Raw genomic sequence first — 102,837 nt, 5'->3', positions numbered from 1 at the left:
AAATGGATGAAGCAATACTAGACAGAAAGTCATAATGTTATTTGACATCCCTACAGAAATGCTTAAGTTTACTAAACATTTGCTTTTTTATGCATTTTTAGGGGCAGCGCAGTGGCGCAGCGGTAGTTGCTGCCTTACAGCACCAAAGACCCAGGTTCGATTCTGACTAAAGGTAGTGTACATTCTCCGAGACCGCGTAGGTTTATTTCTGGGTGTTTAGTTTATTGTCATGTGCACTGAGGTACAGTGAAAAACTGGTTTCCTCACACATTGGAGACATGCAGGTTTGTAGGTTAAATTACTTCTGTAAATTGTCCCTAGTGTGTAGGATCGAATTAGGGTTCGGGTGATTGCTGGTCAGTGTGGACTCAATGGGCCAAACGGATGTTTTCACCCAGTAGCTCTAAACTAAATAAATCTAAAGGTCAATTTAATTATATTTTATCGCAGAGTAAACTATCGGTTTAGATTTTAAAATCATTGTCCTCAACTATGGTCTAAATAATCAACAAATTAAAAACATAGATTATAGTTTTAATCAATTTCTAATAAACGATTTTCTGATTTGTTTCTCACCCTTAACATGTATGTTCATAGCCATTAGTCTGTGGTAATTATCTTTTCCCCAGACATAATGACTTGTGTAGCATATTTTTGCCATGCACTAGTTGTTTTAATTTTCAAGAAAAAGTATTTGCAAAGTTAGGAGATATGGAAGTCTTTATTACAGAAATACTTTGAGAATTTTTGGAGACGTTTTTTGGATACATTAACATTCTTGTCAGTATCACAGAGGAAAGAATTAGTTCTGGATTAGATCTGGATTAGTTTTTTGGCAGCAGCCCCGGAGAACATGGATATGCGGTGTTTCAGATTGAGCACCTTCTTCAGAAGGAGATTCAGGGGAGAGAGACACACAGAGATAAGGAAGGATAAGGTGTGAAAACGATACATCAAAGTAGATGTGGTTCATGGAAAATGAAGCATGGATCATTGTTAGCTAGAAGGTGAAGAAGGGTCTCGACCCGAAACGTCACCCATTCCTTCTGTCCAGAGATGTTGCCTGCTCCGCTGAGTTACTCCAGCATTTTGTGTCTATCTTAGGTGGCAACGAAGCACACAGGGATAACATTAACTAAAGATACTAGAGAAGCTATCTTTGACATTAACTGTGCCACACGCGGGTGACGTTTCATTAGTATGAATCACGTGGTGGCCAGCCCGCGCTCGGGATCCAGAACTGGGTCACATCGGGACACGGCACTTCAGCGGAGGGGTGCAGGTGACCAGTGGTGGGTCAAGAGTAAACTAAAAAACGTTTCTTCACGGCCTGGCCCAGTGTTGATACAATTGTTTACTTGTAATCTGTAAGATTTCTAGTTTAATCGATGTGGTGTGTGGACCGTTTGACAGATTGTATTGGTTGTCTCTCTCTCTCTCCCCCCCCCCCCCCCCCCCCCCCCCCCATGTGTAGGCGGCAGTGGGGTGGTCTGAGGCGTCATTAGCGCAGACTCAGTCGGCTGGGGAGTGGAGTGAGGCGAGATCGGCAGCTATCGCAGCCATGTCTGGTAAGATCCGGCCTGGTTTCGCGGGTAGAATGCTGCCGGCACTACTACATGCGGGCATCTGGAGGCTCGGCTACCTCTCGTTACTGGCCTCACGTTGGCCGACCGGCGGCGTAATGTGAGGCCCAGGAATGGTTGCTGGAGGCTGGAGGGAGGAGGGTTTGAGTTGGCGAAGCCCTAGGGAGGCCGCTCTATGTCGAGTTGCCGGCTAGATGAGGGAGGCGTTGCTCTTCGAGCGACGGCCCGGCCTTGCGGTTCAGGCGGGAGACCTGAGCGACCGTGACGCAGTTCCAAATGTGCAGGCCGCCATTTTAGGGAGGACCTGGAGGCCAGTGAGCCGCCTTCTCCGGGTTAGCGAGGCATAGGTTTCCTGCGGCAGTTTGATCTGCCAGGGGTAGGGCAATTGCTTGTTATTCTATTACCTGCTTCCTGGATACTTCTCCTACCCAGAGGACGACCCAGGTACAGGCCATTAAGTTCACCCGAGCTCCCAGGGGAGCAATCCTAACCGATTAATTACTCTTCCTTATTTCCCTGTGTCCCTGCAACTTAATCTCTCTCATATGTTCCCAAGTTCTCTCTTTTACAATAAGTGATAACTTGCGTCTTTGGGATGTAAGAGTAGTCTGTGGAGGTGGTGGAAAGAGCATATTTAAACTGGTGTTAAATTATCAGGCCGGTTCCAACAAATACTTCCAAGTTTCAATTGTGGGACACCACTAAACACTAAGTGGGGATGGTGATAAATTGGCTCAAAACTTGAAATATTAATTGTTTTAATCAACATTTAGATAACGTGGGGATAAGAATAGGTACCTCAGTTATTAAGGTTGGGAGAGTTACTGGCTGAAGGAATGATGTAGAGATGTTCAAGATAAGTCTGAGGAACTGTAGATACTGGTTTAAACTGAAGATACAAAAAGCTGTAGTAACTCAGCGTGACAGGCAGCATCTCTGGAGAGAAGGAATGGGTGACGTTTCGGGTCAAGACCCTTCAGATTGGTTAGGGATATGGGAAACGAGACATATAGACAGTGGAGAGATAAAGAACAATGAATGAAAGATATGCAAAAAAGTAGATGATAAAGGAAACAGGCCATTGTTAACTGTTTGTAGGGTGAAAACGAGAAGCTAGTGCGACTTGGGTGGGGGAGGGATAGAGAGAGAAGGCCTACCTGAAGTGAGATAAAATCAATATTCATACCACTGGGCTGTATGCTACCCATGAGATGCTGTCCCTCCAATTTGCGTTTAGCCTCACTATGACAATGGAGGAGACCTAGGACAGATACGTCTGTAGGAAGTAGAATTAAAACTGGGGCATTAGGTAGGTTCAGGCGGGCTGAGCAAAGGTGTTCAGTGAAATGATCGCCCAGTCTGCGTTTGGTCTCGCTGATGTACGAGTCCACATCTTGAACAACGGATACAGTAGATGAGGTTGGAGGGGGTACAAGTGAACCCCTGCCTAACCTGAAAGGACTGTCGGGGTCCCTGGACAGTCGAGGGAGGAGGTATAGGGACAGGTGTTGCATCTTCTGCGGGTGCAGGGGAAGGTACCTGGGTTGGGGGTGGTTTGGGTGGGAATGCATGAATTAACCAGTGAGTTGCGGAGGGAATGACCTCTGCGGAAGGTGGAAAGGGGTGGAGATGGGAAAATGTGGCTAGTGTTGGGATCCCGTTGGAGGTGGTGGAAATTTCAGAGGATTATGTTGTATGCGACAGCTGATGGGATGGAAGGTAAGGAGTAGGGGGACTCGGTCTCTGTTGCGACGAGGGTAAGCAACGGGTACTGAGGAGACACGAGGGAGGGCCTCGTCTATGATAGGAGAGGGGAAACCCCATTCCCTAAAGAATGAGAACATCTCGGATGTCCTCGTATAGAACATCTCACCTTGGACGCAGACGCGGCGTAGACGGAGGAATTGGGAGTAGGGGATAGAGTCTTTGCAGGAAGTAAGTTGAAAAGAAGTGTAGTCGACACAGTGCCCTCCATAATGTTTGGGACAAAGACCCGTCATTTGTTTATTTTCCACTGTACTCAACAATTTGAGATTTGTAATTTAAAAAATCCCGTGTGGGTAAAGTGCACATTGTCAGATTTTAATAAAGACAATTTTTATACATTTTGGTTTCACCATGTAGAAATTACAGCAGTGTCTATACATAGCCCCTCCAATTTCAGGGCACCATAATGTTTGGGACACAGCAATGTCATGTAAACGAAAGTTGTCATGTTTAGTATTTTGTTACATATGCTTTGCTTGCTTGAAGTCTGCAATTCATGGACATCACCAGCTGCTGAGTGTCTTCTCTGATGATGCTCTGCCAAGCCTATATTGCAGCCATCCTTAGCTTATGCTTGTTTTGGGGGCTAATCCCCTTCAGTTTTCTCTTCAGCATATAAAAGGCATGCTCAATTGAGTTCAGATTGGTTGATAGACTTGGCCACTCAAGAATTGACCATTTTCTAGACACAGCTGTGATTTCTACATGGTGAAGCCAAAATGTATAAAAAATGGCCTTTACTAAAATCTGACAATGTGCACTTTAACCACATGTGATTTTTTTTCCTTCTTTTTTTTCTATTGCATAACTCAAATTGTGGAGTACAGAGGCAAATAAATAAATGATGGGTCTTTGGCCCAAACATTATGGAGGGCACTGTAATTGTGGGAGTCAGTTGGTTTGTAATAGAGTGTTCAAGAAGGAACTGCAGATGCTGGAAGTTTGAAGGTACACAAAAGGCTGGAGAAACTCAGCGGGTATAGCAGCATCTATGGAGCGAAGGAAATAGGCAACGTTTCGGGCCAAAACCCTTCTTCAGACTGATAGGGGGTGGGGGGGGGGGGGAAGAGGGAAGGAAATGGGGAGGAAATGGGGAGGAGGAGGAGCCCGAGGGCGGGGGGATGGGAGGAGACAGCTCGAGGGTTAAGGAAGGGGAGGAGACAGCAAGGGCTAGCAAAACTGGGAGAATTCAATGTTCCTGCCCCCAGGATGCAGACTCCCCAGGCGGAATATGAGGTGCTGTTCCTCCAATTTCCGGTGTTGATCACTCTGGCAATGGAGGAGACCCAGGACAGAGAGGTCGGATTGGGAATGGGAGGGGGAGTTGAAGTGCTGAGCCACCGGGAGTTCAGGTAGGTTATTGCAGACTGAGCGGAGGTGTTCGGCGAAACGATCGCCCAACCTCCGCTTGGTCTCCCCGATGTAAATCAGCTGACATCTAGAGCAGCGGATGCAGTAGATGAGGTTGGAGGAGATGCAGGTGAACCTTTGTCGCACCTGGAACGACTGCTTGGGTCCTTGAATGGAGTCGAGGGGGGAGGTGAAGGGACAGGTGTTGCATTTCTTGCGGTTGCAACGGAAAGTGCCCGGGGAGGGGGTGGTACGGGAGGGAAGGGAAGAATTGACAAGGGAGTTGCGGAGGGAGCGGTCTTTGCGGAAGACAGACATAGGGGGGGGATGGGAAGATGTGGCGAGTGGTGGGGTCACGTTGGAGGTGGCGGAAGTGGCGGAGGATTATGTGTTGTATTTGCCGGCTGGTGGGGTAAAAGGTGAGGACTAGGGGGACTCTGCCCTTGTTGCGAGTGCGGGGATGGGGAGAGAGAGCAGTGTTGCGGGGTATGGATGAGACCCTGGTGCGAGCTTCATCTATGGTGGCGGAGGGGAATCCCCGTTCCCTGAAGAACGAGGACATTTCCGATGCCCTGGTGTGGAACGTCTCATCCTGGGAGCAGATGCGGCGTAGGCAGAGGAATTGGGAGTAGGGGATGGAGTCTTTACAGGGGGCAGGGTGGGAAGACGTGTAGTCCAGATAGCCATGTGAGTCAGTTGGTTTGTAGTGTATGTCGGTCAGAAGTCTGTCCCCTGCGATGGAGATGGTGAGGTCAAGGAATGGTAGGGAAGTGTCGGAAATGGTCCAGGTGTATTGGAGTGCCGGATGGAAGTTGGTGGTGAAGTGGATGAAGTCAGTCAGTTGTGTGTGGGTGCAGGAGGTGGCCCCAAAGCAGTCGTCGATGTAGCGGAGGTAGAGGTCGGGGATGGGGCCCTGGTACGCCTCGAACAAGGATTGTTCAACGTACCCGACAAAGAGGCAGGCGTAGCTGGGGCCCATGCGTGTGCCCATAGCTACGCCTTGTGTTTGGAGGAAATGGAAGGAGTCAAACGTAAAGTTGTTGAGGGTGAGGACCTAGGCGGGTTTGTGGATTTTGGGGAGAAGGTAAAAACGGGCCGTGCGGGGCTGGGGAACGATGAGGTTGGAAGCTTGGTCGGGCAGGGCGTGGGAATTGATGAAGTCGGTGATGGTGCTAGATATGGTGGCCTGGTGCTCGTCAGTGGGGTCATGGTCCAAGGGTAAGTAGGAGGAGGTGTCCGAGAGTTGGCGCGTGGCCTCAGCTTTGTAGAGATCGACGCGCCAGACTACCACGGCACCTCCCTTGTCGGCTGGTTTGATAACCGAATCTTGATAGCCCAATCTATAGCATATTTCCCGTAATGGAGACTGAGATCAAGAAACGGGAGGGAGGTGTCCGAGATGATCCAAGTAAATTTGTAGATTGTTGTGCAGAGGTACTGATGGTTAAAGAAAAGAAGCAGGTCTTGAACCTAGAGTTTCCATCTTCCCGGTGGTAGAAGTGAGCATGGCCAGGGCGATGTGGGTCTTTGATATTAACTGCTGCCATGAAGTAATGCTTCCCGTAGGTCTGAAGAAGGATTCCGACCCGTAACTACATCTGTCCATTCCCTCCTGATGTGTTGAATTCTTCCAGCAATTTCTGTTCTGCTCAAGATTCCAACACGTGCAGTTTCTAGTCTGTGTGGTCTCCATCTTCCTGTAGATTCTTCAATGGTGAGAAGCTGAGTACCTGGGATGGATCGAGCAATGTCCACCACCTTGAAACGTTCTTTGTTTCTTGAGCCTTCAAACTGCAAACTGTCTGTGTGGTCTCCACCATCGACATGTAGAAATATTTAGTGAAATATTTGGCCTGCTCAACCTTTCCCCATATTACAGTCCCTCGAGACCTGGCAACATCGTCAAATCTTTTCAGCACTCTTTCAAGCTTAATGGCTTCTTTCATATAGAAGGATGACCAAAAGTCAACACAATATTCCAAATGTGGCCTTGCCACACTTGTACAGCAATAACAAAACTTTACAATTTCTATTATCAATGCCCTTGCTGATGAAGGCCAATGCACCAAAAGCCTCCTTCACCACCCTGTTTACATGTGGTGTTATTTTCAGAGAAGTTTGTACTTGAAATCCAAGCCCCTTCTGTTCTACAACATTCCTACAGGGGCCTTTCACTGCCCTGGTGGACTTCCCAGAATGCAACACCTCACATGTGAATGAAACCTCATTTGTCATTCATCAGCTGATCAAGATAGAATTGATAACCACTTTCACTGTCTAGGGGAAAAAAAGACAGTGCTAAAGTAACTCAGCGGGTCAGACGGCCTCTCTGAAAAACATTTTGGGTCAGGACCCTTCTTCACACTGTCTATGACACCATCTATCTTAGTGTCATTTGCAAACTTACTAGCCGTACCTGGTATACTCTCAACTAAATCATTGATATTAATGACAAACAACAATGGGACCAGCACCAACCCCTGATGCATAACACTAATAACGGGACACCTGTCCATAAAACAATCTTCCACCATCATGGTACACTTCCTACCATCAAACCAATTCTGTGTCGATTTAGCTATTTCACTGGATCGAAGCGACCTGAACTTGCAGAGCAGCCTACCATGCAAAAGCTTATCATGGTCTTGCTGAAGTCCGTCCACACAGACTGTCTCCTGTCCTGACCTGATCAACCTCCTTATTTACGTCTTCAAGATCCTGATTAAATTCGTGAGACATGATCTTCCATGCACAAATTGTTCTGATTATTCCGATTCAACACTTTTCTTTACAAATGCTTGTAACTTTGCCATGCAAAATTCCCTTCAGTAAGTTGATTAAAACAAAGATTAGATTTATCAGTCTATAGTTGTCAGTGTTTCTTTGAAGCTGTTTTGAATAAAGGCACATTAGCCATTCTACATTTTTCTAGCATCGTACCCATGACTAATGATGATGCTTGTATCACAGCTGGGGCTCCTGCAATTTCCTCTCATTCTTCCCACCATGTTCTAGGCTATCTCGGGTTTCAAAGAGATTTATCTACATTCTTACATTTTAAGACACCCAGCACCACCTCTACTGTAATTGTGGGCTATTCCCAAACTATCCAATTAACTTGTTCACATAGATCCCACCTCTTCGAGGCCACCACCCGTAGCACTGGCCTCAAGTTACGTACGCTCACGAACATGGCGTACCTATGGACCATTGGTTTGGCTCTGTCCTGAAGGCAGTGGCTCAAATACTTTCACTTGCTCGTCCCTGGCCTATTGACAGCCCCGATCCCGACAGTGAAGCCCAGACACAGTAGGTCTCGCGCAGGATGCGGTACAGCCAGAGTTCGGCACTGCTCGGCAGTTTTAAATGACAAATTATTCGCATTCTGAGACAAGTGCCCCTCGTGGAGTTAAGCGATCTAGCAATTTGGTGCAGTTCTGTGCAGGTCAAAAGTGAGAAGTGAGCTTGATATTTTCATGCTAACAATGGCACACAGTTTTCCACATGCTGCTTACTCGACAGCTCGTTTGGTGCTGCTCGGCAGATTCCGCCATTGCGGCCGCCAGCGCATGCGTCCTTGCCTCACTGCGCCCTCGGGCGCGGAGGTACCGGAGATGACGGAAGTCTGCAGGCCGGATAAATACTGGGGAAAAAATACGCCTGCGGGCTGGATGATTTTGGGTTACGGGGGCCAAATGTTGCCGACCCCAGCTTTACGTCATGACCAACTACAAAGCATTTCATTGTGACAGATGTGAGTGCCATCATTTGGAAGTTGAGGCACATAACCTTTCCCTTCTTGGGTACTGGTATTATAACAGGTGGTGATCTTGGGCTGTAGTGGTGAGAGGTTCAAGATTTCAGCTTCTGCCAGTTGGTCTATACAGTTTTGTAAATGCAGGCAGGCACATCATCAGGACTGAACGCTTTCTAAGAGTTCCGCCTGAAATCTCAAAAACCAAGGTCACTGGATCATCGGGGGCTGTGAGCGTCTGTGATGTTGATATAGTAAAGGGTGTAAAGATATTTTTCCGTTGTTTCAAACTAAAGGCAAACCGTTATATACACAAAATTCTGGAATAACTCAGTGGGACACGCAGCATCTCTGGATGGGAATGGGCGACATTTTGGGTCGAGGCGCTTCTTCAGACTGAGAATCAGGGGAGAGATACAGAAATATGGAAGGGTGAGATGTGAAAATGAGACATCAAAGGAGACGAAGCTCAAGGAAAATGTAGAATAGATCATTGTTAGCTAGGGGAAGATGACTGAACCATACAAAGATAAAATTTAATCAGGAGGACAAGTCAGACTGATTGGAGAACTAGGATGGGGGAGGGATGGAGAGATAGGGAAAGCAAGGGTTACTTTAAGTTAGTCAGTCTGAAGAAGGGTCTTGACCCGAAACGTCGCCTCTTCATATTCCTTCTCACCCGCTGAGTTTCTCCAGCATTTTTTGTCTACCTTAGAGAAGTCAATATTCATTCTGCTGAGTTGTAAGCTGCTCAAATGAAATATGAGATGCTGTGTCTCCGATTTGCATTGGGCCTCACTCTGACAGTGGGGGAGGTCCAGGACAGAAAGGTCAATATGGGAATGAGATGGGGAGTCAAAATGTTTTTATCAACTGGGAGATTATGTTGGTTTAGACGGAGTGAATGTTGAACCTGCAGTTCCTCGGGCTGGAGTTGAGTGATTGTAAACTATTTTGCTGTACCTTGTGGAAAAAAAACATGAGAGCAGCAAAAGAGCCACAGTGTGAATGTTGGATAGGAGAGATTATAGTTCGGCTTGAGCAGTTGGGTTGGTTATGAGATTTTTTTATAAATTGCTGTCTTGTCAATTTCATGCCAAAGAGGGGAAATAAAATAACCAGTTAGCACCTTAAAATTTTGGGCAATGTGTGCTTTTTACCTTCCAGTGATGCGTCATTGTTCTACTCTTTAAGTGAAATTTATAGAGCATTCACATGTTTCTTCTAAGAAAAAATATTTTGTTTAATTGTTAAAGTGGCAAGTTGGGGTGCAGTTTTCATTTCTTAAAGACGGGTCATGTTTCTTCAGTACTTTGTAACTTTTTAGTTTCTTTGGAGTGTTAAATTATTAAAGAAATCATTGGTGCAGTTGCAATTGGTCTGTATTGATGGCAGTAATCCACCCATTGAATTAGTACAATTGAAAGATCTGCATTGGTTAGTAGCCACTGTAATCTCCAGTCTTTTAAGATTTTCTTGGTGAATTTCTCTTCGGGGTTCCTGTAAATTACATTGGATGGATGTTACTTTCCCTGGGGGGAATTTGTAGATCACTGCTTTTTGTTAAATGTTGTAATTAAATTTGATAGTGGACAAACGTGAAAGATAATTGCAGAAGTAGTTGCTGATTTTCAACTTTTTTCATGAACAGATTATGGAAATTACAGCCAGCCTGGAGCTCCAGCACAAAGGTATGCACACATGTCTGTATGTGAAGGACAAAAATCTCTGAGCATTTGGGTGGATTGGAGGTGGAATGGTAGAAAGGCTCCGTAGTTTTGCAGTCTCTAAGTATCTCTAAGTCGGTAGTGGTTCCTTCACTAGAATTGTGCTATGAAGGTCCCAGATAAGTAATGATATTGATGTATGATGTGTATTTGCCACATGATTATATTTTAAAATAATTCAAACTAAATAGCAATCCGTAACTATTGTAATTCTAATGCTTTGTCTAACACAAGTACTGTTGACTATCACTTTTTAAATGTGATCAACAAATATTCGAAAGAGGTGGAAATTTTAGTGAATTCGGATTTTGGGTTATTGATTTAGAACATTAGAATCTGTAATCTTTAAGTAGTCTTAAGATGTAGGATTCATTGTCACTTTAAATAACTTTATGTTTATATCGAGCATGGATACATTGGGTCTTCAGTTAATAAACCAAAAGTGATTAACTCTGTACTGCGTCCTTTGTTTTTCCATTGCTGAAGTGGTTAACTAGAGGGCATAGATTTAAGGTGATTAGAAAACCCTTCCCAGGCCATGTCAGGAATATCTAATTACACTGCAGAGAATTTGAAATTGATTACTTTGAATAGTTGACATATTCAGTGGTTTAATATTTGCAAGGAGGCAATTGGGAAGAGTGAAATTGACCCATGAACTGGCAATGACTTGAAGTTCCCTACACTATTCTGATTCTATGGGTTGAAAATATGATGGATTTCTAGTTTGTGTGGTGAGCTGATTTGGGTTCATTTATTTGTTTCCTGTTTAAAGGAATATGGGCCAGGTGTGGGACTAACTTGGTTAGGTTAATTGGTTGGCATTGACGAGTTGGGCCATGGGGGACTGTTTCCATGCTGTATAGATGTATGCCTTTAAAAATGGCTTCTTCACATTGACTAGTTGCATGATATTAAATGGGATTTTTTTTCGAATGCCACTTCAGGAAAAAAATCAGCATTGCTAGTGTTTTGAAACCATGGACTCCTTTGCTTTGCACCATGTGTTAATATTTCCTGGAATATTTTCTGTCATGTCACAGGTTAATTCTGGAGAATGTGCATGTTGCTACCTGACCTGTTCATATTGATTGAATATCCCATTTTTTGCACGTGTTTCCTTTCTTACAGCTATGGATCATATGGTGGACAGCCAAGCCAAAGTTCACAAGCTTCACAGGTATGTTAAATTACGTGACTTTAGTTTGAGATTGTTGATACGGCCATGTTATAATTGGTAACAAAGGCCAATGAGCTTTTTAATTTTGTGTTTGTGCTTGTTTTCTGGGAAACAAAAATAGCTTTCACAAAATAATCTGTTTAATGAATGGTGGTTCACAATGTAGTCAAAATCATCTGTCAGTGAACCTGTCAGTGCTGGAGTATAACGTACATATTTCAAATGTTCATTCAGTGTTGTCGAAAATGTTGAGATTGAAGGCTGCTGGTCAATATCCTAATTGTCTTCAGTGGTAACTGTTCTGATTGATGCAAAGGCAAGGGTATTTTTGCAATGTGTTAATCTTTTCACTTTTATTGGGGTTTTTATGAAGGGTGGGTAGTCCCCTCTAAGCCATTGGTTTTTATTCAATTACGGGTAGAGATTGGAAACGGAACAAACATCACCTTGGGAATGTATTATAAACTTCTCAGCAGATAGAGAAACTGATATTTAAACAGATTTCAGATAGATGCAATATAATTAGGGATAACATTCTGGGTGATTTCAATTTCACAAATATTAATTGGGGCTGCCTTGGCGTTAAATGAATTTGAGTTTTACCCAGGAGAGCTTTTTGATGCAGTATGCAGATAGATTCGCAAGGAAAGGAGTGTTAACAGTAATGTCTTAAAGGGGTACGGACAATTTCATTAACATAAGAGTGCACCTGAAAAATATAGATAAGAAGCATTTGCTTTCAGGTAGGTCTACAGATCAGGAAGGTATGTGGGCAGCATCTGCAGTTCCCTTTTGAACACAGGTATGTGGGATACTGTCCTTTAGTTGGGATATTGAATACGGAAGTGGGGAGGTTATGCTCTCACTTCATACAACTGTGGTCAAACCTTAGTTGGAATGCTGTGTGCAGTTTTAATCACCGTGCCATCAGAAGGATGTGATAGTGCTGGTGAGGGTGCAGAGGAGATCGACCAGGATGTTGCCAAGGATGGAGCAGTTCAGTTTTGTGGAGAGACTAGAGAAACGGGTGTGTTTTCCTGGAGTGGAGGAGGTTAAGAGGGAACATAACAAATACCTGGCTAGATGGGCCTTTTAATCATGTTCAACAAATGTTGTGTATGGTCTTTAGAGTAATTTTTTTAAGACATCAGGCTAAATGTAAAACATTTAAAGTAAAAGTATTAAAATTCAGCAAGTAAAGCAAAGATCTGTATCTTATTTGAAACTTCCCTCTTCCTGGGAAATGTTTGCTGAGCTTGCACCATAGACCGAAGGGAGTGACTCCTCGTACCTTCTCTGTGCTTCAGTAAAATCATGGTGATCTCTTATCTCGGTGCCATTTTCTATAAACTGTCCCATACTGCTGCATGATGTAAATCTAAAACTTTTGTTCTTGGGTGTTGAATATAGTTCGGGACTGAGCCTACTCAATAGATTATGTCAAAGATTCACCACGATGTAGGTGAAGAAATTTCTTACCATCTGCTTTGGGACACTTTATTCTTTTTCTAGATAGCTCACCAGAAGAAACTTCATCCTTGCATCTACATCAAGCCCCATTTATATATTAAAAAATAAAAATAAAAAATAAATCTGTATATTTCAATGAGTTTGCTTTTGTTAGTATACACTATTTGTATAGACTCACTCCGTTTAATTTTTCCTCTATTGGTCAGGCTCACCATCTCTGGAATCAGTCTAGTGCATGCCCTCTGTCAAGTGTATATTCCAGTTGCAGACTCGACAGTGACCTACACAATTGGTGCAAGGCAACTCTTCTCATGTACTCAAATCCGCTTGCAATAACATGCTTGCTGTATCTGCACATCAAATTTTTGAACATTACCCAAGTTCCTCGAGCACAAGTTTTTGATTTCCTGCTAATTGTTGCACATTCTAATTTTGGTACCGAAGTGAATGTCCCTATTTTTCCAATTACATCTATTGCACTGTGCCTATATTGTTTGTAAGCATCATTGGATCCTTTCAACTCACACTGTCAACTAGTTTCATCATTAGCAAATTAATCCCTGCATTCAAATCATTAATGTAGACCGGAAAACCTGTGTCCCAGCAGCATTATTTTTTATCATTCACACTGCAGTTTCCTGCTCCCATCAGTGTTTGCTGCAAGAACCATGTATGTGTTGGACATTGTAAGGGTTGAGGCTTCTCTGATACTTTCTGAGTAGATGGGTCAGTGTTATACAGCATGGAAGCATGTTCTTCGGGCCAACGTCCATATCAAACAAGATGCCTTTGAACCTTTCCTCTGCATGTATCTGTCTAAATGGTTTTTTTAATGTATTAATTGTACCTGCCTCTACCACTTCCTCTGGCAGCTCATTCCTTGCACCCACGACCACCCTCTGTGGAAAAAATTACCTCTTGGTCTCTTTTAAATATTTTCCCTCTTGCCATTTAATTCTAAACATGCTACACGCGTGGTGGGGGGGGGTTTGGGTGGGGGGGTGCAGTGTGAATGATAAAAAATAATGCTGCTGGGACACAGGTTTTCCGATCTACATTAATGATATAACAGTATAACATATTTCCATCTAATCTATATCTTGCTGTATCTTTTGACAACCTTCACCACCTACATCTTCTTGTCATTTGCAAACTTATTAGTCGACCCATCTACATTTTCATGCAAAACATAGCACACAAACTAGAGATCCCAGCATCGATTACTCTAGAACATTACCGATCTTGTCATTGTTCATTATGATGGTGTCATCTGCAAACTTGTACTGGGGTTTGAGCAGAATTTGTCTCCACTGTATATAGGAAATACAATGAGGGCTGAGAGCACATCCTTACGGGGCACCAGTGTTGTGAATTATTGTGGTTGATAATGTTGTCGCCTATTCTTGTGGATTGTGGTCTTGGGGTCAGAAAGGCAAGGATCCAGCGGTAGAAGGAGGGTGACCTCTAGGTTCAGAAGTTTGGAAAGTAGTTTGACTGTCATTATGGTGTTGAAGACGGAGCTATAGTCAACAAATAGGAGGTTTAGGTAGATGTCCTTGCTATCTAGATGTTCTACTGATGAGTGTAGGGGACGGAGATAATGTAGGGCAAGGGTTCCCAACCTGGGGTAGATTTACCCCCAGGAGGTAAATTAGTTGATTCTGGATTTGTACATTTTTTCTCATTGACTGACTGTTTGGTTCTGGTATACCGGTATCTGTTCATCATTATTTGTTCATAAGTAAGTGAAATAACATTGTTATGTGCTATTAAAGTTGCCGGGTTAAACTGGACGAAAAAGGTTGGGAACCCCTGATGTAGGGACTGGGCCTATTGCAATTATAGACAAATGGATCAAGTGTTTCTGAGAGGCTGGAATTGATCCCTCAAGCTGAATTATTTTAAATGGCCTCTCTGATCCTGTTATGTTATATGATAATTAAGGATGGGTTTCTTTACTTCCTATTCTTGATGTTTAGAGTTGAGAAACCTGACATCTTAATCTTGATTTTAAAATTTCTTGTATAGAGATCAGATAAGAGATTTTCTTCTTTTTTTTTTTAATTCATTAAGATTTTTGGTCCCAACTTTTTTTTTTTTTCAACGTATTTTCTGATTATTGAACCAGCAATACAGCTGAGCAGAGTGAAACAATTAATTTGGTTGAATCTTCCATGTTTTCCAACTCTGGCATGAGAATTTTGCAAGTGAAATCTCTAAGTGCTTGTCTGATCATCCATCTGGATAGACACTTTTTTCATGTCAAATTCCTTGATGGGCTACAACGTTTTATTTTCAGCGTTTATGTATCTGTACCTGACAAGCCCCTTGGGTTGAAATGTTAAATTCATTACTATTGGTTAACATAGGATCAATTAACCATGAAAGTTTCATTATGGTAATATATGATGCATCTGCCTACTTCCTTCTATGAAAACCGTCCCTCAATACCCGCAGCTCTGCTCTTGCTCCCCCTCTCCCCATTTATAACAGGGACCCCCTGTCCTCACCTTCCACCCCATCAGCCGTCGCATACAGCACATAATCCTCCGATGTTTTCGCCACCTCCGACGCGATCCCATTACTAGCCACATCTTCCCATCTCCACCCCTTTCCTCTTTCCGCAAAGACTGTTCCCTCTGCAGCTCCTTGGTCAACTCGTCCCTTCCCACCCAAACCACCCCCCTCCCCAGGTACTTTCCCTGCAACCGCAGGAGATGCAACACCTGTTCTTATACCTCCCCCCTCAACTCCGTCCAAGGACCCTGACGGTCTTTTCAGTCGATGCAGAGGTTCACTTGCACCTCCTCCATCCTCATCTACTGTATCCGCTGTTCCAGATGTGAACTCCTATATATCGACAAGACCAACCGCAGGCTTGGCGACCGTTTCGCTGAACACCTCTACTCAGTCCGCCTAAACCTATCTGATCTCCCGGTTGCTCAACACTTGTTAACTCTCTCTCCCATTCCCACACTGACCTTTCTGTCTTGGGCCTCCTCCATTGTCAGAGTGAGGCCCAGCACAAATTGGAGGAACAGCACCTCTTATTTAGTTTGGGCAGCTTACACCCTAGCAGTATGAACATTGACTTCTCTAACTTTAAGTAGCCTTTGCTTTCCCTCTCTCTCTCTCTCTCCATCCCCTCCCCCTTCCCAGTTCTCTGACCAGTCTTACTGTCTCCAACTACATTTTATCTCTGGTTGCCTTGTTGATATTTCTCCCAACTAAAAATGATGTATTCTACATTTTCCTTGATCTCCATTCCATTTGTCCTGTTTTCACACCTTACACTTCCTTATCTATGTACCGCCCACTCCCCTGAATTCAATCTAAAGAAGGGTCTCGACCCGAACGTCGCCCATTCTTTCTCTCCTGAGACACTGCTTGTCCTGCTGAGTTACTGCAGCATTTTATGTCTATCTTCTAATACAGTGTTTGTTCTACCCAAGAGAAGCAATGTATAGAACCTACTGAATAGTGGATACTTTGTCATTCAATGGCATCTATGTGTTACCATGGGCTTCGAAAAATCCACCAAATAGAACTTTGTGTAACATATCCAGCTACTGGTTTAACCTGAGTTGAATGAGTTTAAGGGGACCTGAGAAGTAACCTTTTTGCACAGGGTGGTGTTATATATGTGAGCAGGTTGTCAGATGAAACTGTAGAGGCAAATACAATTGCTATGTTTAAACGACATTCAGAAAGGTGTGATTTTTAGAGAGAAATGGGCAAAATGGAACAAAACAGAACTATCTTATGTAGTCAACTTGGTCAGCAAGGATGATTTGTGCTGAAGGGCCTCTTTCTGTGCTGTATAACTCTCTCAGCTCAACTCTACTGCCTCTGAATAATAATGACAGCTTTCATGCTCCGTATTTTGCTTTGTACATGCGGAGGGACATATTGCACTTTAAATATTTGTTCTTTAAACAATATTATATCATGATTTTCCCCCTCTTGTGGTTCCCCCTCTTCCCCCCACCCCCCATGGATGTGAATCCAGCATCCATGCTTAAAGTAACCTTTAACTGCAACAAACATTAGCTTGGCTGACTTTTGGAGCCTGATTTCATTGAAAATTTGTGCAAGTGCATTTATAGTAGCTGCAGTTATACATTTATGAAGTAGGTCTATTTAGAAAGGAGGAATATAGACAAATCCACAAGGTATGGTAAAGTATATGTGGTGGTAAGTTATAATGTCAAATATGGAGATGTTTTAGCAGAATACCCATTTGGGAAGGAAGTGTAATTAGGTGGGTATGTGTAAGTAAACAGTTTTGTAACTACTGTGCATCTCTCTGCTAAGGGTTATGGTGGCTATGAGCAGTCTGGTGATGCTTCTGGATATGGACAAGGCCAAAGTGGGTATGGTTCAAGTTATGGACAAGCACAGTCAGGTATATCATGTTTTTGTCTACACTAGTTTTCTTTTAAAAGTACAGCTACATAAATGTAATTTTTTTCATTTTTATGTTGCAGGGGTGAGTTCTCAAACTTCACCATCAGGTTATGGACCAGGCTATGGAAATGAGAGTCGTGGACAGCAGCAGAGAAATTATGGACAATTTTCGGATTCCTCAAGCAGGTAATGTCTCAAGATTTATCAGTTGGTGCCAACAATATTTCAGTTGTTGGCAAAAAAAATATTCAACCCTTCAAACTACTTGGATCCCAGCGAGAAACAAATAAGATTACCATTGTACAGGCATTTACATCCCGTGTGCCAAGTAATGGGAGGTGCATTGATAAGTATAATGGAACATATTGTTTCCACATATATCCCACGTGTTTTATTTGTCATATTAAATCATGCCCTATCTCTAATTGGTATGTGCTTCCCATTCATGCTCTTGTCACTGGCTGTGGCAATCTATACTCTGCCTTTCCATTTACCTATGGCGAGAGCCACCAGTGACTTTAAAGCTGTTTGTCCTCTAACTCCTTTTGTGGATTCTCTAATCTGCCTTCTGAAAGTGGCTGCCTAATCCATTGTGGGGACAGGATTACTCGGAGGTGTCTCTTCCTCCCATGTGGAATTCCAAGCCCCTTGCTGCTTACAATTCCTGGACAGGCAGCCCTCCCATTGTATTTTCCCAACTGAGCCAAACATGGTTTTTTCAGGTGTAGCCTCCCTCTTTCTTAGGAACTCATGTACAGCACGTCCAGTGTTTGTGTCACCAAGCCACATAAACTCTTTATATATACATTACAAAATTGTTTATAGAGCTTGCCATACCAATTTCCTGTGCCATTTTTAATGCCACACTTAAGTAAATAACTAATTTATTTTAGCCTAGGCAAATTTATTCTACTTAGCCCCTGATTGACTTATTGTATCATGGGGTTGAATGAGTCCTGGCCCTCCCAATCCTGACTTCCAATTTGAGCAGCTGCAGAACAAGGACTCAAACTTAAAACAGTAAGTAATTCTTCATCCTGCAACTACAGCATGACGTAGTACACTTGATTTTCGGAAGACTTTGTGTTCCTATCCTATACAATCCCGAGTGATTGCGTGCATTAATTACACGGTGTTATTTACTCAGTGGTATTCCTAACTTTACAGTATTGAATTTCATGTTCTTTTAAAATTAGATGCGGTTTGTGTAATAAACTTCAATCCATTAAGCAACACTTCTGCTACTAAGTTTGGAGCAGACTGCTTTTATTACGCAAAAAAAAAGATAAAAGTGCTGAAGTAACTCAGCAGGTCAGACAGCATCCCTGGAGTGCAGGGATAGGTGATTTTTCAGGTTGTGACCCTTCCTCAGACTGAAGATGGTTCCTGACCTGAAATGTCACCTACCCATGCTCTCCAAGGATGCTGCTTGACCCACTGAGTTAAGGGCCTGTCTCACCTGGGCAACTTTTTAGGCGAGTGCAGGAGACTGTGCTCGCCACATGGTCGCTACATGTTCTCTGGTGAGTCTCCTTCATGGTCGTGAGAAGTTCCCGCATTCTGGGAACTAGTCGCGGCCTCAGTATGGTCGCCGCAAATTTTCCAACATGTTGAAAAATTTTCTGCGACCAAAAATTGGTCGCCTTGGAGAAAATCGATAATCCTGTAGTCGTAGGTGCAGTTGTAGTGGGATCGTCATGTAGTTATACTTAGTCGTAGGTAGTTTTAGTTAATGGCCTTTGCTGACCGGGCATTTTCATTGGTACATTGGGGGGGAAAACGTAAGCACGAGTTTTCAGAACCAACTGACCGGTAATGTTAAATATCCGCCATACTTCACAGCTGTGTATCTCTGGCTTATTAAAAGTTGTCTGGCTTCTTAAGTGTCTACACTCCTTCTCTTTCCCCCCCCCCCCTTCTTTTAAAGGACTTACCGTACACTGTGCTAGCCGTCTTAACCTTCCTGTTCATCGCGGTGTGTGTCTGTATCACCTTGGCTTTGCACCCTGTGAATTTCAGACAGCGCTCCCCTGGTTTCCCTGGCCCCCGCCTTTGCTGTGTGTGTGTGTGTTCCACTCTGACGGTCGCCGTTCCAGTTCCCGTTTTTTTAGGCGAGTGACGCGAACTTGGCAGTTGCCGGCAAGTCCGCTGAAAAATCGCCTAAGTGGGACAGGCCCTTTCCTCCAGCATTTAGTTTTCCTTGATCACTGCATTCTTGAGCCAATAACTGTGCACTTTTTTAAATAAGTGTCCATTTTAAAAGGCTTCAAATGCTTAGAATGTCTTTAAATTCTCAATTGTTTATTTTTCCTGCATGAATATGAGTATCCTGCTGAATTTTACTTTAATTTTTCTCTTTTTTTACCCATAAATCTCATTCTCTTAGCTGTCTACCTTGTTGGTATGATTGCCAGGTTTGTTTGTGTTTTTTCCCCTTGACCTTTGTGCAAGGGAGTAATTGTCTCAATTTAATGTGCAACCTGGTACAAATTAATGGAAATATTTGGGTCTGGCAATATGTACAAAGAAGGGAAAAACAATCTTTCTGGAAGTTGAAACATTAAGACTTTTATCTGTTATTGCTGCCTGACATACTGAAACTTCACAGCTTTTGTAAATAACAGGAAATGTGGAGAATTTGAATGGATGATGGCCTCAATCTGCTCTTGAATAATCCTCCATAAATCTGATCAATTTGATAACTTCTATATTTTTCTGTTAGGCATGCTTTGCTCAACTGGGGCAGTGATGCAGTACTTGTATCTACTTGATATTTAGAGCTCCATTGTGACACATTTCCATGTAATGATTACTTCTCTTACAGTTATGGCACTAAATCAGAAACAGAGTATAGTAACCAGTCAAGTCAACCAAGTTACAGCCACTCAACCCCTTACCCTCCACCTCATGAGAGCTATGGCCAGCAAAGATCAGGAGGTAAGTTCGTGAGGTACCTGAGAAAAGACTGCGCAAAATTAGATACGATGAGCAGTGGAAAATGAAATGCACTGTTTATACTGGGCTATGTAGGTAATGAAAGTATTCCATGTTGGATAGTAAAAAATGTTTGGAGGATGTGTTACTGTTCTCCAGTTTAAGGTCATAAAGAATAGATGTAGAATTAGGCCATTTGGCCCATCAAGTCTACTCTGCCATTCATTCATGGCTGATCTATCTCTCCCTCCTAACCCCATTCTCCTGCCTTCTCCTCATAACCTCTGACCTGTACTAATCACAAATTTATCTATCTCTGCCTTAAAAAATATCTGCCGACTTGGCTTCCACGGCCCTCTGTGGCAATATTCGTCAGATTCACCACCCTCTGACTAAAGAAATTTCTCCTCATCTCCTTCCTAAAAGAACGTCAATTAATTCTGAGGCTATGACCTCTAGTCCTAGACTTTCCCACTAGTGGAAACATCATCTCCACATCCATTCTATCCAAGCCTTTCACTATTCTGTATGTTTCAATGAGGTCCACCCTCATTCTTCTAAACCCCAGCAAGTACAGGCCCAGTGCTGTCAAATGCCCATCATAGGTCAACTTACTCATTCCTGAGATCATTCTTGTAAACCTCCTCTAGACTCTCCCCAGAGCCAGCACATCCTTCCTCGGATATGGTGCCCAAAATTGCTCACAATATTCCAAATGTGGCCTTATGAATGCCTTGTAACCAGCGTCTAGTTTCCACTGTTCTGCCGTGCTCCCTTTTTGTGCAGTGGGGCAATATTGTAATATTGTCAATTTTCCAATCATCACCACCGGGCCTCGCCAACAGTCTGTCTGCCCTTTTGTCTTTTTATTGTTATTTTTAGTGTGTTTTAAAAGTTTATGTTGATGTTCTCTGGTTTGTTTTATGTGGGGGGGGGTCGAGGGAAGCTTTTTTTTCAATCTCTTACCTTGCTGGAGATGCGATTGTTTTCCGTGTTGTATCTCCGGTCGCTCTGCGGCCTAACATTGTGGAGCTGGTGGCCTTGCCCGGGACTGACTTTGAGCCCCACCAACGGAGCCGATCCATTGCCTGGATTTTACCATCGAGGAGCTTGCAGTCTCGGGTAAAGACAGAGTCGGGAGCTCCAATGACGCAGAAGGTTCAACCAGTCCCGACCTGAGGTAGATCGCCCGGTGCGGGGAGCTGAGATTTCCACCCTGCTCCCCTGATGCAGGAGCTTGATTGCCCCGACGAGGAGGGCCCTCCACTGGCTACGGGAGTCAAGATCGTCCTGTCAATGGAAGGCTCGAGGCCCCCGACCACGGGAGAACAATGAAAGGAAGAGATTGAACTTTTTTTCGCCTTCCATCACAGTGAGGAATGTGGAGGAGTCATTGTGGATGTTTATGTTAAATTGTATTTTGAGTGTTATGTTGCTTTTTATCAGTATGACTGTTTGGCAAATGAAATTCCTTGTATGTTGCAAACATACTTGGCTAATAACGTATGATTATGACCATCTGGGACCACTCCTGACTATAGTGGTTCCTGAAATAACGCTATCAATGCCTCCACAATCTCTAAAGCCACCTCTTTCAGAGCCCTAGGGTGCAGTCCTTCCGGTCCAGGTGAATTATCTACCTTCAGCCCTTTCAGCTTCCCAAACACCTTCTCCCTAGTGATATCTTTAGTGTTTGGCAGAGTTTCTTGCTGTCCAGTCAACTGATTACCTTGTGGAGGGTAGGGAATCCATGTACAGGCATGCTGCAAGATGTTCTCCTGATTTGTGCTGGCATACATTTGATGTAGCTACTTGTCATTGTAAGAAATCTCACGCATGTTGCGTAAAAAAATGAAGTGCTTTTCAACATTATTATCCATGAGAGTACTTTTCCGCTGCATAATTGAAAGTTGTGGAAAATGTAACAGAGAATCTGAAAACCAGTTTTTATTTATGTTAATCGTACCGATTTTGTTCTAAATTAATTGTATTATTGCCTATCTCTCTCTACTTCCCCATCTTAAGATGACTATGAGCAGGATAGACCAAGCAGGAGTAAATTTGGAGATGACAGCCGAAACTTTGGCAGACAGCAGGGAAACGACGGCAGAGGTCGTGGTGGATATGGCCAAGGTGGATATGATGCCGACAATAGAGGGGGACGTGGTAGAATGGGGTAGGTGTTGCTTTAACGTTAAACAAAATTTGCCTATCTCTTGACCCCTTGACATTAGGCATTGTTTTATATACAGTTTGTTAGTTAATCTTTTTACCATAAGTTGTTAATCGAAGTGTTCTCTTCAAAGTTAAAGTCAATATTTTTCTTACAATTTAGTCTGGAAAGCTTCATTAACTCTGCATATTGCACAGATGAATGCAGGAAAGGGTTGTAGTATTATCCACTTTTATTGATAATTCATTTCATTTATTTAGACTGACTACTACTTAATTATTTTTCAATGCCTATTGTGACAGAGCAGTTATCAAAAGCTTTCAAGCTTATCTACTTTGCATTCTTTGATCAGTGTTGTGGTGAATTGTATGCTAGCAGGTTGCCAGTAATCTTTATTTCCTTTCTCTAATAACCTGAATGGATTAAAATACAATTCAAATTTGAGTAATAAAGAACACCCCATTTTTGTTTGGACCATAACATATCCTGTACCATCCCAGCCTGGTCCATTTAATTTACTGTAATAAAATTAAAATCACTATTTCCACAAACTTTCTTGTCCCTTGTGATTTATGCCTCAATTTGCCCATTCATTTTTTGGGTTAGAAGCAGAAGTCTTAATTTGAAATTTATGGAAAATCTAACAAATGTTTTGCCATTTGGGTGATATTTTCCCATCATGGTCTGCCACAGTTATTGGTAATTTAACATGTTGGATTTTTGTTTAGAAAGTTACATCTTCATTTTGTAAATGATGTCAATGCCCTTTAGTAACATTGATACTGTATGATTTGGCTGTCTATTTGAAGACTTAAGTTTATTGTCCTTTCCCTCCTGCAGTCCTGTTTCATGTATCGCTAATGATGGCAGCTGCAATAAAGTAGAATGATAGCCCTTAAAATAGGCATCTTCCTGTTTCTTGGCAGTGGAACCTTGAACCTTGCAGTGGAAACAAATGTTTTGTTGGTAAGAAGTCAAGTGATTATGACTTCAGGTTCCACTGGCAATTGTATATAACCTAGAGCGCTGTGCTTTTCGTGTTAATTTCAAGTGTTGGTGGTGGCTGGAACATTTGCCTTTTTGGGCAATTTTTGCTATTTAAAAAAAATCACTGGTCACCAATTTAAGATATTGGTTAAAAGTTCAGATGGATTCCATTTGTATCACTATGACTATCACTACTTTTGCGTATCACGCACTAGGATTTTAGGTGCTTAAAATTGTTCCTGCTCTGGCTAATGGAAAGTTATTGAGCTTTGACTGTGAGGGAGTGGGTTCACAATGCATCATCTGTCTCCCACCTAATTACAACTGACTGGTTGAACTGTACATTGTGAATGTTGGTTTCTACTGTGATTTTTTCCAAGACTGCAGTGCATTTTTATAATTCTGGCACTTGACAGGAACAAGGATAAGAGGTAAAAATGTTCTATAAGAAATGCTTTGCTTTTGAACATTTTAAAATGGTGACCCAAGAAAACTGGATATTATTTAAAAGGTCTTGTACATTGAGGTTTGAAGTCATCCAAAGGCAAGATTTTACTAAAAAATGTAAATTGCCTCAATATGTCTAAGGTCTAAGTTATTTTCTATACAGAAAAACACGGTATTCAGAATTCTCTTTTCCTCCCTGAAGTGGACTAGTTTCCATAAGACTGGAAACTGGAGCAAAAAAAAAAACTGGAGGTGGGAAATCTGAATCGAAGGCAAAATGCTGGGAGAATCCAGCAAGCAAAGCTGCATCCATTCAGGGAGAGAGAGGGCATGGGTTTGATGAAGGATCATTGGCCTGAAGCATTGACTGTCTCTCTATGCTGCTTGACCAGTTGAGTTCTTCAAGCATTTCCTGTTCTATTATTTAGGAAATCCATGATGCCAACATGTTTATGGTTGATCGAACACCACGGCTAAATGTTGAGATTGTCAACTGATTTATCTTTTGATGGTCCATTTAATAGTATGACCTTGGTTAATAAATTTTATGGGGCGAATTCCAGCATTATCTTGTTTTACTGACCAATAATCCGTTAAAGCAAATGGCTCCAATTGACATGATTTTTTTTAGCTGGTGGAGGTGCAAACCTGCAAAGCTTCATTTGGTCTACCTGGATTTGCAGGGAATGAATGCTGTAATATTTCTGGTCAAATTGTTGACTCTGTCGAGGATGACGACAACTATTTTCATGATGGGCTGACTTTGTATAAACAAGAGATATCATCTTGTCTGAGCCAGAGTAATGGGTTGTGGCGAGGGAAAGGGTGAAATATGATTTATGCTTTATGATTAAACACAATAACATTTATCAATACTGGCTCCTTAACCTCATTATTTATCTTTAACCTCATTTGAGATTTTGGAAATTATTGTATATTTGGATTTTTAAAATACTACATTTCATAGCATGTGGAAGAACATTTTAATACTTTAGTTGGTTATTATAGAACAATACAGCGCATCACATTAATAGGACCTTCAGCGCACAATGTCTGTGCAGGACATTGATGCCAAATTAAATTAATCTCTGCCTGCACGTGATCCAGATTTCTCCATTCCCTGCATATCCATGTGCCAATCTAAAAATTTCTTAAACTCTACTATTGTATCTGCTTCCATCACCACCCCTGGCAGCGCATTCCAGTCCTCCACCATTCTTTAAAACAAATTGCTCTGCACATTTTCCCCCTCTGATCTTAAATCTATGTCCTCTCATCTTTGACATTTCTAACCTGGGAAAAGGTTTCTTGACTGTCTATCCTATCTATGTCTTATAATCTCATATGCTTCTTTCAGATCTAAACCCCCAATGCTCCAGAGAAAACAATTGAAGTTTGTTCAGTCTCTCCTAGTTATTGATATAGTTATTGATCTGGTCTTGCCACAGATGTGACCTGACCAAAGTTGCCAAATTTCTTGCTTAAGTATGCTGTGCATGGATAAGCTCGCACAGTACCACTTATTCAATGCAAGAAAAGCTGTTAACTTTGGTCATAAGAGGCATTTAATTTTGAAAAAGAAACTTAACTGAAGTTAAGACTTGGATTTTGCTACGATGGGTTTCCCTTTCAATTTATTGTACTAAGTATTACCATACACGCATCTACATTTTAAATACATGTGGTTATCTACATATTTGTAGTACGATTATTAAAATTTGTTCTGTGTTAACTTGCTCTGCATTTTGTGCGCCACAGGTTTCAGAGCGAATGAACTAATTCTCGACCTCTTAAATGAAGCTCATGCATTGTGCACACCTTTTGGTTTCTGAAGCTGCAAAAACTTAAATTACAGTAAAGCAGTTTTAGTAGCTTTGGACTGTTACAAAAAATTGGCTAATAGACAAGCTTGCCTTAATTCAAGGAAACCTTTTTACTAAAAGTTAAATGGCAGGGACACCTCAATGGCACTTCAAATTATTAAAGAGTTGTACTTTTCCTGAGAACTAAGACCCTAAATCTGCATCAAATCTTGAAGTGAAGATTTTTGTGAACAGTTAATGATGGAAGATTTTTAAATAACTGAGTTGTGCCAGCAATGATGAACCAGTGTTTGTCAGTATTGGTCAATACATTAGACCTTGAATCATCAAGATAAAGCCTTTTTGTTTCGACTTGTAACTGGCATGAGGAAAGCATCATTTCTTCAATTTTTTCCTCTGCAGCGGTGGTGACCGTGGTGGCTTCAATAATTTTGGTGGTAAGTTGAGAGTATTGGAACTATTTTAGTGAAATTCTGACATTTGTGCCATAAAGCCACCATTTCCACGTCTTGCAGTATTGGAGCATTCAGCATTAACTTCTGCGAGTGCATACAACCTGGAAACTTCGAGTGAGCAAGGGAATGTGAGTTGCACTTTCAAAAGGGTGGGGGGTAGAAATTAGCCTTTCACGATTTTGTATTTGTAAACTGTTACGACTGGTGTTCTAAAGGCTCTATTACTTAATCTATATTCAACTTGTTATGTAAATTGACCCAAAAGCACTTTTGCTATTTTGAGCCATTTTGAAAATTGCGGTTAATATGTGTAGGCAGAACTACTATAAAATCTATCTTCATTGCCTGGTTTATAGATCATAACTGAAACAATTTGGGTTTTTACTGCGAGGCGATGTTATTTGGTATCGTGCAGAGGTTACTTGGACAAATCAAGAAACTGATAACCAAGCTGGCTGTGTGACACTATCTAGCATTGTTTATCAATCTTCTTTAACTGGCTGGTAGACACAAAATGCTAGAGTAGCTCAGTGGAACAGGCAGCATCACTGGAGAGAAAGATTGGGTGATGTTTTGGGTCGAGACTGCCTGTCGTTGCCTGTCCCGCTGTGTTACTCCAGCATTTTGTATCTACCTTCGATTGAAACCAGGATCTGCAGTTCTTTCCTACACATATTCCTTAACTGGCTGTTCTATAAGAATTAAAGTGCAAGTCATCGCCTACACCCAGACCAGCGTCAAAGACAGGAATGGGAAATGTTCTCCATTATAAATAATTTTCTCTTCAGTTATCTTCTGGGAATCAATGTGCACCATGTGTACAGAAGGTAAAGAAGGTTGCCTGTCGTAAAGCCAAGAGTTAATAGTACCCTTGGATGATGCAGTGTTTGGCAAGATAAACCTACTGAAAATGCTGATTCCGTACAAATTGTTGCATTAAATGGGCAGATCATTTTTGCATGTAAACTCCAATGTAGTGATGATTGTATTAGGTTATAAATAGGTTGATGGTTTTGACACCCCTGAGAAATGTGCCAGTCTCTGGCCTATGTGGCCAAGAATGCAAATGGATTCTGGGCTTGAAGGTAGAAAAGAGGAGCAAATTTAGTGATGTGGATAATATTGCTCCCAAAGCAACGAAGGATTTTTTGTTGTATTCATGAATATTCCTACATGTGCTTCATTAACACTTTAGTGTTATTTAGAACTATTGTACTTTGTCACTTTGCAGGCTCAAGAGATCGTGAACAAGGCCCTAATCCTGGTAGGCAGACTTCAATATTCTACTAATGAGTGATATTTCAACTATATCCGACTATAAAAGATGCCACAAATAACCAATGATTTGCTCGATCTAATCTAGATAATTTGTGGGTGCCACTTGTCCACATGATATAACTTAAAACTGGTTTACAAAAGTTTGTTTTCATCAAATTAATAAAATGCTTTTAAATGCAACTACCCTGTAAGTTAGGAGCTTAACTTCTGTTTTCCTTCTTAGTTTGGGTTTAGGCCTATTGTTGTCATGTGTGTTGAGGTATAGTGAAAAGCTTTGTTTTTCATGCAATCCAATCAAATTGGGTTACACTTTACATAAATACAATCAAGCCAAGCCCAAATACAATAGGCAGTAAAGAGATTTAAGAGTAGAGTGAATGTACTAACTCCTACTTAATAAAGTATAAGTATCTGTGGCCATTAACTCCAAGCAAGTTTAAAATTTTAACTGCCAGGAGGCTGGTCCACAACAATAATTCTGCACAATCCTTCAGAGAATAAGGTGCAAGGAGATAAGTGAAGATATGGTAGATGGGCTTGTCCTGAGAGCTGAGCAATGGGCTGAATGGCTCCTGTGTTGCAAGGAAATGCATGGTGATTCTGTGCAATCCTGGCAGTCTTGGTATTATTCAGTTGCCATTAGATTTCAGTCATAGGATGGCTGTGGGCTCCAATAGAAAAGTAGTTTTAACTGTTCAGTATTTCCTAATGATCTGACAATGTAATTTCTACTTTGTAAATATCTGCAAGGGCTTGCAAAGCTATAAACATGTCTTTTTGTTCACAGCTTCTGATGATAACTCTGATAACAACACCATTTTTGTCCAGGGCCTGGGAGAGGATGTAACAACTGAACAAGTTGCTGAGTTCTTTAAGCAAATTGGTGTGATTAAGGTTTGTACATTATGCTTGTCTTTTGCCTGCATTTTCATGGGAAGAACGTGGATGGGTGATGACTTACCGGTCTATGTTTTGCAGATTAATAAGAAAACTGGAAGCATCATGATCAACCTCTATACTGATAAAGCGACAGGTAAACTGAAAGGTGAAGCAACAGTGTCTTTTGATGACCCTCCTTCAGCAAAAGCAGCAATTGATTGGTTTGATGGTAAGATATTTTTAATATAATGGGAGCAGATTCTAAATGATAGGATAATCTCTCACTGACAGTTAAACTCCCAGTCAGTTGGCCCTGGAGCTCACTTGTTTTTGTAAAAAGCCCCTGTATTCCATTATTGAGGTTCCTACTGAGACATAGGACCTCTGAATGCAAGTGACTTTACCTGCCCCAAAGTTGTTGGTCATCAAAGACCTCTTAGGTTTTCACAAACACTTTTCACTAATAAATACAGTACGCACAGAATTGGAAGTTCCACTGTGTTTGCATTTGCTCATTATATTCCTACTGTTGAAATCAATGGGGCAGCTGGGCTTATAATTTGACTGATTCAGCAGCCAGATTTTAAGTCTAACTTTGATTTGAAACGGTACAGGGGTTTAAAGAACAGCATATAACTGGCATGATGACCTGTGCTCGAGATGTTAAATTGGTCAGGGCCAGTTCAATAGACAATTGGGTACCTCTGATTGCTAGCGCTAAAAGTGCAATCCATATCTAAATGTTATAGTGGCAAGGCATGAATTGTAACAGATTTTGGCTATGAAAGCAATTGGTCTTATTTGCCCCACAAAATAGTAAATATGGCACTTTTTTCAATGGATGGTGTTGAGAGAATAGAACCTGGGCCATGAATAACCATTCCAACTAGGCATCAGGACAGCTATTTTAACCTCCCAAGTGCACTTAGTTTGGTGTACAATATGCCCGTCCTGGTTGGTAGTTTGAATCCACAATGTTTTTAATAATCCACGTGATCTTTTTTAATAATCCACGTGATCTTTGGATGGCTGGTATACAGTTAATTAAGTCATTACACAATGGAAAATTACCGTTAACAGCTTTTGGCTATTCACAATAAATAAATAGGGTTTCAGATTTGATTTGCCTGATTGAGTTATAGACAATAGACAATAGGTGCAGGAGTAGGCCATTTGGCCCTTCGAATCAACACCGCCATTCAATGTGATCATGGCTGATCACCCCGTTCCTGCCTTCTCCCCATATCCCCCGACTCCGCTATTTTTAAGAGCCCTATCTAGCTCTCTCTTGAAAGCATCCAGAGAACCTGCCGCCACCGCCCTCTGAGGCAGATAATTCTACAGACTCGCCACTCTCTGTGAGAAAAAGTGTTTTCTCGTCTCCGTTCTAAATAGCTTAATCCTTATTCTTAAACTGTGGCCCCTGGTTCTGGACTCCCCCAACATCGGGAACATGTTTCCTGCCTCTAGTGTGTCCAAGCCCTTAACAATCTTATATGTTTCAATAAGATATCCTCTCATCCTTCTAAACTCCAGAGTGTACAAGCCCAGCTGCTCCATTATCTCAGCATATGACAGTCCCGCCATCCCGGGAAATAACCTTGTAAACCTATGCTGCACTCCCTCAATAGCAAGAATGTCCTTCCTCAAATTAGGGGACCAAAACTGCACACAATACTCCAGGTGTGGTCTCACAACTGCAGAAGGACCTCTTTGCTCCTACATTCGATTCCTCTTGTTATAAAGGCCAACATGCCATTCGCTTTCTTCACTGCCTGCTATACCTGCATGCTTACTTTCATAGTCTGATGTACAAGGACCCCCAGATCCCGTTGTACTTCCCCTTTTCCCAACTTGACGCCATTTAGATCTGCCTTCCTGTTTTTGCTCCCAAAGTGGATAACCTCACATTTATCCGCATTAAACTTCATCTGCCATGCATCACTCCCCCAACCTGTCCAAGTCACCCTGCATTCTCATAGCATCCTCCTCACAGTTCACACTGCCACCCAGTTTTGTGTCATCTGCAAATTTGCTAATGTTACTTTGAATCCCTTCATCCAAATCATTGATGTATATTGTAAATAGCTGCGGTCCCAGCACCGAGCCTTGCGGTACCCCACTAGTCACTGCCTGCCATTCTGAAAGGGACCCGTTAATCCCTACTCTTTGTTTCCTGTCTGCCAACCACTTCTCTATCCATGTCAGTGCTTTACCCCCAATACCATGTGCCCTAATTTTGCCCACTAATCTCCTATGTGGAACTTTATCAAATGCTTTCTGAAAGTCCAGGTACGGCTACATCCACTGCAACTCCATTTTCCTAGTTACATCTTCAAAAAATTCCAGAAGATTAGTCCAGAAGATCTGGACACATCGGGAGTGTTGTGCACAGTTTTGGTCTCCTAATTTGAGGAAGGACATCCTTGTGATTGAGGCAGTGCAGCGTAGGTTCACGAGATTGATCCCTGGGATGGCAGGACTGTCATATGAGGAAAGATTGAAAAGACTAGGCTTGTATTCACTGGAGTTTAGAAGGATGAGGGGGATCTTATAGAAACATATAAAATTATAAAAGGACTGGACAAGCTAGATGCAGGAAAAATGTTCCCAATGTTGAGCGAGTCCAGAACCAGAGGCCACAGTCTTAGAATAAAGGGGAGGTCATTTAAGACTGAGGTGAGAAAAAACATTTTCACCAGAGAGTTGTGGATTTATGGAATTCCCTGTCACAGAGGGCAGTGGAGGCCAAGTCACTGGATGGATTTAAGAGAGTTAGATAGAGCTCGTGGAGTCGAGGGATATGGGGAGAAGGCAGGCACGGGTTATTGATGGGGGACGATCAGCCATGATCACAATGAATGGCGGTGCTGGCTCAAAGGGCCGAATGGCCTCCTCCTGCACCTATTTTCTATGTTTCTGATATGAAGCAACGATGGGTCAAGGGACCATAACAGGAGTCTGTGGCTATGTTAAGAATTTGCTCCAAAAGTATATATATTTTTAACGCTTTTTTTGCTCTTCCTTAGCTTGCCATTTATGAATTGTATAAATGAAATAGTGATGCTATTAGTGATCAGCTTTATTATGTCTCTCTAAGGTGCAAAAGTTTGCAACTGGAGTCAATACTAATTTGCAAAGAGTTGCAGCTGAAGAAAATACCAATTTTAATGTACGTTAAGCTTATCGACATTTTTGATAGCTCTGCTGAAGTGATTGTCAATGCAACTATTTCAGGAAAGGATTTCCATGGAAACATACTAAAAGTTTCCTTCGCAACGAGGCGATCAGAGTTCGCACAGGGTGGCCGAGGTGGACGAGGAGGTATTTCTGTTTTTTTTGGGGAGGGGGAGATGGGGACTGATTTTACAAATGGCAATAAGCTAAATTTTAGATGAAGATTAATGATGGCAAACTTTATTTGTAGGTGGCCAGATCGCTAGAGGATTCAGTCGTGGCTTTCAGGGTGGCGGTGGTCCAAGAGGTGACGATTGGACTTGCCCAAATCAGTAAGTTGTGTTGGAAGTTTTAACATTTGCCTTGGCTTCATATTGATGACCTGGCTTGCGTTGTGAATAATTGAATTGATACTCTTGTCGTCTCAGCTATCCAGACGTTTAAAAATGTTCTTTTCTAGAACGTGTGGTAATGTCAACTTTGCGTGGAGAAATGAATGTAACCAGTGCAAAACGCCCAGAGTAGATGGCGGTGGAGGTGGTGGTATGTATTACAGGATGAAGTTGGGAAATGGGGTATTTGTGTACAAGAAAAATATTAGTCTTAAGTTGAACACTTGGGTTGTTTGATTGGCAGGTTGTAATTTGTGTCATGTCATTTGGCTTTATTTGAATAGTGGGTGTTTTGAAACATCCATGATTTAAAATATATATATATTTTCTCTAGAACATCAAGGCAGAGGTGGATTCAGAGGCCGTGGGGGTTACCGTGGAGGTAGAGGCGGCGATCGTGGTTTTGGTGCTTCTGGAAAAATGGGTGGTGGAAGGTATACAAATACATATGATTTCAAAGTAATTTTTCCTCTTCTCTTCCATCCCCAAAATCCCGTGCCAAGTTTCTAAATGAAATACGCACGTCTTTACTATTCAGTTATTCTGTAACATCCTGTAATTTTTTTTTGTGCATGCTTTTGGTCTAATGCTGCATGTTAATACAGGTTTGCCGTTTCATTTCTAAAGCTTAAGTATTTGTGGGTTTTAATGAAAAGCAAAGCCAGATTTTTGGGGCAGCAAATACGGGGCATGGAAACATCATACTTTCAGGTTCCCTCAAGCATAATCCTTGATTTAAATATTGTTAGGTTAAATTCTGGAACTCTGTTTATTTATATTATGAGGGGGGTTGGTGGTTTAAGGTGGCTTGCTATCACCTTCAATCGGGGGAATGGACAATACATTTTGGCTTTAACAAAATAAATCTTCTGCAAATAAAAATCTCAAATGATGGGGCTCAGTAACACAGTTCAGGTAGTATGTGTGGAGAGGCAGTTAATGATTCATTGATAAGTTTGAAATTATTGTTGTAAGCCTAACTAGTCAAGTTCTAGAACTTTGTTGACAAGTTATTTTTTTTGAAGTGGAAGAAAATTAAACTTTTTTTTAAATTTCAGAAGCGATTACAGATCTGAGCGACGTGACAGGCCTTACTGAAAGCATCCTGGGAACAAGTTTTTTCTTTAGTGGTGCTTTAACATTGATACAATGTAATGTACTTTTTCACAATATGTATTTGAAGATGAAGATTAAACTGAATTTTTAATAAATTGCCTGTGTGTTGACTTGTTCTTGACTATGATTGGATCATAACAACTGTGGTTCATGATGTTGGCTGGGGTAGTATCTCCCACGTTTCTGTATAGAGGGATTCATAAACTGAAAATGTGACCACAGTACATTCGGTTGAAATTTGGTCTTGAGTTTTAATAATGGACTGGTGTAGGGGTCGGCAACCTACAGCCTCCGGAGGCCGAATGCGGGCCCTAACCTGAAATCATCCGGCCTGCAGGTGCTTTTTTTCCTTTTTTTTTTTTTTTCTTCTTTCCCCTGTAGTCATCCGGCCCACTGACTTCCTTTATCTCCAGTACCTCCCGGGCCTGAGGTGTCCAGGCATGGTGATGCAAGGACACAAGAAGGCCTGCTCTGGCGGCTGCAATTGCGGAACTGCCGAGCGCCCGAGCAGGGCCGAGTGCCGAGCTTGGCTGTATCGCATCCTGCGCAAAGCCACCGGCACAGCCACGCACCTTCCGTGCCTGGGCTTCACTGTCGGGATCGATTGAGTGTGAGTTTTTGAGTCACCGCCTTCAGGACAGACCAAAGGCAATGGACTGTACCAGGGCTCTCACTTAACTTTTTTTTCCCTGTTGCCAACCGGGCAACCTAGGCAGCTTTTTATGTTGCTAAATGACAGTTTAGGTGGTCATTTAAGACGGCTTGCATGACCAAATTTGTAATGTATATGACCGACTAGAAGTAAATCCAGCCTGCAGCTGTCTGTTTTTTCACCTCTTTTTTAAATTTTTAGTGAGTTAGTGTTTTGTTTCTGGAGCTTTGGTCTTTTTTAGGTGGGGGGGGAAGGGGGAAACTGCTTTTCAGGGTCCCTACCTGGTCAGAGAGGCGGCTTTTCTCCGGTCAGCACCTTTGACCCGTCCTCGCGGCATACCAGCAGGCCTGGAGTGGCGTTTCCTGAGGGGACCGGCCAGAACATCTGCTTCGGCAGTGGCACAGCGCTGGCGCGCTATCATGGAGCGGGCGATGCCTTGCCCGGGTCGCCGCGCTGGAGCTCCGGAATGCTGAGTCCGCCGATAAAAAACATAGCGGAGCTGCAGGTCTGTGGAGTGGCCAGCCACGGGCGGCGGCGCTGAACTTTACATCGGGAGCCTGGGATTTCTCGCCGAGATCGCCAGTGGTGGAGCTCCATCCAGCGCGGCTTGTCGGCTTCGGAAGCCGTGGTCCCCGGTAAGGAGAAGGGACCCAGATATCTATTTTTTTTCTAACTTGAAATCTGCAATAAAAATTTGTGTATCCAATTATTTGGTTTCAAATATTCTATAGCAATAAGTGTCCATTGACTATATTTTGCAAATTTTACTTTTTGTGGTGCATGTGAAGACTGATTAAAAAATGAATTGATCCTTGATTGATAGATCCCCAGACTTGAAAAAATTGTCATTTTAATTATCCTGTTTCTTCATTTGTTACCATATGCTAATTTTTTAAGCAGTTCTTTCACTTGTATACTTCACTTAACTCTATCGTCAATTTTCTTGGCCCTGGTCTGTGAGTAGAAGTGGGGGCGGATCTGGACCACAACAGCTGTAAACTAAGGCTGAATTCGACGATTGTTTGCCTCCTTCTGCTGCTGTTGGAGGTGAGACGTTGCGTTGCGCCAGCGTCTTGGGCCTGTCCCACTATGGCCGTCAGTTACGTCACAGGCCATTGGTGTGCGAAGATTTTGTTCGCTACAAAAATTTCGGAGCCCCGCGCGATATCGCATACAACTCCATACCCCTCCGCGCTTCTCAGTGGGACTGACCCCACACGGCCATACGATGCCCGTGCGCCTCAACGCGTCCATGAGGTCACGTAATTTGCGTGCCAAGGACACGTAAGTGGGACATGCCCTTTCGGGTTGGTAACTGCATTCCATGATTGGAAAATACTAATGTTTTTGGAGAATTGAAGTTCTTTGCTCCATCCTTTTTGATGCCATGGTCGTCTTCTGGTTCTATTAGAAAAGATTTATTAAACTGGCCCGTTCTGGCTATAAATTTTTTTTTTTTTAATTAAACAATTGGTTGATGTTTTGGTGCTGTATTGCATGGCTTGTGGTTTCATTTGATGGCATTAATTTATTGAAAAAGACTGACATTTAAGGATTGCTTTGAAAAGGGTTAGGGGGCCTGTGAAGGGAGGAAATTAGTTAGCTCACTCTGCAGATTGTATGCCCATTGAGTTAATGTATTATGCGCACATTGTAACTCATTTTGTTCTGTTCACAGCATTACATATTGTTTAAGTGGGACAAAAAATAACAAGCTGTAATTGATGTATTGTTTTTTTTCAAATGAGACACACTGAGTGGTGCAGCATTACAGAACCTGAGGGTTTGGTCAGTATTGATACATCGTTTAATAAGGTTTGGTTTTATAAACTGTTTTATCGGAAAGTATAATTTTTTTCCAGTGGTCTAGAATACATTTTATTAGTGTTGACAATTTGTGCCAGACCCAGAAACTGAGTGGATTTACTTTTGTATCTCAAAGGAATGGTAAAGTTGAGCAATTAGTGCTTGTGTCTTGAAAGAATACTTGGGCTGTTTTTTGTGAGTAGATGAATAACCTGATCTCAAATGTACAACCGTGGTGTGGGTCATTTATACCGTGTGGTAAGAGTCGCCTATTATGATTGAAGCTCTTGAATAGAGTAATGTAGTTTAATGCAGTGTCCTAAAGATTGAATTGACATTCAAGAATACTTGGTGGAGGACGCAGTTCGTTAAACCTCCTGTAGGTGGAGGGTGACTGTGTACTGTGGCGTAATGAACAGTGATACATATCCTTAATTTATGCATAATCCAATAGGGAGTTGGATATTTTAGCCTTTACTATGTCCTGCTGTTCGAGGTAATTCAAAATAATTTAACCTTGTGGACGTCTTTATTCTTAATCTGTCTGCAATATATTCTACCATAGGTTTTATTCAGTCACTGGATGGGATTAAATCAGTACGAGGGAGTACGTGAGGTTGGCAAACTGCTAAATATATTTAGACAAATTGACTATCCCCTGTTTTATTATTACAATCTGGTAGCAGTAGTAGTGAAAGCACATTCTCCAATGGAAAGCCATTGAAGTACTATGAGTTTCATCTGCACATGGACAATTTGGGTTGAAAACCCTGGTTTCTGCACTTTACATTTCTAAGATGCTAACAAATGCAGTGCAGGTCAGTTTGGCCTTCTGCCAAGTGTTATCTACAGTTGTATTTATTAAAGGAGGAAAATAATGAAATAAACATCTGTAATAAAGATTCCTGCTGTGACCCATGTAAATTAGTAGGGCGGGGATTTTGTATGAGTGTACCGGTTTACCTGAAGGGATTTCAGCAAGACTTACCAGCAAGACTATTAACAATTAAAGGCAATCAAAGATAAGATGAATGACTGCTCGAGTGAGAGAGGGGATGAGTTTGTCTCAACTGTCCACCACATGTAATAGCTGCGTTCTGAGAGGACGGAAGACCATATATTTGTGTTTTCTGTGGGTACACGATCTGGTGGTTTATCTTCCAAAGAGGATGTATTCTGCCCATCACATCCTTGAGCCTGCCAGAGGAACAAACCTAATATTCCCATTAACTCTGGTTTTCCTTCCCCCTGCACTCCCATATGCACACGTTATTTTCTCTCAACTGCCCCTCCTAACTCAGGAATAGAATAAAGCCATTCAGCCCATCATGTCTACACAGTCACTCAATCATGGCTGATTGATCTAACCTTTCACACCCTTCCTAATCAATAACCTATCTCCACTAAAAAATACCAAAAGACGGACTCCACAGCTGTCTGTGGCAATGGATTCCACAGATTCACACCTCCTTTCTCAAGGTATGTTATTTCCCTCTGAGGCTTTGTCATCTAGTCCTAGACTCTCGCATTAGTGGAAACATTCTCACCCGCATTCATTCTATCAAGGCCTTTCATTATTTGTTAAGTTTCAATGAAATTCGTCCTTCCCCTTAAGCAAGTACAGGCCTTGAGCCGTCAACTTTTCACCATACGTTAACCCAGTCATCCCTGGGATTACTCATAAACCTGCCAATGCCAGCACATTCCTCCTCGATATGGGGCCCAAAACTGCCAACAATGCTGCAAAGGCGGTCTGATCGGTGCCCTATAAAGCCTCAGTATTATTTCACTGCTTTTATGTTCTCGTCATGTACATCACATTCCTTACCAATTCAACCTGCAAATGAACCATTTGGGAATCCAGCACTACCAAGTTCCTTTGCATCTTCGACTTCTGAATCCTCTTCCCATTTAGAAAATAGTTTACGCATTTATCCCCGCTACCAAAGTGAATGACCGCACACTTTGCTAAGCTGCAATCCATCTGCCACTTCTCTGCCCACTCTCACTTCCTGCTTAAACTTGCAGATTTCCCCTACATAGAAAATAGGTGCAGGAGTAGGCCATTCGGCCCTTCGAGCCTGCACCGCCATTCAATATGATCATGGCTGATCATCCAACTCAGTATCCTGTACCTGCCTTCTCTCCATACCCCCTGATCCCTTTAGCCACAAGGGCCACATCTAACTCCCTCTTCAATATAGCCAACAAACTGGCCTCAACTACCTTCTGTGGCAGAGAATTCCAGAGATTCACCACTCTCTGTGTGAAAAAATGTTTTCCTCATCTCGGTCCTAAAAGATTTCACCCTTATCCTTAAACTGTGACCCCCTTGTTCTGGACTTCCCCAACATCGGAAACAATCTTCCTGCATCTAGCCTGTCCAACCCCTTAAGAATTTTGTAAGTTTCTATAAGATCCCCCCTCAATCTTCTAAATTCTAGCGAGTACAAACCGAGTCTATCCAGTCTTTCTTCATATGAAAGTCCTGACATCCCAGGAATCAGTCTGGTGAACCTTCTCTGTACTCCCTCTATGGCAAGAATGTCTTTCCTCAGATTAGGAGACCAAAACTGTACGCAATACTCCAGGTGTGGTCTCACCAAGACCCTGTACAACTGCAGTAGAACCTCCCTGCTCCTATACTCAAATCCTTTTGCTATGAATGCTGACATACCATTCGCCTTCTTCACTGCCTGCTGCACCTGCATGCCTACTTTTAATGACTGATATACCATGACACCCAGGTCTCGGTGCATCTCCCCCTTTCCTAATCGGCCACCATTCAGATGATAGTCTACTTTCCTGTTTTTGCCACCAAGGTGGATAACCTCACATTTATCCACATTATACTGCATCTGCCATGCATTTGCCCACTCACCCAGCCTATCCAAGTCACCTTGTAGCCTCCTAGCATCCTCCTCACAACTAACACTGCCCCCCAGCTTCGTGTCATCCGCAAACTTGGAGATGTTGCATTCAATTCCCTCGTCCAAATCATTAATATATATCGTAAATAGCTGGGGTCCCAGCACTGAGCCTTGCGTTACCCCACTAGTCACCGCCTGCCATTGTGAAAAGGACCCGTTTAGTCCTACTCTTTGCTTCCTGTCTGCCAGCCAGTTCTCTATCCACATCAATACTGAACCCCCAATACCGTGTGCTTTAAGTTTGTATACTAATCTCTTATGTGGGACCTTGTCGAAAGCCTTCTGAAAGTCCAGATATAACACATCCACTGGTTCTCCCTTATCAATTCTACTAGTTACATCCTCGAACTACACTACCTTCCCCTCCACCAAACTTTGTATCAGCCGCAAACTTGGCCACAAAGCCATCAATTCCATCATCCGTATCTTTCTCCGTGTCAATCTTCAGTATAAATTAGTATCTGCAGTTGTTCTCGTGGAGCATGGCGCAAATGTGAAACTGCTGTTCAAATGCCAATTTAAATCCGAACCCGTGATTTTTGTCAACAAAAGATATTAAATAATATGAGGAAAAGGTAGAAATATGTTGCGTAATCAATTCACTTTAATCTCATTTGAAGGACACTGCGGAGGCTCGGTGCGCGTTCATAAGTGATAGGATCAGAATTAGGCCATTCGGTCCATCAAGTCTATGCCATTCAATCTGGTGACTGGTCTATCTTCCCTCTTAACCCCATTCTCCCGTCTTCTCCCCATAACCCCTGACACCCTATACTAATGAAGAATGTGTCTATCTCTGCTTTTAAAATATACATTGAATTGGCCTCCACAGCCTTCTGTGGCAATTAATTCCAAGACACCAGACAATTCCAAGACGTCAAGACACGATAGCAAGAGGAATGAAGCTGGAACTGGGAACTGGAGACAGTGGTAATAGTGGTAACATCCCCCAAGTGCTCACGCCCATTTCATAGTTTCGTGCCTGTGTGTGTACCCGTCCAATGATTTGGAGCTAAAATCACAAACGGAGATGAAAGGATTTGGCCAGCAGTAATACTGCAATCACACATCCAGGAGTAAAAAAACAAAATGCTGGAGGAACTCAGCGGGTCAGGTAGCATCTGTGGAGTGAATGGACAGACATTGTTTTGGATCGGGACACCGCTTGAGACCGATGGGTGGGGACAAGTTTAAGATGCATCAACCTCGTGAGTTACAGCAGCGATCCAGACGAGTTGCATCCTGTTATCGCGAAACACGGAACCATTGCCCTTTTAAATGCAAACTGGGCGGATTCTCACGATCTCCGTTAGCCGCCGGGCTAATGGGCGGCGCTAATAACTGCAGTTAGTTCATACTTTATTTTCCTTATTACAGTCTCCCCGCAGCCAGACGCGCAGTCTTGACATTCCCAGGGCTCACCCAGGGGCCAGGTGATATTAAAGAGAGCGGATGACGAGAAGGTGCTTTCGATGCCCATGGAAATGTCTGCACAGATATCTCCTGAGCTGAATCACCTGGAAATAAACTGACTGCTTTGAATCGATGCTTTGTTTGGAGCGCAGGATGAGTCTGAAACCTTCGCTCCGAAGTTTCCTAATTCTGGAGACGATCGGTGTGGTTTACCTCTTGCTTACCTCTGCACGCTGTGTGCCCACGGTCCACAAACCCCACACAGCACTAAAGAGCAACGACCAACTTAAAGAAACCGTGGTACGTACTCTCGCCAAGATTTATTCTAATTGTTTCTTTAAATCTGTTTCAAGCCATCATCTGGGGAAAAAAAGCGTAATTGCTGTTAAAGATAAAGTGAAAACACTCATTGTAAATATGGCTCTTTGAAAAACAATGCGAGCGGTTCTCTTGATTCGTCAGTGCGGAAACAATCCTCTGTAGAACTTTATGCAATAACAAGGAACGGCAGATGCTGGTTTATACCAAAGATAGACACAAAATGTTGCATCAACTCAGCGGGTTAGGCGGAATCTGGAGAAAATGGATAGGTGACATGAAGGAACCAAAAAGGATCCCGACTCGATGTTCTCCATAGATGCTGCCTGACCCGCTGAGTTACTCCAGCATTTTGTACCTTCTATCGGCAGACCTTTTTAGTGTTTTGTCCCAGTGTAAACGCTACATGCCCACTGTTCAGGTCAGCAACACTCCACTAGGCTGCAGAACTGATTGTACGCTCGGCTTGTGCCAGTTCAGGCTGGCGTTGCTACGCGATTTAGGTTATTTGGACTATTTAGATTATCTAAGTTATTTGGCGACATACGCACTCGCGCTTCCTTAATGTGGGAGACAGCGATTCATTGAGGATCCGTTTTATCCAGGGACGGTATCAATGCCATTGGCCAATAATTCCTTACTTGGTAATACCAGCTCCATTGAATCCTGGAGCGGTGAATTATTTATCTTTCATGACGCTCTAACCCAGCACATTTCAAATATCTCACCATTTTTGTACGTGGGTCTGTAGGAATGATCAGTTCAGTGAGGTTTTCACATTTACTTTGCGCACGGAAGGCGGGGTGTGGAGCATCTGCACATCGTGCTGGGTAAAGGGCAGAATGAAACGGCAGAAACAACGCACGAAGAGGGCGGCCATTCAGCCCATCACACTCCTGGCCGCTCTTTGAAGAAGCAAGCTCACTTTCGTCCGCAGATGTATGTCATTCACGGCGTCTATCCTGTAGTGACATTTAGGCCAGAGTCGTTCGTCCGTCTGCACAGAGGAAGTGTACGGTGAGGGTGTGTGTCGCCACGCCTAGTCTGGACGTTGGAGGAGCCCATCCCTACCTTCATATGAAGAAAGACTGGATAAACTCGGCTTGTACTCGCTAGAATTTAGAAGATTGAGGGGGGATCTTATAGAAACTTACAAAATTCTTAAGGGGTTGGACAGGCTAGATGCAGGAAGATTGTTCCCGATGTTGGGGAAGTCCAGAACAAGGGGCCACAGATTAAGGAAAACGGGGAAGCCTTTTACGACCGAGATGAGAAAAACATTTTTTACGCAGTGAATCTCTGGAATTCTCTGCCACAGAAGGTAGTTGAGGCCAGTTCATTGGCTATATTTAAGAGGGAGTTAGATGTGGCCCTTGTGGCTAAAGGGATCAGGGGGTATGGCGAGAAGGCAGGTAGAGGATACTGAGTTGGATGATCAGCCATGATCATATTGAATGGAAGGGCCGAATGGCCTACTCCTGCACCTATTTTCTATGTTTCTTCAGCCCACGACGTGGGCACCCGGTCCATTCTCACAGCGCTCGGCTCCAAGTGACAGCGAGTCGCTGTGAGTCACCCAGGTGCCCGGGTATAACCCACGGGCGAGGCTGCTCTTTAAATCTGAAATGATCGTTCATATTCCCACCCAGATTCCCATCCCTACTCTCCCCTCCATAACAGTGATTCAGGCAGCGAGCCGAAAGATTCCAGTGCAGAGCTGTCCGAATCCACACACTGGTCTGTATTATAATAACCTTCCGTGGGACAAGTCACTTCTCCCTGAGATTTAAGGAATGTCTGATAGTCCAAAAGACTCAGTCATGAAATCAGGTATAGTTATCTAATCATAATCAACGTGAAGACGCTTGTAACTAACTATCTGTGCATCCCTGTTTGGCGGAGTCAGCGCGCTTGGTATATGTAGCGGTATTTTTACGAAAGGTGAATTTTATATTTGGTATAGAAGGCCCAGGGGGAAACTCGGTCGGGAAATAATGGGTAACCGGGCCAAGTGAGTGGGCAGCTAAAAGAAAAGTGGCCGAGGGGGACCTGAAACGTTCACCCCGTTTCTCCCCGACTGACCTGTGACTGTTTTCCAACGTGTTCTGTTTTTATTTCACATTTCCAGCATCTGCAGTTTCTTGATTTTCATTTACTGTATAATTTATACTCTACTAAACCAAATGGTGAACAATGAAAATGTTTTTTCATTGTTCGTGTTCTGACGGGCAAAAAAAATGGCTTATTGCACGCTCATTTAGCACGACAATTCTTCCCCACCAGTGCTCTATGTTGGATTTCGACCGACACATCGACAATTGTACCTACCCTCCCCCCTCTAAAACCCTGACAGATGCTGCTTGACTTGTTGAGATCCTCCAGCAGATTTCTTGTTGCTCCAGGTCTCTCTTCCCGATCTGTCTGAGATTCATTATCCCTAGGGTAAGGGTCTTCGAACTGAAGCGTGAGCTCGGTTTCCCTCCCATACACGCGACTTGAATTTTGAGTATTTCCAGTTATGTGTTTTAATTTTGAACGGGACCTCGCTGGGGTTAAGGCACCCAAGAGAGACCGCACTGTGGCTGAGGGAACGCATGCAAGAGGCAGTGAGAAAACCATATAGGGAAAGTAGTCGTTCGTTCAAAAAAAATTTCCTGCAATAAATCCATGTGATACTATCCCCAACATCGCAGCAATCTTCTGAAGGGGGGAACGCGCCAGGAATGCCCGTGGTTTCCATAAAATGGCTAGACGGGTTGTGTTGCCTATAGGTGTGGCTACCTGCAATCACAGCTGACTAAATCATCCACACCTTGCACACCCTCAGCTCTCGCCCACTTCTTGCTACCAGCTGAGTAATTGTGGTTTATGGGTTTGGCCCGGCAATAAGTTTATACTCATGGGCCATGTCCCAACCCTCACACCGCGGCGTTTCCATTCATGCCTCGTTTTTTTTCTTGGGGAATGGTCTACACTGGAGACAGAGGGGGTGCTGTGGATCGAGGAGCCACATCTATTCACCGTGACAACAGGGCTCATGTCAACAAATCTCGCAACCCACCTTGGAAATCGAGTTTCACTGTATCTTAGTTGGTACACGTTCTTATTAAATTTGAAACCTTTTTGAGATGCCGCGAACCAAGCTGAAGGGCTGCTCGCCTTTCAAATGACACACCTGCCCCAGTATTGCCACAAACCTTTGGTCAGATTACTGTCCCTCAGCCATGCAGGGGAAGCAGGAACTGATTTTAGCAGCAGGAGGAACTGAGCAGCAGGAATTGGCCCATTCACCCGTCGCTCGATACTTGGGGCGGGTTTATGTGTAACGACGACGATGTCAGCAACACGTGGGAAGATTTTCCACCTTAATGGCATCTTTCATGTGACAGGGAAAACTAATCCACTATTCCCATTTTATTCTCTCCACATTCTCATTAACTCCCCCAGATTCTGCCACTCACCTATGGACTAGGGGCTATTTACTGGGCCAATTAGCCCAACAAACCACGTATCTTTCGGATGTGGGAAGAGACTTTACTTACTTACTGCCTATTATGCCTCCTGGCATGTAAGGCAGCAACAAAGGTCCTCCACTCCTGTGTGTTCTGGGCTAGCGCCTGGACACTATCCCAGGTCAGGTCCATTGTTTTCATTTCCTCCTCTACAGTTCCACGCCAGTTGGATTTGTGTCTCCATAATTTCCTTTTTTTCCTCCCTCTTGGGAAGAGACACATGGGGGTTTTAAGGAGAACACGCACACTCCACATGGTGAACACGGGAGGTCAGGTTTGAATCCGGATCACTTGAGTTATGAGGAAGCAGCTCCACTAGCTGAGCTATGTGCCAACCTTTGTATTTGTCCATCACAGATTATCAGTTGGTTGCATTACCGTGGGAGTGGAACCCAATTAGTGAACACAAAGCTTCCCAAAGTGGCTGCAGGACCCCTTGCCTGCGGAGATGTGAGGGCTGGTTCCTGGCTCACCCTGTGGTCACGTCACCGCACGAGTTGTAACTCAGCTTCCCCAGGCCCAGTGTCTGTGGAAGGCAAGGTGTCAGGCCCAAGAGCTTGCCTGACACCTTGGCTGCCCCTGAGCTGTGGCCTGCCCTGGCCCTGCCTGGGTTCAGGTTGGCCATGGAGCACACTCTGGTGGATGATCTCAAGGTGTCCCAGACAGTGGAGATTGTCAGCATCTAGCATGGCCTTCGAGGACTGCAGGTCAGTGCTCATGGATCTTGTTGTGGAAACAAAACTGCTTTACAAAAAAAAATTGCAAAGTGCTGGAGTAACTCAATAGGTCAGGCAGCCTCCTTGGAGAACATGGATAGGTGAAAAATTCGGACCCAAAACGTGACCTAATCATGTTCTCCTACGGATCTTGTTGTTGGCCACCCCTTGGCCCAGAGTAAATTTTTTCACAGGCACTGAAGATGAAGCTGCTCAGTATCTGCACCTGTTTGCAGAACATCACCTCTTCTTCTTCTTGCGTATGGCGTGCACAGCCTAAAGTTGTAGGACAACTTGTTCTCATTTGATTGTGCACGCCAGGTTGATTGCATTCGTCGAAACAGGGCGGACCACGTGAAGGTTTCAATCTTCCACCCCAAGAACATCACCCAGTTCTCAGTATTGAGTTGAAAACCAGATAAAGCAAAATAAGATAGCTGATATCCCTGGCACTGCTTTCACTGGCCTTCAGGAACAGTAGGGATAGTGTTTGGCCATTGAGGGCTTTGGGGAAAAGAACTGGTTCTGTTTGGCATGTTCTGAAATGTTTCCTGGCGGATTGCTATTAACAGTCAATTTGTACTGAAAAGCCATCAGCTGACAGTGCACAGCCCATTGCTTCTGAAGGGAAGTACTCCCACTACCGAGGGAAGCTGAACAAGGCTTGTGGTTTTGGTGGCTAGGAGGGCCAGCCCTGGGCAGAGTGCATTTTAAGTGCCTTTTTCCTGCACTCTTAGGAATCTCAGCTGCATCTTGAGGTGGAGCTGCAAATATATTTGCGACTACAGACCTGCCCCTCTAACTCAGCATCTCACTCTGTGCACACTGCTCGTTTTTAGCCTTTGCACTACATACCAGGATCTGTTGGCCATCCCAAAATGTGCTTTAAGAAGCAGGGATGTTACCGTTGAACTGTTGCAGTGTGATCCTTTGTCGGGTTTAAGTGGCAGCTAGATAGACCTTGTCAATGGCCTATTATAAATGACGCATCAGACTGTGATCCAGGATCAATTGAAGGTGCCCAAATGGCAAATGTCAACGCAAAAGAGTATTGACAATAATCCAGATTCATGTCACTTTTTTTTTAGTAACACCTGTTTATCTAAACTGAATTTAAATTCCCTCATGTAATAGGAAGGAACTGCAGATACTGGTTTATACCAAGATAGACACAAAGTGCTGGAGTAACTCAATGAGTCAGGCAACATCTCTGGAGAAAAACGATAGGTGTCATTTCAGGTCAGGACCCTTCCTCAGACTTCAAAACCCAATTCCCTCATAGTGGGTTTAGACCACATTGGTGTGTTAATCTGGGTGTATGCTCATGCACTAAATAAGACGTGGAGCCACAGATGCTTTTTGGGCAGTTCCTATTAAATATCAAGGCGATATAAGCAGGTTGTAAGATATTTACCACCTGCCACAGCTTTGTTAGAGACTAACATGCAGAGGGACCATGGATTATGATGGAAGAAAGAACAGAGTACTGAATTTGGATGATGTACCATCGAATAATATGGCAATCCTAAAGGGCTGAATGGCCTCCTGCTCCTATTTTCTATGTGCATGAGCGGCAGTGTGAATCAATGCTACTCTCAAAGCAAAAGGGTACAAACTGCTGGGGTAACTCAGTGAGTCAGGCAGCATCTCTGGAGGACATGGATAGGTGATGTTTTGGGTCTCGACCTGAAATGTTACCTATCCATGTTTCCAGCGATGCTAACTGACCCACTGAGTTACTTCAGCATTTTATGTCCTTTTGTGTAAACCAGGATTTGAAGTTCCTTGTTTCTCCTCTCCTTGAGATACTCTCAAAGCAGTTGAACTTCCAATGGCTCTCTCTCTCTCTCTCGCTGCTGCCAGTCATTGCTAACCTCACCACCAGGGGGTAGTGCTGAGGTCACTACACTGTCACTTGCTGCACAGCAGGCAGATGACACTTAACTCTTTAAACACTGATTTTTCGACCCGTAATGATTCCAAGATGCAAACTGGTGATGTGAATTTTTGAAATTATATTTTCATTTCAAACAAACAGGTGAACAAATTCCACTTTGGTAATGCCGGCAGAAATTGAATATTTGCAGTTAATGCGAGTTAATGGCTGTGCTTTGATTTAGCAACGTTTACTGCAATGTGACGCTCTCTGAGGCTCCAAAATCTTTGCAGAACTGCAAAGGACAATGATTACCAAACATTCACATTGATTCAGCTGTGGAATACTGTCAAAGGATACAGCGGGATATAGGTCACTTACAGATATGTGTGGAGACACGGCATTTGGAATTTGATCTCAGCAAGTTTGAGGTGTTGCACTTTGGTAGGTTGAATGCAAGGGGAAAGTATACAATTAATGGTAAGACCCTTGACAGGGATCTTGGGGTCCAAGTCCATAGCCGAGAGGGCAACACAAGTAGAGAGGGTGGTAAAGAAGGTGTATGGTATGCTTGCCTTCTTTAGTTGGGGTATTGAGTATAAATTCAGGAAGACATGTTCCAGGTTTATAAAACATTAATTTCCACATTTGGAGTATTATGTGCAGTTCTAGTTACCCCATTACAGGAAGGATGTGCAGGCTTTGGTGAGGGTACAGAAGAGGTTTACCAGAATGCTGCCTGAATTAGAGGGTATTAACTATAAAGAGAGATTGGACAAACTTGGATCGTTGTTCTCTGAAGAGTTGGAGGTTGAGGAGAGACCTGATAGAAATATATAAAATTATGAGAGGCATCGATAGACAGCCGGAACTTTTTTACCAGGGAAGAAATATCAAAGATTAGAGAGCGTACCTTTACAGTGAAAGTGAAAAATGTTAAAGGAGATATAAGGGGGAAGTTTTTTATACAAAGAGTGGCAGATTCCTGGAATGCGTAGCTAGGGGAGGTGGTGGAAGCAGATACGATTGTGGTATCTAAAAGGCTTTTGAATAGGCACATGGATATGCAGGGGATGGAGGGATATGGATCATGTGATGTCTGTGATGTCTTTGCAATCAATGTATCAGAAACTCGTGCATGAGCCTCGTGACTGAGGTCAAGTGACCTTCAAGATAAAAGGCAATGATTGCAGAATAAACGTGCTCTTGCTCTGGAACACAAACCCGGTGTGGACCTGTCCTTTGTGCTAGTCACAACTGAGCCTTACCTCGGACGAGAATACATTACAGATCACATGCAGGCAGAAATTAGTTTAACATGGCATCATGTTCAGCAGACATTGTGGGCTGAAGGGCCTATCCTGAGCTGTACCCATGTGGTATAAAACATGGGTACAGAATCACCGCAGAAAGAAGCTGTGTTTTGATTTGCCCAATGCTGAAATTAAAGAGTTACATTAGGAGTTGCAATAGCTTCAAGTATCAATAATGCTTATTTGTCATATGCACTGGATAGGAACTGGAGAAACTGTAAATATCCTGCATGCTGCAGCTTTACGGGCACCAGAACAACACAACAACAAATAAATACACAATAAATTGTCAGTTAATCTATGTCAACCAGACCATGAAAGTACAAAAACTAAAACTATGTAGAGTAACCAAAGTAATGCAAAGTCCACGGTGGTTCAGTGCTGATGTAGGGTTGTGCAGGATAGTTCAAGAACTTGATGGAATAAACTGTTCTTGAACTTGGAGGTAATGATTCAAAGAGTCTTGTACCTTCTTCCTGATGGTTGTGGTGCGATGAGAGGGTGGCCAGAGGGATATAGGTCTTTGATGATATTAGGTGCCTTCTTGAGAAAGCGTTTGCAGTTGATCCCTTTGATGGTGCGGAGGTTATAACCCACAATGGATTGGGCAATGTCCACCACTCTCTGGCGCCACCTTCATTTGCAAACTTTCAAATGACTAAAACAGCCTGTGATGCATCAAGTCAGTGTGCTCTCCACCATATATCAAACTGTAGAAGATTTTAGTTTTTTAGTGTTAAAGATACAGCGCAGAAACAGTCCCTTCGAGTACGCGCCGACCAGCGATCCCCGCACATTAACACTGTCCTACGCACACTAGGGTCAATTTACAATTACACCAAGTCTTTAGAGTGTGGGAGGAAACCGAAGATCTCGGAGAAAACCCAGGTGGTCACGGGGAGAACGTACAAACTCTGTACAGACAGCACCCGTAGTCGGGATCGAACCTGGGTCTCTGGCGCTGTAAGGCAGCAACTCTACCGTTGCGCCATCGTGCCACCCTTCGATCGAGTTTTCTGAGGATGTATTGTGAGGAAGTTGGTGAGCGTTTGTTTGCTGATTGCATCAACATACTGGATCCTGGACAGATCATCGGAGATACGTACGCCCAGGAATTTGAAGCTGTTGACTCTCTCCCCTGCCATCCCACCAATGTTTGTATGTGGACCATTTGTATGACTTTGGAGAAATATATTTTTAAACAGCATTCTACCATGACATAATAAGAAGGAACTGCAGAAGTTGTTTTATAACAAAAATAGACACAAAATGTGAGAGTAAATCAGCGGGTTATTGGTGCTGCCTGACCCGCTGAGTTACCCCATCATTCTGTGTCTATCCTAACATGATGCTTCAGTAGCTTTTGGAACCTCAGCTGTGGTTAGTTTTTCACCCGAACAAACTTGGCAAAGTCTTTGCACTAATTGGGATTGGAACTTGTGTTTTAAAGAAAAATTCCAACCATGAAGGATGAGTGGAAAAAACTATGAGGCAGTGATTTAAGTGATAAGTCGGCTGTTGTCTAAAACTGAAACATAAGTCTGAAAATAAGAGGTCATAATCTAGTTCAGAGACTTTCAATACTATTGGAAAGGTTAAGCAAATGTTAAGATTTCATACATGATGTTTTTTGAACTTTTGTTTACTGAGAACCCATTAATCTTCGAGATTATCTCCTTATACGATCTTTGTAAATGCTGGTCCAATCTCCGTGAAACCACCTATTAAGAATAAGCTTCATTTGTAACCTATCCATATCTCCTCTCCAAGAGGAATATGTAATTCAGCGGGACAGGCAGCATCTCTGGAAAGAAGGAATGAGGAACGTTTCGGGTCGAGACCCTACCAGACTGATGTCAGGGAAGTAGGCGGGACAAAGATAGAATGTAGTTGGAGACAGTAAGCCTGGTGGGAGAACTGGGAAGTGGGAGGGGATGGAGAGAGCAAGAGCTACTTGAAGTTAGAGAGGTCAATGTTCATACCGCTGGGGTCTAAGCTACCCAATTGAAATATGAGGTGCTGTTCCTCCAATTTGCGCTGGGCCTCACTCTGACAGTGGAGGAGGCCCAGGACAAAAAGGTCAGATTGAGAATGGGAGCATGTTAAAGTGCTGAGCAACTGGGAGAGGGGTGGTGATATTACGGTCTGGTGCTCGTCTGTGGGATCATGGTCCAAAGATAAGTAGGAGGAGGTGTCTGAGAGTTGTCACCTGGCCTCAGGCCGGTAGAGATCAGCGCGCCAGACTAACACGGCACCTCCGTTGTCAGCGGATTTGATTAATAATAATAATAATAATAACTTTATTTATACTTTAAAAACAACCACTGTTGCAACAAAGTGCTGTACATGACTAATCATGGACAAAAAATTATTACACGACAACAAAAACATTAAAAGAGAGAGAAAAAACAATTAAAAAACCCCATTAAAAACACTAAAACAGGAGCAAAGTCTCATGCAGGGTCAAAAGCCAAGGAATAGAAATGGGTTTTAAGACTGGTTTTGAAGATGGACAGTGAGGGGGCCTGTCTGATGTGCAACGGCAGAATGTTCCATAATGTCGGAGCAGCAACAGAGAAGGCAGTGAGTAAGGGGAGTGGAAAAGTTGAGGCGGTTGATGTGCCACCGGCAGTTGGAAATATAAAGGTCTAAAGAGGGTAGAGGGCCATCCGGGGGAGTCCAAGAAGAGGGGGTCCGGTGGAGATGGGAGAAGAGGTCATCACTGTGTGGTGAGGACTCCTTCCCAGAGAAAAAGGCACGGAGGCGGAGGCGACGGAAAAAGGGAGAGACAGATGGGAAGGAGAGAGAGCAAGAGACAGGAGCAAGATGGGGAGAGTGGAAGAAATGGAAAGAGGAGGGGGGGAAGAAAGGGATGGAGGAAGAGGTTGAGAGAAAGAGAGTATGAATCTTATGCAAGTTTAGTATAGTTTGGAGAAAACATGGAAACAGGCCCTTCGGCCCACTGAGTCCGCACCATCTAGCGATCACCCCTTACAATAGTTCTATCCTGCACTCGAGGGACAATTTACAATTTTTACCGAAGCCAATTAACCTACAAACCTTTACGTCTTTGGAATGTGGGAGGAAACCGGAACACCCGGAGAAAACCCACGCGGTCACAGGAAGAACGTAATTCTCCGTGCAGACAGCATCCGTAGTCAGGATCGAACCCGGATCTCTGGAGCTGTGAGGCAGCAACTTAACCACTGCGCCACCGTGCTGAAACAGATGCGCTGCCGAAGCACACAGCGGATTCTATCCACAGGCAGAGCACGGCGCTGCCATTCTCTCCCTGCCACAATGATGCATCAGCAATGAGATACCAGCAGGAGAAGCCCACTGAATAGGTAAAGAGTAAAGATAGATGATTAGAAATGGGAGGTGCAAGAACATCTGCATCGATCAGTTGAGCCAACTGACCCTGGTTCTGTGCTATAAATATAAGAGCTGGGGTCTTTGAGGCACTCCCTGACTGTCTCAAAGAGACATTCCCTGTCGGTCCCTTTCAGGCTGTCCTACAGTGAGCGCCCTTTCCTTGAAGCCAACATGCATGATTACTGCAGATACTCTGCCTACATTTGGCCAGCAAAATGGAACAAGAGGCAGTAAAAATCACCCAAATGACTGCATATATATATTTTTAAATTGGAAGTGGTAATTCATCCATGCAGCGGTGTTTTAACAACCAAGTCTTATTAGGGAGTGGGTAATGGGTCTGTCAACTGCTTAATCGCCTTTATAAAGGCCACACTTGCAGACCAACAGATGTCCATTTCAACAACAGCAACTAAGCAAGTGATCGGAAAAGCATAGAAATTACTCTGCACCTTGTCTTTCATACTGAGTGATACATCAGTACAAACATGGAGAGAGATCCCCATGTTTATCACAGGTCTAACCAACCTTTAGAGTCTGAAGAAGGGTCTTGAACCGAAACATCACCCATTCCTTCTCTCCAGAGATGTTGCCTGTCCCGCTGAGTTACTCCAGCATTTTGTGTCTATCTTCGGTTTAAACCAGCATCTGCAGTTCCTTCCTACGCTTTAAGGTTAATGTATGGTTAACCTTTTTATTATGTCTAACCTTTAGGTACCAGTGTAGTGCTCTCACTTGTCCGCTCTTGGATTAAGTAATCAGGTGTTCAAAGAGACAGGTATATGCACAAACCTCAAGAATAGGGTGCCACCTGCTTAGACCCTCCCAGAACCATTACAATGAATCATTGTGAATGCAATTCTTTACAAGAAATCTGAATTTAAATGTTTGTGGTATTAAGACATTTTTGGCAGACGATGCAGATATTTATTTATTGAGCGAAACAAAGCATCGATTCAGCCAATAGACCACAAATAGGTGGAATAACATTCAGCCACATAATAGGTCTCTAATACAATATGCATTATTATAGTTTCGTAGTGACGTGCTTTCAAAGATTTGTACATACGCAGCCAACTGTGCATAAATAAATAATTTAACGTGATTTATTGTCACAAATACACATTCCTGGCTGCCATATGCTGAGACACAGAGCCAACATTTCTTAATCAGCACAAAACCGGTCAATTGTTCTCTCCCTTCCTAGCCTCACTCTCCAGCCGGTGCCACTATTACTGATTCTACCACGGTTTTTCCTTACCCAGCGTTTCTCTTTTTAGCCTCAAAAGCTCCATATCTTTTGTTGCTCTCACTCTTTCTCCTCTCTTTAGCTTCACATTAGCAAGTTACATTGCTAAACAACCTTTTAGACACTGTTTCCTGATGGGCACTGGGGAGTTTGAAAGACTTGGTGCAGCATTGTCTAGTTGGCAGGTGGAAGGTGAACACGTCATTTCTGCTTGAGGTAGAGGTGTGTCTTTGTGGTCAGAGACCATTATAATTCTCCTCACCAGAGTAAAACCTCCTAACATTACAATCGAGGCTCCCTGTTCTGTTTCCACTGCCTTTACTGCCTTGTGCTGGTGAATTGATATTGTCACCAATAACACGGCTGTGAGAATACATGAACTAGAATATCACTGCCTGTGCTGACTCTTCTGGACACTTAATGCCCACCAGTTACATACATTAAACAATACTGCCTTTTCTGTCCCTCTGCACTGCCACCACATTGTTGATTGCAGACAAATTTTTATTTATTTTTTATTTACTCCATGCTATTCTGAATTAAAAAAATTAAATTGTAATGTTTTATTTTTAACTGTCTGCTGTATATCGTGTTTTTATTCTTTTGCGAGCAAAGCACCAAGGCAAATTCCTTGTATGTATACATTCTTGGCTAATACATTTTTATTCATTCATTCATTCATTCATTCATTCATTCATTCATTCATTCATTCATTCAAGTGTTCAGGTACTTACTTAAAATTCCAAGGGTGAATGGTAGAACAGTGGGCTCCGCATAGCAGGAAGGCCAAACATAAACTGCTATGTCTGTGCATAGATGACAGCTGGATCTAATGTACCTCCAACAATCAAGGGTTTTATCGGCCAAGATTTGTTGTCTCATGCTGGGGACTCTCATGGATCCGGGAGGATAAGATTAGGCGTAGCTGTGATGTCCACAAAACAGCCACCCATCCCTGCCATTTGCAACATAAACTCGCAGCCAGCACGGGGATTGGTGGAGAAGAGGAAAATCAGCCTTCTCGGTGTGGGGGGGGAAAAATGTACAACATAGGCTGTCACTGTTTATTCAACCCATATTTGGTGGTATTTTGTTTCTGAATGTAGGCAGCAAGCCAGAATGAATTTGGGTTTGTGAGTTTTTAATCCCGAGTCCAAAATTGCTCTTAAATCCTGTGATTAGGAAAGGAAGTCCATTGCTGGAGAAGTTACCCAGTGCCAAAGCTCAGCATCTGATCTGAGTGGAACCGGGACGAGGGGTAAGAATGATAGCACCCACACCTAGGGTCATGGACTAGGACAGTGCCCTCCTGAGCTATGATAAATGGCGCAGCAACTTTGACAAGGCTCAAGTTTTCCTGATGTGAGGCCAAACAGAACTGATGAGTGGTGGGGGGAAAGGAGTGGGAGGGACTGTTGTTTAGATTAATTTGGCACTGGAACGACAAAACATGAGAAATTGATCAAAATAACATAGGTAATTCAGTTCAGTTTAGTTCATTGTCATCTGTACCAAGGTATAGTGAAACACCTTTGTTGCGTGCTAACCAGTCAGCTTTTCTCCAGAGATGCTGTCTGACCTGCCGAGTTAAGCCAGCTTTTTGTGTCTATCAGTGGAAAGACAATACATGATTACAATCGAGCCATTTTACAGTGTATAGATACATGATAAGGGAACAAAGTTTAGTGCAAGGTAAAGCCACTAAAGTCTGATCAAAGATCCGATGGTCACCAATGAGGTAGATAGTAGTTCGGGACTGCTCATAAAGCGCTAAATACAATGAAATCAACAATATCCCGATGAAAGAAAATAGCAAAAGTGATGAACTAATTACAGGTATTAATCTGTATGTACGCCAATGTCTGTGGTGTAACCAGTAGGCTGCTGAGCTGCACATATTGTCATCTGAAATTGAGAAGTGTTTGCAACCATAAGATAACATTCCTGATGGATATAGCAGAAGAGGAGGGGAGGGCTTGCATTGATTAAGGATGTTGACCATTTCTAAACAGAAACGAGACACATGATGGATTAGAAACGTTGTCAGTGAAGTCATAACAAAAATAGAGCAGTTATAGTTCATAAGGTTCATATGCAAATAATATGATATATATGAGCACTCCAAATGTATTGCACAACCAGCAAAGTATTTTTGAAATCACTAATGTGAGCATAATTTAATGCATACCAAGGCTCCACAAATTAGAATAAGCTATTGACTAGATAATGACAATCAAGAGACTACAGGTGCTGGAAACAATCAGCAGGTCTGGCATGACTTGAATGTTGCCAGATGTACTGAATAATCGGATGATGTTTAGTGATGTTGGTTGAGGAATATGTTTTCCCTATCCTGCTCTGATATACTGCAATCTATATCTTGCAATCTGCACAAAAAGGCAGACAGGATCTTGGCCCAATCTGCAAGGGACTTCTCTGACAGTGCAACCTTTTCCCCCCACCTATTACCTATTGCTGTATTGTACTCTGTTTCTCTCAGATGCTCAGAAATAAGAAAGACAGAAACCATGCTCTGCAAATTTGGCCATAATTAACACTAACAACGTTGCAAATGTCAGGTTTCGTTGTGAGAAACAATGTGATGTCCTACAATATGCCCATCAATAAGAAGAGCAACGCCAGCAAATTGCTGAAGTGTTTCAGCTTCATGTTTACCATCCAGTGTTTTTACTGAAAGCTGTGAATTGGTGGGATATAAGGGGCTTTTGACCAACTGTTCCCTATCATTGATGCTCTTAGTCCACCAGGCCTAATTTTCTACTTGGGTACTGGTGGCAGAACAGTGCAACACAATTAAATGGTTCCCTGGGGTGGGAAGATTGCAACCTTCACGTGGTTCCGCCCTGTTTCGATGAATGCAATCAACCCGGCGTGCACAATCAAATATGATCAAATAGAACAAGTTGTCCTACAACTCTAGGCTGTGCATGCCATACGCAAGAATAAGAAGAAATCATTCCCCCCCCCCCACACTTTTATACATCAAGAAATTGAAGCACAAGAGGTTGTCAAGGGATATTAAGATTTCTAACATAGTTCTAACATAGTCTCACAAAGGCCACCAGTTTGTGCTTTTCCAGGAATAATAGATGGAAGTTGACAGCACTCTCGAACCCCTCACATATTCCAATATTTTGATATGATATAGAAAGTGTCCCATTGAATCTACATCATTCATTCCCTTGTAACCTATTCCCCGCATCTTCCCATTAATTCTCCCTAGATTACACTCGCACATATTTGGTACGAGAGAGGAACCTAGAGCACCAACATGAAACTCACGTAGACATCATCTAAGATTGAACCTGCATCACCTGAGCTATGAGGCAGCAGCTTTACTGGCTCTGCCACTTGTGTCTTCCCACTTCCACTAAGATCCTGAACAATAACAATAAAAAAACAAGCCTTTTGGCACGGGATCCGAGCGTGTATCCATTATTGATTTGAGTATAGGAGCAGGGAGGTTCAACTGCAGTTGTACAGAGTCTTGGTGAGACCACACCTGGAGTATTGCGTACAGTTTTGGTCTCCTAATCTGAGGAAGGACATTCTTGCAATAGAGGGAATACAGAGAAGGTTCACCAGACTGATTCCTGGGATGTCAGGACTTTCATATGAAGAAAGCCTGGATAGACTTGGCTTGTACTCGCTAGAATTTAGAAGATTGAGGGGGGAACTTATAGAAATGTACAAAATTCTTAAGGGGTTGGACAGGCTAGATGCAGGAAGATTGTTCCCGATGTTGGGGAAGTCCAGAACAAGGGGTCACAGTTTAAGGATAAGGGGGAAATCTTTTAGGACCGAGATGAGAAAAATATTTTTCACACAGAGAGTGGTGAATCTCTGGAATTCTCTGCCACAGAATTTATTTGAGGCCAGTTCATTGGCTATATTTAAGAGGGCCCTTGTGGCTAAAGGGATCAGGGGGTATGGAGAGAAGGCAGGTACAGGATACCGAGTTGGATGATCAGCCATGATCATATTGAATGGCGGTGCAGGCTTGAAGAGACGAATGGCCTACACCTGCACCTATTTTCTATGTTTCTATGTGCATGCAGCGAAACCAGGAGAGGAGACTGCTTGCAAAGATCCTGTTTAAACACTGTGCTTGGAGCAATGCATGCCTAAGTCATCCTCCACCACTGAAGATAAATAGGAGCAGATGCTTTCCCCAGAGGAAGGGAAGGAATATGATGGACATGTATTCTGAAGTTCCCTCTCCAGCTGCCTCTCACAAGTTCAGATCACAATGGGCCCTGTGATGTTCTATTAGATACAGGTTGCCAGTGAACATTATTATCAAGGACATAAAACAATCTGCTGTGAGAACTCAGGGTCGAGCAGCATTTATGGGTGGAGAGGATTGTTGATGTTTTGGGCTGAGTTCCTACATCAGGGCACCTACATTGGAGCATTAACAAGGGAGTTGTATGAACATTGTGGTTTAATGTCAAAATACTACCCCCTTTCTTCTGATTTTGATTTTAAAAGACACTTTACTCTTCTTCCTCAAGGCATTCTTGGAAAAGTATGGCTATCTTAAAGCTGGGCCCCTCGATGGACTGAACTCTGCACAAGTTAAGGAAGCAGTGAGGTAAGGCTTTCACACAGAGGCATGGGCACTGTGCACTGTAAAGGTAACATCCTGCAGCATCTGCAGAGCCAAGACAATGGACTTCATTTGGTGCTTGCTGTGAACACACAGTTAAAAATAGCCAGACCTTAACCAGGCAATCAGTATAATAACCTAGGTACACAAAATTGCTGGGGGAACTCAGCGGGTGCAGCAGCATCTATGGAGCGAAGGAAATAGGCGACGTTTCGGGCCGAAACCCTTCTTCAGACTGATAGGGGGTGGGGAAAGAAAGAAGGACAAAGGGAGGAGGAGGAGGAGCCCGAGGGCGGGCGGATGGGAGGAGACAGCTAGAGGGTGAAGGAAGGGGAGGGGAGGGGGGGAGAGGACAGCACGGGCTAGCCAAATTGGGAGAATTCAATGTTGATGCCAAGGGGACGCAAGGACCCCAGACGGAATATGAGGTGCTGGTCCTCCAATTTCCGCTGGTGCTCACTCTGGCAATGGAGGAGACCCAGGACAGAGAGGTCGGATTGGGAATGGGAGGGGGAGTTGAAGTGCTGAGCCACCGGGAGATCAGGTAGGTTATTGCGGACTGAGCGGAGGTGTTCGGCGAAACGGTCGCCCAACCTACGCTTGGTCTCACCGATGTAAATCAGCTGACATCTAGAGCAGCGGATGCAGTAGATGAGGTTGGAGGAGATACAGGTGAACCTTTGTCGCACCTGGAACGACTGCTTGGGACCTTGAATGGAGTCGAGGGGGGAGGTGAAGGGACAGGTGTTGCATTTCTTGCGGTTGCAACGGAAAGTGCCCGGGGAGGGGGTGGTGCGGGAGGGAAGTGAAGAATTGACGAGGGAGTTGCGGAGGGAGCGGTCTTTGCGGAAGGCAGACATGGGGGGAGATGGGAAGATGTGGCGAGTGGTGGGGTCACGTTGGAGGTGGCGGAAATGGCGGAGGATTATGTGTTGTATTAGCCGGCTGGTGGGGTGAAAGGTGAGGACCAGAGGGACTCTGCCCTTGTTGCGTGTGCGGGGATGGGGAGAGAGAGCAGCGTTACGGGGTATGGATGAGACCCTGGTGTGAGCCTCATCTATGGTGGCGGAGGGGAATCCCCGTTCCCTGAAGAACGAGGACATTTCCGATGCCCTGGTATGAAATGTCTCATCCTGGGAACAGATGCGGCGTAGGCGGAGGAATTGGGAGTAGGGGATGGAGTCTTTACAGGGGGCAGGGTGGGAAGACGTGTAGTCCAGATAGCCATGTGAGTCAGTGGGTTTATAATGTATGTCGGTCAGGAGTCTGTCCCCTGCGATGGAGATGGTGAGGTCAAGGAATGGTAGGGAAGTGTCTGAAATCGTCCAGGTGTATTGGAGTGCCGGATGGAAGTTGGTGGTGAAGTGGATGAAGTCAGTCAGTTGTGTGTGGGTGCAGGAGGTGGCACCAAAGCAGTCGTCAATGTAGCGGAGGTAGAGGTCGGCCGCTACATTGACGACTGCTTTGGTGCCACCTCCTGCACCCACACACAACTGACTGACTTCATCCACTTCACCACCAACTTCCATCCGGCACTCCAATACACCTGGACGATTTCAGACACTTCCCTACCATTCCTTGACCTCACCATCTCCATCGCAGGGGACAGACTCCTGACCGACATACATTATAAACCCACTGACTCACATGGCTATCTGGACTACACGTCTTCCCACCCTGCCCCCTGTAAAGACTCCATCCCCTACTCCCAATTCCTCCGCCTACGCCGCATCTGTTCCCAGGATGAGACATTTCATACCAGGGCATCGGAAATGTCCTCGTTCTTCAGGGAACGGGGATTCCCCTCCGCCACCATAGATGAGGCTCACACCAGGGTCTCATCCATACCCCGTAACGCTGCTCTCTCTCCCCATCCCCGCACACGCAACAAGGGCAGAGTCCCTCTGGTCCTCACCTTTCACCCCACCAGCCGGCAAATACAACACATAATCCTCCGCCATTTCCGCCACCTCCAACGTGACCCCACCACTCGCCACATCTTCCCATCTCCCCCCATGTCTGCCTTCCGCAAAGACCGCTCCCTCCGCAACTCCCTCGTCAATTCTTCACTTCCCTCCCGCACCACCCCCTCCCCGGGCACTTTCCGTTGCAACCGCAAGAAATGCAACACCTGTCCCTTCACCTCCCCCCTCGACTCCATTCAAGGTCCCAAGCAGTCGTTCCAGGTGCGACAAAGGTTCACCTGTATCTCCTCCAACCTCATCTACTGCATCCGCTGCTCTAGATGTCAGCTGATTTACATCGGTGAGACCAAGCGTAGGTTGGGCGACCGTTTCGCCGAACACCTCCGCTCAGTCCGCAATAACCTACCTGATCTCCCGGTGGCTCAGCACTTCAACTCCCCCTCCCATTCCCAATCCGACCTCTCTGTCCTGGGTCTCCTCCATTGCCAGAGTGAGCACCAGCGGAAATTGGAGGAACAGCACCTCATATTCCGTCTGGGGTCCTTGCGTCCCCTTGGCATCAATATTGAATTCTCCCAATTTGGCTAGCCCGTGCTGTCCTCTCCCCCCCTCCCCTCCCCTTCCTTCACCCTCTAGCTGTCTCCTCCCATCCGCCCGCCCTCGGGCTCCTCCTCCTCCTCCCTTTGTCCTTCTTTCTTTCCCCACCCCCTATCAGTCTGAAGAAGGGTTTCGGCCCGAAACGTCGCCTATTTCCTTCGCTCCATAGATGCTGCTGCACCCGCTGAGTTCCCCCAGCAATTTTGTGTACCTTCGATATTCCAGCATCTGCAGTTCCCTTTTGAACAGTATAATAACCTCCTCCTTTCAGTGATTCATTCTGGGACTGAAAGTTTCGGTTTGATAGGTTATGTTGAAGGAACATAAGCGAAAGATAATGTTGAGGATACAGGAAAGGACTAGCTTCCATTATAGCGATAGATAACTGAATGAAGACTTACTTTATTGCCTGAGCTGTTATCTGGAGGTTGGTACTGCTTTCAGCTTTCTAAAGAGTGGAGTGACAACTGTTGAGCAAGGCCCCCATAGCGCAGCAAGAAGACCCGCTGCCTCACGGCTCCAGAGACCTGGATTCAAAGCTGATGTCTGGCACTGTCTGTGTGGAGTTTGCAAGATCTTCAACTCAGCATTCACTGGTTTCTTCCCACATCCCAGGGACATGCTGGTTAGTAAATTAATAAGAGAGTATAAATTGCAGTGTCAGTTGGTGCTGGAAAAATAGTCTGGGGAGTTAACGTAGAAGCAAGATGGAAAATGTAGACATGTAAGTATAGATATGTACCTGATGAACAGTATGCACACAGTGGGCTGAAGGGCCTGTTTCATGACACTGGTCCATGATGGTGTTGCCAGTTGCAATACTTCCCCCTCGCATTGAGCCATCAATCTTTGCACTCTTAGTGAGTAATGTTTTGGGATGTTGATCCATTGGAATATGGGCTAAGACTCCCATGCTTATTCTTTCCATGAATCTTCTCGGCAGAGACAAGAAATGTCCTCCCATCAGTTGAATTTGAATTCAAGAATTGATTGTGGTGGAATATTAAAACTTGATACCCTTACACCACATTGCATGGGTTACGGCCCCTAGACCATACCAACGTAATGCAAGAAATAATAAGCATTGCAACATCTAAAGCTAGGCAGTTTCCTTGCATTAGAGGTCAGAATATTGGCAGCAGAGCAATGTTATACTTGACTCGCTGGCAGTTTTTAGTCACACAGACTCCTTGCTTGCATTAAGCATGGGTTTATTCAAAGTGATATTTGATAACCTTTTCAAACCACATTTGGGAGGGGTTGTCTTGATTTATAGCTTGCTGTTTCTTGTAATAAATTTAAATTGCTTCAAGTTCCCATTCCAAGTCTATCCAGGGGAGCAAACCCTCACTCAGTGAACGAGAGGCTGCAATAATTCAGAGCAACTTCATGGCTGGAATTCCTGCCCTGATCATAAGCAAGAACCCACCCAAAACATTCTGAGCAGCCGAAGAGCAGCTCATTGCTTGTTGTTGCTTCCCTCCACCGCCTGCTACGTCCATCTCCCTCCATGGTCCTTGTCTCGTGTAGGCCCAGACTACTTGCAGCCTTCACTGTCCTGTCTTCCTGTTCTTGCCCTCACTAGCATGTGGCACTGTGAGTAATCCAGGGACCATTACCATTGAAATCTTATTTTATTTTTTTAACCCTTTGCCTAACTCCCTATATTCATTTTGGAGGACCTCATCCCTTTTCCCATCCATGTCATTTTTGCCAATGCACACAATAATGCCTGGCTGCTCATCCTCCCGCTTCAGAATGTTCTGCTCAAAGAAATATTGCTAAATGTTGTGAGAGCACCTGTCTTCACCTCTCAGGTTGAGAGTTCAAATTCCACTGCCATTAGCTGGCAAATGGAATTTCAGTAATTCAATGCTATTTAGATAGAATGCAGGCAAAACAACTGCAAACGCTGCCAGAATGTTATTAAATCTCACCTGGCTCATTAAACCCTTTCATGAGCAGGAGCCTGCCACTCCTATCCTGCCTTCTCTCGAGGTTATTTAAGTCACAGACGGTATGACTGCCTCTCATTGCTGTAACATGTGCAATTAATTACCCACCCGATCATAATCATAGCTCACACAACCGAAGTTGGTTGTAAATAAAAACGAACTGCCAATGTTGCAAAATAAAAACAGAAAATGCTGGAAAAACTCCGAGAGAGAGAGAGGGACCTCGAGTTTTTGCTGAAGCACATATTGCTCAATGGAAAGAAGCGATGTGACTTGTGCCACAAAACCCCGATTGGAAGAGATGCTGGAATGTACATCAGGTTTCAGCATTACAGTAGCCGATAAAATGTGTAGGAAAGAACTGCAGATGCTTGTTTAAATCGAAGACAGGCAGCATCTCTGGAGAGAAGGAATTGGTGACGTTTCAGTCTGAACAAGGGTCTTGACACGAAGCGTCACCCATTCCTTCTCTGCCTGTCCCGCTGAGTTACTCCAGCATTTTCTGTCTATTAACAGCAGCTGAAGTTTGCTTTAGAAATAGTGAACCCACAGCAATGGGAAGCTGAAACACAACCTGGAAATTTCAGTGAACAACTCATATATATTTCATATCTTCTGATCATTTGCTGCATTCTGTTCCTTCTGTAGTAATAGTTTAGTAAAAAAAACAAAGTGCTGGATGAATTCAGTGGGTCAGATAGCAACTGTGGAGGGAATGGACAGACCACGTTTCAGATTGGGACACATTTTTAGACTAATAGGTGGGAGAAGGTTGGAAATGAATTGTTTGGGTGGGCTATACCTGGCTGGAGACAGGTGGGTACAGGTGACAGGTGAGGAACTGCAGATGCTGGTTCAAACCGAAGATAGACACAAAAAGCTAGAGTCCCTCAGTGGGACAGGCAGCATCCTTCTCTCCAGAGATGCTGCCTGTCCCGCTGAGTATCTCCAGCTCTTTGTGTCTATCTTGGGGTACAGGTGAAGGGATTGACTGGCAGATGGGTGGAGTAAGTGGCAAAGGATAGGGGTAAAAAGGAAACAAAAGTGCGTCAGATAAGGAAAGAAGAGGAGTGAAATGTAAAGCGGGAAAGAGTGAAATGGGTGGGGAGAGACGGGGGAGGAGAAATAAGTAGGATAAAAGGAAAAGAGAGGTGAGCATATGGACAAGGGAAAATGAACTCTGTGATTGGGAGAAATGTGCTTGCGTTGGGGTAGGAATTAGGGCAGGGGAAAGGGAGGGGAGGTAGCGGGTATTATTATTTGAAAATGTAGAATTCAATGTTCGTTCCTACCCAAGCAGAATATGAGGTACTGTTCCTTTAGTCTAGCTCGTTTTCCAGATGTTACTCCTTACCTCTGTGTAGTTTTGCAGATGTTGGTTCTTCGCTGTATGTGGTTTTCCAGATCTTGGCCTTTTAATATTTGTGGATCTTTTGTTATATGTGGTTTCCCTGCTGTTGACTGAATAATGTACATAGTTTCTCAGGTGTTTACCCTTTACTGCAACTAGTTTGTTAGATGTTGATCCTTTACTGTGAGTAGTTTGTCAGATGTTCCTTCTTTGGGCATACAGTTCCCCCAATGTACAGTTTGCAAAGTATCGTTGCCCAGATGTTTCCTGAATCTTCATCCTGTATTTGATACAGTTCCCCAGATCTGGTGCCAGGCATGGTTCCAAGTGGAAGCTTGCTCTCCAGTACTTGGGCCTGATCACCAGTAATTAGCCTGGAAGGTAGTGGAGAGCTTAATCTCCTGATCATCTTACACACTGATCGTTAACCCAGACACTGAGACTGACTGTTTAAGAACTGCAGATGCTGGAAAATCGAAGGTAGACAAAAGTGTTGAAGGAAATAGGCAAAGTTTCGGGCTGAAACCCTTCTTCAGAGTGAAGAAGGGAAGGAGACAGCAAGGGCTAACGGAATTGGGAGAATTCAGTGTTTATACCACTAGGGTGCAGACTGCCCAAGCGGAATATGAGGTGGTGCTCACTCTGGCCATGGAGGAGGCCCAGGACAGAGAGGTCGGATATGGAATGGGAGGGGGGGGTTGAAATGCTGAGCCATTATGCGGACCGAGCGGAGGTGTAAAACCACATCTGGAACGTTGCCTATTTCCTTCGCTCCATAGATGCTGCTGCACCCGCTGAGTTTCTCCAACACTTTTGTCTATCTACTGAGACTGACTGTTGTCACCCTAACTGTTGGCCCTGTTGGAATCTAGTTCAGAGCAGATTCACGATTAACCCTTGTGTAGCTCAGTCACTCTGAGCCTTCAATAGCCCAGCAGCCAGCACGACCCCAAGCAATATATTTACTTTAAAAGTTAAAAAAAAATGCAGATGCTTGAAATCTAAAATAAATTCAGCAAAATGCTGCCAGCATTCAGTAGGTCAGGCTGATGAAAGCAAAACAGAGATAACCTTTCAGGTCAAAACCCTTTCATTCTGTCAAAGAGTCATAGAAACATAGAAAATAGGTGCAGGAGTAGGCCATTCAGCCCTTCAAGCCAGCACCGCCATTCAATGTGATCATGACTGATCATCCAAAATCAGTACCCTGTTCCGGTTTTCCCCCCATATCCCTTGATTCCCTTTGCCCTAAGAGCTAAATCTAACTCTCTCTTGAAAACATCCAGTGAATTGGCCTTCACGGCCTTATGTGGCAGAGAATTCCACAGATTCATGACTCTCTGGGTGAAAAGGTTTAAACAATTTAAACAATTAAAACAAAACATAAAGCACTGGAAGAACTAACAGGTCAGGCAGTATCTGTGGATGGAATGGACAGATTATATTTCTGGTCGGGACCATTCTTCCAACACACAGGTAATATTTCAGGTCAGGTCCCTTCTTCAAACTGACAGATGATATCTTTGGTCGAGGCCCTTCTTCAGAGATGACATTTCGATTCGGGATGTTACCTGACCTTATGAGTCTCACCAGCACTTTGCATATTTCTCAAGATATCAGCATCTGCAGTTTCTGGTGTCTCTTATTTTTAAATCCTGGTAGATTTAGATTAGATTCCCACATAGGAGGAAATATATTTTCCTCATTCCCCTTCCCTCCACCCCTCTTATGATCTTATCTATTTCCACCTGACCCTCTTCAGTCTGATTACAGGGGAGAGCAGGAAGAAGGATTCGTCACCTATCCATGTTCGAAACGTCACCTATCCATGTTCTCCGGGGACACTGTCTGACATGCTGAGTTACTCCAGCATTTTGTGTCTATCCTTGGTATTACCCAGCATCTGCAGTTACTTGTTATTACATTCTTTATAGGACTGGATGGTTCTGGACATACTTGAGATTTATAGGATTGGAAAGTCAGGAATATGGAAATGTTGAAGGTGGATTGGGAACTTTGGAGAATTGGAGGGATAGCAGTGGTTGGTGGAAAAAAAGAGGTTTTCTCATTAGTATTGAATGCTTTCAGCCTCATGAACCCTGCAGCAGTTGCCCCTCACAATGCTGTCGCCTGCTTCCCTCTGCCAGTTTACTGCCCCTGAACTGCAAAATACTTCATTTCAAGGGGAAGTATCCCCCATCTCTGCTCAATTAAACCTGTCCCTTCCCACTCACCCCATCTGTACTCAACTAAACTTGTCCCTGCTCACCTTCTCCATCATGGTCTGGTTTGGCTCAGCCACCAAGCACGACACCTGGAGGCTGCAGCGAATCGTCCGATCAGCTGAGAAGGTTATTGGCTGCAACCTTCCCTCCATTGATGAACTGTACACTGCAAGGGCCAGGAAGCGAGCGGGCAAGATCATCTCGGACTCCTCTCACCCTGGCCACAAACTCTTTGAATCAATTCCCTCTGGAAGGCGACTCCAGACTGTCAAAGCTGCCACAGCCAGACATAAAAACAGTTTTTATCCACGAGTAATTGCTCTACTCAACAGCCAAAAATCTGTAGCCTCCCTTTGATCTGGTATTTTGTTGGTTCACATGCTTGATCAATGGTGCTTTATCATTAATGTTTTATTATTATTAATGTTTAGTGTTTTTTGAGTCATTCCTAACTGTCACTATATGTCATGTTGTTACTTGTGGGCGGAGCACCAAGGCAAATTCCTTGTATGTGAATACTTGGCCAATAAACTTACTTACTTACTTACAGCTGTCCCTGGTTTGAAGAAGGGTCTCGACCCAAAACATCACTCATTCCTTCACTCCAGAGATGCTGCCTCTCCCGCTGGGTTACCGGCATTTTTGTGTCTATCTCCTGCTCAACTAAACCCATCCTCCTCAACTAAACTCATCCCTCCTCAACTAAACCAGGACCTATTCAGCAAATCTGTTTTGCATCCTTTCCAGGATTTTGATATTTTCCCCACTACAGGCTCACAACTGGACATAATGTTCTCCCCGCAGCCTAAACAATGATCAGGACCACCTTTGCATTGCCTCTTTGTTTTTTATGAAACCTTGAGTTTTATAGATTGTTTATAATGTTTTTGTCAGCTTTCAAAAAAATGTCTGAAAGGCTAAAGTTCCCTGCTTTATTGTATGTGTATAACTCTGCACCAAATTCCTTGTTCTAAACTGTTTCACCCCATTTTCATCTGCAGTAATTTTATCAATAGCCTGACATAGAGCAGTGATGATTAGCTTTAGAGTCGAGCTGGTGGAATGTGAAGGAGCAGAGGGATTTGCCAAAGGAGTGGTTGAGGGGAGGAAGAGGCTCCAATGAATCATAAACATGGGCGTAACCAATTGCACCAAACGGCCTGTGTTGTGCTGTGTGTTCAGTTTTTTCTTGAAGTTACTCCAACAGTATTGTGCTACCAAAATAAAGAGTTAATATTTATAATGCCAGATGTCCCACATTATTTGTACAATCAAAAAAGTTCCCTTTTAAAATGTTGGTCCTGTAGTAATCAACAGGACACAGCACCACTATATGCACAGATCCAACAATTGGTTGTGTGATGATATTGATACAATCTCGACACAGATTCCATGAACATTTTCGCAATTGAGGATCCAATTCTTAAAACAGCCCAAATGCTTTGGGGTACTTGGTGTTCCATAGCATTCCTGCAGAAATTGGATGGAGTCTTTGGTAGGTACTGAAGGTAGGTATACACACTACGCTAAACAGAGTGAAACTTTTATCTTTACTTCTGTTGCCTGAAAGCGTACTGTGCTGATCAGGACTGTGATCCACTTTGGTCTCACACTGAAGCGGGTCTTTGGTGGAGGCTTGGAATCTGCCTCGGTGCAGTAGCAGAGACATGCTAACCTGCGCTACTGAGGGAGTTCACACCTGTTTACATCCATTCCTCAATGTATGTTAGTGAGGCACTTTTGGAAAATGTGTTTTGGTTTAGTTTAGTTTAGAGATACAGCGTGGAAACTGGCCCTTCGGCCCCCCAAGTCCGAGCCGACCAGCGATCCCCGCACACTATCACTATCTTACACACACTACGGACAATTTACAATTTTACCAAGCTAATTAGCCTACAAACCTGTATGTCTTTGGAGTGATTGAGGACACCGGAGCACCTGGAGAATACCCAAGCAGGTCACGGGGAGAGCGTGCAAACATGCAGACAGCCTGTAGTCAAGATCGTACCTGGGTCTCCAAGCTGTGCCACCGTGCCGCCCAAACTATAAGCAATATTTTGTAAATGGAGGAAATTGAGGAATTACTGCAATTCCTGGTAGGGCTTATTGCTTTAAGGATCATTCTCACACTTTCTTATTGATGTCCTCAGACTAACCTCCCTACCCCGGCACTGATGAACTCCACAGCAGATCTAATCCCAAGTATCAACATAATAGTGTCCACAACTCACAACCTCCACTCACTGCAAATGGGGGAGATCATAGAAGGAAGACCTGTGTGCACGTTTCCTCACACCAGACCTGCTCCTGTTGCACGAGACACCTCGCGCCTCATGTATGATGGACTACCAATGCCTGGGTCATTCACCCAAAACTAGCTTGTCCTCACCCGGCACAGTTTAATCTGTGTTTTCAGGAGTGTGGACAGATTTTTTGCCTCTGTTTGTTGGCTCCTGTTTTTGCCCAGTGACGCCCATTGTACCACGAATAAGACTGAGTCACCTGGAGGGAGATCTCCTGTTTTCACTGAATGTGGTCACAGGTTCTGTTCCTTCCACTCGAGAGGGTAGATTAAGCCATGTTCTTTTCCAAAGATTAACAGCCCTTGAGCAATGCATAACTGAATTTTACCTGATACATACTTACTTGACAGGATTTGGCCCTTGAGGATGTGTAGTATACTGCCGGAGCAGGGTGATTACGATGCACATACTTGTGGGAGCAGCAAGCCTCTGCAGTAACCTTGCATTCCATTCCATTGCATTTCAAGCCTGTGGGGCAGAAGTAGGCCTCTTGTACTGAAGGGGCCTTCACTGAGAATTGAGACCGCTTTTAGCATTGGTTGAAGAAGATAAAATCAAATTCAGTCTGCTGCTGAGGAACATCTGTTGACTTTCATCCAAATTTCTCTCTTGCACTGAAATAATATCAAAATGGCTTTTCACTTACATATTCACAGCTGCGATTTTACCAATGAAGTTGATGGGGTGTTTGCTCCTGTTATCCTCTGTTCTCTCTACCTCCCACATGGCTCATAAAGTCGTAAGGAATAGGAGTAGAATTAGGCCATTCGGCCCATCAAGTCTACTCCGCCATTCAATCATGGCTGATCTATCTCTCCCATCTAACCCCATTCTCCTGCCTTCTTGCCATAACCTCTGACACCTGTACTAATCAAGAATCTATCTATCTCTGCCTTAAAAATAACCACTGATTTGGCCTTCACAACCATCTGTGGCAAAGAATTCCACAGATTCACCACCCTCTGACTACAGAAATTCCTCCTCGTCTTCCTAAAAAAAGGTCCTTTAATTCTGAGGCCATGACGTCTAGTCCTAGACTCTCACACTTGTGGAAACATCCTCTCCACATCCTTTCTATCCAAGCCTTTCACTATTCTGGTACAGGCTACTCCGCCCCTCTGATCTGCTGTGTAATTTCCTCAGACCATCTTGTTCCCCTTCTCCGGTTTTAGCTATCGTTGTGCTGCCCTGGGACCCACAGTCTCACTGTTTTTTCTCCGATGTGGTTTTCTCCGCAGGGAGTTCCAGTGGATTTCCCATCTGCCGGTCAGCGGAGTCCTGGACAAGCGGACAGTCCACCAGATGGCCGTGCCGCGCTGCGGAGTGCAGGACGTCGGGAGCCACGGGAGCTGGGAGGGGCGAGTGGAGGCCCTCTTCCTCGGCCGAGCCGGGGATACCCGGCGGGTGAAGCGCTACTCACAGCAAGGTAAACTCTGGTGTAGGAAGGAACTACAGATGCTGGTTTAAATCGAAGATGGACACAAAAAGCTGGTGTAACTCAGCGGGATGGGCAGCATCTCTGGAGAGAAGGAATAGGTGATGTTTCGGGGCCGAAGAAGGGTCTCGACCCAAAGTGTCACCCATACCTTCTCTCCAGAGATGTTGCCTGTCCCGTTGAGTTACTCCAACTTTTTTGTGTACATCTAAGGTAAACGCTGGCCTGGGCCCTCGATCCCCTGACAATGGCAGCGTGTTGCGGCAAAGCTTTAAAATGTCCTGACAGGGGGTCGCGGACTGAAGCATTAGCTGTTTCTCCCTCCATACATGCTGACTGTCCTGCTCAGTGTTTCCAGCAGTTTCTGTTTGGACTTCAGATTCCCAGCATGTGTTTTGCTTTACATTTTCAAGGCTTTAATCAGTAAGGAGTATGGATGCATATATGAAGTGAGGAAAGAACGTCAGTGATTTGTGTTGCTAGTATTTCAACACTAGTTTCTGCATTTTAAACATTGGCTCATGTTTAAAATGAAGAAATACAGAACGGCGGGGTTGTGACAATTACAATCTTATCCGATTAATTTAAATCGCACAGATGCTAGTCCTCACAGATTTCTAGTGCTCTGTTGACAACACTGCTATGTGTTGGTCCCTCGAGCTGGGGGTGCCAGTTGTTCATCAAATACTTGGGCTGTGAGTGTGGGAAGGAGCTGCAGATGCTGGTTTAAACCAAAGATATACATCAAAAAGCTGGAGTAACTCAGCAGGACAGACAGCCTCTCTGGAGGAAAGGAATAGGTCACATTTCGAGTCGAGACCCTTCTTTGCTGTTGCTTGCTGAAGCCTCTGAGTCCTCCCAGTGCTCATCTCCCAGATTACATTGGATAGCAGTTGTCAGCAGCTCCATGTTTCCAAGTGCCAAGACAGCTACAATCCTATCAGTTTAATCAAGTTGAGTTTTGACAACTGTCAACACTGCCCGCTCTCTGTTTACGTTGCAAGTGCACCAGAGAGAACTAGTTTACAACCCTAGAGCTGTGCAGTGGTTTCAGTTTAAGAAGCAGTGATTTTTAATGCTTTAGTTGCCAAGTTTTGTCGCTTCTCCTGAGCGTGCCGAGCCACACTCTCCCCGAACCAACACCCAACACGTACCTGTGGAAGATGCCTTCTCTGCACCACGCCTGCAAATTCCTTCATCCACTTCTTGTGAGAAGGATGGAAGATTACTTATATTCGGAAAAGTCTCAGAGAACTGCACTGAGAAACATTCCAGATCTCAGTTGAATTTAGAAGGAAGCGATTACATTACTTTCTTGATTATAAAAAGCAACTCAGTCAATACTGAATATGGAATGGGGAAAACTAAGTATATCAAAATGTTGGTTGGACAGCATTACTCTATTTGTTTTACGAGATGAAATCCTGATATTCTGCCCCGATACCAGGATTTTACAGCCTGGTATCGGGATGAAACCTACGTTTTAAGGAAGGGCCGGGTCTCCATTTGATATTTCCATATGACATGGAAGAAATCCATTCGGCTCGGTTGAGCCTTTGGCAGCTTGCAAGGCAATCACATTACCCATTCATTTCTCCTGTGACCTGTACTGCTTATATTCCCACCAATAACCCCCGGAGAGAACATTGGAGACATTTGCCAATTCACCAAACAATCTTCATGTCTTTGAGACTCAGACAGCACCGGAAGTCAGGGTGAAGCATGAACGCCTGACCAGTAATGGCACCTAGGGATGGTGTACAGTGGCCTTGGTGGGTCTTTAGGCTTGATAGATGGCTAATCCTTACCTATGTTCCAGTAACATTCCCACAACACCACTTTTGTACAGACACCCTGTGCCTAATGAAGCTACCTGGACATAAGGTAATAAGTGATAGGAGCAGAATTCAGCCATTCAGCCCGTCAAGTCTATTCTGCCATTCATTAATTGCTGATCTATCTCTCCTTCCTAACCCTATTCTCCTGCCTTCTTCCCATAACCCCTGACATGCCAATGACCACACTGTGGCTGACACTAAGCAGAGTTGATCGTCTCAATGCTGCTACTGCAAATGTCCCAGTGGACCTCGGAGACATGAGAAAAACATCACTGGCTGTTAGATGGCCCTGCAGGATATTAGGACCAGTATTTAGCGAAGACTGTTTTCTCTTAAGGAGATATTCCATCAATTTTCATGCCAAGAGACCTGTTCAAACCTGAACACCTGTAATTTTTCAACGTGTGGTGAACACTTCAGTAACATTACACACGAGAGGGTTCCCCTGTGTCAATCCATCTCCCAACCATGCTGTCCAGACCTGCTGCAGCCTGCAGACTCCCTGATATGTTGGTGCTTGCGGATAAAACTCCATTCCAAGCCATGGTTTGGATGCCTTTCCTTCAGGGACCTTTACATTCTTCACCTTTTCAGCCAAATCAAAATAGTTTATTTGCAAAAAAACTCAAGTCGGACCTACAGCAAGAAGTGGAGTGGAAATGTCTCAAACTCTTTATCAGCACAGAATTTTGGGCCACTATTGTTATCCCCATTTTTTTTGTCTCGGCAAATTAGCACGGTTCCTGTGTTATATTTCCATTCTCGTTGCTGTCAATTCCTACTCTCTGAGTCTTAAAGTCATGGGTTCAAACTCCCCTCCAGGATACAGTCAAATAATTTCCGCCTTGATGGAGCGCTGCATGGTCAGGGTTGTTGAAGTTCTCGGGAGAAATAAAAACCGCCTGCATCTTTAGGCTGATTTTATACTGTAGGTTCTGAAGGACAATGCAAGGAAGAGGAGAGTATCCTGGCCGGCATTACTTCCTCAATCAACACTGGAATACACAGAACCGCTCATTTATCCCATTCGCCATTTGTGGCCTCTTTCATTGTGTGAACTGATGTCTGCGTTTGCTTACATAACAGTGTCTGAATTGAATGTACTTTTCCTGGGTCATGCAGTCAACTTGAACTGGGGATAATTTGAACTGAGCTGGGTGGTTATCACGTGGTCAGTTTCCTGCCCGTGGGGATGGTAGGAGATCTTAATCCCTCATAATTTGCTTCACAGCCAAGTTCTTTCACATGGGACAGCCAATTTGTACAAAGCAAGCTCCCTCAAATGGCCATGAGATTAATACCAGACCGTGGCACAGCGGTAGAGCTGCTGCCTCACAGTGCCAGTCAGTGCGCAGTCTGTACGTTCTCCCTGTAACTGCATGGGTTGTCTCCACATGTTTCTGGGTTCCTCCCATATTATAACGCTGTGCAGATTTGTACGTTAATCGGCTTCTGTAAATTGCCCCAAGTGTGTAGGATGCAAAAGTGGGATAGCACATAACTAGTGTAAGGGTGATCAATAGAAGGCGTGGACTCAGTGGGCTGAATGGCCTGTAGCCATGCTCAGGGCCGGCCTTAAGCCGATTTGACCGATTGCTCCCAATTGGGCCCCGCGCCTAATGGGGGCCCCGCACTAATGTTCCGTATTTCGTACGGAAATACGAATTCTCTTTGTTAAATAAAGATTTTTTTTTTTAAATTCGCCATCCGGATTTTTTTTAAACGAACATGTATAACAACCGCTGCACGGCCATCAGACACAAACGATTTGTTAACTCGTACTGTTAGCACTTCTTAACATGAAGTAGTTAACAAGTTGTTATACAATGTCATCAATCTGCATCCATCCACATTCCTCAGGAAATGTTATTGTGTTTTGAATGAGTATTAATGACGTCATGTTCCTTTGAATAAAATTCACGCGGCGTCAATAATACTTGTTTAAAACACAATTACATTTACTGAGGAATGTAGATCGTTGACACATTGAGAATTTCTTTAAACTCACCATCATGAGTGAGGGCCCCGGACCGTGAAAAGGGGCTTCTTCCTGGTGTGCAGGTTAGTCATTCACCTACCGACCCACGTTGTGTCTCTCTGTCTTTTGCTCTCTCCCTCCCTCTCTCTTGCGCTCTCTCTCCCGCTCCCCATTTCGTCTCCCTCTAGCTCTCCCACTCCCTCTCTATCACCCTGTTGCCTCGGCATTCCCGGAATTATTGACGTTTAGCGGTAGACAAAAATGCTGGAGAAACCCAGCAGGTGAGGCAGCCGCCTTGCCCGCTGAGTTCCTCCAGCACTCTGTGTTTTTTGTTTGGCTCTGAAGTTGAAGGTGGCTCAGCGGGACGGGCATGGGCTCTGGGGAGAGGGTTGCCTTTCTGGTCGAGACCCTTCTTCAGACAATCACAAGTACTCTCACCGACGAGAGTTCAATTCAGTCTGAAGAAGGGTCTTCTCTCCAGAGTCGCTGCGCTGCCTGGCCTGCTGAGTTACTCCAGCTTTATGTCTATCTTCAATTTCAGAGGAATACAATTTCTCACGGGTGGCTTATAACGTCTCTAAACCCCCCTGGGACCCTCTGAATACCTCTAAACCCCCTCAATACCCCCCTATTTCCCTCCATAACACTTCTGAACACTTCTAAACCCATCTGAAGCCCTCTAAACATCTCTAAACCGTTTAAACCCCTCTAAACTAGGAGGCTACAAGGTGACTTGGATAGGCTGGGTGAGTGGGCAAATGCATGGCAGATGCAGTATAATGTGGATAAATGTGAGGTTACCCACTTTAGTGGCAAAAACAGGAAAGTAGTCTTATCTGAATGGTGGCCGATTAGGAAAAGGGGAGATGCAACGAGACCTGGGTGTCATGGTACACCAGTCATTGAAAGTAGGCACGCAGGTGCAGCAGGCCGTGAAGAAAGCATTCATGGCAAAAGGATTTGAGTATAGGAGCAGGGAGGTTCTACTGCAGTTGTACAGGGTCTTGGTGAGACAACACCTGGAGTATTGCGTACAGTTTTGGGCTCCTAATCTGAGGAAGGACATTCTTGCCATAGAGGGAGTACAGAGAAGGTTCACCAGACTGATTCCTGGGATGTCAGGACTTTCATATGAAGAAAGACTGGATAGACTCGGCTTGTACTCGCTAAAATTTAGAAGATTGAGGGGGGATCTTATAGTTTGCTGGATATGAACTGTTTTGGGAGAGAAAAATGCTAACGGCAGACCAAACGTGTTAAACAGAAATTGGTCAGATATTGAGCTTTACACAGTGAGAAATCATGTGAAATAATCACTGAATTTAATTTTAAATGAATGTACCTGCATGCTATACTGTTTAGTTTGGAGATACAACCAAATAGTCTATTGAGTTCGCACCCACCAGCGATTTTTGTTTTCCTATTTGATAATTTTTTGTTTGGCGGCCAATCAAACGCTGTCTCTAAGGGGGTTGTATCCAATCACCAACCATCTTGCCTTAAAATTCCCTTCCAATCAACAAATAGGTCTCCTCCCGTCCAATCAGCCGCTGTCTCCAAGGGCATTGTGTCCAATCACAAATTGCAGTTTAATGGAAATTAGCAGCTACGGTAAAGGTTGGAAGCCAGCGGAGCTACTGACAGTCAAACGGGAGGGAGCAGGAGAGATTCACACAGTGTAGACTCCATAGCACCTAGTGTACAATTTCATAATATAAACGAAATAACTGGGCTGACAGACCTTGGCTGGGAATCTGGGGTTCACCAAAATTGTTCCCAATTGGGCCCCGCACCCCCTAAGGCCGGCCCTGGCCATGCTGTATCTCTAAACTCTAAACAATCTGCGTGGCCACAAAGTCACCTTCCCAGTGCAGCTTTAAATCATGACACGGTGAATTATCAATCTTCCCTGACAGGACAAATGTGGTTTGATTAGATGTCTCACCTACAGCAGTGCAACACTCCCCAGTCCTGCTTTTCCTTCACTACAGATTAGAGCTAAATTCCAGAGTACAGTACCAGATTGACAGTCAGTCAACACAGATGAGTGTACATGTTGAAGGATAAGTTCCTAACCCTCGAGAATAAGAGATTTTGGCTATTGCACCATGTTTTAATTTAGGCTTCTGACAGGACTGTTTGCTCTTCTGCAGCGGAGGTGTTGGATGTTGAAAGATGGCCGTGTTTGCCCGTGGCTTGCTTTGGGAACTAATCACCAAAAGAATGCAGAACCTGTTACAAAAATATTTGAAGAGATATGGAATTTTACATCCTCGCAGCACCATGCAGAGTCAATAGTTTATACTCGCTGGTCATTCTTGGCATGCTGAATTGATCTAATATTTCTGCTATGCCACCGATATATTATCACATATGCGGGAAAAGGGTACTTTTGAGAGATCTCTTTCTACCATTGACTGGGCTTTGGTGTGCTCCTGGTACATGCCCCTCAATGTCATGTGAAAGACCTTGCCTAAAAAAGAGTGTGGCAAATTAGTTCCAAGACTGGGTCATAGGACAATTATTCCTAAGTATTTTAGATGTTGTCGGTGGGGTACAGAGAGGTCAGTCAGCACTCTGTCACCTTGTTGTTTTTAATATATATTAATGATTCAGCCCTAATTGTTAAGGGGCACGATGAACATTTTGGCAAATTATATGAATGTTGATTTTGTGGTTGACAGTCAGGAGGAAGGCTGTTGACTGCAGGAAAGTAGGGACGGTTTGGTCTGTTGAGTAGCAAAAGGAATTTAATCCAGAGAAGTGTAAGGGAATGCATTTTGGGAGCTCCAATAGTGCAAGAGAATAGACAATATATGGCAAGATGTTGAGGGATGTGAAGAAGCTATGGGACCTTGGCGTGTACGTTCACAGATCCTTAGAAGCATTAACTGGATAAAGGCTTACGAATACTTTTTATTAGTTGAGCATAAACTATGGATTCAAATATGTGGATATGTTAATAATGACTGTCTTAGAGCAATGGAGAAGGAAAATCTAAGTTTGGGGAACCAGGATGTAAAGGTGGTTTGGGTAATGCTTAAAAAAAAAAAAAACTTGAAAAGTCACAAATGGAAGTATATTAGCTGTTGAGCAGTTACCATGTGGTAAAACAGAGTATATAAGAAAAACTTAGTGGGAGCTTGCCAGGAGATAAGGCAATAATCATGGGGGATTTTTAATCTACATGTAGACTGGGGACATTGGCTTGGCAGAGAACGTTTGGACGAGTTTCAGGGTGATTTCTCAGAAGAACATGTTTTGGAGCCAGCTGGGGAACAGGCTGTACAATAATTAATGGCCACATCATGTAGAAGTGATCTTTATATGATTGAGTGTGACATTCAGTTTGAGGGGGGAGGGGAGGGGGGGGGGAGAGAATGGACTCGGGGTTAGTAATTTAAACGTAAATAAAGTCGATTATTGGGGCGTGAATGTAGAGTGAGCTAAAAATGTGGTTAAGGGATTGTTAAGTAGAAATCCAGTGGGAGACATTTAAAGGGACCTTTTTGAATTCACAGAGTGGATATATTCCACCAAAAAAAAAAAATTCCAAGGGAAGGATCCACCTTTCCCGGTTAACAACAACGTTCTATTCAAAAGAGCCAGGTACCACAAGAGACTGCAGAACTTTATTAGCTCTGCTTCTCTCACTGCAGACGCTGCCTGACCTATTTCATGTGTTTTCAATTTTATTTATAATACCACCTTATCTAGTAACATAGAAAATAGGCGCAGGCGTAGGCCATTTGGCCCTTTGAGCCAGCACCGCTATTCAATATGATCATGGCTGATCATCCAAAATCAGTACCCCGTTCCGGCTTTTTCCACATATCCCTTGATTCCCTTAGCCCTAAGAGCTAAATCTAACTATCTTGAAAATCGCAATTTTACCCCACACCCTTGCTACTCGTGTGGTGTGAAATCCATTCTCTTATTTTGAGGGGCGTCTCCACCACACTCTGCCCCCCATGTCCAGCAGCGGAGGGACCCTAGACTGTCGCCCTCCCCCACAGATCCTTGGCGTTGGCTGCACCAAGCTTCAGAGCGTCCCTCAGCACGTACTGTACTCATGCAGTCTGCAGTGGGCCAGTCGGCAACATTCCCCGACATACATCTCGCTCTGCTGGGAGGTTAACAAAGCTCGGGCAGACCAAAGAGCTTCATGTCCCCAGAGTCCTGGAGCAGAGGCACCAGGCCTGTGTAACCTCCATCCTTGGTTATGACTGTATGGGTTGAACCTCACTGTTTGCCTGCTATCCAGTGTCACTGGCTGGAGGAGATTGTTTCAGCAGCTGTCAGGCCCCAGGGAGTGAACAGACCCTTGGAAGTGACGAAAACCAACATTGTTGAAAAAAAACCCCGTCAAAGCTGATTAATTCTGGAGCTTTGGGAATTGCTGTCAGGAGTCTAGGTGTCCAAGCATTCCTGGGAAATTTTGGAAAGGATGTTTGTGGACAGTGATTAGAAGCAGCAGGAATCTCTGTGTAAGCAGTTCATTTCCTAGCTTGGGGAATTGGGAGCCCCGAACATTTGCCACAAAATTCTCGCCGTGCAAATCCAATTGAGGGCTCGGAACTGATCAATTTTGATTTTTGTTTTTTGCTGTGGTATTTAGAAATAAAGAACTGAAATCTAACTTGGCCGAAAGCTACTTTCGAGGTTCGTTGGTGCATTCTGTGGAATTGTTTCGGAGTGAGTAAAGACATGAAAAATTATGATTCCTGACCTTACCAGCACTGTTAATTATCAGGAGTCCTTCAAATCACTCACAGTCTGTGCAGATAGAACTGAGGCACACTGAGCAAGGAAGTCAATGGTTGGTTTTACCCTATGTCATTATGGATCTCAATTTACACAACATGGGCTTATAACAGCTCCAGACAAAGGAAAAATCAGCAGAGCTGCAGGCTTGATATGTAATGGCTACTGGTGAAACGTATGCAGGGGCAAGATTGGTTTTAGATTTTCATCATCATCATCATTGTTGTTGAAAACATTAGCGACTTGGTGCTGGTTTCCGACAGGATCGGCGACGCACGCACCATACATCTCTGTCCTCCAGTTCCTGCGCACTTCTGCCGCTGGAAGTATAGGATTTTGGTGTGTTTGCTTTATCATCATTCCTTACAATGCTGTGTACGACAGTGATCGCAACTTCTACTGAAGTGTGGGTAGCCGTTGGCTCGCTAGTAGCTCATCCGCCCTTTATAGATTTTGCTATATCTTAATCTACAAAAAAGGTTTCAGCTAGGAAAGTGATTTATTTTCTTCTAGCCTGCTCACTGCAATTTGATGAGAGCAACCAATTCTTAGTCCATGGCCTTATAAATCATACCACATCCAATGATTGAATCAGGTAAGGTGCTGAAGGATCTTGACAGGGTGACCCTAGAGAGGATGTTATCCCTTGTGGAAGAATCTAGGACCATGGGTCACTGTTCAAAAATAAGGACTTGCCATCTTAAGGCAAATATGAGACTTTCTTTTCTCTCGGAACCTCATGAGTCTCTGGAACTCTCTTCGTCAAAGTGGAGCAGACTAGATCACCGACCAGTGTTACTGTCTCTGATCTAATTTCAAGTAGCCATTGGTTTCCCTCTCTCTCCGTTTCCTTCCCCCTTCCCAGTTCTCCGACCAGTCTTACTGTCTCCGACTACGTTTTTTTCTCTGTACCGTCCATTCCCCTGACATCAGTCTGAAGAAGGGTCTCGACCCGCAACGTCACCCATTCCTTCTCCAGAGATGCTGCCTGTCCAGCTGAGTTACTCCAGCATTTTGTGTCTATCTTCTTTTTAAACCAGCATCTGCACTTCCTTCCTACACAATACTCCAAGTGTGGCCTAACCAGTGTTTTGTGAAATTGCAATATAATGTCCCAACTCTTATATGCTGTGCCTCCACCTATGAAGCCAAACCCTCCGCATGCCTTTTCCACCATTCAACCTGTTGCCACATACATGGAACAATGGACTTGGACCCCATGATCTCTCTGTTCATCAACATTCCTTAGCACTCTACAATTTACTGTACATGTCCAAGCCTGAATGGACTTCCCAAATTGCATCACCTTGTACTTGTCGAGATTAAAGTCCATCTGCCGATGCTTTGCCCAGCTTTCCATCTGATCCATATCCTGCTGTAGCCTTAGACAATCTTCCTTGCTAAGCACGCCACCACCAATTTTCATGTCATCTGCAAACTTGTGAATCTTATCTCCAAGCCGTTAATATATATTACAAACAGCAAAGGTTCCAGCACCGGACCCTGCAGTACATCGTCAATTTGAATGTTACTCAAAGGCCTGGCTCCCAAGGGCAATGTGTTAATAATTTTCTAATCCTCGAAGTTAGTCCATAAAAAAGTTTTTTCATTGAAGCAATGAAGATTTTATTGCAAATATATTCAGTGAGAATTTCTCAGTGGGAGGAGATTGCATCTTGAGTACTAACCATATTAACTAAATTTAGAAATAGAAGCCCCCTCTTCCATTCAATAAGACAAGCAGAATTCATTTAACCTCGTCCACATATCCCACACATAAATAATGGCTTTGGTCCCTAAGGGACCCATTCTTTCTCTTGCTACCCTCTTGTCCCTTGTGTGCTTATTTAATATCTTGGGAATCTCCTTAATCTAACTGCTAAGGATATTTTACGGCCTCTTTTATCCTCTTATAATTTTTTCTTAAGCACGCTCCTACATCCTCCATCTTCCCAAAGGGATTCTTTTGATTGTAGTTGCCTATACCTGTCATTTGCTTTTTCACGATCAAACTTTCAATGACCTTTGTCATTCAAATCACTAAATCTTGCCTTTGGAAGCAGTTCTGAAGTGAGTGAATGTTATCTGTTTCTACTGTAAATAAAATGACATGCAAGTCAGGGAGTGTTTTTCTCTACTATATTGAGGTAAGTACTTGGACCAAGACAATGCTTTAGTTCTTTTAACTTTGAGGTGCTGGGAAGGTATTGTTTGATTGAATCATATATGTGTAATTACTGGCAATAAAATAGCAATATCAAAGGATTTCTTAACTTAAAATTCCCAAAGATCCTGTTGTAAAAAGACATTATCAAATGGATGTGGTCAAGAAAATATTTATATAGAGCTTATGTTACGCATTTGTCCGTAATGGTGAAGATGTCAATGGCAGTGAGATAGTTACATGAATGCACTCATTGTTCCCAATCATCTCGTTGAAGCAAAGTGACTCAAAAAAATCTTTTGAACTAGGAATTACCTTTTGAAATACAATGTTGACTCAACGGGTTCAAATTGTACTGTTGGTATTAAGTGCATGATCTAACTTTGATTCTTCAGTACACCCCACAGGGAGTGCTCAATTACCAGAGGCTTGATCTGTTCAGAGTCTTCTCAAACCTGCTCTTGTGCTTTAAGAATCCTCATGGCTGTTTCCAAAGAAGAGCGAGAGGGTCCTTCTGCCTGGCTGGCCGACTTACACCCTCCGGCCCTTATGTTAACTGAATGTTCTTCACTCATGGTGTAGTTCTTACCATCAAATATAACATTACTCATCCTTCCTTGAACTTGCTAACCTCTATGTCTTTCTCAGGGGTGTAGCTTCCATTGTCAATTCGAATGTTCTTGAAAAGCCTGGCTCCCCAGGTCAATGTGTTAATAATTTTTATAATTCCTGAATTATGCCCATAATGCCCAAGATTCATTTCATTAATAGGTGTCCTTGAGACTCTTGAAAGGCGCCCATAAATAAAATGTATTATTATTATTATTATTATTATTATTATTATTATTAATGTAATGGGGAATTATATTCGATGGGAATTTTTAAAAGAAGAGGAGATGGCATCTTGAGCAGTAAATGTGTTGAATTGAGAACACGTGAAATTAAAAAAAAAAAGTAGAAACCCCTCTGTCAGATTAAGATCAGGCCTGATCATTTACCTCAGATCAACCTTCTTGGTTAAAGTCTCTTGAGTCCCTTAATATCCACCAATCTCTGCCCTGAGTATACCCAGTAAACGAGCTTGCACAGCCCTCTTGCAAGTGAATAAGTTAAATGATGGGCACTTTGAGGGTGTGACCTCTGTTTCCAGATATGTTATCCAGGAGAAACATCATCCCTGCCTTTATCCTGTATAACCCCTTTATTTTCTTTGGAGGTACCAGCTATTCAGATGTAGGAATCTTGACCAAAAAACAAAGTGCTGTAGGAATTCAATGGGTCAGGTAATATCGGTGGAGAGAAATGGACAGTGTGTTGGGTCTCTCCCAAGTCCATTACAATCCCGGCAAATCTTCTCCCTCCCAGAGGCCAGGATATAAATCCCCGATCCACATTCAGTGGGTCAATTTATGATTCCTCCAACATGATATTATCAAGAGACACATCATCCTTTCCCCTCTGCATTCAACATTGCAAAGAGAATATTCTGTTTTTATTGGCATTTGTTCACAAGATAAGGATGTCCCTGGCAATTTATTATCTACCCTCGAATGAGAAGACAATTAAGAGTCACAATAGGCAAGTAACGATGGATAATTCCTATTCTGAAGTGACACTAGTGCACCAAATATTTTTGAAAATCCAGAAGTTTCATGGCGATTAGACATGTTTTAAAATCTTGATTTATTTAATTGCTTGAGTATAAATTCCCCATTTCTCTTTGTAAGATTTGAACTCATAACTCTGGATCATCAGCCCAAGAATCTGACAGTTAACCTTGACTTAACCACTACGTCACCAGTCCAACACACTGGTCAGTTCAATACTCTGTCTGGTTCATTGCTCTTTCTCCACAAATACCCACCCCCTTCTCAAAACAATGGAAGAAGATGAAGCATCTACACTTTTACCCCTCTCTTCCCTTTATCCAGAATCGCAGGCACTCTTCCCACTCTTCTTCTGGTCCTAATACAGAGCCTTGTATAAACCAAACAAAGTAGAATGAAGGTTGGTAATTCCTCAGCCACTGCCGATCATTGACCATGAACTGGATTAACACCCTATCAATGCAGGGCACCATTTTGTTGACAATTGGGAATTTGATACTGGGTCAGTGAGAAGATGGGGAGATGTTCCTTTGAGGAAGAGGTTAAGAGGCATTTATATTTTCACAAACACACTGCATCGATGGTCTTCATCAGCTGCTCGAGTAGTAATCATTTTTCGTCCTCAGTTAAGATGTTGTTTGCTCAAGCAAGGACTTACAAACTAATTCCAAACTCTCTCCAATTTGACGAGGAATCTGGAGAAATATAAGTCAAGCGATTACTTCCAGCACTGACGCTTCTGCACAAACTAATTGTTTACTTAGACTGCAGTTAAAGCGCGGAGAAGGCCTTATCTTCGAGGGAACGGTGATTATTGCAAATGGGAGCAGTTCCACAACAGTCCTGTCTACACTTAATGATTTGTTAATACTAACATTGGCTAGAGATGCATGCTTTACAACTCTGCAAATAACTAAATGCTGTCCTTTTGCCTTTTCCAAGAAATGCAACGTGTCTGCCGGTTCCCATATCAGAAGCGAACTTCCTGATTATCTCACACAAATTGCTGTACATTCCAGAGTTCAATAGTTTGTGCCCAGTCAACCGTTATTTCCTTCCACATTCCAGCCTGGCTCCCTTTTATATTATTGGGATGGAAGACAGAAATTTGAGGCTTTCTATGAGAAGATTTTCTGTAAGAGGATTTTTATGGAACTACTTTTTAAATTGAAAACCTTCCTCCAGTTTCCAATTGCTAAGGCTGCTAATCATCACTGCAGAAATTAGCTATCAGTGGAGGGTAATATTTTCTGTGATGCATGATTTGTTTGAAAGCACAGGCACTCATTGTCAGGTCTCACATGTGAATAAAAATAACATTCTGATTATGTCTGGTGTTCATGAAACCACAAACCAACGTGGAAATAACCTCTGCTTGAGAGAGAATTTACAATAAGATAGCTATATTGAGAATCATACCTGACACAGCCAAATAGCCATCAAACCTGAAGCCACTGGTTGATTATAAAGAGGAAATTCTTTGCTAGATTCTACTGGATGTTCCCTCTGTGAGACGAGTCAGCATTAGTAACGATTGTTGATATTTGTTAAATCTATATTATACTAAAACTCTTCCCTCTGTTCCAACATCCGAAATTTCCGTGTGTGTGCAGGGTTGTGTTGACTTTCTTTTATTCTCCTTAATTTGTATCTTCTTCCAAAACGCTCGGCTTCACCCTTCCCATTTTCACCCATGCTACTCACATTTTCCCCCTCAATGGGATAAACATCTTCCCGTCGCATTCCAACCTATATTCCCAAAATTTTTAAAGTTTTAATCATTTATTTAAAAAAATGATCTGTTTATAAGTGGGAGACGCAGCACTTTCCATTGATGATGTCACAGTGCCATCTTACAGACGTCCAATCACAATGGATCTCATTTACATATGACATCACAATGGGACTGGGGTGTGAGATTGCAACCGTCACGTGTTTCCACGAATGCAATCAACCTGGCGTGCACAATCAAATGAGATAAAATAGAACAAGTTGTCCTCCCCCTCCCTCTCTGCCCCGCCTCCCTCTCTGCCCCCCCTCCCTCTCTGTCCCCCCTCCCTCTCTGCCCCCCCTCCCTCTCTGCCCCCCCTCCCCCTCTGTCCCCCCTCCCTCTCTGCCTCCCCTCACTCTCTGCCCCCTCTCTCCCTCTCTACCCCCTGGTTCTGGACTCACCCAACATTGGGAACATTTTTCCTGCCTCTAGCTTGTCCAGTCCTTTTATAATTTTTTTTAGAAGTGGAAGTGGTTATTGTACGTGTGTCCCAAGGTGTAAATGGGCAGCTATTATTGTTGTTTACTCTAATAAAGAATTGGCTTGGTATAACGTCCGCGGGCTCAAGCCTCATCATGCATGATCCAAGGTGAAGAGTAAGTGCAATATTAAGGGGGTGCTGCATCATTGAAAGCGCCAGCATTGGAAAGAGATGCCAATTTACAGTTGTGTGGTCCTCAAGGGTGAACATAAAAGATTCCACAGCACTTTTGTAATGAAAAGTTGGGAGATCCTCCCTACTCCAGCCTAATTCAATTCTTCAGCTAGCTGCAAAGAAAGGGAGAGTGGTTCTATGTCTCTCACACTATCGCCTGTAGGAGCTGCTGTTTAAACTGGCAGCATCTTTCCAAGGTTACAAAAGTAATTTGTTACTCTAACGGAGAGTTGGGCAACCTGAGCTCAGGCAGAGGACTGCACATGGGCTAACGGCGGCATTTAATTCTGATGCACATTCTGAAGTATTTAGAATGGTCACCCGTGCAGTCAAGCAACTGGCTACGATACGATACGATACAACATAACCTTATTTATCCCAGGAAGGATTTGTGATCTGAGTAATCTCTGACTCTGCCTTTCCTTTCTTCTCTTCAGGAGAGAAGTGGTACAAACACGACCTGACATACAGGATTATAAACTGGCCCAGGTACCTGGAGCAACACCGAGTGCGGTTGGCGGTGAAAACGGCCTTTCAGCTGTGGAGCAATGCGTCGCCATTGACCTTCCGGGAAGTGATGGATGGCCCCGCTGACATCCGACTTGCCTTCTACCAGGGCGAGCACAATGATGGGATCGGCAACGCTTTTGATGGACCAGGTGCTGACTGCTGTCTCATCGTAAGATTCATATTTAACATGCAGTCTTAAGTACAGTCCACCTTCAGGTGCCGAACCCAAAGTACTAAAACCACTGGTGAGGCAAGGGCTGGATTACTGTGTATGGTTCTGGCTGCCACATCAAGGCATCAGAGAGGGAGCAGAGGAGATTGACTGGGATGTTGCCTGGGGTGGAGTGTTTCCATTCTGAGGAGAGACTGAATTTATTTTCCTTGGAAAGGAAGAGGCTGGGAGGGGGATGCAATAGCTTCATACACAATTATGAGGGGCATGTACAAGGTAGACATTGGAAACCTTTCTCCGTGGGCATTGAGGGGCATACTTCAGAAGGAAAGCAGGAGGGTAGGAAGGGGGTAAACAATAACTCCAGCAGATAAATATAAGGAGAATCTAGTGAGATTTTTTAAGATCTAGTTAAATCTTATGAGACCCCTCAGAAACCATAATGGTCATAAATGTGTGGAGCCGCAGGAGATGGGCTAAGTCCAAAGTCTCCTTTGTTTTTACCCTGTGAAAGACCAAGGAACATGTGAAAGTTAATGGCGATGTCTTGTGGACAGTCTGTATTACGGTCAAAGAGGCGCTGTATTCCTTGGACGAATGAAAGTAGATACATTTCCTTAAGTTACATATATCTGGGACTGATCAGATATAACCAATTATTCTCTGGGAAGCTAGAGAAAACAAATTGTAGGAGTCCTGGCTGAGGTATATGAATTGTCATTTGACATGGACAAGGTGCTGGAACACTAAAGATGGCAAATGTTGCGCCTCTAGCAAATGACAAATGAAGGTAGTGATCGGGCACACCACAAACCCTCTGGTGGCATGGGATTGGCGAACTTACCCTTCGGTTTAGGAAGGTATTCTGAGTGCAAAGTTTCCAATCAAACCGTGACTTTTCTTAGAGAAGAGCCACTGTGTTTCACCATGCCCCCCCTGTTCATAGGGTTTTCCCAGCATGACTTCCGGTTTGTCCTGGCCAGTTGCACAAGGATATATGGCTCCTATTGGTATCTGAAGTAACTGAGGTGCCAAGCCTCATGCCGTGGTGAAGTCTACCGGCTGGGTATAATTAGTCTACACTTTGTCCAAACCGCTTCAGCAGAACATTAATTACTGTCGGGACTTCGCAATGGTACAGGTTGTTGACTCCAAAAGCCAACCTGTGTATTGGGTCAATCGGTTTTACAGAAAACCCATTCTATGCGTACTAAAGCCTTGAGCTGCGATGGTTTGAGAGTTTAAGGCTTGTGGGGAGTCACGCACTGATCTGATTTCTGATGCAGCTTTCTCCTGAAGCTGCAGTGTTCATGCTCTGGGTTTTGCTGCAGACCAAGAGCAGAATATATAACAATCATTGTCCCCTGGTGGCATCTTTCCACCACCAGATCTCTCTGTCACAATCTTGTTTCACTCCTTAGTTCACTTCCAACATCCAAATATTTTATCTTTGAATCTTCACATACAGTCACCCTTAAAGACTCTGAATCAGCTAATCACACCAACTTCCATTTCAAATTATTCTTTCCCAGGCTGTGTCCACTTTGACCTAGTTTGGCTCTTCATTCTATCTCCAAAAGTCTACTGGGGGTTTACAACCTGAACACAGTGGTAGTGTCCCCAGCCATCTATCACAATGTCAGAGGAATGTTGGCGGAAACTAACCAAACACACACGTGAAATTTTCATCCCTCATTTGTGAAAGTTGCATCAGCCAAAGGACGTATCTCAAAGAAGATTCTGGCAAGTGTCATCTCCCTCTTTTCAATCTCTCCACCTGGTTCAAAGGTCCTTTATTTTCACGTGTACAGTGAAATTTGATTTACCATACAGTCATACAAAAAAGCAACAAGATACAAAACTACTTAAAGATTAAACATAAACAGCCACCACAGCGGTGTGTGAGAATCCCCAGGGCACACTGCAAAGGCGAAGACCCACAGCCATCAGTTCAATGTCCAGGCCACACACAAGCTCCTTCACCGTGATGTGACCAGAGTTGTACCGACCGCTGTCACTCTCTCTGCAGTCCCCGTCCACCTGAACAGTCAGAAAGCCGTCCACACTCGCACTAGACTCCGGGATGTCCTTCCTCATGGAGCGATGTCCCTGCAAACACCGAGATCACTGCACTCACGGCACTCCCTCCGAGTCCCCACCAATGCAGGCTGCATGTCCATCTTGTTTTCGGCGACCTCAAATTCCCCACTGTGATGGAAGGCAAAACGTATACCTTCCTCCTCCTTTTCTCCCGCGGTCGGGGCAATTCAACCATCCGAAGTTGGGGCGATTGAAGCTCCCTCAGTCGGCGATCGAAGCCTCTGCAACGATCTCGAACCGAAATGTCCCCTATCCCTTTTCCCCAGAGATGCTGCCTGACCCGCTGAGTTTACTCTTCGGATTTTGTGTCGAGAATAGTTTTGCAATATTTATTCTCCCACAGAAATCAAATTAATTGCAAGCAGTGACAGTGGCTGTTGAGCCACTAACACCATTGTGAAAATATCAAGGTTTCCGTTTATTCAACTTACACTTGGTTCAATTCTGAAAGACCCAATTAATCCTGAGTAACCTCCAACATTATAACGACGAATGGATAGTTGAAACCCTCTGGGCACAATTCAGGAAATTATGTTAGTTTTAAGGGATGGGGATGTGGGTGATGAGTGGTATTTGTCTCTGGACCCAGTGATTACATTGTGCAAGTGATGAAAGGCTTGATGTTTCACCTGGGATCTGTGCAATTGTGGTTTTGGACCACACAACATCGTGTATTGAGCAATCTATACAATGTTCACTTTTAAAAAATCATACTTACTTATTATTAGAAGATGATGCTTGGCTTCTGGAAATCCCACTGTTGAGCTGAACTTGCTTCTCCATGTCTGTTCCAGGTGGAGCCTTGGCACATGCTTTCTTCCCCCGAAGAGGAGAAGCCCATTTTGACAATGATGAGAGATGGTCCCTTAATCAGGGCAAAGGCAGGAATCTGTTCATCGTCACAGCACATGAAATTGGACATACACTGGGCCTGGAGCACTCTCCCGTCAAAAACGCATTGATGTCTCCGTTTTATAAAAAGTTAGGCCGGGACTTTATCCTAAACTGGGATGACAAGATGGCCGTTCAGAAACTATATGGTAAGCTTGAGATTTAGATCATCTGCCTACTGTTGCTAATATGATTCATTGCATCATTAAGATTTGAGGATAGATTCTAAACCGCAATGTAAAAAGTGCAACATCTCTACCAACATCCGGGGCACTCGGGACCATGACTACTGCAAGTGTAGAAATTCAGTATGGTATCTGAGAACTTGATCATATTACATCCTACTAGAAAGAGCATCTGGTATGGACCCGGTATGGACCTAAGCACCCTGGAATCGAGAACCAGAGGACATGCAGTAGTCATTGGTTTAAGCTGAGGGAGAAAAAACTTAATGGGATCTTGAGATCCAAGGGTGGTGGGTGTATGGAACGAGCTGCCGGAGGAGGTACTTGAGGCAGGTACTATTACAATGTTTAAGAAACATTTAGACACTTCCATGGATAGGGTAGGTTTTGAGGGATATAGGCCAAAAGCAGACAGTTGAGACTAGTGGGCAAGTTGAGCCGACAGGCCTGGTACCACACTGTGTGACTCTATGACTATACTGCTGCACAGAGACCAGCAGAGGAAGCCCATTGCCTCACAGATCATACATTCACTTGGACTTGCAAAGCTCTTCTTGCCATTCTCTCCCATTCTTTTATGACAACCTCACCTGTTGAACATTGCTTGTGTAGTCTGCAGTTTGCAGCTTGCTACAGTCACCTAACCATGTCTTTGTGACTTGCCATAACTCTGCATACATTGGTCTCATCAGAACCCACAGAGCCCCAATGGAAGCAAATCATCCTTTTCCTGAGGAACTACCTATGGATAAGAAGCAAAAACCCTCCCCGTAGGAGGCAGAGAAATAGTTCACCTGCATTCATGGACAGCAGCAAGATATAGGTCAAAAAATCATTGACGAAGGATCTGTATGATCATGAAGTGTAGGAAAGAGTTAAGGCAAGTCAAGAAGGCAAACTTTAGACTGAACAGGTGAACATTGCCCAACCATACACAGTCACAAAAGAATGGGTGGGGTTGAACTGAGGCCCTACATTTAACACGAGGGAAAGGAAGGAGATCTAGGAAGACAAATTTGTAGCTCATAAAAATTTGGAGGGAAATTGTAGGAGGAGCCATGCCAAGAAAATGGAGAATGAGACAAGAATTTTCAATTTCCTTTGGAAGTAGAAGAAAGCCATTTGGCCCATCAAACCTATGCCAGCTCTCAAAACATTTTCATCTCTTTCATTCCCCACCCCAGCGGCAACTATGTATGTTGATGGGGACAGAGTCAATGAATACATTACAGGAACAGGCCCTTCGGCCTAACTTGTAAATGCCTAACTGAGTTGGTCCTACTTGTCTGCACATGGCCCACATGAAGAGATGTGAGCCATGTGCAGCCAAATAGGGCCAAATCTTTCCTATCTATGTATCTGTCCAAGTGTCTTTTAAATGGTGTAATTGTACCCGCCTCTACCACTTTCCCTGCTAGCTCATTCCGTACACCTACCACCCTCTGTATGAAAAAGTTGTCCCTCAGGGTCCAGAAAAATACTTTCATTTTTCACCTTAAACCTACATCTTCCTTGGGGAAAAGACTGTGGCTATTCACCTTATCTTACCCTCTCCTAATTGTATATACACCTCTAAGGTCAGCCCTTAACTTCCTACATTCCAGGGAGAAAAGACACAGCCAGTCTAGCTTCTCCTTATAACCTCAACATTCCAGGCCTGGTAATATCCCTGTGAATTGTAGACCACCTGGGATGGAGAAACTAAACAATGGCATTGGTGAGACCAATTCTCCGCAACTTTGAACCACCATCACAGACCCTTCAGTTGGCCAGGACCAGGCATTAGGGCAAGAGAGAGGATCACATTAACAGAGGATCAGGCTGCAACATACCATGATCTCCAGCCTGTGGGTTGTTGGAGCTTGTGGGTGAGTCGGACACTAGGGGATACAATCTCCTGACTTGCATTCTCCACGTGTGTGCCAAAGTGGAACATTTCCAACAAAATTTGCGGAAGGCACCAACTGGATTGGACACTGTGAATGGGCTACTGTCTCTTCAGGAATTCCTAGCCTCGGTCAAATACCGGCAGATTAGTAAAATTGCTTCATGTACTGCTGAGTGAGATGTCAGATTAGACTGGGCTCCTGATAAGGCCGCCCAGTGCTGCGAGTTCACAAAGTCCAATGCTATTCCCTGTCACCGCAGGCGCCATGCAATAGCTTCCTAAAAGAAATTGGAGCGGATAGGAGCAGGGGCTAAAGTAAAGCTGTTCATTCATATTCTCATTCCTTCATCAAGCCATCTATTTGCAACCCTCCGGAGACGGCCTACTTTGCTCGGAAATGCTTCGATGCAAATCTCCGCGCGCTGAATTTCCCATTGCTCAACTGCTTGGAGTGTTGGTAGGATGCCAGGCATTTCTCACAGGAACACAGTCAGCCCAGCCCGAAACTGTGCAGCCCGAAACTCAGTCTGCTGTGGTTCAGGGGTAGCACTTTTTTCTCTGAACTGGAAGGTTGTGTGTTTACATCTCACTCCAAAGAGTTGAGGACAAATGTTGTTAAGTTTAAAGATATAGCATGGAAACAGGCCCTTCAGCCCAACGGGTCTACGCTGACCATAGATTACCTGTACACTAGTTCTATGCTATACACTAGAGGTAAATTACAGAAGCCAATTAACCTAAAACCATGCACATCTTTGAAGTGTGGGAGGAAACCGGAGCATCTGGAGAAAGGCCACGAGGTCAGAGTGAGGACGTACAAATTCCATTCTGACAGCACCCGTACTCAGGATCGAACCCAGGTCTCTGGTGCGTAAGGCAGCAACTCTACCACTGCACCACTGGGCCTCCCAATTTGAGGCTGCCCCACTGTAATGTGGTGCTTGGGAAGGACAGCATTGTCAGAGATCTTATTTTCTCATAGAAGTGTCACATTGTGGCCCTTTACACCTTTATAAATTTACTCATATGATTCAAGCCAGTGCAATGCTCCCGACAATATAAGGGAACATGAATATGGTGAGAATTCAAAGATATGGAACATGTGCAGCCAGAAGGGATTAATTTAAGTAGGTATCATGTTCGGCAAATACGTTGTGGGTACTTCCTGTGCTGTGTTGTTCTATGTTCTAGGTTTCTGGGTTAACTTGCAAAAATCCAATCTTGCACGAATTCTCCCAGACATTTTTAAAGCATTTCTGAAGCTTGAAATATCAATAACAAATAATAAATTGTTTCGTGGCATTCATTAATAAATAGATACACTATATATTCCATTAGTTTAATTATGGGTAATGTCATGGGGATTATACAATGAAATGAAAAGAACTATAACAAGTGTATGCTACTGGTTGCTACAGAAAACTAACGTTTCTGATTTACAGAGAGTTCGGTTTACGGACTGTTCTCAGGGACAGAACCTCTATGTTATCCAGGGGCTGTCTGTATTTGTCTCACAATGCAGGAGGTTTGGGGGGGGGGGGGGGGTGGGATTACGAGGGCTCCAATGAGATCTGATGGGCTGTCCTTCCCCTTTGTTCCCACCTTCATCTACTGTGTGATCTCACTATGCAATCCTGCACTTACTGAGAGCCACTGATTCTCCATCAGATTTCCACCCTTCACTGCAAAGTCCGAGGGACCTTGAGTGGAGGAAAAAAACCATTGCAACTCGAGGTGATTGAAGAGATTAAAAAACAATGACCTCCAGCATTTGGAGAAGGTTTTAGCAGTGTTAATTAGTAAGAGCCAAACCATAAACACCCAACTTAGAAATGCGAGGCCTTGCGTAGCATGACTGATGCAGTCTGCTGGGAGGCTGGGGGGATCAGGACCAGGGTGGCGCCTGTCGGCTGCTTTCGCTTTGGCCTGGTGCTGTGGGGATTGGGTTGTTATTGTTAACACAGCACAATCACCATTACCCGAACAGGCCTGGGGACAGCAGTGCGGGCTGGTTCATTGAGAGTTTGGATAAACAGTTGTGAACAAAAATATTACACTGCACCACACTGAATGTTCTCCAATACAGGCTCTGTGGTGATGAGCGCTAATTGCCATTCATGCCGCTGGCTGGGTTCCTTGTCCAGCACATCGTCTTTTGCAGAGACGGACTGTCCCTTGCTTTTGCCTGCAGTCTCTGCAAATTAATCAGCCATTATCTAATCTAGCCATTATCTAATCTAGCCATTATCTATCCAATCTAATCATGTATTGTCTTTCTGCTGACTAGTTAGCACGCAACAAAAGCTTTTCACTGTACCTTGGTACACGTGACAATAAACTAAACTGAACTAATAATAATAATAATAATAATAATAATACACTTTATTACGGACTCAAGGTCCAGACAAGGGGCAACATTACATAAAAAATGCATTGCATATCAAATATCATAAATATATATAAAATCATGGTATATCACATAAAAACATCATAATTTATATTTAACAAAAACCCACAATACTTAAGTTAAAAATCCAGATTAAAAGATGATCAATGTCCTACAACGAGACAACGATACCAGTGTCTCCACAACTGGGATTCGTAGTGTGTAGTGCTAAACCTTATGTTTGTCAAGGCCACAATAAGCACATTTTTAGAGTCATTTATCCTGCAAATGAATTTATACATGTGGTGTCTTAGGATAGCTTCTAAAGTACTGACTCCTGCAGCCACAAACATATTACTGGCACTACACCATCTAGGTTGCCTTAGCAGTGTTCTCATGGCATCGTTATATGCCACCTTTAGTCTCTGCATACTTGTCTTTAAATAGTTCGACCACAGGTGCGCAGTGTAGAGTGGTGTGCAGTATGCTCTAAATAGCGACATCTTCACCACATCTGCACACGCACCAAATTTACGCAAGAGGATATTTGCCTGTACATACAGCATACAGCAATAGACTAAACAAAACTAATTTTGCACATCCCCAATCCTTTCCACTCATCACTTCAATTGAATTTCATATATCTTGTGTTTTATGACTGTTGGCAGATTAATTTTCCTCTTGGAATAAATGAAGTTAGAAACATAGAAAATAGGTGCAGGAATAGGCCATTCGGCCCTTCGAGCCTGCACCGCCATTCAATATGATTATGGCTGATCATCCAACTCAGTATCCTGTACCTGCCTTCTCTCCATACCCCCTGATCCCTTTAGCCACAAGGGCCACATCTAACTCCCTCTTAAATATAGCCAATGAACTGGCCTCAACTACCTTCCATGGCAGAGAATTCCTATCGTATCGTATTGTATCATATCGTATCGTAAACCTTCCACTCAATCTATATGTAAGAACTTCCTGTTGCTCTCTTTTTTGGAGAGGTTTCTGTTGCATCTCTATGCATCTTGCTATGTGCCTCACTTTCTCCCAATGTGAATTCCTGTTCCTCTTTGGTGTCACTTTATGCTATTTCCTCCACCTTAGTGTATACATTTTATCCTCTTCTCCTTTGCATCTCCTTTCCATGTTTTTACTTTTGTACTAACTTTTTTACTTTTCTACAGGTGCATGGATAGGAAAGGCTTAGTGTGATGGGGCCCAAATGCGAGCAGGTGGGACTAATGTAGATGGGACATCCTGGTCGGCATGGGCATGCTGGGCTGAAGGGCCTGTTTCCGCGTTATATGACCCTATGACTCCAGGAATCTATATCTTGTTTCATCACTCAATCACCCTATTAGTATTTGTGAAAATCTTTCTCGTTCTTTCTGTCTCTTCCTCTTCTCTCCATCTCCCACTCTCCTTTCCTCTCTCCCCGTCTCTATCTCTCTTTCTTTCCCTCTCTTTTTCTCTCTCCTGTTCATTTCTCTCACACTCCTTTTCTCTCTCCCTTTTTCTCTCCCTCTCAATTTCTCTCTCCTATTTTCCTTCTCCCTTTCTTTCCCCTCTCCATCTCTCGTTTCCTCTTTCTTTTTCTCCCTTTCCCAATTTCCCTCTTTTTCTCTCTCCCCTTCAACATTTCTCTCTGTGTCTCCCTCTCCTTTTCTCACTTCCTCAATACTTCACTTGCAAGCACTGTTTTCAAACTTAGCTCAGTTGCAGATTAACATTTTATACCAATAAAAATGTAAGCTTGCCTCTCACAATTTTCCTCTTGTACACTGATATGAAACCATTGTAATTTAAGTGTGAAAGTCTGTGTGCGATGCATAAACACATTGCCAGCTGAATCTTTGGTAACGTTATATAGCAGCCATCAGACTGAAATCCAAGATCACCCCTTGGGCAATTTAAAATATGACAACATAACTGAGATCCACCAAGTGTCATGATTTATCTATAACCAAAAGTCAGCCTTGATACTAATTTATTCCATTCACTGCTGACACTGATCATTTGCAGTAATGCACAGATGGAGAGAGATATATTGTTAACTGCAATCTAAACTTCCCTGAGAAAACAGATGTTTGCCGAGAGTTATGAGGCTGTTAAAAAAAAATCAGGAAAGGGAGGGGAGTGGGGCAGGTCACATTCCCAAACCACACAGAGAAGTTTCAGCAATCTCATTCAGAGTACATGACCTTTAGAAATAGTTAGTCATAAATAAAGTGGTGGGCAGAGCTGGTGCTGCAAGTACCAGGTTCATTGTTCGAATGGTAGCTCTTCCATAAAACTCTCCACATTTGAAGGCAGAGACCTTCTCCACAGATGCTGCCTGACCCGCTGCGTATTTTAGCATTTTCTGTTTATGACTAGTCAATCGAGTAACTTCAGGCGCATAGTGATGTTTTGAGGAACGTCATGATTTAGAAGTTTTAGGATAGTGTAGATGAAATCCAATTTGTTGAATTTGTGAGTTCCCCCTCTCTCCCCCCCCCCTCCCCCCCCCTCGACAATTCCCTAGGTCGATGACCTCTGTGCATTGATGTGAGTGCCTGAATCTGTGCTCACAACAATGAGTTCTGCATCACCAGGACACTTCGGAAGGACCGAGATCAAAGGGTCCAACCCATGGTCGCACTGTTCCTACATTGGGCCATGCTGGCAATGTGTATTGTCCCATCCTCTGGACTTCTGCTCAATCACAATATTTGGTTTGGATATCCTGAGTGACCCAGGTTCAATCCGACCTCAGGAGCTGCCTGTGTGCACATTCTCCTTGTGACTGCATGGGTTTGGCCTGGGTTTCCCAGTTTCCTCCCACCTCCCAAAGACATGAAGACTGATAGGTTAAACAACCATGGTGATTTGCCCCCTGGTGAGTCATAGAATCTTGGTGAGGAGGGGGGGGGGAGGTTAATGGGAATAAGGGAAGATTAATATGGGAGCAGCCTAAGATAAATATGCTTGATGGATGGTGCAGACTGGATGTCTGGAGTCAAGCTGTATGACTCTATTAAAGGTAGACATAAAATTCTGGAGTGACTCAGCGGGACAGGTGGGAGAAGCTGCCTGTCATGCAGAGTTACTCCAGCATTATGTGTCTTTCTTTGGTGTAAACCAGCATCTGCAGTTCCTTCCTACATGATCTTAAGGGAACTCCTCGAGGGTTTTGAAAGGCAATCACGCCATATGCCCAACACTCTCAGAACAAACTGGGGTGTTGGTGGGAAGTGGCAACAAGGGCAGTGTGAGGAATGCAATGTATTATCTAAGATACCTGTGGCACCCCAGGTTTCAGATGCCAGATGATTTAGAACTGTTCTCCTTCATTGTCAATGCTCGGCTATCTTGTTGGGCAGCGTGGGGGGTGAGCTGTTCCAGCTACTGCCTCTGTACGCGGGCTGGAGAGCTCCAGGCTCTGGCCTGGAGGGAGATCGCTCACCATGTCTTTGTTCTCTCCCTTCCAGGGAGGCCGCTCCACCAGTCGGGAATGCAGCTGCTGGCGGACCTGCTGACTTCCTTCCAGAACCCCGCGGAGCACACCGAGCTCGGGGACCCTCCTCATGGCCGCCTGCAGCCCTCCTACTGCCGCACCCACTTCGACACCCTGACCAAGGGTAAGGGTTTACCTCCAACCTGCTGCCCACCCCTGGTGACAACTCCGCTCCTCACAACCTCTTGACTGTACCCTGAATATCAGCGAAAGTCCTCCCCCCTCTGAAACCTTTACGTGGGAGTGCTTGGATTTATTGTAATTTAAAGGTGACCCGAGGGGCACGTTTTTCACACAAAGGGTATTGGCATTGGTTTATTATTGTCACGTGGACCAAGACAGAGTGGAAGACTTTACATACTATCCAGCCAGATCATATTATACATGCGGAACAATCTATACCATCAAGCCAAATACAAATACATGGTAGTGCAAAGGAGATAGTACTAGAGTGCAGAATACTGTGTTATAGTGTTTCAGTTACAGTGAAACTGGAGATTTAAAAAAAAAATGCAAGGGCCACAATGGGGTAGATTGGAAGATTGGGACTACACCCTTAGTTTATGAGAAGACCGTTCAGTTGCCTGACAACAGTAAGGAAGAAGCTGTTCCTGAATCTGGTAGTACGTGCTTTCAAGCTTTTGTATATTCTTTGCAATGGGAGAAGAGAAGGAGAAGAGGGAATAACCAGGTTCAAGGTGGTACAGAGGGTGGTGAGTATATCGAACGAGTAGCCAGTACAATTACAGCACTGAGAATACATTTGGACAAGTTCAAGGTTAGGAAAGGTTTAAAGGAATACGGGCCAAATGCAGGCAAATGGGACTAGTTCAGTGGGCAATTTGGGTCTTTTTTTCCTGTCTAACTACAACAAAGACAGAGGGCTGTCACCAGTCACCAGGTCAGGCAGCAGCTGTGAAGAGGACACGGGGTACGGCACATGTTTAATTAGGAGCTAAGCAATGATTTCTCACTCGCCCCTCTCCATGCACACACTGTCACACACACACACACACACACACACACACACACACACACACACACACACACACACACACACACACACACACACACACACACACACACACACTAGGGACACTAACCGACACATGCTAGGGACAATGTTGCAACATACCAATGCCAATTAACCTACAAACCTGCACGTTTCTGCAGTGTGGGAGAAAACCGGAGCACCCAGAGAAAGCCCACACGGTCATAGGGAGAACGTACAAACTCCATACAGACAGCACCCGTAGTCAGGATCGAATCCGGGTCTGTGGTGCTGTAAAGGCAGCAACTCTACTGTTGCTGCCTACTGTGCTGGCCTAAATTCACCACCCTCTGTGGAAGAACTGTGTCCTCAGCTCCATCCAGAGGTGGAGGTCTCTTTATTTTAAGACCACTGGTTCTGGCTCTTTGCAAACTGCAAGCATTTTGAGACTTCTCGGTGGGATAACAATCTGACTGTGCCTTTCTCATTCCGCTTCGTCAGATCTAAAACAAATGATCTACATATTCCGGGGTGCTGACTACTGGAAGCTCTCGAGGGACGGCACCATCAGGGGACCGCTGTCACTGCAGAAGAGCTGGCCCCAGCTCCCGGCTGCTGTCGAGGCAGCCGCAGTGTCGGAGAAGGAAGGGAAGTTCTACTTTTTTAGAGGTAACAGGATGCCAGTTCAGTCTGGTCAATGGTTTCTTTATTGTCACACCTACCAGCTACAGTGAAATACATTTTTTGCATACAGATCAGCAAGACTTTCCCCGTACATAAGCACAATCACCCTAGTTAGTGCAGTATGTACAGAACAGCCCACTGAAACAATGTGCAATAGGTGCCATGTTGGCGTCACCTTTCAGTCCCAACTGCAGTGCAAGGGCCAGATTTTGCCACTTGGCCTTTTTAAATTAAAAGTGGCATGACTGTTCTATTCCACAGCCCACAATGTCAGAGAAGGAAGGGAAGTTCTACTTTTTCAGAGGTAACGACAGATGTCAGTTCAGTCTGTGACAGTCAACTCTACATGAGGTGATGTTTGGGATGTAGGGAGAGGTCAGGCCAACACCAGTGGGAGCGGCAAGTGTCCAGACAGCTCGTTGTGTTCAAAAGGGAACTGCAGATGCTGGAATATCGAAGGTACACAAAATTGCTGGAGGAACTCAGCGGGTGCAGCAGCATCTATGGAGCAAAGGAAATAGGCGACGTTTCGGGGTCTGAAGAAGGGTTTCGGCCCGAAACGTCGCCTATTTCCTTCGCTCCATAGATGCTGCTGCACCCGCTGAGTTCCTCCAGCAATTTTGTGTACCGTCCAGACAGCTCCCTGGCTTCTCTCTCAGTCTCTCCCAATTGGTTTCTACAGCAGGGATACATGTTCCCAACCACGACCAAATGCAGACTGGGCGATCGTTATGCTGAACACCTTCGCTCAGTCCGCCTGAACCTACCCGATCTCCCGGTTGCTAAACACTTTAATTCTCCTTCCCATTCCCACACAGACCTTACTGTCCTAGGTCTCTTCCATTGTCAGAGTGAAGCTAAATGCAAATTACAGCCCAGTGGTATGAATATTGATTTCTCTAACTTCAAGTAACCCTGGCATCCCCTCTCTCTCTATCTCTCCCCCACCCAAGTCACACTAGCTTCTCGTTTTCACCCAACAAACAACTAACAATGGCCTGTTTCCTTTGTCATCATAACTTTTTTGCATATCTTTCATTCATTGCTCTTTATCTCTCTACATCACTGTCTATATCTGTCGTTTCCCTTATACCTAACCAGTCTGAAGAAGGGTTTCGACCCGAATCGTCTCCCATTCCTTCTCTCCAGAGATGCTGCCTGTCCCACTGAGTTACTCCAGCTTTTTGTGACTAACTTTAGACTTCAGACTTGAGAGATACAGCGCTGAAACAGGCCCTTCAGCCCACCGAGCCTGCGCCGGCCAGCGATCACTCCCTACACCAGCACTATCCTACATACCAGGGACAATTTACACTTTACAGAAGCCAATTAACCTACAAATCTGTACGTCTTTGGAATGTAGAAGGAAACTGAAGCACCCGGAGAAAATCCATGTTTAGTTTATGTTTAGTTTAGTTTAGAGACGTAATGCGGAAACAGGCCCTTCGGCCCACCGAGTCCGTACCGACCAGCGATCCCTGCACACTTACACTATCTTACACACACTAGGGATAATTTATAGTTTTACTAAGCCAATTAACCTACAAACCTGTACGTCTTTGGAGTGTGGGAGGAAGCCGAAGGTCTCGGAGAAAACCCACGCAGGTCACGGGGAGAACGTACAAACTCCGTACAGACAAGCACCCCTAGTCAGGATGGGACCCATGTCCCTGGCGTTGTAAGGCAGCAACTCTGCCACTTCGTCACCGTGTTGCCCACCATCTTTCCCCCTTCCCCCTCCCCCCCCCCTCCTCCTCCCCTCCTCCTCATTGCCACCTCCTAGTTCCCCCTCCTCTTCTTCCTCTTCCTCCTCTATCTGCAGCTGTGCCCTCACACGCTACTCATGTTGCCTCTCCAGCTCCCCACGGACCTCCCCGGATGTTACCCCTCCTGGCCACAGCTCCTTATTCCCCTATTTTAAAACTGGATTTAAGTTGTCAAACTGCAAAGAAGTAGCATTTTCTGATTACTCTTCTATGTAACGTAATCATCAACCCTCTGCAGAATCAGTGATTGTAAACCAAATCCCTCTCTCTCACTTCACCTCATCACCATCTGGAAATGCAATGAACTGAATGCTTTTCCAATCATTCCCAGATTATGTCTCGCTAATTAAATGTGTGGAGAAGCCATTAGTCCTGGCAATCTCTGGCCCGGGTTCAGGAGCTCCTGGGGCCCTGTGTAAGTGGTGGAAGGAGCACAACAGCTCACAATCCACCCACCAGCCTCTCAGCCTCCCACTGCCCATCTGTGGATGAGTCTGCTGGTGCCATGTTGGCCTCGTGGGTCAGTGTGGAACCAGAGTGTAATCATCCCAAGGAGGCTGATGGGTCCGATGCATGCTTGGGATTGCTAGCGTTGAATTGTCAGTATTCAGTATCAGTACTAGCTCAACTCATTTCATTTTCTCTTACTACGCATACAGGGAGGGGGCATTTTGTCCATCGGGTCAATGCCAGTTTCTAGAACAATGCCATCAATCCCATCCCCTTCCTCTCTTGCAATCATCTCCTCTAATTCTCCCACCCTACACACTGGGGGTGATATATAGTGACCAATTAACCCGCTGGCACGCACATCTCTGGTGTGTGGGAGGAGACCCCCATGGTCACAGGAAGAACGTGCAAACTCCACACTGATGACAGCCGTGGTCATGATTGAACCCGTGTCTCTGGAGGCATCAGCGCTGCATAGCCCTGCACCACTGATGCACTGCCTGTCCTGATATTGACATAACATGCCAGGAACAGCTCAGTCACTGGCCTGTGCTGAATTATTTTAGTTTAGATACAGCGTGGAAACAGGCCCTTCGGCCCACCGAGTCTGCACTGACCAGCGATCCCTGCACACTGATACATCCCTGTATCCTACACATACACTAGGGACAATTTACGTTTATCGAAGCCAATTAACCTACAAACATGTACATCTCTGGAGTGTGGGAGGAAACCGTAGCACCCGGGGTAAGTCCATGCAGGTCACAGGGAGAACGTACAATCTCCATATAGACTGTACCCATAGTCTGGATCGAACCCAGGTCTCTGGCGTTGTAAGGTAGCCACTCTGCCCCTGCATCACCGTGCCACCAATGAAATTAGTCAGGATGAGGAAGTACACTGAGCTGCAGCCCTCCCCACACCTCCCACCCCCCAGGTTGTGCAACTGTGTGTGTGACTTCCCTGCTCCTCACCTTCCAATTGCTTGTGGACACATGCCATCTACGTAGGTCCTTGTGACAACATTACATCAAGTTGGACATCGCAGATCAGGACAAGGTCAAAAGGGGGTCTTGGGAGAAATGAAGGAGAGAACTTGGGTTAATCTACATGCAAATCCTTATTTCACGCATACATTAGGAATACCGCATTAATCAGGCAACCCACTTAAAACTTTAAAACCGTGCTGAGGCACCGATGTGATTTGTTCCCTCTGGACCTCATGGAGTTTAATAAAGTGTAAACTTTCCGGAGGTGGGTGTAGTGGGATATGAGAAAGACATATGGGAAAGCAGCAACGTAATGTTTAAAGATTGCAGGTGCTGCAATTTTGAGCAAAAAACAAAGTACTGCAGGAGCTCAGCAGGTCAGGCAGCATTTGGAGAGAGAGACGGACAATATTTTGGGTCGGGACCATTTTTCAGACTAATGGAATAGAGGGGAAATGGCTGGGGAGAGAGGTGAGGGTAAGGGGTGGGACAAGGACTGACAAGAGATTGCTTGATTCAGGACAATATTTGATGCCTTACCGTGTTAGATTATATTGGATCAGTTGACTAATTGGCCGGAGGCAAGTTTACGCTGAATATGGGAGGTGAGAAAGGGTGGCAAGGAGATGGTGAGGCTCAGAAGCCTGTTTCCATGCAATATCTCTACACCATAAAACATAAGGGGTGATTATTGGGAATTGGTACAAGGTCAAAAATCAAAAACTGCCGACGCTGCAAATCTGAAAGAAAACTTTGAAAAACTCTGCAGGAAGAGAAACAGAGTTACTATTGCCGGTGGAAGACCTCTGCATCTGCTTCTCCCTCTACAGATGCTGCCTGGCCTGCTGAGTGCTTCTGGCATGTTCAGTCTTTATTGCAATAAGTCTGATCTTCTATCGCATGCCAATGAAAATCTCAAGAGAGACATTTCCTGTAAAGTTGAAAAGAGGCCCTGGAGAGTGTATAGTTCATCTGTAGTTTGGGTCAAAGGGCCAGGTTCTGCTGAAGGGCCTGTTTCTTTGCTGTATGACTCTATAAGTCCAGTGCTTTAATTTTGTGGTGGTATGTGCCCATAAAGTGTCCCGGCACCTCTTAAAAAGTTTAACATTAGATTGCTGTACAGCAGCCAATATTGTCGGGTGAACTGTTGCAGGCATACTGGCACTTATTTTTACCCACTAAAAAAGAACTGGTCAGGTACATCCTGTTGCATAGCACAGTTTACGAGAGGGACAGAAAAAGAGTGAACTCTTGTCTAAGAAAGAACTACAGATACTGGAAAAATCGAAGGTAGACAAAAATGCTGGAGAAACAGCGGGTGAGGTGGCATCTCTGGAGAGGAGGAACAGAGACCCGAAACGTTGCCTATTCCTTCTCTCCAGAGATGCTGCCTCACTCGCTGAGTTTCGCTAGCAGTTTTGTCTACCTTCGAACTCTTGTCCAACATCGCCATCTGCTGTTTGCTGGAGGGATGAACAGGTTAAAGAAGGGTCTCGTCCCCCAAAGTCACCCATTCCTTCTCTCAAGAGATGCTACCTGTCCCGCTGAGTTACTCCAGCATTTTGTGTCTATCTTTGGTATAAACCAGCATCTGCAGTTCCTATTTCTTACATTTAACAATACTTCCCCGTTGTGTGATGAACAGGAGGCCGTTGCTGGAGATACACAGACAGCCAGCTGGACATCGGTTACCCCATGAAGGTTAAGAAGATGGGGCTCCCTCGACACCCGGACGCTGCCTTCTACTTCCCCCCGCTGGGTCACCTAGTGATTTTCAAAGGGTCCAAGTACTTTGTCCTGAACGAGGAGACGATGCAGGTGGAGCAGTATTACCCGCGCACCCTCAGTGACTGGAAAGGGATCCCTGTCGGCATCAATGGGGTCGTCAGCTGGAACGCCAAGCAGACCTATTTCTTCAAAGACGAGACTTTCTGGCGGTTTGACAACAGCAGACTGAAGGTGCTGGGCCAGGGCAAGTGGGCGCAGGAACTGGGCTGGACCGGCTGCCGGCTCAGCAACGAAACAAACTCTGCACGGCCACAGACGTGACCCACGGCGTCGAGCCCCCGAACTACCAGATTAAAGTGCAATTCCCCAACAATCCCGGCCTGGGCCTGTGGAAATAACGGGAGCAAATTAATTGTACCGAGAGAGCCCAGTGTACCTGAGCAAACACAGAGGGTATATAGTACAACACACGCAGGGAGAGGGTATATAGTACACACACAGGTTGAGGGTCCACAGTACAATGCACACAGGGTGGGACTGGGGCTACACAGTATTCCAGTCACAGGGAGAGTGTACACAGTACTACACACACAGAGATAGGATACATAGTACAATACACAGGGTGCGGGTACACTGTACTCCACGCACAGGGAGAGGGTACACTGTACAATGCACACAGTACTTCACACAGTGGGTTTGGTTGGTTAGTTGATTATTATTGTCATGTGTACTGAGATACAATGAAAAACTGCTTTGCATGATATCCAGCCAAATTATTTCATACGAATACAGCAGGTGCTGTCTGTGTGGAGATTGTACGTTCTCCCCATAACCGTGGGGGTTTCCCCCGGGTGCTCCGGTTTCCTCTTCACACTCCAAAGACATACAAGTTTGTGGGTTAATTGGCTTCGGTAAAGAATGTAAATTGTCCCTAGTGTGTAGGATAGTGCCAGTGTACGGTGTGATCACTAGCTGGCGTGGACTCAGTGGGCTGAAGGGTCTGTTTCCGTGCTGTATCTCTAAACTAAACTAAGCAGGTAGTACAATACATGCAAGGGTATGGTACATAAAACATTGCACACGGGGGGGGAGGGACATAGGGAAAGGGTTCACTGTACAATACACAGGGAGAGGGTATGCAATCCACCACACAATGGAAGATAGACACAAAAAGCTGGAGTAACTCAGCGGGACGGGCAGCATCTCTGGAGAGAAGCAACCAACCAGACCTGGTTGGGACCCTTCTCGAGTCTGAAGAAGGGTGTCGACCCTAAACATCACCCATTGCTTCTCTCCAGAGATGCTGCCTGTCCCACTGAGTTACTCCAGCATTTAGTGTCTATCTTC

The 102,837-nt window shown here is 44.2% G+C and overlaps 2 protein-coding genes across 4 annotated transcripts; both read left to right on the top strand.

Moving 5' to 3' along the window:
* Positions 1-1,252: 1,252 nt before the first annotated feature.
* On the top strand, positions 1,253-32,994 carry LOC116988937 (RNA-binding protein FUS-like). 3 transcript variants are annotated; one of them, XM_033045978.1, is made up of 17 exons: positions 1,253-1,292; positions 1,475-1,568; positions 10,106-10,145; positions 11,313-11,361; positions 17,146-17,236; positions 17,319-17,424; positions 20,063-20,175; positions 22,198-22,348; positions 26,005-26,039; positions 27,289-27,321; positions 28,123-28,229; positions 28,314-28,443; positions 31,452-31,538; positions 31,642-31,723; positions 31,852-31,934; positions 32,118-32,217; positions 32,842-32,994. In XM_033045978.1, exons 2-17 carry the CDS (start codon positions 1,562-1,564, stop codon positions 32,879-32,881), a joined length of 1,254 nt encoding a protein of 417 aa, XP_032901869.1. In that variant the 5' UTR covers positions 1,253-1,292; positions 1,475-1,561; the 3' UTR covers positions 32,882-32,994. The 3 variants fall into 3 exon arrangements, with proteins under 3 accessions (XP_032901869.1, XP_032901870.1, XP_032901871.1); XM_033045979.1 differs by lacking the exon at positions 1,253-1,292 and having other exon boundaries at positions 1,478-1,568; positions 31,452-31,535; XM_033045980.1 differs by lacking the exons at positions 1,253-1,292; positions 1,475-1,568; positions 10,106-10,145; positions 11,313-11,361; positions 17,146-17,236 and adding an exon at positions 18,132-18,258.
* A 6,726-nt stretch (positions 32,995-39,720) lies between these two features.
* Positions 39,721-101,863, top strand: mmp28 (matrix metallopeptidase 28). The gene is made up of 8 exons (XM_033045975.1): positions 39,721-40,000; positions 56,595-56,674; positions 68,284-68,471; positions 83,695-83,916; positions 86,834-87,079; positions 94,857-95,006; positions 96,375-96,542; positions 101,408-101,863. The coding sequence occupies exons 1-8, from the start codon at positions 39,833-39,835 to the stop codon at positions 101,809-101,811; spliced, it is 1,626 nt and encodes a 541-aa protein (XP_032901866.1). The 5' UTR covers positions 39,721-39,832; the 3' UTR covers positions 101,812-101,863.
* Positions 101,864-102,837: the final 974 nt, after the last annotated feature.

Source organism: Amblyraja radiata, chromosome 28 (assembly GCF_010909765.2).
Source record: "Amblyraja radiata isolate CabotCenter1 chromosome 28, sAmbRad1.1.pri, whole genome shotgun sequence".
NCBI classification, from domain to species: Eukaryota; Metazoa; Chordata; class Chondrichthyes; order Rajiformes; family Rajidae; genus Amblyraja; species Amblyraja radiata.
Note: the sequence above shows the minus strand (reverse complement) of the source record. Positions and strands in the feature narration are given on the sequence as shown.

Bases quoted from the DNA above. Each gene is read 5' to 3' on its own strand.
- LOC116988937 (XM_033045978.1), top strand. The intron at 10,146-11,312 runs GTATGCACACAT...CCTTTCTTACAG, and splicing joins CCTGGAGCTCCAGCACAAAG to CTATGGATCATATGGTGGAC. The intron at 32,218-32,841 runs GTATACAAATAC...TTTAAATTTCAG, and splicing joins GGAAAAATGGGTGGTGGAAG to AAGCGATTACAGATCTGAGC.
- mmp28 (XM_033045975.1), top strand. From the start codon at position 39,833: ATGCTTTGTTTGGAGCGCAGGATGAGTCTGAAACCTTCGCTCCGAAGT. The intron at 40,001-56,594 runs GTACGTACTCTC...TTCTTCCTCAAG, and splicing joins ACCAACTTAAAGAAACCGTG to GCATTCTTGGAAAAGTATGG. The intron at 83,917-86,833 runs GTGCTGACTGCT...TGTCTGTTCCAG, and splicing joins CAACGCTTTTGATGGACCAG to GTGGAGCCTTGGCACATGCT.